Raw genomic sequence first — 144,179 nt, 5'->3', positions numbered from 1 at the left:
TAAGCCCGGTTTATATGTTCATCCTTGTCAACTTTGTTGAACAAGAACATGACATTACGCAAATATAAGAAAGAAAATTGGTACACAAGGGTATTTGCAGTGTTCCTTTCCTAAAAAATTCCTGGATGCTTGGTTTTTCGACAGCAAATGATATTCTACATCTACTGCAGAAAGCCGCTGCCTGGTGTTCTATTGCCCACGCAGAAATCACGCGGCAATAGCAAAGAAAGGTTCCACTAGCTAGGGTTCACGTCCTGCTTGGAACGCACGTGGAGCACGGCAACGCGGTTCTATAAACCCTGAAGTCGGGCGCCTCGATTCACGCGCGTCTCCGCCGTACTGCAGCGCTGGCATCGAGGAACCCCGCCTGTATAGTGGAACGCGGTAAATTCAAATCGCCTTGAGAAAACCTTTGGTGTGTTTACCTTGAGATGAGCGCGACGGAATAGAAACACCATGAGAGGTGAGCGGGAAAGCAAAGAGGGGTATTTCCTTGGCAAATGTGTACAAAGACTATCGTCTTTTGACGGCATTTGCAGCGAAAGGAGCAGACATGCGGCCAATTTTTTTTTTGTACACACAGTCTCGTACATGTCACGTCGCAAGTATGTAATAATGAGTTAACAACGCACTTCTCTCGGCACCAATTTCATCGTCCTTGCGTTAGCCGGCTGCGTACGAGCTGTCGGTGGCGATGGTAGCAACTACCTAGCCGCGGCGGTGTCGCCGGGAACAAGCGAGTCGCTGATCGCTTGCCCGGATTATTCGGTGTGTAGACAACATTTTTTCTGTACTTTGCATCGAAACCGCGAGGAGGGGGCACACGGTGGCTACAACAAAAAACGTGCCACCGCATAAGCGCTCAAATGTGTTCTAGCAGACGACAGCATAACCCAGCGTCCTACAAGTGACGTCACTCGTAGGTCGTGCCACGGTATGTCCTCGATGCCAGAATGGGGGTTTAATAAAAACAACCTGCTCAGTCACGACAGTAACGGAAAATTTAAACCGACGATCAGTGACACGCCAGCTGTCGCGGCTAACGCGTCCCTCCGAGGCCGACGCTTCGAAAAGGCTTGGAATCGCCGCAGTTGTAAAGTCGCCGCCTTACGGAGCCGCGCCGACGACGATCACCCAGCACAATCTTTCACTGCACTATCACCCCCTGTCAGGCATTTATACACTGATTTTCAGCAATAGTCCCGCTCTGGCAGGAGGTGACAAGTTTTAGGTGCTGTGATGTACGCCGTATTCTGCATACACCGGTGAGCGGGATCCTTGTGCACCGTGTAGCCACATGCGCGATGCGGTCGCGCGTGTAGCGGCGTTGCCGCCGACAGAGGCTCTCCGTGTTTTTCAGCGTTATTCGTACCTTGCGAACGACGCGCATACCCACAAACGCGGCTAAGCTCGTGTAACGGATGGCGATGATCGACATTCGACCCTACTAAGATACTCCGTGCCGCCGGTGACGGAGCGCCGCTCACCGAAACCGCACCCGCATGTCCCCCAGAGCCGGGAACGCGGATTGGCTATAGCATTTAAAGAGCATTTAAAGAGGCCCGCCAATAGCGCCGCTGTACTGTTCAGTGCTTCGTGCGTCATAGAGGCTCCGTCAGAGCCAAAATTTACGTCAGAGCACGGCAGTATGGCGGCGCAAAACCGGTAGGTAAACAAGCAAAGAAAGAAGAGATCTTTTCTGCGTGTCTGTGCGGCCCCTGCTTTACGCAGAGGTGTAATATTAGGTATACGTTGTCCTGAAGGGGTACGCTAGCGATTGCGCGGTTGAAAACTCAAGTCAAAATACAACTGGACCTAGATCGATAGATCAGCCCACCAAGAGAATGAATATACCACTCTTACGCGTAGCTTTTAATGCGTAGCATTCTTTGCCGAGTAACCCACAGCCAGGACTGGGTAACGCCCTGCGTTTCCACAAAATGCAGATATCGCGATGGTCCCACCGGCAATCGCTATAATGGCGTAAATGGAGACAGCAGGTCGCACGAAATTTTGAAAAACTAAAAAATAACAAAATATAACAAAATACAGAAAATAGCGAAACGTGTGGCGCCCTGCAGTTCCAGATTACTGTAGATTTCCCGAAAGTTCCAGCTGTAATCGTTATAATAGCGTAAATAAAGATGATTGATCGACCGAAATTTCGTAAAACTGGGAAAACAGGACAAATATAAAATTATTACGAAAAATGGCGACCCCTGTAACGCCCTGCGTTTCCAGAATAGTGAATATTCGCGAAAATTCAAAATGTAATCGTTAGAATAATGAAAATGGAGATAATATTTCTCGCGAAATTTAGGAAAACTCAATCATAAAAATAGTAAAATATCACGGAAAATGTCAAAACGAATACGCATGGCATTTCCACGATGCAGATTTCGCGAAAGTTCCGCCTGTAATCATTTTAATGGCGTAGATGAGACATTTGGTGAAACAATTTTGCAAAACTAAAAATATCACGAAAATATAAAAGTACGGAAACTGTTGAACCGTATAACGACCTGCACTTCCACAATAATGCAGATTTCGCGAAAGTTCCAAGTCTAATTGTTGTATTAACGTAAATGGAGATTATAGGTAGGACGAAGTTCTGAAAAACTAAAAAATACGAAAATAATAAAAAAAGTTACGGAAAATGGCAAAACGTATGCCGCATGCCATTTCTACAATAATGCAGATTTCGCGAAAGTTCCAAGTCTAATTGTTGTATTAACGTAAATGGAGATTATAGGTAGACGAAGTTCTGAAAAACTAAAAAATACGAAAATTCCCGTAATCGCTATAACACCCGTAATCCTATAATACCGTAATCCACCCGTAATCGCTATAATAGCGTAAAGGGGGTACATGGTCGACTAAAATGTTGAAAACAAAAAATAGGAAAGTATAAAATTATTACTGGAAATGCGAACCATGTAATGCTCAGCATTTCCACCATAATGAAAATTCCGTGAAAGTCCCAAATGTAATCATTGCAATAATGAAACTGGACGAATTTTTTAAAAACTTAAAAATAAGGAAAAATGTTTTGAAAATACGGAAAATGTCAAAACGTAAACTGCATGCGATTTCCAAAATATCTATATTTTACGAAATTGGCACCGTTAATTATTTTAATAGCGCACATGAACATAATTGGTAGAACAAAGTTTTAAAAAACAAAAGAACATAAACAAAATAGAGAAAATGGCGAACCGTGTAAAGCCCTGCATTTCCACAATAATGCAGATGTCGCAAAAGTTCCACCTGCAATCGTTATAGTAGCGTAAGTGTAGATAATTGGTAGAATGAAATTTCGAAAAATAAGAAATCATAAAAATATAAATTACAGAAAATGGCGAACCAGGTCACACCCTGCATTTCCACAATTTAGATTTCAGAGAAGTTCCAAATGCACTATTTGTAATAACGTAAATGGAGATAATTTGTCAGATCAAAGTTTCAAAAAATAAAAAATAAGAAAACTATTTCAAAATTACGGAAAATGTCCAAACCTTTACGGCATGGAATTACCACAATAATGCAGATATTGTGAAAGTTCTACGTGTAATTGTAAAATAACGTAAATGGAGATAATCGGTCGAACAAAATTTTCGGGAAACTATAAAAATAAAAAATATATAAAGTAATTAAGGAAAATGGCGAACGGTGTAACGTTCTGGATTTCCACAATAATGCACATTTTGGAAAAGTTCCAACTGTAATCGTTGTTATAACGTATTGTAATAACGTAATAATGCAATAACGTAAATGGAGATAATTGCTGGCAAAAAATTTTGAAATATTAAAAAAATTAGAAAGATATTTACAAATTACGAAAAATGTCAAAACGTATACCGCATGGCATTTCCATAATAATACACATTTCGCGAAAGTTCCACCTGTAATCGTTACAATAGCGTAAATGGACATAATTGGGCGAACCAAATTTCGAAAAACTAAGAGAACAAAATATAAACTAAAACAGAAAAATGGCGAACCCGTCCTGAATTACCACAATGATGCAGATTAAGAAAAAAGTTCAAATTCCATGGTTGTAATAACGTAAATGGAGATAAGTTGTGCACTAAATTTTGAAAAACTAAAAATAATAAAAATAATAAAGTGTACCGAAAATGGCAAAACACATCCCGCGTGGCATTTCCACAATAATGCAGATTTCGCGAAAGTTCCACGTGTAATCGTTATAATAGCGTAAATGAAAATAATTTGTAGAACGAAATTTTGAAAAACTGCGAAAATAAAATAAATAATTACGGAAAAATGGCGAACCGCGTAACGCCCAGTATTTCCACAATAATGCACATTTCGAAAAAGTTTCAAATGTAATCCTTGTAATAACGTGAACGGCAATAAGTGCTCGGATGAAATTTTGAAGAACTAAAAATAAGATATTACAAATCACGGAAATCTCAAAATGCATACCGCATGGAGTTTTCACAATAACGCACATTTTGCGAAAGTTCTACCTCTAATCCTTACAATGACAAAATCCTTACAAGGACAAAATTATCCGAACGAAATTTTAGAAAATCTAAAAAATAAGAAAATATGAAAATTACGAAAATGGTGAACCGTCTAACGCTCTGCAATACCACAGTGCAGATTTCGGGAAAGTTCCAAATGTAATCATTGTAATAACGTAAATGGAGATAATTGGTAGGAGGAATTTTCAAAACTAAAAAGTGGGAAAAATATTAATTACGGGAAATCTCAATACCTATACCACATGCCATTTCCAAAATAATGCAGATTTCGTGGAAGTTTCTCGTGTAATCGTTATAATAGCGCAAATGGAGATAATTGGTCGACCGGAATTTCGAAAAACAAGAAAAATAACAAAAATATAAAATATTTACGGAAAATAGCGAACCATGTATCGCCCTGCATTTCCACAACAATGCATATTTCGCGGAAGTTCCAAATTTAGTCCTTATAATAACGTAAACAACACCGTACAAATACGTATAACACTGTACACAGCAGGTACGTCGCCAAAGGGAGGAGTTTGCGCCGGTCTTCGCTGTCTAGCATGTGTAATCATGCCAATGGTGATTAAACTTCTCAGTTCGATATCTCGGAGGACGGATCCGCTACAATTCTGCCAAATGAAACTGCGCAGAAACACGATTGCGTCTACCTTTTCAACACGAGCATGCCTGCTTACTGCAGCCACTGGAAAGTTTATTAATCAAGTTTAGTTAATCCGCCGGCATCAACAATCACCTTACAACTATACGTCCCACTGGGCGCATAGCCTCACTGTAGAGCTGGTCTTCACGTAAATATCAGCGCCTACTTTTACAAAAACCTGTCGACTTAATTTGATCACTCTGTATATTATAATTATACCCCTAACAGGCTGGAAAGGCCTAACGGGTTCATATCGACGCCAGCGCAACTACTTGTCAACTGGCATGCAATTTCGGGAGCCCATACCTACCATTCTCAAGGAGCTCAATGTAGCATAATGTTTTAAAAAGCTATATTGTGGGAGCGAAAGCTGACAACATATATTTTCTAAAAACGAAGACATACAATTGTTTTCTTGCGCATGGATGCCCATTCAGGTTTTTAAAAACTGATCACGAGGTTTTGTGTGACGGATTATAAAAGGACTTACCAGGATTTCGTGTAAAAGATGCTGCGGATTTCTCAATACATGTTCACCCCATTAATACGTCCAACTTGTTTGTTGCTTTTAAATGTTTCCCACACAAATGTCCAAAAACTAATTTCAACATTTTGTCCCAACAAATATGTAAAAGGGTGAGCGGCTTTCAAACCGCCCCTCTTATAATGTGAAAATGGAGGTTGGATATTAACCTTCAGCCCAAAATTTTGGACGTAGTCACTTCACATTTTCGGACGCCATTTTGATATGGCAAAAGAGGCATTTTTTATTGGGCATGCACTCTGGTGGCCACTACTGTAGTTTGGAGCTCTCGATGTGGGACGGTGTCGGTGTTGTAACCAAGCGAGAGGAGGCAGAAAAAAAGAACGGCGGAGGAAAGCGTTGCGAAAGTGTGAAGGGGAGGGCAGTAAGCTGAGCCCTCACGAAATGCTCGTAAGAGCGTCAAGCGAAGGAGTGAGAGGGAGGTCGGCACGCACTGCTATGGCGCCATCTCTGTTACTGCCTCCCTTGCCAGACACAACGCCTACTTGGGTGGCTCCTCCGAACCACGTGACATTTTCGCGGGAAGTTCAAACACAATTTGCAACAATACGCTCGCTGGCGGCGGCGTCGCGCTGCGAGACAACAGCACAGTAGCACGCGCCACCGTGGCTTCGCTGATCACGCGATCACTTCCTCAGGCGCAGCAGATATGCGCCGTGACCAAGAAGACTGCAGGTCGCACTGCTCACAAATCCCGCATTAGGGAGTAACGTAATTGCCAGTGCATTTTTTACAGCGCGTATCTGCCAGCTTCGCTGAAAATATCCTCGAAAGATGAGACTTCAGCCGTCCCTGCCACTTAAGTCCAGCTTCTGTATCCCCTCCCCCTTTTAATATTGTATCTCCCCCTTCCAACAACCTAGATGAATGCATTGCACTTTTCTTACACAGTCACACCCGCTTATAACGAACTCTAAACTGCCGCGAAAGGTGGTCGTTATATCATTAGTTCTTGTTATGTAGACTCGCTCTTCAAAACGCGCGCAAATTACCGAAAATGTCGAACATCTTCGATGACAAGTTAAGCCTTTTCCGTTCATGAAGGGACGCCCGCTGCATGCTTACGGACGAACTAAAGTGAGTTTTCGTCGATTCTGCCGCTACCGGCGCAATGACCGCCAAGACATGCTTGAGGACTTGAGGACGTCTTCAAAATCTCCACTACCTGTAAAGGCTTCGATAACTATCACTCGTGCCAGGCTGAGCGTACCGGGAGCTGCGTCGCTTCGGCCGGATAATAGCGAAGCTGGAAAGTTTCAATGTCGACACGATTTGTACTCAGCAACAGGCAAACGAAGTGTCGGCGAACTGCGATCTCTTGATGGTAGCTAAGTGACCACCGGTGCTTTTTTCAGCGCGCGGTGCCGCGTTCGCGTCCACTCGGGCGGCGTGAAGATCGACACCGGTGATGGCAACGCTTGAGCGGCAGTTGATACGTAGTGCGCATAGTGTGCATTTATAGCATCTGGCATATGCTTAAGATTCTAAATTGTTCACACCTAATGACCTTTACCGAGGCGCACAATTAAGGGCTGCTAATTACCAAAATAACTGCAAATTGAATAACTAGCCAAAATACAACAAATAACTAGCTTCAAATACACGCTGTGTTTTGTGCAACCACGGTCCTCCTGCAGGAGCCTGCATTATCCACCACAAAACTGTGAGCGACAGTTGTTGATAACGTCTACTGAGATACCATTTTTTTATAGGTATGTAGTCTTCCAGGCACACCAACGTCGTACAATATGTTTTGGTACAGTTCCAATGAAACACCACTTCGAGGCATTTCCTACAACTACACATTTCCTGCAGTAGCCTGCGTATACAGAGCAGGCTGGACTTCAAAACTGTTCACAAATACGCTCAGAACTAATGTGTGTTATACCCATTAGTGCAATTAGTACGGTTGCTCACCAGGGAAACTCTGGGCTCTATCGCTAGCAATTAAATGCAGCCATTCGTCCTTCATCGGAAGGAGTGCACGAGAATATCTTGTACGGAGAAATGACAATTTAAAAGCGCGTATTTAGATGCCCTTAAACTATTCGTTTTACTCCGGAGCAGTACACCTCTAACGAGCCAAGGAGATTTTTGCGTCCGCGTCAGCAGAAGCCTCCCAGGATACTCCTGGCTACACAAACAAACCCAGGCTATCACTGGCTTCTGGCTACACCCCTGAATACATGAACTGCTGGCACCAGCAGGGATCGAACATCGGCCGGCATAGACGGTGCGTTCCAATTTTCCCTTAGACGGCTTCGTTGACGTCTTCGCGGACAGCCCGCCATGTTAAGCACCGTTCCAATTTGAACTGCTTCGACGAGATGGCATGAAAGTCTGCAACGATGCAGGCTACCTTCCTGTCTAAACTAATAAGTGACGTCAGCGCCACCTTTTTGCGTATTTATATTGCAACAAAAGCACTTGTTCTTTTATTGGAATATTTAGCGTAATTTACGAGTGGTGAAGCTGCCTTTGTTTAATTTTTAGATCACGTAACGTTTCTAATAACAATGGTAATATTAGTTACGAAACCTGCGGCTTGCGGTTTTCAACATGTCGTCTGCGGTGGTTTTGCGTCTGGAACCGCGGGGCCGTTCCAATTTTACTCCTTCAGACGTCTGGTTAGACTGCTTCGTACTCTGTCTACCAAGCTGTCCGCGAATTGAACGCAGCCAGAGAAGACGAGCGAGAGCCCGCCGTCTTTCCGACGAAGCTACGCCCACACGAGACCGAAGACGCAGATGGTGGTTTGGATTCGGCGTTTGTGGCGGCGGGGGAGGGCACGCATTGGCGGCGACGCATTGAACAAGAGTGGAGCGAGGGGCAAGCAGCGAGAGAGTTGACGCCAAAGACGCGGGTGTCGCCCTCCTCCTCACCTTTGCAAAGACAACAAAAGTGGCCGCCAGAAACGGCGCGTTCCGAACTGCCCAGTAAGGCGCCGGCACGTGCGACATGACAGCAAGCAAAAAAAAAATTGGACGTGTATCTGCTTCTGCTCCTTTCGTTGCAAATGCCGTCAAAAGACGGTAGTCTTTATCGGCTTTTGCCAAGTAAATGCCTCCCTTCGCTTTCCCGCTCACCTCTCATGTTGTTCCTCTTGCGTTGCGCTCCTCCAAAGGTAATGACGGCAAAAGTTTGCTTAAATCATTTTAAATTTCCCGCGTTCCACTGCTCCAAACCGGGTGTCTCGATGCGAACGCTGCTTTACGGCGAAGACGCGCGTTAATCGAGGCGCCCTACTTCAGCGTTTATAGAACCGCGTTTCCCTACTCCACGTGCGTTGCAAGCAGAACGTGGAACCTATCTATTGAAACCTTGCGTAACTGTTGCCGGTTGATTCCTCAAAATGATGCCAGAAGCTACAGTGGCGCGGGCGACAGCAGGCGACGGCGGACTGAATTCTTTTTCTGCAGTTTATGAAGTATTTAATTTCGCAAAAGTCAAGCATGTTTGATTTTTTTATAAAGGAACACTGCAAATATCACTTCTGTATTGATTTGTTGTCTCATATTTGCGCAACGTCTTGTTCTTCTTGAACAATGTTGACAAGTATGAACATTACACCGGACATAGACGGGTCGATTTAGCTGTGACTATATAAGACTATTGCGCAGGCGTTGTTTTGCTTTGGCCGGGTGCCTGAATCGAGTCACAGACAGACAGACGGACAGACATACAGACATACAGACAGACCAAAATTTCTGGGTTTAAGTAGCCCAAGAAAGACTATCGTCTTTAATAACTCCCGCTCACGCTGTTCAGGCAGGGGGCCTGCCGGCACTGCGAAGGCGGGAAATTTTAAGTGCCTCTATACACCTCCGTTTAATTCATTAAGAGAGGAGCGAGACAGGGAGGCGAAGAGCGGGATGCGAGGTAGGAGTGAGCGGATGCCGTGTGTGCGAATTCAAGTGACGCCGCATGGGTAATCGTTGCGGGTGTCGTTTGCAGCTTCGCAATCCAACTACCTTCACAGCGCAAATTGGAGCTATGTTTTAAATGCAGAGCATTTCTTTAACTAACGATGTCACCCGGCGTTGGCGTGCGTCGTTGTCCGCAACAGCCGTTCCAGGTGCGCCCTCTCCCCCACTCCTCCTCACCTTCTCTCCGCTGCTCCTCGCGTTTCGCACTTGATCTCACCCCCACTGCTCTCTGCGCATGCGCCGCGTTGCTATGACAACGGAGGCGCGTCGCCTGCGTCGTCTGCTTCCTCTCCGCCGTGGCTGCGCTCCGCGGCGCCGAAGTCAAACGGGAGCGCGCGGCCTCGTCCGCAACAGCTGTTCCAGGTGCGCCCCCTCCCGCACTCCTCCTCGCCTGCTCTCCGCTGCTCCTCGCGTGTTCTCTGCGTGCTCGGATCGCATTCAGTAACAGGTGGGGCGCGCATGCGTCGTAGTTTGGCGCGGGAGCAACAACAGTTGTGGCGTGATCGTGACGTAGTCGTGACGTGGTCGTAGCGCGGTCGTGCCGTGATGGGGCGGTTCTCGGCGTTCGCTCTCGCTGTCAATTTCTTTCGAACCAGATAATAAATGATGTCACGTGACCACTAATTACGACTCCTCATTAATTACAATAATAATTATAACAACAACAACAATAACAACCAACAGCAACAACTGCACCAACATTAACGTAACCCAACCTATGTTCATATCACAAGTTAGCTGCAGCACTGTGGAGGCTACATTGTTGTCCCCCTCAGGGCGCCTAACTCACCGCGAAGGAAGCGACAAAAGGCGCCGGGGCCGTGCGGTGCCACTTGCCGAGAGGGGAGAAGGGAATGTCCTTTCAGGACCCCCTTCACGGCGGATTAGGCGCCCTCAGTGGGCGCACTATTGATAACAATGTAGCCTCCACAGTGCTGCAGCTAGCTTGTGAGATGAACTATACTTAACGTTGTGCGCCATCCCGAAAATGCTCTGCATTGGACCGTGCCCCTCGCGAGGGGGATGTTTCATAAAATATTTTTCCTATGCCTAGAAGTGATTGCTTTGCAGTATTTTCAAGGAACTGGTGGGACTCAGTAAAGGCCAAGGCACTTCTATAGTCGCCGAAAACAGCTTCTATTTGTTTGTATTTGTTGTACCTGTTTATTTGTAAACAATGCCGCTGCTTCGTACCACAGAGTGGAATTGACGTTTTTCTGGGCAGTGCACTTACAGTGCACTGCCCAGAAAATGTTTCCCAACACTAAGTTAAACATTCGTCAGATTCTTTTAGAAAGCGTTCGAAAACAACAAATGTCTTAATTACCTTAATTTTAGAGAGCCAACTAGAGAGATAAAAATCCGCTCCTCAAGGTAGAACACGTCTGGTCAACATAAAACCTTTGTTTTTTTTTATTTGCCCCTTTCATTCTAAATAAACAAGTAAATAACCTTAGACGCCATAGAAACTTACAGACGAATTAGAAGTCATTACTCTCGCAAATATTTCGGCCCTCGTCAGCGAGTATTCACGGGATAAAGAAATTTGCACTTAATTAGATAAGATGCTCAGTATCTGATCTACTAAATTTCTTAATATGTTGCAGAAATACACAAAAAATTCAGAAAAACTCCCTCACCATTCGGTCAGAAATATTCGAGTCTCACTACGTTTGTGGCTCAGTGGCTAAGGCGTCGCGCTGCTGAGCACGAGGTCGTGGGTTCGATTCCCGGCCGTGGCAGCCGCTTTTCTGATGGAGGCGAAAAGCAAAAACGCCCGTGTGTACGAGATTTCGGCGCACGTTAAAGATCCCCAGGTGGTCAAAATTAATCTGGAGCCCTCCACTACAACGCGCCTCATTGCCTGCGCTGCGTCGGCGCGTTAAAACCCTAAAATCGATCAACCAAAATCAGAATCGCACTACGTTTCAAGCACCGATGATAACTTTCTGGAATACGACGCTGATCCCTGATAACTATTGAACAAATGCATACTCGTAAATAGGATGTATAGAGCGAAATTTGGATCCAGCCCTGAAGACCAACCGGTTGGTCCATTATTAGGCCTAACGGCAATGCAATTTTCAACCCAATGAAATTCGGCACTTGAATCTTCGACCATAACCCATCTGGACCTGTGTTTCCACGTACGTTTTTTTTTTTCAACCTGCAGCTTACACTATGTGTACACTTGTTAAAGCAGTGCTCTGCTCAAGTAAATAATACAGGTAATCAGTTAATACACGTTCCCGTTCTTCCATAATATGGCAGAACCACGAAATGCTATCGGCATTGTCAGATGGCCTACCTAACGCCCAATATTCACCGTATTAATCCAAGAACACTCTCCGTTTTTCTCTTTTTCATCTTTGTTCTATTTTCTCTCCTTTTTTTCTTTTTGTTCTCCGCTCAGCACCACCCATAAGCCTAATCTGTGCCACAGTCACCCACCAACGCATCGCGATGAAAACCATCCAATCTCACCTCCAAGCCAATTGCATCTGCCTATTTTCTCGCCTCCTCTGCGAGATGTCTTTTATTTATTTATTTATTTATTTATTTATTTATTTATTTATTTATTTATTTATTTATTTATTTATGCAAGATACCTTGCAGGCCCGCGGAGTGGGGCATAGAGTAAGGAAGAGCACATAATACCAGAGTTAGTGCACAAGTTATATAACACCGGCAGGCAAAACTAACAACACATAATAAGTCAACTGTAACAAGCGCACACACACACGCACACAAAATCGAACATGTGCGCGAGCCTCGAAACATCAAGTCCCGTTAACAGAAATTTCGTTGATTACCGCACATATGTCTACATTTATTCAAAAGTAAACAGTATCATACATGACACGATCAGCCTGTCAATGCACTTTGAAATATCGGGCACTTGCCGATAGCGAGAAAAAATAACTAGTGAAAAATACAAACAGACTAAGTGTCTGTGAAAGGTTCAGAAGCATAATATTCAGACACCAGGCGCCTAAAGCTTACATGGCAGGACAAACATGCGATATGATCGGGCAGATCGTTCCAAAGGCGTGTAGCACTGGGGAGGGCAGATTAAGAGCACGTGTGACACCGCAAATGCGTGAAAGCTGTAGTAGTTGAACAGTCGACCTGACGTGATAGATGGGCGTTGAAGATTAAACGGTGGTGTTATGGCTTAGTTGCAGCTGGCCGAAAACGTGACCACATTTTCTCACGAGAAATTTCTTTCCAGACATAGCCAATAAATTCACCGGTACAGCCACGGCGTATATGTTAGAGGATTTCAAGATACAAATTGGTATCCACGGCGCATATGTTGGAGGATTTCAAAAAACAAATTGGTATCCGGCATTCTGTGGTGGCAGAAATATCTCACGTCAATTAAGGTAAGGTGGAGTTAGAGTTTAGAACTGCCTGCAGATTCGACACTACCTACAAGCAAAGTAAAATTTCGAACTAGGTTCAGTAAACGACAATCACAAAAAGTGAGCACGGTGCAGTTAACGACCACACAAAGAAAAATCTACTATCTCTTCCTAAAGAAAGTTCAGAGAAGCACGAAACCGACGATTTTTTGCGCCCTACGTAAGCGCATCTACGAACGACCAAAATGCACAGCGATACGTGGTTTATGAGGTAGAGGTGTACTATTGCACTCTTTCTTTGTGATAGATGTGTTTATTTTATATAGAACCGCTCCTTTATCGCGATTTCCAACAGACCGTTCTAAAAAATGGAGACCGGGTTTCACGCATGGAGAGTCCTCTTAGCCGGAAAATGCCATTCAGTTTGTTTCGAAGTAATTTTGATAGCACAAGAGTTAGAGCCGTTATCTGTAATCATACGCCCTCCGTAGATGGGAATGCTACACTGCACAACAGGCGAAGTAGGAAAGCCAGTTTACAAAGACCAAGTTAACACCAATAACCTAAACATCAGCTTCACCTCTAAGCAGAAAAGCATTGCTGGGAAGACAATTTTTCCAGGAGAAGCTTAAGCCGTTTTATGTCAATATACGAACGACCTGTTTTTTTGTTGTTTTTTTGCATTCGATGAGAGCTTTTTGTTCAACAGACTCGTCAATGAGGAAATGCATTAGTTTTGTAACAGGACGCCGACGGTCCTTGTTAGGAAAGTTAAAAAAATTGGCTCCAATCTACGCTGAGAAAGTGATTCGAAAGCAAAGCTTTAAACGACACGCACAACACTTGCCCGTGGGACGTCACTTTAATTCACACACGTGGCTCTACAAAGAGAGAAACCAGGTATTCTGCCTGGAATTCGTGGAGGCGGCGTCATGATCACAGTAGCGTCGGCCACGGCCGAGCAGGAGCGGCGAACGCCGCCGCTGTAGCGCGGCCGTGCTTCGCAGAACGAAAACGGAGAGGAGCGTCTTTGGAAAGACGAGACAGAGGAACTTAGCCATCCCCATATGTCAGCTCGAAGCTCAACCAGCGCGCGACCCAAGTGCAGACACCCAAACAATTAGGCATGTGAGCTTAGCGATTCCCATTTATACCGATTTAAACTAGTTAGTTTCGTAACTTTGAGAATTGCAAGAAAGCTGAGGAAACTTTAATATGGCTATTTATCAGAGCAAGTTGCTCCGTTCGCATTTTGTGACAGCTCTGAAAAACAACCCAATTGGTATTCACCAATTGAGAAAACGGAGACCCATTTGTGGCAAGCAGTGCGCAAAAGGTAGCGTTCCTGTAGCGGCCAGATGTCTATTTGGTCTCTAGATTTTGTATTCCCGCCCTACGAGCCAATCCTTAACGTATCATTGCCATACGACCACTTAATTCCGTTGGGTGCGGTTTACCCAGTAATCAAGCCGAGCGAACGAAGCGCGAATGGACGCGAAGCTGCGCTAAAATAGTCCCAAAAAACAACCGCCGGTAAAGCAGACGACATAGCCGTACCGCCGACGCTCCGACCAGCGAGCAGACCCTTTTGCGCAGGTACCGCTAGATAAATTCGCCGCGCCATCTACAGTGTGCTCCGTTAGTGAAACCCTCCGCCCCCCGCCACCGCCTGCGCCGCGTTGAGAGTTTGTCCCGCACGCCACGAAAGAACCGTTGGCTGTTGAGGTAGAAAGCAATACTAAATTCACCGCTACCTTTCTTCTTGACCTATCACAATTAATATTTACGGGATGGTGCGAAGGGAGCTCGCAAGTCCGGAGCACTCACCCATCTTTCAGGAAGGGTTCGCTGCTGCGCTTCTTGGGCGTCGCGTTCAGCAGGCGAAGCAGCGCACAGGAGGGTTGCTCCTGGTCGCTGAGGGGTGGACGGGTGTTGGTCTTGAGCAAGAAACGCCTCTCGAACACCGAAGCTGGGAACCGCTGGAACACTGGTCGCTGGAAGCTGGCCGCTGGAACACCGAGGATGCGTGCGGCGGGTAGCAGATTCGTCTTCGTCTGTGCTTGTGGCTCGAGGCGCGTGGAATCAGCAGGGATAGAAAAGAGGTTGCAGTCTTCTTCTTGTAGGAAATTCAATGTAACAGGTAAAATGGAGAAACGACATTTCGCACTCAGTCTACGTAAGAATTGCACTTATACTGCATGAATCCTCAGTCTTGAGTGATTGGTATGACATTTTGTAGTTTTTAAGTGTCACCTTGTTAATTCCTTCAAATTTGTATCTTCTTGCAGTATGCACCAAAGCGTACCAATTAGAAGATTGTATTTGCACGCATTCACAGATAATTGGTGATTTTATTCAAAATGTTTGTCCTCATAGCAAATCTCGTCACAGTCCACGGGCTGCTGGTCGCTTGTTTCTGTTCAGACTTATGAGAAACATCATTGACCTGAGACCGAATGTTTCTCTGACTCTAAAGCCTATGTAAGTTTTTGGAAGGCAAACGCCTGCAGACACTTATAGACGACTATTCTACTTCAACGTCATATTTCAATCTCTTTGTTTACTATCGTTTCTTCTTCTTTGGAGAGAATGTTGTTGTTGTTGTAAGCTTTATTAGAAAGGAAGGCCGAGGGCCAGGTGGGGGGGGGGGAAGGGAAGGGGGGACGGAGCACTGTTCTTATGATGCCGGCTTCAAGGGTTCTCTTCAGAAGTCGTGCAGACCACTGCTAAATTGCCCGTACTAGGCCGCTTTTTGTGGCATAAATGGCGATTTCGAAAAGTGTGTCGTGTGAGAGGGATGTTGGGTCGATGTAGGTTGAGGTGTCGTGGTGTGGGGGAGTGAATGTACTAAATCGAGAAAACGTGGGGCAGTGCCAGATGAGGTGGTGAAGATAGGCTGCTATGGAGTGGTGGCAGTAGGGACATCGGGGTGTGTGCTGGGGATAATACCCCTGTCGAATGGTCTCGGGTGCCGTACAGGTGTTGGTCAGGAACTTGTTCAAGAAGATCTCTTGTGCTCGGGTCAGGGTGGGGAAGGAGGTGAGGTGGCCTGAAGGGGTGAGTGACTTGAGGCGTTGTTGTTTTAACTGCTTGAATCTACGGAGCCTGATTGCGGGAGCGAGAGTGGGGTCATCGTCAGGGCAGTTGGGCCAGGGGCTGTCCGAGAAGGGCGGCGCCGGGGGTCCATCGGAGGCTATTGTGAGAAGGGCCTCCTGTGCAGCCACGTGAGCTGCTTGGTTCCCAGGAGAGGCTGGTTCATGACCGGGGGTCCAGTCGATTCGGACTTGGCAGCATGATGTTTGGAGCGCAGTGATTTGTTGAATAATGTGGTGGACAGAAGGGTGGTTGGACATGGAATGACAAAGTTCTTGGAGAGCTTCATATGAGTCTGTTAGTATGCGAAGGTTGGGGGGAATGGGGAGATGGTAATCGTACATAAAGTAGTCGAGAGAATCGTGGATAGCGATGAGCTCCGCGTCCGTTGAAGTAATATTGGGAATACGGTGATATTGCGCTACCATGATGGATAAATTGTCCGGGCTGATCCATGCTGTGCCGACGTGTGGGTTTATGTGGCTAGCGTCGATGTAGGCACCAGTTTCACCCGGTCGTTTAGTTGAGGCAAGACGTCGGCAGCGTTGCTGTCGAAGCTCGGGCTTCCTGCGTGCGATGGGTTGAGAGGTGACGGATTGAGTAGGGGAGTAGGGGAAATTAGGTAGGGGAATATTGCTTCGTTGATCCCACGCAGTGAGGAGCACGCCTTGGTGGGTGAGTTGTCGTTTAAAATTGTATTGATCCGTTTGTTCCTGAATGATGCGGTCGATTGGTGGGAGGGTCGCTGCTTGTTGGAGGTTTGCAATTTTTGTATGACGTGGGAGGCCAGTGATGGTGCGTAGGGTGGAATTGTGAAGAACTTCTACCAGCTTCTTTTGTACTACTCACGCGGATTCAAGTTGAGATGTCGCGCGCCACACAGTATTCTTCAACTTTTACGTTTCAAATTTATAGTGTGAAGTTTTGCGGGCACAATATCCCTTGAAAGACCTCAATTTCTTGCCAACCCCAGTGTGAAAAGCGAATTTATTACAAATCCACATATCAGCGCGAAGCGACTCGTGGTAACAGCATTGCCATAGCCAACCCCCGATGGTGTATGTGCCACGAAGAAAGAAACAACGAAAGGTTTTGAGCTTTGAAGTAGTCGAGTGTAATATATGATCAGACAATGGATTGGCGCCCTCATATACACCATATCGCGACCAAAGGGGAACGGGCACTTGGACTGTTGCAGAGACTCAGCAATAGGAGTTTTGGGATGAGAAGGGACACGTTACTTTTTATTTACAGGGTGTACATGCGTCCCATTTTAGAGTTTGGCTGCGCCCTCTTTTCCGGTTCACCAGATTACAAACTCAGAAAGCTTATTATGTTGGAGCATCGTGCACTGATATTGTGCCTCGGCCTCCCAAGGTGCGTGGCCAATAACATCTTGTATTTGGAGGCCCGCATTCCGTGCCTGGAGTCTCGGTTTCGGCTACTAACAGCACTGATGGTTATGACGATTTTTCAATCTCCACGGAGCAGATATTTTAAGGATTATGCAAGCTTTAAGGATTATGCAATAGTTGCAACAGATGCATCCCAGCGTGAGGAGCGAGCAGGTGTGGGAATTTGTAGTCCACACCTTAACTGGTCAGTCTCGCTGCGTTTACCTGATTTCACACCGATATTTCAAGCCGAATTCCTAGCGATAGTTCTGGCCTTAAAAGACGCACCTCCGCAGCACTTTAACGTAGCAATAATTACTGACTCCTTATCGGTTTGTTCTGCTCTGTCTTCATCCGAAAATTCCGCTCTTATTCGTACATTCAACTTCCTTGTGCCTTCCCATTTGCGGGACATCTGCCTCATTTGGGTTCCAGGTCACAAAGGGTTACAGCTTAATGAACAGGCTGATTCCTTGGCGCGATCGTCGTTAGATGGCCCTCCAGTTAACCTATACCCTATTCCCTTCATTGTAGCAGGAGCAAGGTTTCGTACCTACCAACGCCTAGCAAGAGTGCAAGAAGGGATCATTACTAATTTTGAAGATTATGTCCATTAAAAACATAATTTGAATACCGTTTTTGTGAATCTCGACAATCCGAGGTCACATTAACTACCTTCAGATGTCGAGTCCCCCAACTCAACTTTAATATGCACCGGGCTGGTCTAGCCTCCTCCTCCAGATGTGCTGTCTGCGGTGAACAGGAGACTTTAGAGCACTTTCTATTGCATTGCCGCGGTTTTTCAATGATGAGGCAACGTCATCTTGCCACGCCATTGCGACGAATTGGACTGCCTATTTCCATGCCCGTACTACTATCTTTTGGGGCCACACCACTCGGATATTGTCACCGAGGGGGGCTGCAGCCATTCATCCATACGTTTCCGAGACCAGGCGCCTGCCCTGTTAGCTTTGATTCTTGCATGTAGTTTTTCCTGTCCAAAAAGCTCAGTTGTTCTACTCAAAAATCCACTCACAACTTTCAACCAATTCCATTTTCTTTCTTTTTGCGTATAAATAGCGAGGCGTATAAGTTTCCGCTGTTTTAAGCGGGCGCATTAGCCCTTCTCACGCCCGATTCCTGGCCAATCCTCCACGTGGGTATGAGCCAAGTCTCCAGGAACAACAACAACAATATTACTGGGATGCTGTGCTCGAAAGAACAGACAATATTAAGAAGAATTCAAGCGGAGTCGCTGGCCCACCCAAAACTACTACACACCATGTTCCCACAACAATATGAAGTTACATGCCCCTTCTGTCGCCAAGAAAAAGGCACCTTGCGACACGTCATCGCAGAGTGTACGTCACTCAAAGCCCCCATCCCACAAATCCCATTCCCAACCACCACCCCCCTACCCCCTTCCCCCAAAGAGCGATGGGAGATCCTACGGTCCAGCCCCACCGCAACGACCCACGCGGCCCTAGTGGCCCGGGGCCTGGAGATGGGCCCTGTGAATAAGGGACCACCCCGTCGGAGGCCGCCTCAACGGTGACCTCAACGGCTCGAATAAAGTTCTATCTATCTATCTATCTTATGGGATGCGCTGTGGCGTACCATAAGAAAATGTTTGGGCCACAACCCTGCAACCATTCGTATTCTCACAGTAGCAAGCGGCAGCAGTGTTCCCTATGACGTCTTCCTTTTATTTTTCTTCATAGTCTGCGGCGAGATAGGATGTTAGACCATCATGCTGAGCCTAGGCGTTAAACAACAAGCCTATTTCAAGCGCAGATTAATGAACTGCACAGTGTCTACGAACATCACAGCGACGCTCTTGACTGGTATCATTGTTTCGGTCGCTGCTTTTCAATGCCTGACTTTTAATGAAATTTATCGTGATTCTACAAATTTTGCTCTGGATAGGGTTTTGATTGATTGCAGGGTTTAATGCGCCGACGCAACGCATGCGGTGACGCGCCGTAGTGGGGGGCTCCGGATTAATTTTGATCACCTGGGAATCTTCAACGTGCGCCGAACCCTCGTATACACGGCAGTTTTTGCTTTTCGCTTCCATCAGAATGCCTGAGATTTGGTATAATGGGTTTGCTTTGTTGCTTGTGGCGTTTTTTTTTATGTGACTAAGGTAAGCTTTCTTCTTGTCGGTGTTAGTCGAGTGGACTTTTCTTCCATTTATTAAAAAAATTGCGGGCGTAGTGGTAGCGCATCAGGTTGCCACTGTACCGACCTGGGTTCGTTGCCATCGGATACCACCTGCGTTTTAGGGCGCAGCCTTTTGGCGCCCGTGTCTGGGCTGAGCCGCGTCTCCGTCGTAACCGCCAACCTGTGAAGCCACTTTTCCCCTAGCTAGGATGAAGAAATTCCCTAGATTTTTCTAGATTTTTGCTAAATGCCTTTATTAGATGTTTTCTCTGAGATAATGTGTTAGTACAATGCGAAACGACTGCAGAGTTAACTTTTACGACATAACTATGTATTCGTTAGAAGGACCCGCCACGGTGGCTCAGTGGCTAAGGCTTTGCGCTGCCCAGCACGAGGTCGCGGGTTCGATTCCCGGCCGCTGCGGCCGCTTTTCTGATGGAGGTGAAAAGCGAAAACTGCCGAGTGTACTAGATGCGGCGCGCCTCATCACCTTCGTTGCGTTGGCGCGTTAAACCGTACGATCAATCAATATTCCTTTGAAGGTGTTTGTTGAGGTAACTGTGTTGAAGCTGAAAAAAATGGTGCAGTTGAAGTTGTAATGCTTCTAACATTGTATTTTATAAAACCACAAACTCCATAGAGGTCGTCACGGGGGGGGGGGGACATGTAATATTGAAGAATACAAATCACCAAAAAAGGAATAGCACTCATACTACGCACTGACAACAATACAACATTTCTGGAAACAGTACATATTACAGCGCATTGTATATAAGCCGAAGTCGTGTTAAGTTATAAAAATAAGGTAATCAAGAGAGAGAGAGAGAGAGTAAACTTTATTTCGCGAAAAATAAGGGGGGGGGGAGCACGTGGTCGGATTCCTCATTTCAGGATCCCGTTGGAGCTTGCTGCCTTCTCCGCACATTCCACCAGCCGAAGCTGAGTGTCGCTGCTGGAGCTGGCCAGTTCTCTCTCCCACTGCTCATACGAAGGGTTGGGAATTGGGCGAACATTTGGGTTTTTCTGGCAGGCGCAGACCATGTGGTAGAGGATACAGATCTCACCGCAGTGTGAGCATGTGGCGCTGTAGAGGGTGGGGTTGATGGCGTGAAGTTTGAGATAGGTGTGGGAACGTGTTTGCCTGCAAACGCCTGAGTTTATGCTCCTGTTCCTTCGTGAGTGACGGGTGGGCAGGAGGATACTCTTGCCTACTCAGCTTGTAGTGCTGTGTGATGCCTTGGTATATTACTAGGGGATAAGTCGCTTGAAGCCAGTCGTCTCGCGGTGCCCGGTAGGCTAATTCTCGGGCTGTCGTGTGGGCCATGACATTGCCGCGAAGGGACGAGTGGGCAGGCGCCCAAACCAGGCTGATCTTGCGTTGAGGGGGTCGCTGGAGAAGGATTCTTGCAGCTGGTCTTGATATTCTTCCGCGTAGGTAGCTTCGGCATGCTGCTTGAGAATCAGTGATGATTGCGTCGGCTGAAGTGTGGGCAATGGCAAGAGCGATGGCTGCTTCTTCGGCTTGGGTATTTTGATAATCAAGAACACTGCAGTTCAATGCGAAGTTCAATCTTGCACTACCAAACAGTCACTCGTCATAGCGTGCAAGTATATAAAAAGAACAATAATAAGAACGGGCAAAGAAGATGCGCAAAGCATGAGATAATCGATGGGGCAAGTTCATAAAATTCATCAATCATGTTATTCTGCAATTTACACCAACAATGTCAAATGAGCAGCGATAGCTTTGCTCGATGCACATTTATGTGAAACAGATATTTGCGGTTCCTCGAGAAACTGAAATGCATAGGTATGTAAAAAAATCAATGCTAAAATTAATATAGGGCCCCATTACACGACTGAAGGCACAATACCAAGTGGACGCAAAAAACTCCCTAGATGTTGACAAATTTCCCTTTTTCCCTAAAGACGAACCAAATCCCCTAGATCTAAGGAAATTTCCCTAGAGTTGGCAGCTCTGCGGTGACAATACCAAATAGTGAAACAAAGCAAAGGAGGAGAGTATCGATAAATTTAGAGGAGGGAGGTTGGCCGTGGTGGCGCAAGCGCTCTCCGAAAGTGTGCGGTGGGCGAAGGGGGTAGTATGCTGTAAGGAGGAGAGTTAACGAGAAATTGTGAGGGGGGGGGGGCGATTGAGTGTGGCGGAGCGAGCGCTCCCCTAAAGTGCGCGGGGGGTGGAGGGAGGCAGTATGTTGTTGTTGTTGATGATGATCCTTTTCTAGTGGCACATACCAAGTGGGGGATTGGCCAAGAAACGGAGTGGCTTTTTGGGGCTAAAACGCCCACCTCATGGCCCTATATAATCAGCCTGTAGGAATTGGGGAAACGGTTACCGAATTATATAATAAGTCTAAGGAATGAATCAGTGAATGATGTAATTTTTGGAAGAAAAGGCTAAAAAATTTTGACCGAGTTAGCAGGACATGCGTCTGGTCTCTGATATGTACGCGTGAATGGCCGCAATAATCCCTCTATGATAAAACCCCAGGGATGTGGCCCCGAACGAAAGAAGCACCGGCATCGACAGAGGAAGGCCAATACGTTGAATTGGTGCGGCTAGATACCGTTTCCGAATGAAAGAAAAACCGCGGCAGTACAGGAAAAAGTGGCAGTATGCTGAGCTCGCACGAGACCGTCGTCTTCGCGACGCCACCGAAAACGTGAGGGGGGCGTGCGCGTGACAACGGTGCGTGTTCCCTCGAACACACAAAGGGTCGAACACAAAAGCGGAAAAGGACCTCTTGACTTTATTAAACGTTTATTCTCTCTCTTTCGCTATTACTGATCCTCCACGACATGCCCATGCCACTGCGAAATGCAGTACACCCAGAACAAGTTGTCAAATCTCCAGCTGGGTATGCGATAGCCATCATCATCATCATCATCGTGAATATCCCCTTTTAATTAGAGCTATGAGTCCCGTGTCGGCCACCATGGCCGCTGTCTCCCTTGCCCCGTTCTTCCGGTACATTTTAATCCCGCGAAACTGTGGACGATCACCGCCCAACCCTAAGGAGATAATATATACGCTAAGTGCGGCTTGAGGTTCGCAGTACCCCTTATTTTAACTGCCGTATCCTGTCTGGCCCAGCCTTCAGTTTGAGGTCGCAATCGCTGTGCCTGACCACCTGCTGACGACCGACCATCACTCTACACTAAACTAGTTACATCAACAGCGACGCGTCCTTCGTGGCGCCATTATGAGGCTGCTTATGGCAGCGACCGAGCTTCTGGATGCCTGTTAACCGCTTCTAAAGGAGTACTGACACTAGATTTCAAAGCTCAGATATCTATGTAAAGAGATTCCTTTGTATGTAAAGATGCCCCCTCGAACGGTTCAGCCGTAACCGTTGAGTGGAACATAACATAAATCACTGTTTTATCCGTGCGCGCACGAGAAAGCTCCTCCGCGCCATCGAGCAAGCTCATGGGGTCATCTGTGCTTCGACCCTGGCAGCCGACGTCAGGGCTCCCGTGACGCATCCAGGCAGCCGCGGTGCTGTTGGCGCGCGCTTTTCCGCCTTGTGCATCACGCCCCAGTTTTCGAGACCTACGTTACGTGCGACTACGGCCGGTCGGGCCGTTCTGGTGCCGCGCGCGAGTCCAGACCAGCATAGGCTGTGGTGCGACGAGAACGGTGACGTCAAATGCGCCTTTTAGTCATGGCGGCTGCCCCGGTGTTCGCTTCACCGAAACAAAAACTAACATGAATAAACGGAGCTGTAATTAATTATTTATGCTGCGTTCGTCAATCTAATATGCCATTCATGATTAATGGGCTCGTCGGCACCTATAGCCGCCAAGAAAATGGAACATAAAAATCTCGTGTCAGTACTCTTTAACTGTTTTTACCGGATTCGCACGTTTAAGCTGTGTCGCAGCGCAGAAGTCAGAATCTTTCATCAACGCCTGTACCCATTGATTGCAGACGTAGAAGTTGCGGGTGCGGAAGGATGTGTCATCATCATAATGTATCATTATCATAACAACCCGTACCATTAAAGCTATTATCCCGTTTCGGGCAGCCATGAACCTAGTCTCACTTGCCTCGATCTTCCGCTACAGCGCCTACAGCTTTTTATCCGAGTCGTACTCATTCCTTGTGTCTATATCATTGTGATTGCGGCGTGACCAGCGCTCAGCTCAAGGATAAGTCAAGCCCGGGCCAGGGCAGCGGCAAGGGCCGGCAGCTTTCCGGACACTAAAGACTCCACTGACTCGTTTTTACTCCTTTCGTTTTTTAAGGTTGTCATAAGCATCATTTAACAACACAATTCTTACGATGTGCTCAGCGGTTTACACGCAAACAGAAGTGTTGTGGGGATCAAAAAACGTATAGAAAAATTGCCGACGGCAAATAAAGCGGAACAGGCGTCAGGAAAACGCGTCTAGCTGGAACCAAACGTCTTCAAAGTGTAGCAGAGAGAGATTGCGCCACGATGCTGTTGTTGTTATAGTTATTGTCCTTCATTTGAGCATGGCACTCAACCAATCGGGGGTTGGCCAATCATCAGTGGAAAGGGAACAGAAGAAAATTCTAATATAATAACGGAACAATGTCAGAAGATAATTTAAATGAGTGGGAAAGTGTTTTTTCACCCACAAAACAGAAAAACAAAACAAACCCCAAGCCGAGAGCGATAAATGTCACTTATAATGAGAATCGATTACAATTTTCCACGTCCGCCGGAGGGCAGGGCAGGAAATTTTTTTCTGTGCCCTAAAATGATAGAGATCCGACCTTGATAAGGCTATCCCCACGCTAAGTACTGGTACCGCAAGGAGCTGATCCCTGAGGTAGCAATAGCTTGATGCGGACATGGTACGACATAAGCACAGGTTTTAAAGAGAAACTCTACCAGCCAACAGTTCTTTCGCGGCGTGAGGGACAACAAACTCTTAACGCGTCGGAGGCGGCGGAGGGCGGCGGTGGAAGGAGTGGGGGGGGGGGGGGTGCGGGTGGTTTGATTCACGGAGTGCACTAGAGATGGCGACGCGAATTGACCCAGCGTTGTCCGCAAGGGAGTGCCTGCTCGCCGGCGGCCGCACTGGTGGTACAACCTTGTCGTCTGTTTTATCGACGGTTGTTTTGGGCCTGTTTTGGTGCAGCTTCGCGTCCATTGTGCGGTGACTTCGCACGACTTGATTAACTCGTTCGACACCACCTCCAGGGTAACCCGCACCCGATGGAATTATGTTGACGTACGGCAAACATGCGTTAAGGATTGGTTTTCAGGGCGCGAAAAGAAATGTACAAACCCCATACACACATTTGGCCGCTGGAGAAACGCTACATATTGCGCGCTGATTGACACAAATGGGACTCCGTTTTCTAAATGGGTCGTTTCCAATTCTGTTGTGTTTTAACAGGTATTAGAAAGGGCGAAAGTAGCAACAGGTTCTCATATATAGGAATTATAAATGTTCCCTCAACTTTCTCGCAATAGACCCTTTGAAAAATGGCCGAATCGTTGGCGGAAAAGCAGCCAGCCACTCTGGCAACACTGTGCACCTGCTGCGCCGCCATTAGAAAGGAAACGAAAACGCTGCGAGCACAGAGTTTCTATGGAGTAGCTACCGTCCACCGTTCACTTAATTGCACACGCGTCCCGCGAAGTGGTGTTTCCCACTGCAGGATGGCAAAATAACTTTGCCGCCCTTCCTTCGATAGAAGAGCGGCATATTCAGGATTTTTATTTTTCGAGGTCGACCACTGAAAGGTCCTACGAGTACGAGCGATCATACGTCAGCGTGGAGTCCTACGTTACACCATCGTCAGTGCTGACAAACAGCAACAAGCAAAAGTAGGATTTGTTGCTAATAAAGAATAGCCTTAGCCCTGCCTCCCTGTTTGGTTGTCGAGTTTTAATTGTGTTTAATCGATGCGCCCTTGCCCCGTGGTAGCGGCGGCTGGCCGCTATGAACGGGCCACGAAGGGTCCGTCTCTGCTGAGCGCTCACTTTGCGCATGTTCAAACTTTCAAAACTATTCGCGAAAATGACCAAAGCATGCATAATGAAACTGATTTTGGTGTCTCTGCTAGACGTAATGTTTGCGATTCACCGCCTCTGTACTTGCGGCGCTTAATTTTTCCGTCGGTGATTGCGGTGCTAATGCGAGAGCGATAGGTCGCACGCGTGCGTCAGCAGCGAGCAGAGGCAGTCGACTTTGAGAGGAACTCAGAGGAAGGAACAAGCACAGAAGAAATAGGAGAAAAGATGGGTACGTCTCGACGAGCCCCAGACCAACCGTTGTGCAGCGGGGTAGATGAGCGGAAGCGATTTGACCAGCGTTAATCTTCGAAAGGTAGCGCAAAACACCACTTTAGGAGAGAAATATGACTACGGCGATGGGACAACAGACTCGTGAAGCCGTGGGCGAACACGTGCAACCGCAACGGCGTTGCTACGACCTGCTTCTTTTGCAATGGCGTCGTCGCGTTCACCACCAGTGTGACCACCGCTGAATTCTCAGTGTTGTCCGCCTTTTTGCAAAGTGTCTATTGTCAAACTTACTAAACTAACTAGTATAAATCGGTACAAATGGGATTCACTAAGCTCACATGCCGAATTGTTTCGGTGTCTGCACTTGCGTCACGCGTTGGTGTATGTAGCCCAAGCTAGCCCTTTAGGATAGCTATAGTTTCCACTGTCTCACCCTTCGAAAGACGCTCCTCTCAGTTTTCTTTCTCCCAACTCACGGCCGTGCTACAGCGGCGGCGTCCGTCACTTTAGCCCGGCCATGGACGACGCTGCTGCTGCGTTCGGGGCGCCGCCCCCCGCCAACTCCAGGTAACAGCTGGCAGAATCTCTGGTTTTAGTCTTTGTAGAGCCACATGTGTGGATGCAAAGGAAGTCGCATGGGCAATTGTTGTGGGTGTCGTTTAAAGCTTTGCTTTCCAACCACCTTCACAGCGTGGGTTGCAGCCAATTTTTGAAGGTCCATCGTTTTCTTTTAGTGTCGGAATTTTATCTTGCGGCTTAAAACCTTTGATTATGTCTCAGGCTACATTCTCACAGTTCCATGACCTCAGCGTCGTCGTCTCAGAAATCAGGAGTTTGGCCCCGTGGCTGGAATGCGTGTGCACAGTGCACGCATAGATTTTCAATGGCCCCGAAAGAAAACCGCATTAGTAATCACACGCTAGTGCTTTCAGATTGACTTCATCATAGCAACTTCCTGTCTGTCCTTGTAGCTACGTACGGGCGCCTCATTTGAAAAGTCGGGGCTGAGCGACGCATAGTTTACACGGTATGCGAAGGACGAAAAGCCGCATCTACATATCGCGAAAATTTGTGGCAGAAAGAGTATTTTACTAAGGCCGATCACGCTCCCTCGTGTTTATTTTAAGTGCAGACCCCCGCGTACATACGTAGTATGCATCTATTACCGCCCGTTCTGAAAGAAGGCAAAACTACAGAAACAAAATGTTCCTATTTTACAAATCTTTAGGCGTATAAAACGTGTGAATAGCTCATCGAACCATAGTGAAAAGGATAGCCTCGGATCCACGTAAAAAAACGTGGATTTGTTGCTCACTATACGGCGACAATGGTACAAAAATACATCGTGCAAAGGATGCCTGTGCTGGAAATGTGAATAGACAGATGAAAATGCATTTAGCTTTGAAGTTTTGCGCCGCACTCGTGGATTTTTTGCACCTGTCTGTCACGCTTCCTGTGTGTACACTCTTCTGGCGCAGACACGACGAGTGCTTGTCGTTTTAATAATGACGCAGCACGCTTAGAGAGGCAAGTGCTCCGGGGATGTAAATGAGCCAGACGTTAATGAAAGCAGACATGATACACAGTTGTACAGTTTTAAACTCCCAGCGGCAAAGCACAACTGCTGTACTAGCACCGGTTTCGGTGGAAATTCATGAAGCGTGTTTCCTGGAACTTGATTGTGAAGCCTGTTGCGTGGATCCTCCCTTTCGTGAAGCCTCGCATGACTCGCTTGCGCTAAGGCTCATGCGCTGCGTATGGAGAGGGCGACGGAGGTTTGCAGTTTAACATCCCACTCTGCGCCTACGCCGTCAACCAGGACCTGTGGCTAAGCGCACAATAACTATAACGCCCTTCCTTGCGTCTTCAGCGTCAACTGGAATGTTACCTTACGTTAAGAATAAAGTTGAGACATTAGGCCTAACGCCACAATTTCAGGTTTGCCATCGTGCACCCCTTGCGATCGAAAACAGGACTTATTGCAGTGACTGAACTTCAAGGCGCGGTTACTGGCTGGCAAGACTTGCGGCAAGTTTCAAGTTCCAAGTGTATTTTGAGACATCTAAATTACATGGTTAAGCACAGATTGTTTCACACCCGACCGATGTTGCTGTTATTCTAGTAACGCTTCTCATGCGCACGGAGTGCAAAACACCCGCAGGGGGAGAGGGTGAGGTCTTCGTTTTACCAGCAATGTGGGCCCGCACTCGGAATGCTTCGGAGCACTCTGCAGAAGATCAAATTATACATACCATACATGGTGTACTGGCTCACGCTCTTTAGGCACGAATGTTCGCAGATATTCCGCCGCTGCCGAAGCCAAACTGTCTGTCAGGTGATTTCATCCTGTGAAGTTACAGTTTGAGGGAAAGCAAAAAAAATGTCCTTTGAAATGGGAAAGCTACAAATCTTGTGGTGTAAAACACCCTTTTCTATGTAAAATGTCTGCGGCTGCTAAACAGGCTTTGAAAAATCTGAAACCGACTTCTTTGTACGTAATCATGAGTAGCACATATCCCCTCTGGTATATTCGACAACGTTGTGTGAGCGCGATGGAATGCTGACTTCGCACATATTCCGACGCCGCCGCAGGCAAACCGTTCCTCAGTTTAGTTTGTTCGTGAAATGAGAATTTAAGGGGAACTGAAAATGGCAAGCGCCAAACGTACTCCGGGGGGTATAGGAAAGATGTAAGAGAGCGCGAGATGGATATAACTTGAATACGTGGTGGACGTCGAAATTGTAAAAAGGTTGGTTCATTAGTTGGTGGTGTTCGGGCTAGGGCATGAAGGTGTGGCACTGGGACGCGGCCTTGAAGGCAGGGCCTGTGCACCGGAAAAGTTATGTTCTCCGTCAGCTCAGGCCATAGCGTCGCACGGAGTTGATCAGGCGGATTGACCCCGCTTACCTCCGCTACGGCACATTGAGAACTAGATTGCCGTACAGTAGAGGTGTGTCTTAGTACAGGGCTGCAGGTAAATGTAGCGGAACTGGGGATCTTTAACGCGCGGGGAAATATTGAGACACGCGAATATTCATATTTTAGCTCTAGCAGTTAGTCGACCGCAGCATGCAACATTACACTCTAGTTCTTTCGCACACCTAATACCGAAAACAATAAACTATAAACTACTGTTTCTGATCGCGTTTACAAAGTGCCAGTACTTCCAGATTCTAAAGAGATTTTTAAATACTTGAATTTTACGAATGGACACGTATGACAAGGACAAGAAGCTCGTTTCTACAATGCTTCTTTCAAATACAATACGAGTAAGGTAGCACAAAAACCACTCCTTAAATCGCGGTTACTTTACCGCTTTGATTGCGCCCTAATATTTCGAAAACGACCATTTTGTTGAAACAATCTGAACAGAGCTCGCTTGAGCTTCTTTTTAAAAATACAATGGGGCTTTCGTGTTCTCAATGCGGGTGCATCCCACTGTGAAAAAGAATTTATTCTTAACATCTGAATGAGACCGACAAGTTGGCTCAAAAATAAAGCAAGCATATAGTGAGGTAGTACGCATGTATAATAAACCGAACCTTTTTACCTCTACTCCCCCAAGAGGGAGAGAGAGACAACTTTTATTGAACCGAGCTACTACGACGTCTTCTTAGACGCCGTCGATGGAAGTGGTTCCCTCTTCACGGGACCCATATGCTTCTCTAGCCGCCTGGCCCCTGGAGATCAGGACGAGCTGGTCTTCAAGGCGGGGCTGGTTAACAAGGTCTCCCATCGCTCGGTAAGGGTGAATGATGATGGGGTTGGGTAGTGGGAAAGGTAAGAGGTGGGGTGATTGGCTTGTAGGAATCGCATACTCCAATGACGTGTTGGAGCGTGCCTAACTGAGTCTTGCAGAAATTGCATTCCTTTTCGTACCTTTCCGGGTACATCTTGCTTTGAAGGTAAGGGTGCGGGAAGGATCCTGCTTGCATCTGCCTGTAAATCACTTGCTGTTCTCTGCTAAGCGATTTGTGAGGATCACGGTAACGTCGTCTCTCCATCCTGTAGTGGTTCGTAATGTCCTTATAACTAATTATGGACTGTGGCTCACCTTCTCTACCCGGTGTTCCATCTCTCGGCGAACTGGTGGGCAAGTTCATTGCCCTCCAGCCCAGAGTGGGCCGCGTCTATATCAATTCAGCTTTCCTTTCAGATACGTCGGATTTACTGTTGAGAATACCTAGTGCCGCAAGAGACACCCACCCTTTTCTATAGCTTTTATACGCCTTTTGGGAGTGGGTGACAATTCTTCCTATGTTGGGCTGCGCGAGCGCCAGCGCTATTGCGGCCTCTTCTGCCACCTCTGGAAAACACGTCCTGATGGAGGCGCAGGTCACGAGCACATTCCGCGTCGTAACCGTCAGCGTGGCTTTCGAGGAAAACTTGGGTAACGAAGCGTCTGTGAAGAGAATGACAGAGTGGCCCCCTCTTTCTCTTCTTCTATTTGACCCAAAGTCTCCGTCAAGGCCGCTATCCGAGATGCTCTGCGGCCGTGGTTACGACCCGGCCTCATGTTTCGAGGAAGAGGCTTACTATTGATTTTATGCGCCCATAACCTGAGTAACGGCCCAGTTTCCTTCCGGTCTGCCTCTTGCTAACCCAACTTGGCAAGAACACGACGTCCCGCCGACGTTTGAGAGAGCCTAACTCTTTGATTAGACAAATGGTCTTCTATCAACTCTTCAACGACGTTGTGCTTCGCCATGCCGAGAAGCTTGAGAGTCGACGAATGCCTCGGCATGCCCAGCGCAATCTTGGTTGCCTTGCGTATTATGAGGTTCCACTGGTCCCCGTCTTTTTTTAGTAGATTGAAGTACGGCGCAGCGTAAACGATGTGCAACGTCACGAAGGCCTGGACAAGCGTCAATGCATCGTCCTCCTTCAATCCTCGTCTTCTGTTCATGACTCTTTTGATCATGTTCGAAATTTGTTCCGGAGAAATCTTGATTTTGGCGATCGACCCCCCCGCCTTGCAGTTGTTCTGGAAGATGACACCCAGGATACGTACTTGCGTGGTTGGCATTATGTTCGTCCCGTCGATGGTGATGCGGACGTTCTCTTGTTCCTCTTTCTTTCTTCTTGGCTTGATGACGATCAACTCCGACTTCTGTGGCGAGCAACTGAGGCCGCACGATTTAGCGAACTCGTGCACGGTCTCTGGCGCTCTTTGTAAGGTCTCCTCCATCCAGCTCTCTGAGCCTCCCCTTGACGTTCACACAGTGATATCGCCGGTGTATAGGGCGTGATCTATGCCCTTTATGCCTTGAAGCAGGGCCGGGAGCGGGAGGAGTGAGACATTGAAGAGAAGCGGCGAAAGAACCGACCCTTGGGGATTGGCTCTGTCTCCCAGGGCTATCGGTTTTGACGTCTCTTCTCCAATTTTGATTGTTGCTGTTTATCACTTAAGAACTCCTGCACATACTTGAATGTTCGCTTACCGCTTCCACTTTGACGCAGGTTACAGAGAATACTTTCGTGTGTGACGTTGTCGAAGGCACCCTTGAGATCGAGTGCCAGGATAGCTCTTGGCGTAGGGGTCTTCGCTTTCTTGATTACCAGCTCGTGTAGTTGCACCAAGATATATTGCGTGCTTAGGTGCCCCCGGAACCCGTACATGGTCGGTGGCATCTGATCGGTGACGTCTAAATATCTCTGTAGTCTCTTGTAAACTATACGCTCGACCACCTTCCCCACACATGACGTGAGGGAAATGGGGCGCAGGTTGTCTACGTGGGGTGGTTTTCCTATCTTGGAAATGAAACGTACCTCCGCTTCTTTCCACGTTGGGTAATGAACCCTTCTCCCAGGCTGCGTTGGCGATGTTGAGCACTTCCGCTCAGCTTTGGTCACTCATATTTTGAGCATCTTGTATGTGACGGCGTCAATGCCCGGTGCGCTGCCTTGATTACATTCGTCGATGGCCGGAACCAGCTCTAGTTCGGTGAAGACTTCGTCTAGCTCTACGTTGCTATCCGCTTCGTACTCGAGAGCCGGGTTACCGCTCTTCTCAGTCGTGAGATACTTACTTGTGAGTTCACGAATGAGCTTCTCCCTGTCCCCGTCGTAATCGTTCTTGTGATGTCTCGAGCGCTTGCACTCTTGCTTTTCAACGGATCTAGGTGGCGCAACAGCTCCCAAGCCTTCTTCGTAGGCAGTGTGACATGTAGGTTGTCACGCATCTTCATCCAATTTTCCCTGCATAGCTTCTCCGCATACTCGGTCGCCTGCTTGTTAAGCGCATGTATACGTCTGCGAAGCTTCTTGTTATGTCTTCGTCTCATCCATCTTCGAGTAAGACCATGCCTGGCCGCCCACATGTGGCTAAGCCTGCTGTGTACGAAGGGAACATGCGTAGTCGTAGTAATCTTCTGCTTAAATTTTTAGACAAACTCGCGTTGCTTCTTGGCCCACGCCCCATACGTCTTGGTGTCTTAGTCCTCGTCTTCGTCTTGACTGGCTGCGTGTCTACGTAACCGGTCCTAGTCTGTAATGTTAGATTGACTCAATTTCGCCTTGATGGCGGTCCCTCCGAGGGTGACACAAATTATATCGTGATGTGAGCCAAGATTCTCCCCCGTGCTACGCCAAGTAACGTCGCCAAGTTACCGTGCTAGTGCCTGTCCTGGTCGGCACGCCCGGCTCGTTAACCACCTGCATGTCGTGATTCTCTATGGCTTTTAGGGGAGGGCGCTGCGGTCGTCGACGAGAGCTGACGTGCTCACATCGGCTCCGGCTTTTATGACCATTATTGCAGTGCTATTTATTAGTTATCGCCGCATAACTATTACCAATGTGTCCGTGAAGGTGCGGGTCATTAACCAGTACCAGTCGCTAAGAAAAGGTACGCTTTTCGCCAATTTTTCGGGACTTTTCTGGTGAGGCCCGGCGGCGTTCCGCCAAGCCTAATCGAACAGCTGGAGTCCACAGCTAGCTAGGCCTAACCTTGGTGAGGGAGGGCCGTCGTCCTCGGGCGGCGGCTGTACAAACATGACGACCGAAATGGAGACGTCCATTGTTCGGGAACCGACGAATTCCGGCGTTAGCCAGATGTGTATTGAAGTTGAAGGGGAAGAAATTTCTTCCGAGGAATTCAACGACGGTGCGGGCTGGTCGCACGTGGGCCAGCGTATAAAAGCCCCAAGCGGCGAGGTCACTGCCCCTCGCCAGTCGAGGCCTACGACGAAGAACTTCGCCAGGAATGTGAAAGCTTCGGTGACGAGGGCAGCAAGGATGCCGGACGTTCTACCTAGGGAGGAGACCAAGGTGGTGGTGCGGCCTCGAGTGGGCCTTAACATCGCGAGGACTCAGACCGCCGTCGTGGCATCGGCAATCATGGAGGCGGCGAATGTATCAAGAGAGGACGGGGCAGCGGACACCTTCTGCCCCAATTTGCAACAAAACATCATGGTGGTGAGTACCCCCGACGATTCACGTGCTTTACTTTACTCCAAGATACAATCGATCTGCATTGGTGGCAAGGAACATGGGGTTGGCGCATACCAAACCGCGCCATATGGCACCGTGAAAGGAGTGATTAGAGGTATCCCGATTGAGGACTCCCCTGCCGCGATCGACCGGAACATTGTAAACTCGAGAAATCCCCTGGCACTTGGAGCGAAGAGGATTGGTAGCTCGACCACAGTCATCGTTGCTTTCGAGGGCCTGAAGGTCCCGAATTACGTGTGCTACGGTCCCGTTCTCGCCAAGTGCAGCCTATACCGAAAGCAATTCGATTTGTGTAAACAGTGCGGAAAGGTGGGCCACCGTCGCGACGTTTGTCCGAACCCTCACGTGAAGACTTGCTTCGCTTGCGGGGCCGTAAACCCCAAGGACGACCATACCTGTACCCCCACTTGCAAATTGTGCGGCGGGCCACATCTGACCGGAGACAAGGTTTGCAAGAATAAGTACAAGACCCCATACGTAGTTAGAAAGAGGCAGTGGGAGCGCAGGATGGCCGAACAGCAAGCGATGCAGCAGCAACAAGCGGCGCTCGAAGCTGAGGAATTTCCAACGCTGAAATCAGCAGCCGCAACAGCTGCCGGCCCAGCTGGTCGCCGTGCATCGCGTTCCGCCTCGAAGAGCAGGGGCAGCGAGAGCAGACGGCGTAGCGTTAGCCGTAAGCGATCACAATCACGTGACCGCGTGAGTTGGGCCGATACAGCAAGAAATTATGTTATGAAAGCACAGGGGGGTACCACCGCCACCACCTCCAATGCCACCGCAACCACCAAGACCGTAGGCAGAAACAACAGCAAGACGAAGGAAGACGAGGCGATGAGGGTGTTGAAGGAAGCCAACGAGGAACTCCGGCGCAAGAACAACGAGCTCGAGACGACAGTCATTAGGCAAGAGGCGACAATCAGCAAGATGGCAAAAGAGATCGCGGAAATTAAGAAGCTTCTGACGACCCGTTCCACCAATAACGAAACGCCCCAAGTGGTGCCATGTGAACCCACACCCAGCAACAGCAGTGCTGTACCACCAACATCCGCAGCGAAGGAACCGGCGCCCAAGAGACGAGCGATCGAGAACCTGAAGGAGCGCAAGCTCAACGATAGGGTGGACAACCTGGAAGACAAGGTCGATCGAATCGAAAAACACCTTAACGGCCTCGAGGACTATATTAAGACAACCTTCACTAAAATGATTTTCGACAAGTTCGCCGACATCGAGCAGACATATCAGCAGCTAGCGAACGCCATACAGCAAATCACAACGCAGCAGTACAATCAGCAACAATCATGGCCGCTCCATCAACAGCAACAACAGCAGCAGTGAAGGGTCTGGTGACCTGGCACTGGAACTGTAACGGTTTCGCTAGCAAGAGGGCAGTCTTGCAGCAACACATTACACAAGTAGCACGCAAGCCTGATATAATCATGATACAAGAGACTCGCACCGACGCGGTATCTCTCCCCGGTTACAGGGCTTACACCAAGTCTCCGGAGGTCACCGGCGGTAGAGGAGTATGTACATTGGTTCGCAAGGGAGTCACCTTCATCGAACACGAATTGCACAAGAGTAAAATAGAATACACTCTCATCGAGGTCGTTTCGGGCAAGAAACACAAGAACAGCACCTTTCTTCTTAACGTCTACAGTAGCCCTTCGAACAGAAAACAAAAGTTCAAGACACTCCTGCACAAAGCCAGCACCACGGCGGGGACCCACAGGCTCGTCGCCTGCGGGGACTTCAACGCGGCGCACCCGGCATGGGGATATAGCAAGCAATTGGCCAAGGGGCGAGATCTGTTTCAAGACACAATAGACCTGGGCTTCACCCTCATCACGGACCCGACGGATCCTACGAGGATCGGAAACTCCGTGGCCAGGGACACGACGCCCGACCTCACGTTCGTGAAGAATGACGAGAAGGGCAAGATCACCTGGCGCAACACGGGGTCCGAGCTCGGCAGCGACCACTACATCGTGGAGGTCATCATACCGGAGAAGGTCAACGCCTCGGAGGACACCAGAAAGCACAAATTTACTGATTGGGATGCCTTCCGTAGCCTGTTACCCACGGAGGAGGAGGACATCGAGAACATAGAAGAATGATCGGCCCTCATCGCGGAGAAGATCACGGAAGCGACCAAGATCATAGAAACGGACGCGCAGGTCAACAAGATAGACAGCCGCCTGGCGCACTTAATAGAAGCGAAAAAATTCATCTTAAACAGGTGGAAGAAACAACGGTTGAATCGGCGACTGAGAAAGAAGGTAGCAGAGCTGAATCGCGCCATCGAAGCCCACTGTCGCGTGCTATGCACGCAACAGTGGAATGAAATCTGTAGCGCTGCGGACGGGCAGATGCATTGCGGCAAGACCTGTAACTTGATGCGGTATCTGCTCGACGAGACTAAAACCAAATCCCATCAACGCGACCGCCTCGCAAAGATCATTCACAGAGCAGTCAAGGAACACGGGGAACCAGAAGCAATCAGACAAATCGACAGCAAGTACCTCCCGGTCACCCCCACGCACAGGCATCCCGAGTACGAGGGTCAAGCCAACGAGAAGCTCGACCGCGACATCAGCGTCGAGGAGGTGCGAGCGGCCCTGCATGACCTGAACAGCAAGTCGGCGGCCGGCCCGGATCACATCTCGAACAGAGCGCTCAAGAACCTCAGCGATGCGGCCATCAAGAACCTCACCGGTTACTACAACAAGTGCTGGAGGGCGGGGTCACTTCCCCAGCAGTGGAAGGCTGCCAAGACTATCCTCATCCCCAAGCCGGGCAAGCCACCGAACACGGACAACCTCCGGCCCATCTCGCTGACGTCCTGCGTGGGCAAGCTGTTGGAACACGTCCTCATGTGTAGGTGGCAGGACTACTTGGAGGAGTCGGGACTGTACCCCGCCACGATCATCGGGTTTCGGCGTCGCCTTGGCACCCAAGACGCGATGATTCTGTTGAAGAATGAGATCATTGACGACAACCTAACGAAAGACACCAAGGCCATCCTGGGGCTGGACCTGCAGAGCGCCTTCGACAAAGTGAAGCACTCTGCGATCCTAGCCCAGGTGTCCAGACTCAACATGGGCGCAAGAACCTATAACTACATCAAGGACTTTCTGACAGGTCGGACCACCGAGCTCTGCGCCGGCGATCTGCGACTCCAAGAGAAGAGGCTCGGAAGTGTCGGGACCCCCCAGGGCTCGGTCATCTCGCCGTTGTTATTCAACCTCGTTATGATCGGGGTGGCCGAGCGGCTCTCTCGAGTTGAGGGGGTCCGGAACACTATCTACGCCGATGATATCACTCTGTGGGTTACGGGAGGCAGCGATGGTCACATCGAGAGCACGCTGCAAGAGGCCGTCGACACTATCGAAGACCAGCTAAACGGATCCGGCTTGATCTGCTCGCCGAGCAAGTCGGAGCTGCTGGTATTACCACCGAAATACGTCAGGCGAAACAAGAGTGAACCCAGGGACTACGAGGCGATAAAGATCGTGACGAGTTGCGGCCACGTGATCCCGGAGGTCGACAAGATACGGGTGCTCGGTATGATTATAGACAAGCGTCGCGGCAACGGCGAGACCGTTGCCCGCCTTACAGCCAAGATCACCAACGCAGTGGGTCTCATCAGACGGGTCGCCAACCGCAACGCCGGGATGAAGGAGGAGAGCTTGATTCGGCTTGTGCACTCCTTCGTAATCAGCCACGTCGCCTACGTTGCAGCCTTCCACAATTGGATGCAGTGCGAAAAGAATAAGATCAACGCCCTGGTACGCCGAGCGTACAAGGCGGCGCTCGGGCTGTTCGAATGCACAAGCAGCGACAAGCTCCTGAGCCTGGGGGTACACAATACCCTCGAGGAAATTGCTGAGGCGCAACGGACCGCCCAGCTGGAGCGGCTGTCTACGACCGAGACCGGTAGGCGCATACTGCAAGACTTGGCCTTCACGCCTGCGGCGAGGAAGGCGAGCAGCGACGCTCGTGTCCCGGACGAGACCCGGCGTCGGATTCGGGTAGACCTCATCCCGAGGAACATCAATCCGGACCATAACAAGGAGAGAAGAGCGGCGAGGGCCAAGGCCCTCATCGACTTGTACGCCAAGGACGAGCACGCAAGGTTCGTGGACGCGGCCGAATACCAGGGAGAGAGCTAGGCATTCGTGGCTACCGTCATCGAGGCGTCGTCCGGCGCGACGAGGGCGGCGGCGAGCGTTCGGGTCCGAGAGGCGTGCCAGGCGGAGGAGGTGGCCATTGCCCTGGCCATTGCCGACCCCGGGTGCCAGACAGTGTTATGTGATTCGAGGAGTGCAGTGCAGAATTATGCCAAGGGCAAAGTGTGCGGTGAGGCTGTGCGCGTTCTGTGCTCGGCCGACCTCGAACGCGAGAACAGGTGTGTAAAAATCAAGTGGTTCCCGGCGCACGCGGGCAACGATGCGTCGGACAAGCACGACAACCACAACGAGACGGCACACGCAGTGGCGCGAGCGCTAACCAACCGCGCCGCTGCAACCGACCGTCCACTGTGGTGTAGCGCCAAGGACCGTTTGACGACGTTCAACGAACTTACACAGTTCTACCGCTTGGCTCGAAGGACTCTCCCACCCCCGCACCCGGGGCTGAGCCGAGCGGAGGCGGTGCTGCTCAGACAACTGCAGACTGGGTCCTTACCCACCCCAGTGTTGATGAAGCATGTGTACCCGCAAGTGTATGTGAGTGATGTGTGCCGCGTGCGCCAGCGGGAGAGGGCCATCCTGACGCACATCCTATGGGACTGCACCAAGTTCCCCGACGAAGCGTCGACAAGTACAACGATTCCGCCGCGGCTCGCGGCTGCGGCGAAGTGCTACGACCAAGAAATCCAAACCTGGGCCGTCCAGCAGGTCTCGGCGGCTCTTGAAAGACAAAGGCCGAGCGAAACCGCCGGGACGTTGCCCCAAGGGCGACCGAACGCGGGAGTAGCACGCGCCGTAGTCAAGTAAAGACCACCCGCTGAGAAGACGTAGGGGCCCGCGTCGCGGCGCCATTTAATGGTGGTGTCGCTCTGCAGGCGACTACAATAAAGTTGCTTCTATCTATCTATCTATCTATGGCTTTTACCAATTGGTTCTGTAGCGACCGTTGGCGTCAAAAGAATACTCCTGCGAAACGGAGCTACGAGCCCACGCGCACACGCGGGAGACAGACGGTGCACTCACCAAGGGCATCTACGGGTTTACCACCTGCGCTTTCGCTGAATGCCACGTGACCTCTCGCACCTCTGTGCGCTCCACCCACGGCACGTGTAGCGGCGGTGTGCTCGCCTTGAGCATGCGCTAGCAGTTATAACAATTAAAGGAAGTTCACACCAACGCAAGGCATCGAACTTCTCCGTCTCTGCCACCGATCTCCTCGCCTCCACCGGCGGCGCCAGAGACAGAGGAGAATAAGTATCGTCTAACATCGGGTTTGAGCTTCCTTTAGTTTTATAAAAAAAGTTTCTACAATAGTACTTCACTAGTAATACTCAACCAACCACACTTCACGAATGGTGCATTGATTTAACCTTAGCAAAGAATATATCTTAGAAGTAATAAGGGTGTGGGTAAGTGGCCAAGTGCAATCTACTTGCTCTGCTTCAACTTTTTTAGTGCCACGTGTGTGATTTTGAGTGACGTCGTATGGGTAATCATTGTGGGGGTCGTTTACAGCTTCGCCTTCCAACTACATTCAGAGGGCAGATTGGCGCGCATTTTCTTTTCTTTTTGATACGGATATTTGCTGCGTGAGAATATAATTGACCTTTGCGCAAGGCAGCTTCGTTTTTAGTGTAGACCCCTTGTATTTACCGTTTTCTGTGTTTCGTGTTTTTATTTGTGTACTCCTGTAGTGGCGTGTATAAAAGCCAATCAAACGCGTCAGCGGTGCAAACAAGCCTGACTACTTCCCGTGTGTTGTGGGGGTGATAGCGGTGGCCCCTAAGCTGGCTCATACCCACTAGGGAGATTGGCCAAGAAGATCTTTTTTTGCAATAAAAAGAACCAGGTAAGGCAAAACAGTACAATCGAAGAAAAAATTTAGTACGGAGATTGAAGAGAGAAATACAAAAGAATAAGGAAGGAGGAAGCCTGATCGGAATCGTTTTAGCAAGGCAGATGAGAGAGAGAGAGAGAGAGAGAGAGAGAGAGAGAGAGAGAGAGAGAGAGAGAGAGAGAGAGAGAGAGAAAACTTTTATTGCCGCAAGGGCTAATTCTGGGGAGGGGTGGTGACCGAGGGAGGAAGGTCCCCGGTGACTTTGGCAGCCCGGGCGACGATGGCATCTTGCACCGCCGAATCCGAGCTGCCCAACGCCCTCGCCCAGTGCTCACCGTCTCGATATGGGGGGAATGGGTTGTGGGGGCATTGCCAGAGGAGGTGATCCATGGTTTGGACCACCCCACAAGCGGGGCAGTGGGGTGAAGGGTACAGACTGGGGTACAAGCGATGCAGGCGGGACAGGCAAGGAAGGGTGTACGTTTGCACTAAGCGCCATAGGTGTTCTTCGGTGTGAGAGAGTGCCGGGTGTGCAGGGGGCAGTAGACGGCGGGAGAGGCGGTAATGAGACGTAATCTCATGAAAGGAAAGGAGCCGATCTCGAGCTGACAGGGCTCCGTGGAAGGGTTCAAGGCTAGGACCCGCTCGGAAGGTGAGCTCTCGAGCGGCTCTGTGTGCTGCCTCGTTCCCTCCCACGCCCGTGTGGGCTGGGGTCCATACCAGCTCGGTGGGGGAGTCAGGGGGATTTCGAAGAAAGATTTTGAGTGTCAGGGCAGAAATGCGGCCCCGGGAAAAATTTTGAATGGCCGTCTTCGAATCGGAGATTATGATCGCAGGGGAAGGCCGCAGTGTTAATGCAAGAGCAATAGCCTCCTCTTCCGCAGTCGCGGGGGAAGAAGTGCGAAGGGTGAGGGTGGTAAGAGGGGGATTGTTGGGAGCGTTGATCATTGCGACCGCGTAGGCGTCATGGTGCCTGTAGCTAGCCGCGTCAACATAAACAGTTGCTGGATGCACTGGGTATCGCTTCGTAAGGGCCCGCGCACGCTGCTCCCTGCGGGCTCGATTGTGCGTCGGGTGCATGTTACGGGGAATGGGCCGAACGATGAATAGGTCGTGGATAGTGCTAGGAATGGCAAGAGAGGATTCTGTAGCGAAAGGGAAGTTGATTGCAAGTCGCCGGAGGAGAGATTGACCTGTTGAGGTTGTTGCAAGGCGGGCGTACTGGCTCACAAGATGAGCTTCGAGGAGCTCAGATGCGGTGTTGTAGACACCAAGCGATTCTACACGAGCGGTGGCAGCGCTCTGCGGAACCCTGAGCGCCGTCTTGTACATTTTTCGAATGAGGCAGTCCACCTTTTTGAGTTCCGTAGAGGACGGTGCTAGATAAGGAAGAGAGTAAGTGATGCGACTTATTACAAAAGCCTGTATCAGCCGCAATCGCTCTGCCTCTTTGAGCCCTTCGTGGCGGGTGGTGATGCCGCGGAGGAGGTTGATAGTGTGATTGACTTGAGACGTTAGGGTGGCGAGGAATGTGGTATTGGCGCGGTTCTGTTGGATATTGAGGCCTAGGATTTTAAGGCAGGGCCCTCGGGCATCGGGGTGATCATCCAGCCGGATGGTAATGTTCGGAGCTGCGCGGGCGCGTTTCGGACTGTTGGGCAAGAGAAGCAGCAGCTCTGCCTTCTCGGGCGAACAAGTCAAACCGACATCACCAAGCATAGGCAGCAACGCAATCTGCCCCCTGCTGGAGGGTGGTTTCAATGTGTGCGTCACTGCCGCCTGGAACCCACAGCGTGACGTCGTCGGCATACAAACTGTGACGAAGCGAGGGCACATTGGCAAGAAGAGGAGGGAGGTCTATCATAGCGATGTTGAAGAGCAGTGGGGAGGGAACTGCTCCTTGTGGGGTGCCTATGGAGGGGAGCGGAATGACGTCGGAGCGTAGATCATTAATCTGAATCACGGCCGTGCGATTACCGAGAAAAGCCCGCACGTAGTTGTAGGTGCGGGCTCCTGGAGACAGAGCAGCCAAATGGCGCAGAATGGCGTGGTGGGAGACCCGATCAAAGGCCTTTTGGAGGTCTAGCGCTAGAACGGCTGATGAGTCGGCAGTAGGGAGAGCAAGGAGAAGATCATGCTTGAGCTGCAATAAGACGTCTTGGGTGGAAAGGCCGGCTTACTCTCCAGATATTGGGTCAAACGGGCATGTACGATAATCTCGAGGACCTTACCCGCACACGATGGGAGGGAAATGGGCCTAAGCTGTTCAAGAGCGAGCGGTTTACCCGGCTTGGGAATGAAAGAGACTTTAGCATGCTTCCATGCGGGTGGGAGCTCCCCAGACTCCCAGTGACTGTTATAATATTTTGTTAGGACCTCTATGGACTGGTCCTCTAGATTTTGAAGGAGCTTGTTGGTTGTTCCATCCTCTCCTGGCGCTGAGTTTGGGCGAATTTTAAGAAGGGCTGCGCGAACTTCAGCTGTGGAAATGGGACGATCCATTGTCTCATTGGGCTGGCCGGTGTATGGTGAAAGGGGCTCCTGCGGGCCCTGGGCAAGGTAAAGCTCCTTGAGATGGGCGAGAAGCTGATCGCTTGTGCCGGGAAATTTATTTAATACGGTGGTAAGACGATTGCGGCTGGTTGATTTCGAATGAGAAGGATCAATCATGTGGCGAAGAGTGGCCCAGGTGCGCCGCATGCTAAGGTTGCCACGCATGCTGAAGGCAGATGAGCCATCTCTGAAATAAAGGAATGGATGGCGTGACAAACATCCCTAATGCACAGGCCCAGCCTAGTCCTACCAAAAGACGCAGGCACTGGCAAAGTTGAAGGGAAGCTAAAGCGCTTCCCAAAGAAATTGAGTTACAGGCACCTTTATATAGTTTCTTGCGCGCTGAATCGGAATATCACATTAAATTTTACCGCAGATGAGTCCAACCAGCATTTATTTTGCAAACCACGCGCTCCCGTTTGAAAGACGCGCGCTTTTCGTCTTTTGACGCCCCTGATTGGTTGCGCCCGTCATGACGTCAAAGGAGGACACCCTTCGGCCGCGCGGGTTGTCGGAAGCATTGGGAATGATCGCCCGGCAGCGGCGCTTGACTTTTCGGCAATTTAGCTTGCAGTTTAGTGTTCGCACATGTTTGCAAGTTTATTTTATAACTTCCCGGGCTGTTGGTTCAAGTATCTTGGAGCTTCAATTTGCTTTACACGACCGAGAACCCCAAAGCAGTGACTGTGGCTTCGGCTAGAGGGTTCCGTAAAAGTATTTATGAATTGGGCAACCAGCATAGGGGTTTTTTATTCCTTATGTTAATATTAGGTACTGCCTGAACTGTTTGTTACTATATAAGAAACCATTTATGCCCAAGATTAAGCGGCGTTTTATAAACAATCTACCAGCAAAAAACACGCACGTGCACTGCGTGAAAAAATAGCGTTCATGCGCTGTAAACGTATATGCGAGACATATGTTGCCGGTACACGCGTAAACCAACAAGCGGACTCTGCTTCCGAATTTCCTTTGTTCGTTCTCGCCCACCCGAGGCCCGTTACTCATCCCCATACACAGACCCACATGCGCGCGCCATTTGGGCAGCGGCGCTAAGGCGCCTCCATGATCGCTGGCTGCACTTCGATGAGTGGCGTCTTACTGCTTGAGTTGCATTTATTCTGAAAACATTGTACCATACTGGTGCCTAAGCAGCATTATAGGCTTGAGCTCTAAGCCAATAGGGAAAGAAAACTAACGCGTTTAACGAAGGAGGCATTTCCTGAACAAATGTGACTTTGGTTCTGGAACTGAACGAAACAGAAACGTCCCGGGCCAAAGTAGAGCAGTTCTCACCATCCTTCCTAAATCTAGCATCTAATTTGAACATTCACGTCCGTCGCATAGAAAAGAGAAGAACAAAATAAGAAAAACGCACTGAAGCGTTTTACAAAGTATCTAACGTAGTGTAGTATATTCTCTGTCATCAAGCACAGTCATCTCGGTAGTCGCTTCCATGTGTTTTCAAATATCCCGGCGTGGCATTATCCTGCTTAGGAATACGTCATGGTAACGTATGCCTCGCTTGGCGTTTGTGCATACTTTTTGAACACGAAAGTTGTACAAATAAGTGCTATCAACCACAACAACGTTCATTCACAAGAAAACACGGCGAAAAGAGAATGGCAGAGGCGGCCGATCCGGCCGGAAGTCCAGGTATGACGTTTTTCAGCCGGTTTTCGCCCGCGCTCTTCGGTCTTCCGGCATCACGCAGCGAGATGGGGGCGGGGCATCGGGCCACTTTTGTTTGCGCATTGCGCCGCTTCTATTGCATGTATTGCAAACATATTTCGTACACGGCCACTATTCAATGTGTACTTGCTGCTAGTCAACTTTTCTTTTAATTCTAAAACCGCTTCAGCTTCCTTAATTGCAGTCCAAGACGCCGCAGGGGAGCCTCCAGCAGCCTTCTTCGATGATTAGAAAATTGGCAACAAAAAAGTGAGATTTCTTCATCCGATTCAATTTCATCGCAGAAGTGGCACAAGGGTGAGGTTGTCAGATCTGTCCGATATATGTACCGATTAAGTGTCAACGAAACCTTCTACCACCAACATCATGCCCGTGATGAAAAGGAAGTAATAACTGCTTAGGGCCATGTATAATAGTTATCATCAACGGAATTCTATGCCGAGCCCCTAAACGTATTGCCTCCATTTGTGACCCACTGGTGTAAAAGACATATATATATTGCGTAGAAATTTTTCAAATCAGCCTGGGTTAAATCTATATTTCAGACAATAAGAAAGCTTTGCGAATTTCGAACGCATCACTAATCTCTTCCTGATACCTTACAGGCTCATCACAGTATGCATTCAATGTACACTCCAAAGAACCACAAGTCACGCGTAAGAGAGCTAAGAAAAATATCTTTTGCGGGTACGTCCGGCATGAACCACTGTCATGTTCGCAAGGTGAACCTCCCTGTTATATTTTACCCTAGCAAAGCAAACGCAATTTGAGATAAACATGAAAGTAAAGACCGGCAGATCACGCTTCCGGCGGTTGCTGGCCGGATACGATTAGCATCCTTCCGGTTGTGCGACAGTTTCCTGCTGTTAAAATTCCTTCACCCTCTTTCCTTTTCCCGCACAATCCGCCCGGTTTGAACGTCAGTTTCCCGCTTTGCATTGCCGCGAGACAGTGGCTAAACAGGCACTGGCAGTCTAAAAATAGGTGGACACAGTGGAGCATGTTTTTGGGCTTGTTGGTGCTGCACCTTTTAAGTAGGAAAACTGCGCGTGAAGCACAGGACCAAGGCGAAGGAGACAGGACGGTCTCGGACTCACAACTAACTGTATTGAAAAAACAACCATTAACATATCGCATTTCTTACACATGCGCGCAAAGCAGCCGGTTTTTTTGTTTCCTTTTTTTTAATGCACCATCCCGTTTAAAAAGTCATACTCATCCACGTACAAGGTATCAGAAGGCTCGCTTCGTGGTTCTTGCGAATAAAAAAGACCTTTATGAGATCGCCGGCATCTTGTTCACAGCTTCTGCTGAGAACTTCTGTTTCATTCAGCAGGGGCTGACATGACTTGTCATCACAGGCAAACAGTGGTATGGAAGGTGCTGCCGTATTTTGTAGCGTAAGCTACACTGGCCGAGGTTGAGCAGTTACGCGTGGACCTTGAACGGCCGTTGTGCGCAATCGCGAGGAGCATTGGATTGGATCGGATTGGATTGGAATTGGATTAAATTGGATCGTATTGGATAGGATTGGAAATCCAATCCAATTGGAGTACGGGTGTGTAGAGGATTGCGTCTGCACATTCGCCGCTCTACGCATTCCAGATGAGTGGCGCCATAAACGCGGGAGACGCACTGGCGCCGGCGCGTGCCCAGCTATGCGCACCCGTTGCGCAGTAGCCAAGTCTCACGCTGCGCCGGAGCCGCTTGATAGCCGTTTCGCGTCGCTCCTGGAGAGCCGTGCTGCGCGTGCGCGAGGAGCAGTGGCTGGACTGGACTGGACTGGACTGGACTGGACTGGACTGGACTGGACTGGACTGAACTGGACTGGATTGGATTGTATTGGATTGCATTGCATTGGAGTAGAGGGGAGTGGACTGGATTGGATTGAATTCGATTGGATTGCTGAACCTTAGCTCACGCTACGCATATCCTGGCACTGCTATTTTTTTCCTTTTCATTGATAGGTGGTGTTCACTAAAGCGGTAACACGCACATTACGAACCGGTATACACACAAAATATAATATACCTAACTGCATTAAAAGTAACATTTTCGGTGACATCGCGAGCAACGATTCCCCCACTTATTCCCGCAACAACGTTCGTTTTCTGCTTGGAATTTAGTGATTTATAACAGTTCCCTTTACTTGGTAGTGGCCCAGAAAAACCTAAGGCAAGAAAACAAACTCACTGTGACAGAATACAAACTACTAAGTCCAGCTGAGACAGACAACGTAAAAATTGAATTCGCCTGTTTCCAAAAAGCAATCTCGCTTGAGACGATTGCGCATAAACGGTGCAAAGTTACTAACATTAGCACGCATGTACAAATCCGCGGCTATTCAGTGAGACAAAATGTGCTGATTTCTAAGGTTTCTTCAATGTTACTCTATTTTTAATTTGAGACCACTTTGCTTGAATTTTTCGTCTTTTTTGCGCTTGTGACTCCTTCACTCATATTTTTTTCTGTGCACATTTGGCAACTTGTCTTTAGTGGGGTTACTGTATTTTCTAAAACCTTAACGCGCCCACTGAATTTTCTAAACTGAAAATAGAATAAATCAAAAATTATCTTAGCAAGAACAACTATGCTAACGAGCTCTGGATTTTGTTGGAAAACTTCTGGTTTAATTATTTAGCCCTCTCAAAGTGGCATTCAGAGAACACATGAACATCGGCCATAAAAGAAACACTTGTACCCATGCACATGAGCTCCTGACTGCAGCAGCATCCTAGGGGTTCGTGCTTGTCAAAAGCAAAGCGCGCAAATCGAACCATCATGACTTTATTCGGTGGCGCATTCGCTAAACCTGATATTACAAATTCCCCGCCAGCTGATGAGTGCAAACTCAAACGGTTAGGAATGATGACTTGTCCAAAAGCATACGAAAAGTTTTATACCGCTCGCTTCTAAACCATCACTAAACCATATAATAGATCTTTTTTATATCACCCGAGACCCAATGACACCCTAAAGCAGGACTAATGTTGCTACAGCGAATGTTACATAGAAAAACAAATAGAATGGAGCAGTTATTGAGCAAGTTACAGAAAAGTCATACAACCCTCCGTCTCACGACGGAGTTGAACTCGAAGCTCTTTCGCGATGGATCTTTTGGTTTGCCAAGTATGTGCTACTCTGGGGGTACGCCCCGCTTACCTAGAATACCCACAGCAACTCTCGGGCGTGCACTCACTCCGACGGCGTCAGGTTCAAATTTGGGGTGGGCATTCAGTGAGCAACTTTTTGAGTGGGTGCGGTTTGAAGTGTTGAACACGGAGATATAACATTAGGCCTGATGTTCTAATGACTTGCAGCTACCATCCTTACAGCACACAGAGCAACGCCATTCTTCTCGGGACGGATTCTTTAGTTGTCGTTTGAGTTTTTCAAACCGCTTCAACCATGTTGAAATGGAGTGATCAATTCTCTAGGGCTGGTTGCACAAGCGGCAGTTCAGAGACCAAGGCACGTATACACCTTAACTATTGAGCCATGTTTTAACTAGCAACGTGGATGCATGCAACTTGCTGTCAGGATGCTGTGTTTTAGATGCAGAGCATCTGATTCACACGCCTTGTCCCTCCGGCGTCGTCGTCGTCGTCGGCGTTGTCCGCCCCTCCCCCATTCTCCTCGCCGCGCCAGCTGCGCTCTCCGCCGCTCACCCCCTCTTCTCTGCGATAGCGAACACTCACTCTCGAGGGGCATTGGATTGGATTCGATTGTCTTGGCTTGGATTGGATTGGATTTGGATTGGATTAAAATGGATTGTGTTGGATTGTGTTGGATTGTGTTGCATCATAGCCGCGGCACGTTGCGTCATAGCCGCGGCAGACGCGCTGGGGCCGGCGCATGTGCAGTACTCTCTCTTCCGCGGTTTCCTCTCCTTCGGGCGCGCTGCGCATATAACCGGTGTGCCGTTCTCCGGTGAAGCAACATCCACGCTTGGCTCAAACACCTAGAGTCCACGCCGCTTTACAATTACGCCAACGTCGTGATCGACTGGGACAGGCTTAAGCAGTCCCCTCAACGTTATGCGCGCTATAAAACGCGGTCCCTCAGCCGCTCCGCCTATGCGTCGCATCTACACAGGGGTTCCCGCGAGGGGAGGTGGGAGTTTTTTTATGTATGCAGCGGGCTCTTAAAAAGGACATACATATGACCCCCCAAAGTATACGATTCTTGCCAGTGGTCCAGAACTAATCCGTACACTATGACCTTTTTGTGGTGATGGGATTGTTTAGCTTATGGAAGTGTCGCATGATTGACCGCAATGAGGAAGAACCTCGGAGAACGAAGCCTATTTTTCTTAACAATGTGCGCTTGTGTATAGTGTCCATGCGGCACATTCGCAGCCGCCCGACTGGCTGCATCTTCTTGAGGGGTGCGAGTGCCTGCCGGACTTTCAAACTGTGTCGGTGAACGTATCGTCATGATAGTTACGGTACCCGCCGCGGTGGCTCAGTGGCTAAGGCGTTGCGCTACTGAGCACGAGGTCGCGGGTTCCATTCCCGGGTGCGGTGGCCACTTTTCTGATGGAAGCGACAAGCAAAAACGCCCGTGTGTACGACATTTCGGCGCACGTTAAAGATCCCCAGGTGGTCAAAATTAATCCGGAGCCCTCCACCAGGGCGCGCCTCATCGGCTGCGTTGCGTCGGCACGTTAAACCCTACAATCAATCATAGTAGTTACGGTGTTATTTTAAAGGTTTTAGGCCGAGAATTCTACGTAATAAAATGTCGAAATGGAGCAATCGAATAGACGCCAGCTTCATAACGCGAATGACCCAGGTGCGATTCCGGCCACGGTAAGCGTTTTTGAGAGAGAGAGAGAGAGAGAGAGAGAGAGAGAGAGAGAGAGAGAGAATAGCCTTTAATGATACTGGTGAGGTTAGCCTGGCCAAGGCGCCTAGCTTGCTACACCAGATGTATGAAAAACTGAAATCGATGAAGAGATGATGATAATGACTTCTGAAGATGAGGCGCTCGTTAATAGAGTCCTGTTATAGAATCTGTGCTCCGCAGGAAAGACATTAGAGCAAAGCTCTTTTGCAAATGGTAATATTTTGTGCCCGCAGTTAAAAACACCAAAAAATTGCCGAGCACGCGCTCTTGAAAGCGGAACTCGCTGGCACCGCCCGGCAGTTAACAAAACCGAAAAATTCCGAGCGCTCGTGTACGCGTAGCTCGCGACGACCGTCCAGCGTCCTCTGAGCACGCTCGTCAACCCAACTACACGCACTGAAAAATAATGGGAAAGATTGCAGCGACCGCCCGGCAGTTAAATAACCGTGAAAACGCCAAGTGCTTGTGTGTGCGTGGCTCCCGACGGCCACACAGCGTTATCTGCCCACGTTGTTCAAGCCAAGTATGTCCATTAAGGGAGATTGGCCAATACTGCTGTGACCACCCGGCAGTTAAAAAACCCAATAAAATGCCTCGTGTGTCCGTACTCCGCGGCAATTGCCCAGCGTCCCTGGCGCACGTTTATCAAGAATACCCACTTAAGGGGATTGGCGAAGACTGGCACAAAGACTACAGCGTTCGCCGTAATCGTGGCAATACTTGTTTGCAGCAGGATGGAGAGTTGGGCGACTTGGCAATGCGACATAGTTACTTGGAAACAGCGCGTTAAAAAAGGACCACGAAGAAAAGAACCAGACAGGACGAGCGCTGACTATCAACTATCAACGCCGACGAAAGCGCTGTTTCCAAGTAACAAAAGACTTGTTTGGGACGAGAAAGACACGTTATAGCGCACGCCCCTCCAAGGTGATTATCACTTCCAAAAAATGAAAAACGCTCACACTTCAAGCAACAATGATGTAGTAGAGGTAGTTGCGATAGCAAAGAAAAAATATCCCTTGTGTACTAATTTTCTGTCCTATATTTGCGTAATGCCTTGTTCTTCTTCAACAAAGTTGGCAAGTATGAACATATAAACCGGGCTTACACGTTTACATGTGGCTGTGAGTATATAAGACTGTTGCGCAATATCAATTTTACTTTGGCCGGGTGGCTGAATCGAGTCACAGACAGACAGACAGACAGACAGACAGACAGGCAGACAGACCAAAATTTCTGGGTTTAAGTAGCCCAAGAAAGACCATCGTCTTTAAAAACCGGCTGCAATCGTGAACCATCGTGATGGTCATGAAGGTTGCGTACAGCTTCTCTGCATTCACCTCTTACGCGTTAGTGCTAGCTTCCTTTATTTTATTCTTTCTCAGCCTTCTCAGACGGCCGTACGCAGTTGCTAGCAAGCGCCACGGTTCCGACGTCGGCGTTAGAGCATGTCGAGTATGTTAGGGTCAACCCAGAAATGTTAGAAAAAATCACAGACTTTGCCCTAAAAAATGGTCTCTATAAGATGGTTTAATGGCTGACCGACTACCTGTTCAAGTTCACCAGTCACAAATGAACACCGGTGCGCATCCGTCTTGCCCCACCAACCGTAATGTGCCATCAAGAACTATGCCGGACACCCCTTCCCATCAGGGGAAGGCCAGTGTGTGTGTGTTGCTCCAACGGAACCTCGAGAGACAGCTACAGTGACCGCTACAGTGAAGCTTGAACATTACTTGGTTGTACTACCACTTTCCCAATCCTACTTTCCATTCCCTACCCACAGGGCTTCATAGCCTCCTCCCTGAAATAAACTAATTCATTCATTCGTTCTTTCTCGTCACCCACGATCAATCATGATCGTCAGAGAACGTTGGCTTTCCTGCAAGACTTTCGGCGTAGAACGGCACCAGTGAAAACAGTAATGAGATCACGTTTAAACAGAAGCCAGTGAACTCTTTAAAGGTGGATGACCACCTAAGCAATATAAAATGCACATCCCACACATTCTTAATTGTCTTTAACGTATTGTGGCTACCATTGTGAATATGGATCTGTGATTACATAACTTAACTTACAAGGACACACAACGAGACAAACCAGGGGCTGTCCGTTATCATCAAGAAAGAAGACTATGTATTAACAGCAGGGTGTAACTCCACTCATTGCAAATGCACTGTAGACTTTTGAAGTAAGAAAAGTCAATTACATTCACCGTAACGATTCCGCAATCTTAGCGGACGATTTCGATACTGGCGGTAAGTGCGACCACGGGCGGCGCTGCGAAGTGCGCCTCCATGACGTCGGCTTAGCCGTCGGATCCGTGACGTCGCATTCTTGCATTTATCGTGTGCTTCACTCGGGCTTGATCTCCCTGCTGTTTCTTTGCGCTCAGTAGACGTCTGATGCTTGTCCGCACTCGGTTTTGCGTGTGCGTAAATTTTGCCATAACAGACTTAAAATCGCAAACACCTGGCGTAAAGGTGTAGTTTTGGATACCGCTACTGAACAATGCCGGCGTCCTCCCATTCCTTGCTAAGCCGGTCCTGTGCGGAGCGCGAAGAGTCCAAACAAGGCATCAGCTTCTGTATTAAGCCCTCTTTTGAACAAAGGGAACAGCCAGCTGGTAGTAACCGACAAAAAGCTGAAATACAAGACTGAAACAAATTGAAGGCCTTCGGGGCTGTCTGCTTTGGCAGAAGTCATTACTATTCCCCGTAATCATATGTCCGGTAAAACAGTCTTTGCAACCTTGCTGAACGCTCGAAACTATTGTATGACGTCAGATAACGTTGTCATGGCATGAAAGTATGCCTACGTGCACTATTGGGTCCAAAACTGTACGTTGAGGTCCAAATAACCACTGTGTGTATAGGCGTGTGCTAGATTTATACCGGCTACTAGCCAGTGTGGAGGTTTATTAAACAAAACGGGTCACGTCTATGGTAGAGACACAGAAACACTAAGTTTGTTCAAACCTGGAGGAATATTTCGGTACTTCTCCCACAGCCATATCTTCCCAATATTAAGATATGTGTTATAGGAACACTGTTATAGGAAACAATATTTTTGTTTTCTCCTTCTTCGGCCCGACGTTTTCTACGCATCTTACTTCCGTCTTTGTACGGTGTAATAAATCTGAAAAACATTTTCGGACATTCTTTCTTACATCAAATACGCCTTGCTATAGCTCTCGCTCGTGTAAAGATTACACGTTTACGTCGAATTGGGTACCCTGTGAAGATTCCCGATGGCTTATTCTGCTGCTTTCATCCCTAATTACCTTCGTCATTCTACCATTTCTAGTGTACCTTTGGCGTTGTCGGGGAGTAGTTTTCACCGCTTTCTTTTTGAGCAATCTCTATTTTGGGTGGTGTAATTTGTGCAGCTTCGTCAGTATGTAGGTCTTCCACCCACGTGGGTCTCGGTTTGGAGATTACCAAAAGCTTCCTGTGGATCGGCAGCTTCTTCGGAATCCTTTTCCCGTACTTGAAGAAAGACTTCGACGGGCTAGTTGGTGTGGCGTTGCACCGTTTTCAATTAGAACTATGTGCCACGATTCTGCTTGTATTCTTGGTCATCACAGAACACTCTCACTGGCTCTCTAATTTCAAATCACGCCTCGCTCGACCTCAGTAGGCGGAGTGTGAGCAGTGTCTATTGCCCTTACAAGTTGTTCGGGCTTAGGTGACTTGTTTTGTTAAGAAGTCATGCACAGGATGAGTGCGACAAAAAGTGTTTTTTCGGTCGTCAGCATGCTCCCATGTTGAAACACCATGATAATAATTATTTCATCAACTCAATTCGTCAGCAGAGTCCTCGCTGCTCATGAACGAATTTGCGAAGTGCTTAACACAAACCCCGGTGATCGAGTGTGATGTGTAATATCCACGTTAAGGGGAATAGCTGCTTCTAGCTCCGCCTCTAGATTTTGATTTTGTATGATGACATTTCGACACATTTATTTATTTATTTACTTACTTTTTATTTTTATTTATTTATTTGTTTGTTTGTTTGTTTGTTTGTTTATTTATCTATTTATTTATTTATTTATTTATTTACTTATTCAATACTACAGGTCATAGGTGTCCCAAGCAGGAGTGGTGGTGTACACAAATTGTTACATTGAGAGTAAAAATACACATCAAGGGTAAACATACAGAAGTGCCAGTGCACATAAATGCCAAGGTGAGAGAGAAAAAACTCCGAAAGATGCAAGTGTGATTAAACAGGTTCGAAAAAAAAAAGGGGGGGGGGTTGGGGTCAGGGATTATAATACAAATCTAGTAAATAATTAATATTGTAACCATTTGGTAAAGGAACGTACATTTCTCGACATAAACATTTATATATTTATAGTACGAGGGAAAAAACAGTGTTTGAAGTTGTTTGCGCAAGCAAAAATCGGAGTGAATTTTAGAGGGTGATAGTTTCTGGTTTGCCGGAATGAAAGAGGCTGCAAGTACAATGAAGGATCAAGTTTAAATTCGCGGTTCCAGAGTTGGAAGCGGAACTTAAGTCTAGCTAATTTCCGGCGAGTTTGCACTGTCAATATGTTGTTTATTTTCATTGAATTGATTGGGGAATCATTACGGCGGTCACGGTTGTAAAAGAAACGTGCAGCAAGTCTCTGAATTCGCTCAAGTTTATTCATGTCCTTCTTAGTGTGAGGATCCCAAACAATAGCTGCGTATTCTAATGGGTCTTGCAAGTGTATTAAAAGCAAGCCGTTTGACATGGGACGGTGAATTCTTAATTTTGTGCCTCAAAAGAGCGAGTTTACGTCGTGCGGAAGCGAAAATGGTATATCCTTTATGATATCAGGGCTACTTCTGCGGAGAACATAGAGCAACGCCTCTGCATTCACTAATGGCGTGTTTATTTGCAAAAAAATATTTTTCTGCTGTGGATTAAGTGCATCTTCTCCGGACCCTTCTGCCATAATCCTGCATTCTAAAATTATGTGTATGTCGTGAAAATTTCTAACCATACGCCAACACTTCCACCTTGTTAGACTTTCAGAGAGTTACTATAGGATTAAAGTCCCTTCAAAAAGTGCGTCAAGTTTTTCGATTGCCCTTTACTAAATGTCGCCGTTGGGAGGGCGATGAATTACCTTCGAAGTTTTTTCTTTAGATGTAGAGCTGTAGCTCATGTGGGTGGCTTCTTTTCCATGTCATTAGAATACCACATCTTCGGGATCACCAGTGAAAGGTGAGTGACCCGCACTACGCAAATCTTTCTGAAAAGCAATGAGTAGTTTCCAAATCCCTATTCTTATGTTCGGCAACATTTGTATTTATTGTCTTGCTCGGCGGCGCCGCCAGACATGGCATCTGCAGCGCATGATTGTGGAATTGGATGGTTGGCATCCAGACTTGTGTGGATTATTCAGTTCGAGACCGCCGGAAAAAGATTAGAAAGCACAGATCCGCTCCCAATAATTTTTCTAGACACCACAGCTAAGGCCAGTCCCCTGCTCGGCGCTGTCACTAAGTGGACAAATTCTAATGCCTTACGTCGGGTGCTGCTGTTAGAACTGCACGAAAGTCCTCGTGCTTGCCCCAGTGTTGTCTCGAAAAAGGTTCAATAAGGACTCTGCACTTTGAATAAAATTACAGAGTCGCAAAAACGCAGATTTAAGACCAGAATGGATAATTCCAAAGTGCATGAATGCCCGCAGGGGTTACCTTTTCACGCGTGAATCACTTGAATTGAATACCGTTGAAAGCATTGTAAGCTATTCTACCAGAACACGTTTCACCAACAGGGGCGGCATCTCCAACGCCCAACCCCTGCACCATGAAGCTGAGAAATTGTGCAGAATCCTGTTAATTTTGTACAAGCTAAGATTCAACCAGCAGGAATTGTTCAACGAGCGGTGATTCAATAAGGGAGACGGGATGATTGAACAATTAAATTGAATGGAGACGCCCCATTCAATTGCGTGAGATCATTTGACTGTACAAGGAACACATAATAACAGCAGAAAGCCTTTATAGCTGAACATATCTCGAAGAAAAGCTGTCTAAAAGGAACTGTGCTTTACGCTGCTATAACGAACAGGAGAGATGAGTTTCCGAAATAATTGAAATATATTGAAGAACAAAGACGCGGGTGCTTGCGATTATGAAGTATTGACTACAAGTCGGTGACACTTCTTACTGCGATGAAATAAACTTCTTACTGTGCGCACACAATGCACGCGTGACGTAGCTTGCTAGCATTATTACCTGGAATACAAAAGCGACATATGGTAAAAGCCTTGTATGCTGACAGCAGAGTATCAGAATAAGCCGCACGTCGTTTATGCACATGTTGTGCCGGCAGCGCTGTCACTCCCCATTATACTACGCGCGGATATGCCAGCAGGTTTTGCCTTCGTTCACGACAGCGCTCCCATTACCCATCTTCATCACTTTTTGTTCATCCTGTGAGCCGTTGTCCGGAAAGCTCACGACACGTGGATATATCGCTCCCACTCAAACGTAGCTCTTTCCCCTCTTCACTGCCTGTATTCCTGCTGATTTGGAGCTATGGACACGTGCTTATAACTATACTTTTGGTACGTTTTTTTGCCTATATGCTCTCGGAGGTATGTTGCGGCACTACCAGAAATAAGTTTTCGTATGGTTTGTGGATAGTTCATTATCAAGAGATGTGCAAATATTCCACATAATCCAAAAAATGGCATACGTAACGTCTTTACGAGGCAAGCTGCGCTGACTTTTACGTTCGATCGGGCAAATAGACCCAGTCGCAAAACGTTTATGCATGCCCCTGTACTGACCCCATGTACGCCATATTTTTGACCCTTCTATTTTCTTTGACCTAATGGTCCTCGCACGAACGTCTCTGGAGCTACAACGCTAAACTATTCATTGCACTATCTTCTTAATCAATTTCCAACCCCTTCGAAACGTAAGAACCACCGGTTGTACAAGCGAGTAACGGTATGTCAAAACCACATTGTCCATTCTTATCGGTGCAGTTTGGGAACTACATTGAACGTCAGCAGGTGCGTATTTACTAACGCGTTCGTATCGCTGTCATAAAATTTCTAGCTTCGACATGACAAACCAGCGCGTACATGTACAGGTTTCATTCCTCTCAGGAACGGACGCATTTTAATTAACAACAGTAAGCAGCTTATTTGGACAAGACATTCGTACCGTCCTTCGTTCCGCGAACTAAATTTAAATGAAAATTATTTAAATTCTCAAATAACTTATTTGTTTATTTATTCAAAATACCGCTAAAGGCCCTTACGCTGGAGGGTACTACATAGGGGGTGGTCAACATAAAAAAAGGTTATTCACTCTTAGAACGAAAACACGGAAAGAACAGCGCATGCGCGGATAGAAATAGGAGAAGGGAACAATAGCTGCAACTAACAGGTAGAAATAAACATTTAAGGAACAGAAACACACAAGTGGCAGCGCGTTCAATCAATGTTTGCGCGTGGAATGAAGGACCGTTAATAATTCGAAGCATGGCATGCTAAACGCTTCAATTTGGAAGGTCGGTTGCGTCTAGGAAAGATGGGAGGTGGTAGACAAAAAAAGTAGTCATGAAACCATGGGTGATGATACAGTTTACGAAAAAGTGACACCTCTTTCGATATTTCGTTTATTATTTCATACAAAACAATGCTTTATTTGAGATTGTACGGTTGCCATACTCCTTTTCTGGTATGTTTCTATATCAGGCACTTTTTGTGAAAAATAATACCGTTCAATTATAAAAAGTTATATTTTTGGCATATTGTACAAAGCCCGGTTAAATATATTCTGGTACCCCCATGACACTCTAAATGTTGTTATTCCGCTACGCATTTCGTATTTCTCGCAAAGCGTAAAACAGGTCAAAAAGAGATGTTTTGTATTCCGACACCTCATTCCTGTCCAGCACGACATTTTTTACCTGCCGCGAGGAGCATGGATTTTCCGACAGTGGTGGCAAGCACGGCCCTCGCACTGGTGCTTTATTTCGCCATTCGGCGCTGGTTTCTGCAAGGGCGACCCGCCCCACCTGGGTCCCGCCTGCCCCCCGGCCCCCCTGGATGGCCATTAGTGGGTCATCCACAATTCATCCGCGAAAACTTTCATTCAAAACAAGCGAAGAAGTGGGCAAGCCAATACGGGCCTGTGTTCAGGTGCGTATTCTTCTTTGTTCAATCAGCCTTGTATTTATTTATTTATTTGTTTATTTGTTTGTTTATTTATTTATTTATTTATTTCACATACCCTCGAGCTCTTACCCATAGTAGAGGGCAGTTGGGTACGTCAAAAAAGACAAAGAAAAAGAAACCAGTGACATTAATAAGGAACGAGTAAACACACAAGACAAAAAGCTTATTGGCTCACACGTTACTACAACGATCATTGATCATACAAAAAAGTGCAGAAGAGCAGCGTCACAAGATAAGCTGACCACACCACCATAAGCCGCGCATACGGACGCACATAATTGGTTGATTCCACGAGAGATCGAACATGCGTGTTTAAGCGGCTGTTTTTGCTTTTTATCATATGAGTTGTGGGCTTGCCACGGAATAGCTCAAAAGTGCAATTCTTTTTCCTTCAGCATGCGTACTCGGCGAGAAAAAATGCAAATGTCGAGCGGGTGACAAATGGTTTCCGGCGGCTGCGGTTTTTTCTATCTTTGGGGCTTTGCGCACGGCCAAGTGTAAATGTAAGAGGCAAAGTGTAAAGGCGAATATTCTAACCCCGCCAGCAATCACACGGAATCATCACCTACAAAAGAGCCCATAAAGTTTGACGGAAACGAGAGAATTTCGAGATGTGCGCGGCGTCACGGGGAAGATGATTCCAGTAATTCGAAGTATTGGGAAGAAATTAATAAAAGAAGGTATTCGTGCGACATTCTGTTATTGCGTGTTCAGAGATGATGATCTACACAAGAAGTGCGGGACGCACGCATCAAAGCAGGCATCAAACGTTATAATTAGATAGCACAAAGCGACTGGCGTCGATTTATATACATTCATTGGATTGAGGCGAATTAGCTTGACTTTACGAAAAGCCCCGCTGAGCCTCACCCGCAAGTGTTGTTTTGTACAGGTTTTTCGGCCTTGTGCAGATTGGCGTAAATAACAAAAATCACGATAAAACAAACAAATAGGTCTAATAACGTATTGGTTATGTGTACTGTTTTGGGAACGCAGTTGGCCACAAGTGGTTACAAGTTAACTTCTCCCCGGAATTTTTCTAGACCGTGCTTGCTCTTTATGCAGAAAGGCTCACGTGCTCCATTAGAAAGACACCTGGAGTGGTGGTAGATGTTGTCTCGACCGGAAAGCGACCGCCACTGTAAACTGTAAATTAAACGCATTTGAGATAAATGTTAGACGATTGTGAAGATTTCGGCGCCCGTCAAAAATCACCATGTGATCAAACTTAATCCGGAGTCCTCCAGATTAAGCGTAATAGCCAAGGTGTAGCTTTGGCGCGTTAAACCCCACAATCAATCAAACACTCCTTACTTCCTATGGGACTTCAAATGAAGTAAGCAGAGTATATCCCGAGTAAGCTCCACCTTGCGACCTCAACACGACAGCGGCGGTGCAACAGTTAGCCTAGTCCGTACAGCGCTGACGTCACAGAGTGTGACATGTAACAGCAACGGGCGCAAGCCACTTGGGGAAACGTGTGATTGTAAGAGAGGGGCAGTGCAAAGTCTCGCCCACGTCTCGCCAGTCTACCTGCCGAAGAAGTTCGCGCAAAATGGCGAACAAATGAAAGCAAATAAGGAGACCCAGACACCATGTCGCGCTACAGAAATCTCTGATAAGTTGAACTTTGGCGTACTAATCACGTATGCAGAATAAGTGATATCAGGAATTTTTACTGAATGGTCTACGGGATCTGACTGTTGTTACCCTGGACATGATTTATGTTTAAACTCAGCCGCGAGGCTATATTATTTATTTGAAAGGAATTGCCGCGTCATCGTGAAATAAAGGAAGCAAGGTCGTTTTTATTTGTGCAAACTCGAAAGGTTTCCAACTGTTTCTTTGTCGGTTAAGAAATAGGATCCCTTACGCCATTTATACTAGGACTTAAGGGTCTCAAGCGACTAATAACGTCCACTGCTCTGAACCTGGAACACCCACAAAAGATTACGGTAGCCGACCATGAAGGTGACAAAATAGAACTATAATTGTCGTTAATAGACCTATAATACACCTATAATAGACCTATAATTGTCGAAGAATCTGTCGTTCTTCACTCGTCTGTATTTTTTCTCTGTTTTCTTTTAGGTGTCCTTGTTTTTTCTTATCTTTTCCTTTTATTTTTTTCCTTTGTTCTCTTTTCTTTCTTTACCTTATCAGAGGGAACAGGGTCATAATTGACTAAAACGAGCAGCACCTTTCAGTTTTGTGAGAAGTGAGGACTCATAATTGCCGACCGCCGAAGTTTGTTTTTGGAGACACAACACGAGCTTTCTGTTTCCTGGTCACTTCCGAAATGAGCAAATTTGAGCAGACGCTTGATTGACGAAAAAAATGTGACGAAGTAATTAAGCGTCCGACTGCCCTAGATTACGAGCTACCCGTGTGCGATAGACAAGTTCCCATATGACTAGTTGGGTGTCACGCGTTCTCGTAGCCGCTTCCTCTTATCTTACCAACTTAACAGCCTTTGTAAGCTGGGGTGTCCTTTCGGAGGTTCGCCTACTTTACGGAATGGGCACGATTTTTGTTCCACAAAAGGGAGCACAACGCTGGGCATAGACCCAGAAGAATTCGCGACAGAGCACAGCATGGCGATAACGGCCTTTGCAAAATACTTGCTGACATGGAGACGGTAAAGAATAATACTGCTGAAGGGCTACTGGTAAGCCCTACTATGTGTAATTCGATTTGGATCTCGAAAACGTTTATTCAGTTTTCTGGATAGAAAGAGTTAGGAGCGGTGGGCGGCCATCCTATTCCGCTAGGCCACGCAGCGTCCCCGCCGCCTTCGCCCGAGAGATCAGGGCTTCCTGGTCCTCGAGCTGGCAACTGTGCAACACGCTGTCCCATCGCTCTATAGAAGGAGGATCGCGTGGTTCCGGGTTCAGTGGGCACATCCATACAAGGTGCAGGGTCGTGTGTGAGTGACGCAGCGTGATCAGTTGGATGCATAGCCGGTGTGAGAGATGCGGTGGTGAGCGACGTGGTTGTGGTATGTGTGAGTTTGAAGTCTTCGCAAGATGCGGGCGTCAGAAACGGAGAGCGAAGGGTGAGGAGGAGGATAAGTGCATCGGGAGGCCCTGTAGAGGTACAAGACGTCAGTGTAGGTTTGTGGGAGGGGGGTCAGAGCAGGTGGACCGTGGTCGAGGTTGGGGCGGCAGGCCTCGTCTGGGAGTGCCCGGGCACGAAGATCGCGGGCCGTGGCGTGAGCCACTTCGTTCCCAGGGAGAGATGTGTGGCTGGGTTTCCACACGATGTGGGTTGGAACAGGATGTGGAGTGCCAGGGTGAAAACTCTGCCTTGAGCGTAGCGCCGGCAGGCGGCGTGAGAGTCCGTGAGCACCGTGATTGTTGGAGTCGTAGCGTGAGCGATGGCGAGGGCTACATCGGCTTCTTCTGCCGTGTTCGTTGATGCTGTTTTCAGGGTGGAAGCAACGATGGTGGTGGCGTCGCAGTGCACTATGGCAGCTACGTGTGCTCGTTGTCGTGAGTAGGGAGTGGCGCCGGTGTAGAGGGCAATTGAATCACTGCCGTATTTTCGAAGAAGGAGACGGTTCCGATGCTGTCGTTATACATATCGTACGTTTGGTGCTAATGGGGTGGGATGGGAAGCACCCGGATGTTCGCGCGTAGAGCAGTGGCTATTTGTTGGGGTGTATCGGGAGTCTGCTCTGAATGTCTACCGAGCTTATGCATCAGGTGTCGGCCTGTTTGGGTGAGCTGCAGTTATTGCAACTGGTTGTTTATGCGGGCCTCCATCGATTCGGCGAGAGCGTTATGGAGACCGTGTTGCAGTAGCCATTCGGTCGAGGTGTAAACTGGCAATCCAAACGCTGTCGTAGGATTTCCGAATTGGAATGTCAATTTTGGCCTGTTCTTTCAGTTTGAGGCCGAGGTACAAAGTTCCGTATGTGATCTGACTGGTTAGCATTGCTTGGAGAATGCGGCCGGTGTCGGCTTCTTTGGAACCATGTCTTCTCGAACAGGTTCGTCGGATCAGGCGCGTTGTGACACAATATTTTGTTGTGTGGGGAGCTATGCAGCTCTGGAGCCGTCGTGGTGGTAGTGAACCCCCAGAATACGCAGGGTCCTGACAGTGGAGATGAGTTGGCTGCCGATGGATATCGGGGCGTCGGGTGTCGGGTTTAGTGGACGTCCTCGGGTCCTGTTTCGGCGAACGAGGAGGGCAGATTACATGGGGCACATGAGAGACCGCCCGTACGGACGTAATGCGAGATGACGTCGACTGCTTGCTGTAAATTGCATTGCTGGTATCCTGGGGCGCCTGTGTTAGTCCAGAGCGTGAGATCGTCAGCATATAGAGCATCATGTATGTCAGATATCTGTTCAAGTTGCGCCGGAAGGCCTAAGAGGGAGATGTTGAATAGCAAAGGGGAGATCACTGATCCTTTGGGTGTTCCCCGGGCGGGCATGTGGAATTTCTGTCTTGTACGGTCCGAGGTGTAAGGTAGACGTCTGGTTTGTGAGGAAGGCGCGGACAAAGTTGTAAGTTGCCTTTCCACATCCCCTGGTTTGGAGTTGTTGTAGGATGGCGGTGTCGGTTACGTTTCGGAAAAGAAATATTTCTAAAGACAATGCAATAACGCTTCGCGTTTATGAAGGCGTCGCGAATGAGAGGATAGGCTACCGAGCTCATAAATGCTGTTATCAATGTTCTTGGATAAATACGATTTGTTTCCCTAATTACGTAAAATGTCTTTGTTTTTGCAGTGGATGTTCCAAACTGTGTTGTTATCAGATTTTCAACCTGTCTGCTAAAGAGGGTTTCACAAAGTTGGGAAAAAATACGCACCCTGTAAAACTATGCAGCCGAGATCGTTGACTCAAGCGAATTCTGAAGTAATTTACTTTCATTTTTCTTGCAGGATCAAAGCAGGGTCAACGGACATGGTTATTCTGAATGACTTCAGGTCAATAAAGAAATTTCTGACCAGAAAAGAGATGTTATGCCGCCCGCACAACTGGATCTTTCGAGCGAAAGTATACGAAGGTACAGGAGATTTTTTTCTGCTCCAAAGGCTGCTCTTCTAAGAAACATTATTTGCCAGTTAAAAACCCGTCGATTTAAAAATGTGCAGTGTACTTTTCGGTCATATTCCAATTAAATGTTTCTCGCTTTCTTTGAAATAGTCTTTAAGTGTTTATTTGACGAAATAAGAAACACCGTTGCATCCCCCAAATTAACGAAGCAATATTTTAACAGTAGAGCTGGTTAAGGTCTTGGTTGCGCCGTCCATACGCCGAAAAATATGAAGAAAATACCGAGCGCATGTCGGCGTGCCTGTCGTGAAGATGGGCCTGAAAAGCATTCCTAGAAAATGCCGAGCGCGAAATGATACGAGAAGAAAGAATGCGGCACTGGCACATTGCGCCATGTTAACCCGACTTAGAAGAAGACGACGAACAGAATAACGCGTACCCCGAGTGCTCGCGCTAATATGGCCGCCCATTAAATCATCCCTTTATGCTTCGTGTTATAATCCCTTTATGTATCATTCCTTCATTCTTGTCTTCCATACTTCCGCCCCGTTACATGTTTCGCCACTACTTGGTGATGGCTCCGGCAGGCGTTCGGGCCCCAATGTCTGATTTACGATAACAACGGCGAGAAGTCGTTTCCGCACACGTACCTGGGTCAGGCGTGTAAGGTCGTTTCTCCAACCAAACCCGTTCGCGATGGCAAGCAGCTAGGTTTATACTACGAAGAAGATTTAATTGACTAAGAAGGTAGCAAAGCCGAGCGCAAACGAATTCAAAAGCTAATAGACCTCTACCAACAGATGTACTACTGCATGGAAAAGACGACGTTTCATTACATAAAGCAGTTCTGGCGCCGCTTTGGCGTGCGCAACGACGGTCACTACTTGGAGATTCTCAGAGCCGTAGTCAGTTTCCCTACGTCTAGTACAAGCGGAGCCACGATCAGAAGTGGGTCAGCCCATTCGAGCCCTCCATTGCCTCGATGCTCGACTTCCACATGGAAATTAAGGTCATTCTCGATCCCTATGACTGTGCAACGTACGTCGTAGACTACGTCAACAAGCCCGACCGCGCACTGCATAAGGCCGCTGCCGGGATGTTGAAGGAATGCGGGGTCATGGGTTACCCCTAATTGCCGAAAGCGCTAACTTTAAACATGCTCAAGCCGGTCGAGATGTCGGCCAGGAAGACACGTGGTTTCGCCTCCGTCGTCACTTTTTCAAGCATAGTTGGGGAGTCGTTTACATTCCCCCGTGTTCCCCCAGGAGTGCGTTCGGGTCCACAAGACCAACAATGAGCTGGAAGAACTTCCTCATAGAGAAAGTCGCCAGCTCTGCTGTTTCTCCAACCTTGGACTACTAGCGCAATCTGCGCCAATTTTTTTGCATAGCTTGCTTGTCTCCCCGCTGTAGTTAGGAGTGGCATCCCAGAGATCTGTTAAAAAAGTAAGAAAATGCAGCAGTTCTCCGTTGAATACAAAAGCTTCTGCTGAAAAAAATTCGAGTGCACAATATTACAAATTGTAATCTAAAGACGACGACGCAGAATCAAAGAGGCCAGCAGCCACTTTACAGGGAGCGATGCTCATGGCATCGTCTTCTTCCTCAATGGTATAAGACCAGCGGCTCGAAGATCGCAATAGACCAGTGCTCCTTTGACCCGTGCCTGCTTCATGGTCACGCAAACCTGACCGAAGGGTGAATTTTGTCCAGTTTCTATGTTCGTCGTCGACGAAAATCGACAGTATATCCGCAAACGTCTTCTCCTGACATGACGTCATTCGGTTCGTTTCTGGGCGTTACGCCGTGGTTCTTTGATGACCCGTGCTGCTGTAGCGTAAGACTTCTTATATGAGCGCTGCCGTGAAGGCCTTTCCAAGGTCTGTGATTAGGACTTTCGTGGCTCCATATCGGCGCACAACTTGGTAGGCGAAGAATTTGGAGACTTCTTGTGCAGACCACTTGAGAAGAGCCGCAATCTATGTACATCGCATAATGCAGTCTGTGGCTACTGCAATCCACTTGCTTCACTTGTTATCGCCTTGTTACGTATGCAACGAGCCTGTTCGAAGGGTCTCGATAGTTCGCAATTGGATGCATTATCCCAGTGGGTGTAGTTGGCGGAGTTTTTCGTCGGTGGCAGACACAGCAGCTGCTGATGTAGCGGGGGACGTCAGTTGTTGGGTGGGGTAATAGTACTTTCTTTGACTTTCCCAAGTGTAGGAGCCGTGCCGATGTGTACCGAAGAGGGGTCATCGTGGCATGCTTACAAAATTTTGTCACCAAGTTCTGAAGAGATGACGAGAAGGTAATTTTTGGCAACGAAGCTGCTTAGCATTTTGTTGATTCCGGCGTTACAAAAAAATCAGGATAACAGTATAAAAAAAGCAATCACCGGCACCGGCATGATTCGGTCCCTTGCGGTAGCTTCTGATGCGCTGTAGGCAGTATGCGCCCAAGATTTCCTGCCAGATTTGTAGACATGGTAGCGCCAAATTACTGCAAGCACTGGCTTCATCTCCGAAAACGGGTAGAGGGGTCCTTCAAATTTGCGAGCCAACCCAATGCATGGTGGTCAGTTACCACCGTAAATGGGCTGCCGTATATGTACAAAGGAAACTTATAAATAGCCCATATTATGGCGTTATTTATAGCTCTAAATAGTGAAATACGTTAGAGTAAATTCGTCGTCGTACTACAGAACGTCTTTACGGAAATAAATACACGTTTCCCGCAGCCAGCAATGAGAACGCGATAACATTATAAAGAAGCCAGGGAGGGTGGGGGGAAGCAGCGTTTAGTCATGTTAGCTGAGCATCTCTGACGAAGTCGCAGGGCGCAAGAATGTCTGCTACATCAACACGGACTTCCGTGAATAGGCCGCCATCCACCCCACGCAAATTTCTCGCCGTAAGCCTTTTTTTATTGCTAAATTTATGCCTGATCTGTTAATAACGTCTTACACATAGTACAAAGATATCCTCACGCTAAGGCAACGAAGCGTGAGCCAGTGGAAACGACGCATTTTATGAGCGCGTTTTTTCCTAAAGGTGTGGTGAACTTTCTCAGGCAGTCACCTAGTAGTCATAAAGGAAAAAGAAGCGTCCAGACTTGTCCAAAGCACAAGCCACGCATTGCCTTTCCATCATCCATGATTAATGGCCCCTCTGTGATTTTTTCCACGAAGTCCCTCAAGGATCCTGCCTGCCACCCTCCCCCCTCCGTTCAATAAACGGGAAACGAATTTTGAAAGACTTCCTTCAAAAACGCAAAAAGTACTGGCGTAAGGTACCATTCGCTGCCTCAATGAGGCAGTAGTTACTCACTGTCACTCGACGTACTGTGCTACTTTGAGTAATAGCAAAGGTTTTCAACTATCTTTTATCCAGTTTGGCTTTAGCAAAACGTACAAACGAAATATTGATGGCTTGAGCGAGTGAGTAGAAATTAAGAAGCAGAAATGGACGTGGGCGGGGCATATATTGCGACGGCGAGATAACCGTTGGTCATTAAGGGTAACAGAGTGGATCCCTAGAGAAGGCAAGCGTGGCAGTGGGCGGCAGAAAGTTATAGGGGCAGATGAGATCAAGAAGTTTGCGGGGATGAATGGGTCGCAGTTAGCACAGGACCGGTGTAATTGGAGATCAATGGGAGAGGCCTTTGCCCTGCAGTTGGTGTAGATAGGGTAATGATGATGATGATGATGATCATCATCATGATGATGATCATGATCACTACGATGAGTGAGCATGTGAAATTCGTATTGGAGAAGAGACAATAAAAAGAAGAAGTGGCCGATGATTACTGTACTCTGTAATGCGGAATCTGAGCGTAACCGTTAACCTGTTACGACTTGGCAAAATATGTTTATTCCTCACATGCCCCTCCTTCAACAAGAAACCATCCTTTCCCAATCCTTGATTGTCATGAAGGAGGCCATGTGGTCGGAGGAATGGCCGAATATATGATCGACTTGCTACACCAATGCTTGATTCTGAAAGACAAGTTTTATGCAAGTATTTAACGGCGTGGTGATAGTCTTGGGAGGCGTCACCACCGAGAGGAGCGGGATGTTCTCGCACGCACGTGGCAGGCAATTTCTTTGGCGTGCACAGCTCGCCAACATCATTAAACGCACGAAAGCTTTGGATGGTCATTGCTGACCGACCAATACGCAAGTTTAATAAAACTTGCTGCTGGGCTAGTTGGTTCATGATCATAACAACTGGGATTAGCGCTTTAAAGAACAGAACACACGTAAGAGAAAACGGACAGGAATGGCGCTACGCAAGCGCCAATACGCAAGCAGATAGCCACTCCCGCCGATCTGTTGTGGTCTCTACGAGGCGCAGAACACCTGCTTCAGCGGCGTGCACTTTGCGATGCTGGCGTGGGTGGCACTGAACCTTTGCACGGGCGCCTCGTTTAGCTGCAGCGGCACACGCAGCTTTTTCTTCGTGTCAGGAACCGATCGCGTGATCGTCAAATGCACCAAGGCACGCGTAACTCTGGCGTTAGCTCGCAGCGCGTCGTCACGGCCCGGAATGCCTCGCGTGGCTTCGGCATGCCGCCCTCCCCCTCACGCTTTCGCCATACTTTCATCTTCCGCTTTCCTGCTCGCTGTATCTCTTATGTATTTAGCGTCGCCTTCGTTCGCTCGGTTACTACGAGCCGACGGCGCCGCCAAACCACAGGAGCGGGCACTCAAGGGTTTGCGCTCTCAAAAATTGCCGCGTACCTGCCTCCTCCACAGCAAGTCTCATCAAAGGCGGTGGCCTTGTGCCGCCGCTAACGCATAACTTCTCTGCTGCCCGCTCCGTTCACTCATGCTGCCCTTTTAAAGGACTACTGACACGAAATTTCAAAGCTGTGATAACTATGTAAAACGCTTCCTTTTTATCAGGAGATATCTCCCAGAAAGTTTCAACAGCAGCAGTTCAGAGAAACATATTTAAAATTCATTTTAATCTTCTCCCGCACGAGAAAGCCCAGAGAAGGCCGACATGACATCATGTGCTACTTGCCCCAAACTGCCGACGTCGGGGCTCCCATGACGAAGCCATGACGCGCTGGCTGTGGTTGGCGCGCGCTGCTCTATCGTGTGTACACGTCATGGTTTTGGGACTGACATCATGCTTCCCGGCCTGTGGGGACGGCGAAGGCCTCGGCCGGTCTGGGCGCGCGCGTGCGCTCGCTCGCGCGCGCTTCCAGAGAGGCAGTGATGCGGCAAGAATGGTGACGTCATGTGGTACATCCTGTTATGGCGGCCGCTCGGCGTTTTTCAGTCGAAACCGAAACTGGCACGAATAAACGACGCCGTAAATGAATGTTTACGCTGCGCTCGACCATCTAATCTGTCATTCTATGATTAGTGGGCTGGTAGGCCCGCATAGCAGAGAAAAAAACGTAACAGGAAAATTTAGTGTCAGTACTCCTTTAAAGCAAAGCTTTCTATCGGAACCAGCCAAGAGTTCCTTCATGGCGTGCGGGAGAATAAACTCCCAACGCGGCGGAAGCGGTGGGAGGGGGTGGCGGGGGAGCGTTTCACTTACAGACCACACTGTAGATGGCGCGGCGAATTGACCCAGCGTTCCCCGCGCGCCGGAGCTGCTCACCTCGGCGGGCGCGTCGGCGGGGCCATTCCGTCGGCTTTGTCGATCGCTTAGCGACGGTTGTTTTTGGCCTGTTTTGGCGCATCTTCGCATTCATTGCGCACTTCCTTCGCACGGCTTGATTAACTTGTTCGACAGCACCTCCTGCGTAACCCGGACCCGACGGAATTATATGGTCATACGGCAAAGATACGTTAAGGATTGGTTTCCACGGCGAGGAAACAAAATATAGAGACCACATACGCACATCTGTCCGCTGGAGAAACGCTAGAGAAACGCACTGGTTGCCACGAATGGGACCGCGTTTTCTAAATTGGTGAATACCAATTCGGTTGTGTTTTAACAGGCATTACAAAAGACGATAGGAGCGACTGGTTCTGATAAATTACGATTATAAAAGTTTCCTCAGCTTCCTCGCAATACTCAAACTTACTAAACTAACTACTTTAAATCGGGATAAATAGGAATCACTAAACTCAGATGCCAAATTCTTTCGGTGCCTGCGTTTGTGTCGCGCGGTGCTGTAGCCCCGAGCTAGCACATCAGGATGGCTAGGTTCCGCTGTCTCATCCTTCAGAAGACGCTCCTCTCCGTTTTCTTTCCGTCGACGCACGGCCGGACTACAGCGGCGGTGTCCGCCGCTCTAACCTGACCGTGGCAGACGCTTTTGCTGCGTTCGGGAAGCCACCTTCGCGAATTCTATGTAACGGCTGGCGAATGTCTGGTTTCACTCTTTGAAGACCCTAGTATGTGTATTCAAGTGACGCTGCATGGGTAATTGTTGTGGGTCTCGTAAAAAGCTTTGCTTTCCAACCACTTTCACAGCGAGGACTGCAGCCAATTTTTTTATCCCACCTCCCATGATGAATTAAACGTGGTTTAATTCTGCAACGTAATTGTATTTACCCACATTAGCACGTCTCGCCCGTTATCAATTGGAAAACGCGCCTCCTCTTCTTTATACTTTGTCTCTTGCTCTGCAAAGAACAACAGCAGGAGCTCAAGTTCTGGTCTTTTTGTGCTTGCTTTTATCTCGCCGTTCTGCGGAATTTTGACCTGTATTTTTTCGTGTGTTTCCGTAACTACGAATTCTTATTTGACGAATGCGGGTACTCTTAGTTACCGACTTATATTTTTCCTCAAATGTGCCTAAGGTTTTCTAGCCCCAAAATGATGTGGACATGCATGACCAGTGCCAGCAGTTTCAATAGTGTATAATAATTTTTGATCGTTTATACTTCGCGGTCAATCATTTTTATAATGGTTTTGCTCCTTGGGTACCAAGACTGTCAGCGTTATCGTGTTTGCATTTTTAAACTCTACTGTCATCCCATCAATATTTTCTGTTTTCTGCCTATTTCATTTCTTCAGTGGACAGCGAAGACTTTACGGGCGTAAATAATCCAATAGTGCACAATTTGTGTGTTATCACATGCTGCTGTATGTCCGAATGTTTTGCCTGTATGCCGTGTAACCAAGGCACGTTCCCCGACAAGCCTTAATGGATCTTTGTCTGTGTTCTGAACAGTGTCCCATCGATACGGGAAAACAAAAAATAGTTTCATTCGACTGGATTTTATTTGATGGCACGGTGGTTGAATCAAGTGACAGACAAAATTTTGGCGTTCAAGTAGCCCAATGAAGCCTGTCCTGTTTGGAATAAAGGCGGGTAACCTCTTGTCTGCCTTCAAGCCGCGAGCTGTCACCATTACTCGCGCCCGTGAGATCAATTGTTGTTTACCTTCGCGTTTCTGATGCCACCAACATTGTGGTTGACCAGGTATCGGACAACTGAACGGCCAGCAATGGGTGGACAACCGGCGCTTCTGCTTTCACACGTTGCGAGAGCTCGGATATGGCAAGACGTCCATGGAGCAGCACGTTAAGGTGAAAATAATGATTGATTGATTGATTGATTGATTGATTGATTGATTGATTGATTGATTGATTGATTGATTGATTGATTGATTGATTGATTGATTGATTGATTGATTGATTGATTGATTGATTGATTGATTGATTGATTGATTGATTGATTGATTGATTGATTGATTGATTGATTGTAGGGTTTGACGCGCCGACGAAAGTGAAAATTATCTCTTTTGTTGTACAGAAGATGACATGCTCTTGACTAGGCTACTTGCAGGAAGGGTGTATTAAAGTTCGTGATGATTAAGAGCGCTTGCTTTCTGTGGTACTTATGGGATTATTTAAATCGACACAAAACCAGAGTGAACATTACATCTTGTAATAGCTGATCCAAAGCGACTCGAAATTCTATCCAAAGGTGACACTAAACATGAATTCTGAACCCAAAACTCCGTTACCAATTAAAATGGCAACATAATGGACAAGTTTTATGTTCTTTAACTGCCTGATGCCTGACTGTGTACTGCCTCACTCCAGGCGACCTTATGTTAGGGTGCCGTGTCCCACTGGCATGCATAGGTCATAGTCGTAGGTCGCTACGCTGCCCAATGAGATCAGTCGGTAGTCATAGTGCACCCACAGTATAAAGCCCAAGTTTTATATCTATTGTACACGAGCTTATGTATACCTATGAACTGCATTGAGTCCTACTTTACTGACAGCGCTGGACAGATTGTGAGACTCAGTAGCCATTGATTTATGACGCATTCCATTGCCCTATTGAAACGAGCTGCATCGCCGCGCTTCCCACACTGTTATGTGCGAGAAACCCTCCTGCACCTGCTCTGGGAATGAGCGCGATTCAGTGCTGAGTGTCCCTGCAGTGTCGTTGGTACTGCCGCTCTCCGTGGACATTCAGCTAAAGGACGTTTTAGGACCACGGGCTTGTCCCTAACGTGCTTTAGGGGCTACAAAAGCTCCGACAGAGTACCTGCAACACGCAAGTCTAGACCAGTCGCTGTGAATAACTCGCCGCTTCTGTGCGCATCAAGTTCTAGAACATCATCGCCATCATCTTCATCATGTCATCAACTGGCGTAGCAAGTTAGGCATTTTTGCCCGGCTAACATCGCCAGACTTCATTAAAGATCGTTTTTTCTCTCTCACTCTCTCTCTCTCTCTCTCTCTCTCTCTCTCTCTCTCTCTCTCTCTCTCTCTCTCTCTCTCTCTCTCTCATCGAATGCCAAGACCAGAATAAAACCCCCTTCTCTTAACTAAAAAGCATACAAGAGCCGACAAAAGAAGGAAAGACCTTCTCGTAGATTATATGTGCCATTGGGTAACCCACACCAAGTGGTGCTGATAGTACTCTCATTCCGATCCCTTACGTTTGCTGTTACCGTTCACCGCATGTGCCCAAATTTATAACGGCGTTGTTCCTTGGCCCTTTGGTGCGCGGCACCTTTCCTGTGTGAAGCCTAACCGGAAATTAATTTTCTGTAGTACTGCCGATTTGCTGCCAGTGCTACTGGAGCGCTACATTGACGCCTCATATTCAACGTTCATTACCTTATCGTTCTGGGGTGCAGGACGAGTGCCGATGCTTGGTGGAAACGATAGCTGAGGCCAACGGCGTGCCCATAGCCATTCAGGACTACGTTTTCCCCAGCACATCTAACAACATCATGGCGCTGGTGTTCGGAAGACGCTACCCATCTGACCACCCTGATCGCTGCCGCCTTGACCAGCTGCTCAGCGAGTATTTCAAGACTCTCCATGCAGGCGCGATAGTCGAGTTCTTGCCATCGATCCTGAGAAGAATTGTCGCTAAACTGCCTTCCACACGACGAAACGCCCTGGGATCCATGATGGTGAAGTTCGTCGAGTACACCATGTAAGCATTGCTGGCACAACGGAGCAATGCGCAGTTGGGTGTTACGTGTAGCAGTTGGTGGGCGCAGCTTACTTTTGCTGCACATTAAGAGAAAAGATTAGGTAATAGGACATATTGCAGCGCAGTAATGTTTCGCGGAAGAGTCTACGCCGTGCGGATTAGTTGTAGCGCGACATTTATCGACCAGAGCCTCATTAAGTTTTTTAAAGACGGATAGCGAAGTGTAGAAGGAATTCTACAGTGCAGCCCAACATTGTTATACCTGTGCTGAAGTGGTATAATTTTCGTCCAGCAAAATGCTATATGCGCGTGCGTCTCGATTTTCAGCAAATGACCTGAAAGCGTTGGCATTACTGTCACTGCCAATGAAGCATCTCACTCCTTGTGCCTACTGCAGTTTTCTTCCCGCTATTCAGGAATCTAGCTTTAGTTTCTATTTGTAGCCCTAGTGTACGCCAGTACAACAAAATTGAAACCGACCGCTGTTTACGCGTTCAGTCTAGGTACTACTACTTACTAATAAGTGATATGCACGCTATTGCCCTACTTCCCACCATGGAACCATCGACGCTAAAGACGTATAGCTTGCCTGGCGCACTTGTTTAGTAAATTATTAATTGCCGCACCGAGCACTGAATTTAAATTGCGTAGTTGTGTACCCTTTATCCTGACTCACTAGGTGTCAGTATCCGCCCTACGGGATTACTCCGTTTCCTCATAGGGGGTGACATGTGTGCAAGTAGTTTTGCGTGGTTTCTTTCCGTTCCTCTTACTTAGCTAGATGTCAGCCCACGCTTCACCGGCTTGCTTTGGCTTCCTATTGGCTGCGACATCTGCACGCATCGGAGATTGACGAATTTTGGTTTTCGGGTACGAAAATATAATGCCTCCCTTGTCGTCTACAGCTTAAAAAAGGTCCTTGACACACGATGACCAGATCAGGGATGGCCTTGGCGTTGGCTATTCTACAAACGCCAAGCCATGGGCCGTGATCTGGGCCGCCTAGCTCCGGTTGCATTAGCCTGCCTAACCGTGAATTCTCACGCCCTTCCCCTGAATCATATGCCCACGACCCCGTCACTCATAATTACTCCCCCGCAACCTGCGACCTCAGTTGCCTATATCCAGGCGCGACCACCCCACTCATGTTTTAAAGAGAAGCGTTAGTGTCCGCAATGATGGCGTCTGCAACGCAAAAACGCCCTGCAGGAAAGGAAAGCCAACTTTCTATGACGACGATTATTAATGATCGTGGGTGCAGTCAAAGACAAAAACGCTTCAGTGGCCGGAATCGAATCTGGGTCCCTCGCGTTATGAAGCCGGCGTTTATCCGATTGCTTTATTTTGACATGGCAGTCCAAACTCAGACTGCAACCAAAGAATTTGTCACGAGAAAGCTTGGCGTTCAACCATCTTCGTCGTTAGACGGCGGGGTGCATGATTTTTAGTACATGTTCATGCATCTCCCGGCCGTGGCCGTCTCCTTTCAATTGGTCCGTGGATACGTACTTACGCGTAAGGGCTCGTTAGCCCTTTCGGCCCTGGCGGTTTAAACTGACGCCACGCCATAAAAGTTCATATAGCGCACAGAGAGCGCAACCACAACGGTTAGTTTTCTCGGGAATTGTTCTTTAAGCATGCCTACTGCGATAGACGTCACCGTTGTTGCGTTTTAGCGCAAAATGGATGCTACAAAGAACCTTGCTAATCTTACGTTGGGCAAAATGAATGAATTGCGACTCGCCTTTATTTCCCCCTTGAAAGAAGAGGACGCTCCAGTGAAGAAAAAATTACCACATGGAGGCTTTTAAACTATAAAAGCAAAAGTCCTACGTTTATTCCAAAGCTTGTAAATAGATAAGTACATGCACTACGAAGGTCAATTCTTCTTTGTAGGTTTACGTGGTCATAACTATTGTGAAAACACGCAAAAAGGGTGTTTCTGCTCTAAATATTTTTAAGTGGCACATGTCATAATTCATTGCCTTCTTAATCAATCAGTTATTACTTGCACTACCGCCCCTATTTTTGTATGTGGGCTCATTGGGCCCTAAAATTTAAGAAGAACACAGAAAACACCGTTTTTTTAAATACTTTCAGGGTGTTGCGACCGGGCGGGGCGCCCGATCCGAGCTCCGTGGCCTCCGACATACGAGTGGTAGCGTGTATGATGCGAGCGGCCAGCCGCTGTTGCAGCCGTGAAGAAGTCCAGAAGCCGTAGGCTAACATAACTGTTTACTTCATAGCGAGAGGTGAGCCGAAGCCAAAGAATAATGCCCCGACGGGCGAGCTTACAATACAGGACTCGAGCAGAGCGACAACACCGATTCGCTGCTCTAACAGGAATGGTTTACAACGCTTGGGCAGCTCTATTTATACCCAAAAGCGATTACGGTCAAACGCAAACAAGCGGGAACACGCAAAACACTCTTTCCAGAGTTCGTAAGCCGTTCATAGCCTCGGGCACGTTGAGTCCGAGAGAGGGGAGAGAGGAGGACTCCGTTGCGATCGACGGGGCCTCTGTGTCCTTGAAGAGCGTGGAGACGAGCCTCGCAGCCAGCCGCCGGAGTTTTGAAATGCGCAGAGAGCAAAGCGTCTGACGCGGCTTTGTCGCAACTTGTTGCCGACATGGTTGCGCCTGTTTTCGAAGGAGCACGCAGGGGCTTCGCCGCACAGCCGAGGAGTGATGCGGAACAGTACGGCGGCGCTGGCCGATTCGTAACAGCTTCTCCGCCGGGGGTCCGAGATCCCGATGGATAAGGGTCTTCAACCGTTGTCCGGAGGGATGCCGTCGAAGTAAAGCGCTCGGCAGACGCTCGACTCCAGGCCTGGGCTGTACGACACTGTGCTGGAGCTTCACCGGGCCGGTCACGGGTCTAGTAGTGGTTCCCCAAGAACATCTCTGGCTTGGTCAGGCAAGCAACAGAACAACACAGGAAGACACAACCGCATCGCCGGCAAGTGCGAAGACAAATCCACACTGAAGCTCTACCAGGCTTTTAATTGCGAAAAAGTACGCGAATAACTAACTACTCTAGTTATATTTTTGCCCAGCAGTACTTTAGACAAGTGAAAAACCTGAAAGGTGACAGTTCGCGTGATTGGAAATGTCCCACACAAAAAGAAATGCAATCGTAAAGGGCGAAACCTGTTCCAGGAAAAACAATGAAATTGAGAAAGTCCGGCGTCTACAGGCCACTTCTCGTGATGAGAGCCGCGATTTCAGCTCTCGTCATTGCTCCGAGTTTTTCCCTTTTTGTACCGCACTTTAGGAGCAGCCGTTCTCTCAACGCTGCTGCGACCGCGTGAAATGACACCGGCTGTTGTTTTCGACAAAGGCCGAGCGCGTGGAGGAGCGAGCGAGATTTTACAGCGTTCGAACGTAAGGCGCGCACTCCTTATAGGAGGCGGCGTTCCCTTGGCGCGATGCGAGCTCATGGCCTTGCCTCTGGGCGTGCCCGCACTGAAACACGCTCCACAAGTACGTGCGGAAATTTTCCCTCTATCCTTCTTGCTCGCCTTTTCACCAACGCGTTCGGCAAGCGAACATCGGAACGTGCTTACGTTCTCTCCTCTAGGCTGATCGGTTCCCGACTTCGGCTCAGCCACAGGCGCCACCGAAATCTCAACTAGCTTAGCCCATATTGGCCTATCGTCGGGAGAATCAGCTGGGAGTGACACGGGCACGACGAGCTCTTTAGACACCGGGTAGCTTCGTACAGTCACTACCTCGTCGTCCCTCGCGCTTACGGCGGCAGCCTCAGCACGCGAAGCCCGAAGCGTGTTCCCGTTCTGCTTCCTCACTGCCAGAACTACACTACAACCAGGCTGCTCTGTCTCAAAAGACGGCTCGGCCGCCCCAGACACCTGAATCTCTACGAGCTCGGCCGGCCGTTGCTCGAGGTCAGCTACCTGAGCGGGTGGCAGGAAGGAATCGGCTTGCTCAGTGGCCAGATCGTGATGACTCCCAACTGAACCGTGCAAACCGTTCGCTGCCTCGGCTGCAGGCTTTGCCACCACATCGCTCGTTTCCGCATTACCGTCCGAAGGAACAACCTCCGTTTCAGCGGACACGTGCGGCGTCTCGGAAACCTCATCGTTTACGCATTCCTGCGAAACGTCGCTATCTCGCGAAGTGTTCACGTTCACGTCAGCAGCCGTTCCCAAGGCTTCCCGCGAATTTGAACCGTCCGAACACTCCGCCGAGATCTCCAAAACAAACGCCGACACATTATCCCACTCAGTGGACACGCACTGCCCTCTGCCACCTCTGCCGACAGTATGAGCTAATGCGCCTTCGTTATCTCTCTCTGCAACCTTGACGCGCTGCTGGGCTGCAACCGTCACCTCCGACTCACGGTCCCGAACATCTGCTACTGGCAGCGCTGGCACGGTGGTACTTTCCTCGACAACGAGGTCTTTTTCGAGCAATAGTTCTAACTCAGGCTTCGCTTCTTCCTGCTCGAGTTGAATTTTGTGCTCTAGGTGCCCTGACCACGAGTTGCCGTGTGCGAGACGCAACAAATCCTGACGGTAGACCTGCGGGACAACTAATTGTTCATACTCCACCCCTCTCCGGTCTCGATACTTGCGGTAAAGTATCTCCTCCCTCGCCTGGAACCTTACCTTCTTTTTCGCAACCCCTTCAGTTACATTATCCAGTAACTTTTCCAGCGTGTGATCTTTTCTTTGCTCCGCGATCAGTGCCGTACTACCGACGTGCAGCAATCGCTCTAAACTTTCCGACGTAGGTGCTACAAAAGGCTCTGCCAGAGAATCATCTGTTTCGGCGGGCTGCTGCTGCTGCTCGACACCCGCGATCTGAACCTGCAAGGAGGCCGACTGGCCGCGTTCGGAAGCAACGTCGGCGCTAGTCGCAGCAAGCTTCCCCACCTCCTCTCTTCGCGAATCGTTCCTGCTTTCAACCGTCGCCTTCGCTCCGAGTTCGCGAGCCCTCGAGCGCGTCAGCGCGAACACTATCCCTTCCCCGAAAACGAGTCCCCTTTCGCGCAGCAGCTGATCGGACCTGTTCGAGAAAAGATACGGATACTGTGCCGGAAGGCTGAGAGAGACAGCGGCCTCGGTTTCGAGCTTTCCGAAGGGACCATCGATGGTTATCCTGGCGATCGGAGGACACACGCTTTGCGCTTTTACGGCCTGCTTTATCCACGCGCAATCGCCCGTGAATTGGTGCGGTTCGACGTAGGACGGGTGGACCACGTCCATTGTTGCTGCGGGATCGCGAAGCACTCGGCACGGTTTGCCGTTAACTGCAAGCTCGCGTACGTAGGGCTCTAAAAGTTGTCTGCTCTCCTCATCCTGGTCTACTATGTGAAAGACAAGCTTGCCCTTTTTCCAACTAGCTGCGAAATGCCCTGTCTCGCCACAATTGTAGCACGCGGACTGCTTGCGCGCTTCGAAAGCCTTTTTTCGGCGCTGTGCCTCTGCGTTTGCGCTCTTTTCGTTTTCCGAGCCCGTTTCATTATTCGCGGATTCGGTCACTTTTGCTCAGCTCTTTTCGTAGGGAGCTCTGCCTTTCGGCCCTAACTTATCAGGCCTCGGCCTGAACTCTTTTTGGCCGTCGTTCGGCCCCTGCGCACCTCGACGTGCGATGAACTCATCGGCTAGTTGAGCTGCCTTATCCACAGTATTTACCCCTGGCCTATGTTGCCCCCAGAGTCTCAGGTTTTCAGGTAGACGGCGGTAAAACTGCTCAAGACCGAAGCACTCAACTACCTTGTCGTGCTCTCCGAAAGCCTTTGCCTCTTTGAGCCACTCTTCCATGTTTGCCCTCAGCTTGTAGGTGAACTCAGAGTACGACTCGCCCCTGGCTTTCTCGGCTTCACGAAACTTCTGGCGAAACGCCTCTGCTGACAGCCTGTACTTACGCAGGAGGCTAGACTTGACTTTCTCATAGTCCTCCGCCTCCTCCTTTGGCAAGTGGGCCATCACGTCGGATGCCTCACCTGGCAAAAGCGTAAGCAGCTTTTGCGGCCATGAGTCTCGGCAAAACTGGGCCGTCTCACACGTACGCTCGAAGTTGACCAAAAAAAGACCGATGTCTTCTCCTACCTTGTCGGGTCGCATTAGGTCACACATTCGCAACGTAGGTCGCTCAGTCGCCGCAGACTGCACGCTTGGCGCGCTGCTGTCACTCTCACGCCTAGGTCGAGACGCCTGGACGTCTAGACGCTTCATTTCCAGCTCATGCTGTCGCTCCTGTTCTCGCCTTCTATCCTCGCGTTCCTCTTTCCGCTTTCTTTCCTCGCGTTCCTGTTCTTGTTTCTGCCTTTCAAGCTCCTGTTCTCGCTTTTTCTCCTCGCGTTCCTGCTCTCGTTTCTGCCTCGCGGACTCTTCACGCTGGCGCTCAGCCTCAGCCTCAGCCTCTGCCTCGGCGGCCTGACGTTTCGCGGTCTCCCTGTCCTTGATCAGCTCAATGTATTCCGACAGCTCCTCATCGTCAGCCCCGAGAGCGAGTATAGCCTGTATCAACTCTGGCTTTCTCAGCGCGTCCGTAACATCCAAGCGCAACTCTTTTGCAAGCTCCAACAACTGCGGTTTTTTCAACGCTTTCAAATTCATGGCCGGTCTAGAGTACTGCTTTCCCACTGCTCCAAAAATGTTTTGCGCGAATAACCCACGCGACAAAAACACATGCTATCCTCAGAAGCCTGGTAAAACTAAGTGAAGAAAAGTCCCGCACTCACCCTTGACCGCCGTGAATTCTGCGAAGTCCGAAGCCGCCTTGACGTCCGTGGTGTTGGGTCTCGCACCGCTGGCTTCAGGTGTTACGAAGTTGCCATCCGACCGCTGCCAACCAGTTGTTGCGACCGGGCGGGGCACCCGATCCGAGCTCCGTGGCCTCCGACATACGAGTGGTAGCGTGTATGATGCGAGCGGCCAGCCGCTGTTGCAGCCGTGAAGAAGTCCAGAAGCCGTAGGCTAACGTAACTGTTTACTTCATAGCGAGAGGTGAGCCGAAGCCAAAGAACAATGCCCGACGGGCGAGGTTACAATACAGGACTCGAGCAGAGCGACAACATCGATTCGCTGCTCTAACAGGAATGGTTCACAACGCTTGGGCAGCTCTATTTATACCCAAAAGCGATAACGGTCAAACGCAAACAAGCGGGAACACGCACAACACTCTTTCGAGAGTTCGTAAGCCGTTCATAGCCTCGGGCACGTTGAGTTCGAGAGAGGGGAGAGAGGAGGACTCCGTTACGATCGACGGGGCCTCTGTGTTCTTGAAGAGCGTGGAGACGAGCCTCGCAGGCAGCCGCCGAAGTTTTGAAATGCGCAGAGAGCAAAGCGTCTGACGCGGCTTTGTCGCAACTTGTTGCCGACATGGTTGCGTCTGTTTTCGAAGGAGCACGCAGGGGCTTCGCCGCACATCCGAGGAGTGATGCGGGACAGTACGGCGGCGCTGGCCGATTCGTAACAAGGGTTTAAAACGCTAAATCAAACTCGTGCAATCAAATCATACAAACTCGCGATATAAAACTATTCCAATGACACTGATGGCGAGTATCTTTCATACGATTAAGCAAAATCCTCCTTCGAGTCTCCGGACCATCCCCCAAAATATTGCTGTCTGTTACTTGTTAAGGTTGTTTATCCGCAAACGCGACAGAGCTGCTTTGGTGAGCGACAGCAAACGCGTGTGCATGTCGGTACTCTTTAACGTTTGGCGTATGTATTAAGCCTGCGGTAACACGGTGTTTCAAATATTACGCTGTTATAATAAATTCGCCGTCACGTTCGGTAATCTATACGTGTCCGAATTTCCAGCAGAGATGTACAACTCGTTGGAGGTGAATTTTTTAGGGGCGGCTAAGCGGGATTTTATGCTTGTAACATCCTGCCTTTCCAACAACTCCGTCCAGTGATCAAGTGGAAAAGCACAAGTCAACGCTGGACGACGACATTAACCGTGACTTCATTGACGGGTACCTCAAAAAGATTCGAGAACACGAGAATGATGTGGATTCAAACTTTTTGCGTAAGTGTTTCTTTTTTGGTACAGGCTGATAAACTAAATTGTACGTGCAAAACGTTTGGTGCTATACGTGTTACAAGCGCCACAGGCCAATAAACGAACGACAAAGCCCCCCAAGCAATTCTATGTCGCCTGCTAACTGATTGCAGTTTCAGATAATATTTAAACTCCCGATTATCACATACTCGCAGTGTTGGATTGGCCAACCGAAGAATCCATCACGAGAAAGCTTCGCGCTCAACCAACGTCGTCGTTAGACGGAGGGGTGCATAATTTTTTATTTATTTATTTGTACCGCCGGACCTGGAAGTATTTCGGAGAGGAGCGGGTTACATATTTATAAAAAAATATTAAACAGCAACAGTAAGTGGTAGAGAGGTTGTTGCATGCTTACATGAGCCATGTTCACAAAAAGTTGTTGCTGCTTCCGGAAGCTGTAGGTGTTCTTCGATGACAGCCTTCAGTCCGGGTAGGTGGTCCCATTCTTGCGACGCCTGCGGAATGAACGACTGAAAGATGGTTCTGGCGTTCCATGGTATTGTTCCCAATTTTTGCCGGTGATCAATGCGCGAGCAAATGAAGAAATCAATTGTAATTACTATATTGTGCATATAGCAGCTAATGTAATGAACTTTGGTGAACAGGGGCAAAAATGTTTGCCGCGTGACGCTAGAGGAGATAATTCGAGAGAGTTCTTCATGGACGTCACAGCTGCCGCACGAGGGAAGCTGCAAACAATGAAGTGACAATATCTGTGCCAGCCGCTTTAAGTAAAGTTTGATCTCTCTCTCTCTCTCTCTCTCTCTCTCTCTCTCTCTCTCTCTCTCTCTCTCTCTCTCTCTCTCTCTCTCTCTCTCTCTCTCTCTCTCAAATTAGTTCGCTTATCCTATGAACGACTAGCCGGTCTATAAATTAAACAAACTCCACGTTTGAAGCCAGAAAGGTATCTTGACATGGTATTTTCCTGCTTTTTTCTATCCGCTGAATCTAAAGGTACGTCGGACGTACCCGCAGCACTTCTTAAAGATACGTCGGATGTACCCGCAAAATTTCTTAAAGATACTTCGGACGTATCCGCGGAACTTTTTTAAGTACATCAGTGTATTCACTCGGCCCAAACATGCAGCGTACGTTCAGCGTTTTCTCGCGTCGACATCGCGTGCATGGCGACGCGAGCTAAAACTCGAGCGACGCCGATGTCTACGCTCGCCAGATATCGGCGTCGACGCAGCGCGAGAGAGCATCGGAAAGCGAACGGCAGCGTCCGTCTTCGCGTGGTTTGGGGTCGTTCCTTTCAGCAGAAAACAATCAATTTTTTTAACTTACGCTAATCGGTTGCATTGAGACGAATTGCAAGCTATTTCTGTTCGCAAGCGCTCATCCATTTGTGGCTTGTTCGGCTTTCATCGGGGAGATTGGTGATCTGCGATAGCTTTGTGTGAGTTAAATGAGGGAGCTCTGGTTACATCGCATCCAGTATTAGCATAATGTGGCTTGTCAGCAAGATCGGTGCGTGACGAGCAAGCGTTATCAACGCCAGAATTTTGGCGCATTCCATTTCATTCGTAGCTCCCTTGGCTTGCGCAGGGGAGACCGGGGATGTGCATAGCTTTTTTTTTTACTCAAATAAGGGAGCTGTGGTTACATCGCTTGTAGCACTAGCATTATTGTCCTCGGCTCCAAGATCGGTGCGCAAGAAGCAAGCTCAAATCTCTCAAATACGACCAAAAGAAAGCACACCCGACACTATTCATGGGCAGCCTCAGTTGCTACACCGAATTCTTCAAACGTCCTCGTCTCCTTCCGTGGTCGAGCGGTTGAGAGCTGGGCTTGTGTTTTGAAGGTCCATGGTTCGAATCCTAGCAAAAACGGTTTTTTTTTCGGCGAGGGTTTGATCACTTTTTTTAACAGGGTACAGACAGGGTGCCAGAGTACCCTGCCTTTCAACCTACAAATGACGTTCGGCGGTAACCTCAGTATCAAGGCAGCGCTGACATTTGTTTTGCTTACAATTTGAATTCATGAACGTGCAGTCGGTACGCAACATGAAGGTTAAATCAAGTAGCAACTAAAGCAGTTGTGCGAGGTGCGTCTTCGTTTATCATTCTATCTTATTTTGTTCTGATTTGACCGTTATGGCTCGAGATACATGTCGCAGCATTTCAATATTTGCCCGCCAACATACTTAGCAATAAATAAAGACGCCAAGTGATTTTTTTTGCTAAAGCTAAAGTCTTGATAATTGCAGTTTAAGAAGCGACAATTACTGCTCATAAACGACTTCAACAGGATGGCATACGTGTCAAGCAACGCCCGCCGACGCAGCGACTGGCGCGCGACTTCGCCGGTCTCCTGCGGGCCCGCGTGTTGACGCCAAACGACGCCGACGCTCGCGCGACGCGTGATTTCGCGTCCATGTGGTTAGGGCTTTAAAGGAGCCATGAAGAGAAAATGCAAGTTGGTTTTATTCGAAAGATTTCGTGTTTTATAGTGCCCCCAGCGCTTGTCCGGATACAAACGGTGCTTTATTCACTGAGAAATTAAACAATTTAGGTTAAAATTTTGATTTTCCCGCTCAATCGTGCGTTTTCGTGGTCCCAAGTGACATCACTGGAACCGACCGCTCTGCAGCCTAGAGTGCCTTCATTCACGCATCCGCCGTACAGGGTAGAGACACGTATACGCTGGCGCCGCCATTTTCGATTGCTCGCTCGCCGCCGAAGCAAGTCATTGTGTCAAAACCGCGCTAAAATTATCGCCGCAACGCGGTTTACTGAAGAAGTTTGAATCATATTGTCTGTTTCGCGTTGCTAGGTCTCGTGGGAAACGAAAAGAATAACGCGTTGAGCCCGTTGGCCCAATTGCGGCGGCACGGGACCGTTCAAAGGTTGTCTCCACCCTGTACAGCGGTGTTGGTTTGTTCCCGCGTTTCTTTACGTTCCGTAACCTAGATGGCGCCACCATACCGTGACAAGCGTTTGGTTTGTTTTTGCCCGCATTTAAACCTGGCTTGTTTTTGTTCTGGGAGAAAATATTCGTTCCCTGAAACAGTGCTCGCTCGACAAATGGGGTCACGTAAGACACCGTTGCTTGCGTCAATCGGCCAGTGTCGTCTGAGACAACCCCAAGCCCCGTAGTGCTGTGCAGCAAAACACCAAGCATGCTGTGCGCAGTACGAATAGCAGAACGCATCAGTACTTCTATGTTTACATGTGCTTTCGTAACTTCCACTGTTTGTCCCATCATTTTTATTGCTTTGTATAGAATGTGCCCTAAATTTAAGCGCAAATCGCTCGCTCGTCTAGTTTGTAAGTTCTACCTAATCTGCGTCTGCTTCTGCCAGCCTCCGCCAATCGCAGAGCTTAGCTCATGTGACGACATAGGTTCTGTTGCGGGAAATGAGCTGGTGGGTCACATGACCATTCCCGTTTTTCCTAATTATGTAGCTTATTTGAGCGAAGTTTACGTTTAAAGTGGTGTCAGTATGATTCTAACGAGGCAATCTTTTGAATGAACCAAACTTTGTTTTCTCTTCATGGCTCCTTTAAACAAAAACATAAGAGGGGGAAAAAAAGAAAGATACTCGCGTCGCACATGATTTTGTTTCCCTCTTGCGAGAACCCGTAGTGGTCCGCATTCGATCTCTGACCTCAGCGAAGGCTCTAACCGCCCCTACAAATAAGGTCCAACTAGAGAACACGAGGGAAAAAAATACATTCTGCGTCAGGTTAGGCATCGTTAGATTCTTGGCTTATATACAGCAAACGCGTGATGGTTTTGTCGTCGATGGTTCGAGATAACCACGCTAGTTTCGAGCAACGCCGCTTCCGAGCCACTCTGGGCCCTGTACGTCCGACGTATCTTTAAGAAACATTGCGGATACGTCCGACGTATCTTTAAGAAATCTTGCGGGTACATCCTACGTATCTTTAAGAAATCTTGCGGGTACTTCCGACGTATCTTTAAGAAATTTTGCGGGTACATCCGACGTATCTTTAAGAAACATTGCGGGTACGTCCGACGTATCTTTAAGAAATCTTGCGTGTACATCCGACGTATCTTTAAGACATTTTGCGGGTACGTCCGACGTATCTTTAAGAAATCTTGCGGGTACATCCGACGTATCTTTAAGAAATTTTGCGGGTACATCCGACGTATCTTTAAGAAATCTTGCGGGTACGTCCGACGTATCTTTAAGAAACATTGCCGGTACGTCCGACGTATCTTTAAGAAATTTTGCGGGTACGTCCGACGTACCTTTAGACACAGCGTTTTCTATCATCCATAGGCAGGCAACACATAGAGGTTTAATACCCTAATGGTCATAACAAGGTGCGGAAACAGTGGTCTAGGTCGGCAAGAACAGAAAAGATAGCTGGCTTGGGGATTTATTCGCATCATTTTCCTCCCAGCGCGGCTTCTTGTTGGAAACGTGGTCAACCTATTCTTCGGCGGCTCCAACACCGTGGCCACCGCTATCCACTGGCACATGCTCAACTTCGCCAACAACGCGGACACGCTGCAGGCCCGAGTGCAGCGCGAGATCGACGAGGTGGTGGGCCGGGAGCGACAGCCCACCTGGGAGGACAGGAACCAGATGCCCTTCACGATGGCCTGCATCCGGGAGATGCACCGCTGGAAGCCAAGCTCACTGTCCAGCGTACCAAGGGGGTGAGTGAGTGACGCACTGAGTCGATGCGCACGTCCATTGCTGAAGGTGCACCCAGTGACGTTATGTAGATTCACCTCAGGAAACATCAAGCGAAATTATCGCGAGGTTTCCGCTGAGGCCGAATACACGCCTTTATGGATGAAACCTTAACTGTCATCTTTCAGTTGCGATCACTACGGACTCTACCACCTGATACTGAGATTCTCTGAAAAGTACGCGACATTTGCATATCTTTAGTGGTGTTCTTTTATCCATGTATCGCGAATACTTCGCAGGACTCTATACGGTGTTACCAGAAGGCCACTTCAAAAACGCGTAGTTCTAAGGTTCAGTGACTGCGTATCAAAAATACAAATAGGCAGCTCTGAACGTTTGAAAGAACGACACGTGGGCGTGTGTGGCCTTCGTCCTTTGTGCAATATGCGGGACTTGAAGTACCGCCTATAGCAAGCGTTTAGCGCAGATTCAAGTCTACCAAGCGACGTATTGATATTTCTAGCGTGGATAAAGGCACTTTGATCTGAACGTAATAATGCTGTCGTCACGAGGAAGCAAGGTTCGCTTAGTCAGAAGATGGGGTAGCATCCGGCTTCCATATAGGAGCATATTAGCCTAAATTTTTAATCTGCAAGGCGACGACAGCTCACATTTGCGGTTGTCGGCTGCATCTGCTTGTTTAGCCAAGCACATGTGGCTAAGAAATTAGTCATTGACACGCTTTGTAATGCATATAAAAAGTTAACAGACATCAAGCTGGTTGATATGTTTCTGGCAACTATGACAGTTCTCTAGAAAAGGTGTGTGTAACAAATGTTCTGCATCTAGCACGTCCACAGGTGCTTTGGGCCACCGATGCAATTTTGACAATGCAGAAACCTTTTTCAATGGTGTCCACTGCTGCTACATTCTTTCGAAACAGCGTCACGACAAAGTTCCAGTATTCACGCGTAAATGCCCTATCTGCGTGGTCGCATTAGCCTAATTTCTAAATTGTCGCTTTTGTGGCCCAAACATCACAAATATCTGTTATTTTGATATTGCGCGCATAGTCCACGCCACGTTTATTCTTTTCTGCCCAGTCCTTCGGGAGATTTTGTTTTCTTTTTCCAACCCGAACCCTCACCAGGCAAGCACGTACGCGATTGTAAACGTCGGCAAACTTCTCTGCTTTCCAATCACGATCATTTCCTCTCCCGCTCTCTCTGTGTCTCTCTTTTTGACTCTGCAAGCAAACATTCTCTCCTTATCTGCGCTTTCTTCACTGCAAATATCGCCCCAAGAGCCTAGTATTCTGCGGCGATTGCCAAGTAACAACTTCTCCGCTGGCCACCTGCCACCTTCCTTCTCGCTCCTATGATTTTTGCAATACAGGTTCCCTCAATTCGGATCACATTACACCCGCTCAAAGTGCTCGCGCCTCTCCTCTTCAAAATGTCTTTCAGATGTTTCTTTTTAATCAGCTCGAGGTAAAATGTCATGTTTTGGAGTTTCGGTTATTCGCACCTCCATGACGCCGATTTCAACGCATAGTTGGTACTTTAATTAGATCTAATATAAGCTACTTCAGCGTGTATTTTTAATAAAAATGATGTACTTGGTTATGTGCAGGTATTTTTTCTCAGATATGCGTGTGGTTTTCATTGCGCTGAAGAATGTGTACACGTAAGCGTGATTGCAGCATTTTAGTCATTTGGAGCAGTGTCGCCGGTCAGTTATTTGGAAAGGTCTTATCAGGGATGTCAAATACCATCCGTTCCTCAAATACCATACAGAGGTTCGTATATGCCAACTATAGGTAGCTGTTTCAGGGAAGTAACAAAGATCGATCGTAAGTCCTTTCCTTCTTAGTTTTGAAAGGTGCGTCTTAGCGCACGAAAACGTGCTTCTTTGGGGACAATCTAGTGCCATTTTAAGGATTGGCGCGAGTCGTTGAGAGTGTCTTAGTTTTGTTTTTGGTTCTTCTTGTTCGTCCTGTGCTTTGACAAGCGTCATTGAGCCGGAGCTCTGCTGGAAGAGTGCTTACGTCACGTGCCGGTTGATGCATGCGGCGAGGACTGGATAATTTTGTTTGCCTCTGAGTGGCCAAGAGTATATAATCTTAACCTCTACCCTTACCAGGATCATTGTATGGTTTTCCTAGGTGCTAGCTGTCCGCACCTACAATGGTTGCCAGGCGGGCTCATCAAACATCCGCGGAAACACATCAGCGCCGCCGACCGGAAACTACGACGGTGGCAGGCAGATGCGAGAGTTCGCCTGAAGCTGGAATCAGGCACCGCGAAAGCTGGCGTGTGGAAAGGATGACAATGACGGGACTCCAGGATTATCAGTTCTGGACCGTCGACGGACAGCCCGAGAGGCGATCCGGCGCTCGATTTTCCCATGTATGCCTATGGGACTTCCAGTCCAAACGCAGTCCTTAAACTGCCCGCCGACCGTCCAGTACTGGCAAATCGAGAATGTTAGATAATAGGCCGGAGGCGAAGCGAAGGATGCGGGATTTTTGCCAGCGCCACGGAGAGACACAGTCGCCGGCCTGCCCGCCCCTGACGCAATCCCATCATGTCAAATCTCCCACCGGCAATGATGCTGGCGCTAACACTACGTCACCTAACTAAAAGAGCACCCATAACTTAACGCTAAGCTCCCAATCGCAATGGGAGACCTAGATTATGAACATAAACGAGTAAAACCATGTGAATAGCGTTAGGTTACACGAACGTGTAGCTTTTCAAATCTTTTTCCACCTTGTCGTTGCCGCAAGCACTGACTGAGGAACGATGCATAGCTTCACGCAGCAAAGCATCACCACAAAACAAAACACGGAAGCCTCGTTACGATGCTACACAGTAAATACTTCCAACCACTGACACGGACACGTACTGGCTCCGGTTTACCGACACCCTGCAGCTGCAACCTCTCACGCCATCTTGAACCACGCAAACCTACGAGGCCTTTTTTCCAGTACCGCGGCGTGTCAGAACCCTTGCTACTGGTATACTTCTCACACCTGACTTTCAATATTTGGAGAACATATACAGTGAATGGATGCTGAGCCCGAGGTCGCAGGTTCGGTTCCCGGCCGTGGCGGCCGCTTTTCGATGCAGGCGAAAAGCAAAAACGCCCGTGTGTACGAGATTTCGGCGCACGTTATAGATCCCCAGGTGGTCAAAATTATTCTGGAGCCCTCCACTACGGCGCGCCTCATCGCCTGCTTTGAGTCGGCGTGTTAAACCCTGCAATCAATCTGCAGTGAATGGATGAGTTATCTTGCAAAATCCTCCCTCCTCGATAACGTCGATATGACGCTATCGTGTCGAGCATGCGGGAAGATCCCGTACATTCTATAAGGCCTTAATTAACATAGACGTCCCCTGCAACTTTTTTATTTTCTTTCTCACTAATCCTTGCTGTGCCTTCTTTCGGGGCGGTGCTCTGGAAATAAAAACAAGGCGTTAGGATTTTAGGGGTACAAATGGAGAGGTCCACTTGGTGCGGGCTGTGTTTGAACTATGATGCGGTTTACTTGTGAATACTCCTGCAGAAATTGTAGATGGTTTTAGGAGACCATTGACCGACAGGTGCCATTATTTAACGACCCATCGACGAATTTGAACTTGACAGTATTACGTCCGCCAGATTATTTCGGCTAGCCATCCTCCTGAAAATGAAGACGCGGCAGCACCTAACTCCCGGCATGTTTTCCTTGCAAAGTGAAGCGTGTAAAGTTAACACGAATGCTTCATTAAGGCCGTGCGGCAGAGCCACTGTACACCTAGCCCGTGGTCACGGATAATTTTCTCTAGAGGATGGCGGATGTTTAGGAGGAGAAGAAAAACAATACCTCCCGTTTCTCTCATTACAGGGAGTACAAGCTTTGCGAGCATGCTTTAATTAATGGTCGGCACTCCAGTAACCCGGTGGTTGTTGTTTACTGTTAGCTGGAACGCCAAAAGTAAAGTACAGCGATGGGAAATGCTTGTTGTGAAGCAGCGAAGAGAAGTGTTGTTGCCTGTTGTCTCAGAGAATAGGCTTCGATGAGCCACATGAAGCCCTGCGCTAATATTACCTTCTGCAATTGCAGCGGTGGTTAAGTGGCTAATTGAGTTGTGCCGCTGAGCCGAAAGAGAGGCATTCGATCCCGGCAGCGGCGGACGTTTTTCCGTTCAAGGAGAAGAAAGCACCGCGTGTCGAGATTTCGGAGCGTTTCAAAGATTTCAAGGTGGTTAATGAAAATGAGCCCTCCACGTGGTCGCGCCGCATAGCCCAGGTGTTGCCTCGGCGCGCGAAAACACACAAAATCTGAATAATTAGGTTCCCCGTGAATTAAAAAGCTACTGCGCTCGGTCCTATTACTATTTCCAGACGCTCGATACGTCCCTGAAGACTAGCAATGTCGATGGTCATAATCCTGCTAGAATGCGTCAAATACTTCAACGGCGTCAAAGTGTTAAGGAAAGTGGTATCAGGCTGAAATATTACACGGCTTATTGGACAAATGCACAATTATTACAAAAAAGCTGAACACAAATGCTAAAAAACAATCTCAAAGATCATACCACCATTTTAATCATTTGTTTTATTGTCCAATTTTTTTAAAGCTTGTTTTCTAGTATGCACTGAAACGTTTGTACCTAATGAATTTCATGCTGAGAAAACCGGTTGACGCCGTAAGAGCTCATGAAAAACGTTCGGACTAAGCGCTCTAGCCCTCTGCGCACATTTCATAGTTCCTTCTTTTGTCGTAGAATGCTGATACACTCATGCAGAGTTGCACATGACTGCGGTGAGTTTTGAAGAACACTTCGTATGCAGCAATGTATGCTGCTAAAGCGGGTGCTGCTAAAGATGCTTCTTGGGCACGCCCCAAGCAATCAATGAATTATTCAATCATGTATATGCTTGAATAATTCATTGAACTGAACTGAACTCAGAGGGTCGTCGACAACGAATATGTGCATGCACTCTAAAACATGTGTGCGTGCTGCGAAGCCTAGCCACATGTTACATATAAAATAGCGCATGTCCAGTAAGAGGCCATGAGACAAGGTTTTGTCAGAAGGAATGTAAGCGAGGTTCAAGCGATATTCCGTTATTGGCGCAGTGAACAGAACCACATTACCGAATTGAAGCTTTACTAAAACGTTTTGTTGTCCATAAATATGAATAGACGAATATAAAAGCTGGTATGTTGGTGCATTTTCAAAAGTCAATTCTGTGCACCTTTTTCGTGCGTTGCATTTTATTCATTATTTTTTCCCAGCACCAGTGAAGATGTTGTGGTGGACGGGTACTTCATTCCTAAAGGAACAACAATATTCCCCAACATCTGGGCTGTACATCATGACCCGAACCTCTGGAAGGAGCCGTCCAAGTTTGACCCGTCTCGATTTCTCAGCGATAACGGAACGCTCATTCATCCGAAGCCCGAGTACCTGATGCCATTCTCAATAGGTAATACGGCGCTCAGCTTGCACAACGCTTACTTCAATAGCTTTGAGAAAAACCAGGAATTCCTTCGCACGTGCACTGTACTCCAGAATCGCTACATTTGCATCTTGAAAGCACATCGCACGAAACCCCCGGTTTGTATTTTGCCTAGCCCTGTTTTGGTGAGACCGATTTCTGGCGATGCAGACCGTGTATTATCGATAATACCAGAGCAACTTTAGTGTATCAAGAAATACTCCTGCATGGATATGCCATACCGTTCCACTTCTCGCCTTGCGGTGACGCCTTACCGGATTACAGATATGAAAATCCGCTTTTAAAAGGACATGCACGCTACGCGCTCCCCTCGATTTGAAGATATCGGCACACCTCACAAAAATTGATCCCTATGTGAAGCAAAGATGTAAACTGGCTGTGATGCGAAAAACTCATACTTTGTGACTTCGGCTTACTTTAAAGCTCTTAAGTAGCAGGAAGAGTGCGTGAAATCGCTTATACAATTCCGTCATCATGAAACGAGCACAGGCCATCGCATAAAGCCATTTCAAAAGATGTACAGGTTCCCGAGGTTCCCTGGCGTGAATTGCTTGAAAGAAATGAGATTACGTGGCTATTTGAAGAATTAAAAGCCCAAATTTTAATCGTACGCACAGGAAATAATTTTGTGATAGCCCAGTCATTACTCTAGAGCTGGGCCACGTCGTTGGCCACATGGCGTGCATGCGTAACTAGGCTGTATCAGACAACTATCTGATTAGTTACGGGACTGCCAACACAGGCAGAACGTTCTTCGGAAGGCGACGAGGAAGTCTTGAGCGAGTGGGCCTCTACTGATCTCTGCACTGGGAGTGGGGCTACACAGCGCAAGCAGCACTGCAAAATGGATGACCCGCACAGCACTGTTTTAGTTGATAGATAGGTTTCAAAGGATGATTACATAGATTACTTGCTTTTTCAAAAGCTTTTCAATGCAAGCATATGTGTTCGTGCTTATAGAATGTTCTTTCCAACACCCCTTTTGTTTCCGTCTTTCCTGTGTTGCCAGGAAAACGCATGTGCCCTGGAGAGGTTCTGGCAGCCGTGGAGATCTTCCTGTACATTACCTGCATCCTCCAGAAGTATCGCATTGTACCGGAACATGGAAATATTCCTGAACTCGACGACGAAATCCCCCTTGCGCACCTAAATCACTACAAGCTCGTGTTCAACCAACGATGAAGGTCTCGGCCCCGTTGAATAACGCAGCATACACTCTTCTGAAAATTTCGGTGCCCACAAGAGGAACCAAAAATATGTCCTTGAATGTAAATGTAAATATTGGCCTGAGCTGTTTGTTAAGGGAAGTTGCAACGGATTATTGAATTTTTTGGCATGGATAGTCACCTTGGGTAACTGAATATTTCTATTTCTGCATGATTTATTAGACTGTTTTCTATGCCCGTTATAATTTAATAGATCCCGGTGTAGTTATCGAAATGTTACAGCAACGGCTGAATGTTTTATCAATCACTGAATTTTCTATACCGTCGATTGTGGCTGCATTCAGCTAAGAAAACACATATCAGTTTCGTGCTCGTTTTTTTTTTTTTGAAACATTAGCTAAAACACCATATATTTGACAAGCATAAAAGGTTTCATTGAAGAAATGCATATTAGCCAGACATAATTGACAAGCTCAAAAGAAACCCCTAATTACTTCAATTTGTTTTATAAATAGGTTTGTCTGAAGAATGAAGAAATTCATATTACGCTACGTAATTGAAGAAATAATAAAACCAGCGGCGACGCTTCATTGACTCCTGCTAATTGTTATGTAAGTAATAATGAGAAAAATAAAGGTTTCGTTTAATCGCATAATTCCCAGTTTATGATTGCCAGAAACAAGCAAAAAGGCAGTTTGACAAATCCTCACCGCTCACAATTTTTCAGAGAAAGCATTAACATTTCATATTTCACCTAATTACTCTTCAAATCCTTATCTTAATTTAACCGCATCCCTTTGTTTAGTCCGTGCGGTGCAATAAATGTTCTAAAAATGTGCTTCCCTGCCCTGCCTTGGAACAATGACATGTCGGTAATCTAGACTGTTGGCGGCAATTAGCGCGCGGGCGTCGTTCAATTCGTCCAGTGATAACACTTCCGTGATGACACATTTTTGAGGAGGCGCAACTTTTCTTTGTTTTCCCAACTTCCCTTTGGTTTTCTTTTCTTGGGCACTGTCTTTGAGAGGTAATTTGGCACGTTTAGGAAGATCGTTGGGATCGCATCCGGCCGGAGAAACGGAATGCACAGCACTTCAGGTGAGATACGGTGCACTAGCGCATCAGCGCACCATGTGCACCAGCGCACCATTTTACCTTGGGTGTTGTGTTCAAATTGACGCGTGACGCTAACTGCAGATCGAAATGCTCAAGCGGCTTGTTGGCTCGAGGTGTGTTGCTCTGCCACTTTAGCCACGTTTACTCGTCCTCCCGCACCCCGAAAAGCAACAACTTCTGGAACCATTTAATTACCCTTCGTGCAACCAAGCACAAAACAGTGACCCTAACGGCGGCGGCTTATACCAGACCAAGTTTCAGCACCACATCTAGCATAACTCTGACGAAGCGCGACAAAAATTTAGAACGAATATATTGGAAAACGCGCTTACGGCCATGTATCGTGTGCTCAGCTCGACGTGTAAACCGACCGCTAACGCCATCTCGCGAATGCATGAAAGGCGGCGACGGCGGTGGCCATAGGAGCCGACCGGCGGTAATCACACTTCCCTATTCTAGTCACTGTACGCCAGCTAGGCTGTATTCCTGTGATGTTGGTCACGCTGCTGCTGTTGCTGCTCCATGGCGGAGCGCGCTACCGCCCACGTCGGCAGCTGTCGCGTGGCCGTAGCGGGGGCTTTCCTGCGCGGCATGGATAGCCGGAGCTACGTGATCGCGGCGCCGCGTGGGGAAGGAAGGGTCCCGCAACTTTGCTTCCTGCGGAGCTATATCGAGGAGCTATAGTGCCCTGCGTTTATCGCGCCGCCGGAGCAAGCCCTTTTGCACCTCCTCAATAATTCTTGTTCCGTGGTCTGGCCGCCTACTGCCACCGTGCTCTCTCCGGTGTCTTCCGAGCCGCCCTCATAAGGGCTGCTTAATGTGAGACTCAGTTCTTCCGAACATACTCCGCACTTGATGACAATTCAGAGGGGCTGTTGCCGTCCTGTCGTTTTCTCCGGGACCGGTTTATTTTGTGTGTGCGCCTGTGCGTGTGTGTGTGCACGTGTGCACCTGTGTGTGTGCGCGCTTGCGTGTTAGGCTAAGCGGGTATCAACAAAACTACCCAATTGTCCAGTGTGGAGTTTCCGGAAAAGTGCGCTGAAGCTACACCTGCGCTGTGAGGTGTGCCGTATTGGAGGGCTCCGGATTAATTTTGACCGCCAAGGGATTTTTATTCTAAGCCGCAATATCTTCTCACGGGCGTTCTCATTTTTATCCTCCGTCAAAAGAACGGCCTCCGCGGCCGGAATGAAAAAAGGTCGGTCGGAAATGTAGCGGCATGCGTTACGGCACGTAACGTGCTCACAAGCTGGTTGATATTGGAACCTCGTATTGATTGCCGAAAAGTGGGGTCAGGATTTCTCTTTATGGCAAGGCACACCCGACCAAGCTTATCTATTGGCCAAGCACCCGCCATGTGAAGTTTCCGTCCTTCGTCCATTTGCGCTGTCCTACAGCACGACAACAGCGACTAAAAGATTCGGAAGACATTAGAGAGTTTTAGCAGTACGTCTGTTCCGTCGTGTACGTAGTTACCGTGTTGACCGGGACCCGTCTTGGCACTTGGGCAATCATCCCGGAAGGGGCATTAGTTCCGCGGGCCGGCCTTCGCCATGTCCGCGCAGTCGTCACGGTGGGGTGCGCCTCCTCGCCCTTCCGCACGCGCAGGTGCCGACGGGCCCCGGTCAACACGGTAACTACGTACACGACGGAACCGACGGACTGCTAAAACTCTCTATTTACTTGAGTGAGCGGTGAAATGGGTAAATTCGATGACCAAAATTGAATACGCATGGGACTATAAGAGAAGCTATCAGGGTGCACCGACCAAAGACACGGCGGGTATAGTCAAGGCAAATATGGTTAGTCTTCTTTCCGAGGCCTTCAGTGAAATCCTTTTTCTGATGAAAGCCTCGGGTGGACAGCACAGCGCTCGACTGCAGCGCCCTCTAAGTATGCTCTCGTTTTCGCTACTTAAACTTTTCTTAAACAAAATTCTTGTTTTTCTGACATCGTTTCTACACATATTTTTCATGTCTGAATAACCTTAGTTGGAAACTCTGAAAACTGTAAGCCTCACTCTGAACGCTACTGATCGTCTGGTCAGGGCAGAGTGCAGACGACCACCGCTATGTGCGGCGTGCAAGCAGACGACGCTAATGTTTCCCTTTTAATTCCTGGAAAGAATACTGAAGGGATAAAAAGTAAGCAAATTAAATTTGTTACAATTGTCAGACCGGCCACTTCAATCTTAAGGATGCCTCAGTTTCAAATGCAGTGAGTGCACTTAGAGGGATTGCTGTCAAGTGGTGTGCTGTTTTTCGCGCGTTTTCATCACTTCGAGGGCAGACTGCAGCAATGCAAAACTGGCCCAGAGGGAAGACCAGCCAATATTTCTAGGGAATATACGGCTGTTGCTGCGGCTCATGATGATCATAATGATGATTATGATGATCCTGTTGTCACATTTCACTCTTTCCAGAGTGAATTTTTTGCTCAGTGTAGTGCGTGGAATTTATGCTGAATGCTTCGCTATTTATAAATAACTAGCAGTAGTACCCGATGGTGCCGGGGTGGACCATTACATTAATGACACTAACGGGTATAGCACGTGTTCATTTATTTGTTAGTTGTCATTATTGGCTAGTTCATCGTGTCGTGGTACACACTCGGGAGCTCCTGCCTGCTCTCAATACATTGGCTCCAACTGCAGGTGCGTCGTGGTAATGTGAAACGACTGGCACTCGTGTTTTACCTCAACTCTCGCTAAACAAATTGCACCACGATGGTGCGCTCGAGTGAGTGAGTCAGTGAGTAAAAAACGTTTTATTGAGCAGGTGAAGTAGGAGTGGCTCCCAATTTCAGAAAGCCATGTGATGAGCGGGCAGCCTTCGCTCTCAAGGAAGAACTGTCCTGACATCCAGATTGCTGTTAGTCACCAGGTTCTCCCACAGCTCATGGGTGGGAAGAGTAAATGGAAGATGGGGGAGGTTGTTTTGCTATGATAAATGTCAGGGCTCCCACGGGAGGCGCGTGGTTGCAGAAAGTGCCCACAGATGGCGAGCGCTATGCGAACGCGGGAAAATTCAACTGAATTCAACGTCGAGAGGGATGTAACTTAAAAGAACCTGGCTTGCCTTTTTATCCGCATGTTAGGACAAAATACTGAAATTAGGTTTTGGGCAATTGACTGGGCAGCATCACCATCATCATCATGCGACTAAAGATTGGGAAACTGTACGTGAAGAAAATGGGAGCCAATACACCCTGCGAAGGTCGGCGACAAGCGATGCTATTTAGCTCGCTACACAGAGGTGGCGCGGAAATTAATCGAAACGTATGAGAAAAGTTTGCTTCCCTCGTGTATATTTAAGCGTTGGTCATCCCTCAGAAGGAGTTTCGCATTTCGGGCACGTTACACACTTGAAACTGTAGCCACAAATTGTGCCGTGCTTTAATGCGCTAAAGCAAGTTGGACGGCAACAGCTCGAAATTCGTGCCGCGAACGTGCCGCGAACGCGGAAACAACTGCACATCAAGACAAATCAAATACTGAAGTAACGCGCAGTCACCGTCCTACGCCAGGACCACGGAGCAAGATTAATATAATGTTACAAGCGCTCGTCATACGTTAAGCTAGCGGCATCTGCCGCGGGTGAAGAAATTGCGCGACCCCCGCAATCGGCATTTCACTGCTCAGCCGTGGAATAAGTGCGGCCGCTACCACTTCGTCCATCAGGTGCCGCTACCCTCTCCTTCGCCGTCGCAGCTACGAAGCTTGGCAGTCCACCTCGGTTTTCGTTGGACATTCTCGTCGCTCGTCAGCGCTTGTCGCAATGGGCCGTTTCGCCTCCTATATATTCTTGCTCCGTGGCCAAGACCCACAGTGAACTTGCATGAAGGAAAAGCCTCCTTGTATCATTTTCTGGTGGCACGCACCCTTACTCTCAGCCCCATCCCCTTATCCGGACCCTCTCCTTTTAATGAAGGCGCGACTAGGCACTTTCCCTGCGCAACGTCACGACGCGCTAACTGAAGCAAGGCTCAGAGTTACTTGACATAGGACTAGCGAAACTCTCCATTGGCGGTGAGCGCGAACACAGGCGGCGCTCCGAAGCGCGCCTCCGTGACGTCAGCTTAGGGATTCTCGCATTTGTCGTCTGCTTCACTCAGAATCGCTCTCCCTGCCGTTTCTTTGCGCTCGGTCAACGTCTGATGCTTGCCCGCACCAGAATTGGCGTGTGGGTAACTTTTTATCACAATAATAGGCTTAAAATCGCATACACTAGCTCATGGTGTCAATTAAAGTATAGTTTTGGATACCGCTACGGGAGAAACATTGCTGGCGCCACCCCATTCCTTGCGAAGCCGGTCCTGTGCGGAGCGCGAAGAGTCGGAGCTAGGCGTCAGCTTCTCATGTAAGCATTCGAAGAAAAGGAACAGTCAGCTGCTAATAACCTACAACAGCGAAAATGGAAGACCAAAACAAATTCTAGGCCTTCAGGGTTGTCGGCTTTGGCAGAAGGCATCACGATACCCGGTAATCATATGTAAATTAAAACAGGTTTTTCAACCTTGCCGAACGCTCGAACGCGTTTTGTCACATCACTTTACGTTGTCAAGGCATGAAAGTTTGCCGACATGCACTATAGATTGCAAAAACTGTAGGTTGAGTTCCAAATAACCCAGTGGGTATATACGCGCGTGCTGATTCTATACCGGGCATCTAACCAGTATGGAGGTTTATTGAGCAAAACGAGTCACGTCTTCGTTAAATTTAGAGTAACACATATATGTTTGTTAAGGCCTGGAGGGATATTCCGGAACATTTCGCACAGCCATATCTTCCCGATATTCGGATATGCGTTATAGGAAAACTCCACTCAAGAGGAGGAGGAGGAGTGAGGGGAGGAGGGGAAAACTTTGTTCAACAATTAAATCGATCTGGTTAGTTGGCCGGGTCCTCAGTCCACGACAAAAGAGTAAAAGTAATTTTCTTCAAATCATAGAACGCCATCCCGTATAGAATAGGATTTGTTCTTCGCGCCTGGAAGGGTTGAAAAGCAATAAAGAGCTACTTGGAATTCTTCTTCGGTTTCGAGTCTTGTAATGTATGCAGGTATACTATTTATTGCGTTAGTTAGCGAGTATATCATGCCTTCAACACCGTAATCATGTCAGCATTGTTCGAGTTGAGAGTCAGTTCGTTATGATAACGATATAATTACGATAGAAATTCGGAGCACAAAAGCCGCCTTCGAGTACTGTGGTCCACGTTGTTTCGGGCGCGATCGCGGTGGCGTAGCACAAACCTTCTCATTGTATTTGCATGTGAATAAACAAGCACGCTGCGGATATGCACCTTCTTGCATGCAGCCGTAATGAAAGCCAATTTGTGAAGAAGGGAATGTATGCCATACAAAATGGAAGAAATATTCACACGACCTTTGTGAGGCTCCCAAAAATCCCAAAACCTCCTAATAAGAAGTTGGTGACGGCGCAGAAAAATTAATGCGTTGGGCAAAAAAAAAGCAAGAAACATTAATCCGATACAAGACAACAACGAAAGAAACAGAGGAAAGCCGCTTTATTTCATGCTGTGCGATGAGCGTGTAGAGGCCCCTGCTTGGTACGTAGTATTAGACTGTTGAGTCTTCATGAGAGCATCTCAAAAATACTGAAGGGAAGCCTACGCATTTTGAATACTTATCGAGAAGCTTAGATCGCTGATCCTCGCGAATAAGCAAGAAAGGACGAGTTACAATCTCCTGACCGATCTTCTTCCGAAAGGACGATCTTCTGACCGATACTCTGAAGAAAGTTGTTCTCTATCTCTTCGTGTGTTGCAAACTTGTGGGGGATACAGCTTCAAATTATTCAGATGCGTCAGAAGCTGGCAAAATAACTGAGTCGCTAGAAATAGGTTTTTAACGCACTACAGCAACGAAGCGGGCGATTTCTAGCCCAGGCACTGTGCCCCTCACAAGCGGAGTGTAGCAGACGACAGCGGCGCGAATCCCTAAGCCGACGTCAGAGCCAGGGGGCGCCACTCAAAGATCTCACCGCCAATAGGCCCCATCCACGCAGCAAGTGGCCCCATCCATCAAAACGCGGCCCTAGGATTGGTCCACTGTTTCGATTTTTTTCTCTACAGTTGCGCCATCTGTCGGTGACAAAATAAACTATACATTGAGCTTCGCCACGCGAAGACCAAGGCGAAAAATGGTATTTAGGTGCTTACGTAAATTCCTTGTTCAGAAAAAACCGAACGTGTTCAATCATGCAGGTGTATTATATGCATTCTAAACCACAGTAGTAAAAAAATACGACCATACGGTCAGCGAGCTGCGTCGTCGCTTGCGCATTGCCGTCGGCTGCGCGTCATGTGCGGTCTTCATGCGGCGAAAACAACAGTTAAAATGTCACTTAGACGGCTTTAGGCAAGCTTAGAAGAATTATTTAGAGCCGCTTGCTCAGCTACTGGATTAGTTTTGGCACACAGTGCGCTGTAGGCACAGCGAGAAGTGTCAACTTAGTACTTCAGGGCGAACATAAGTTGTGCCCGAGTGCTCGCACAAACGCCGATAGGTCTATGCTCGAAGTTGCCGCTGTGCCACATCACCCAAGCCGGATGCTACTCCGCACGGCGCCAATAGGGTGTTACTGGGAATATTTTGAACATGGCACAAGCCGTTTCCCTGTTTTTTTTTTTTTTTTGGACTTAATATCCATATAAACGACTCCAGCGACGACAAACAAACTGCGTCAAAAAAAGCATACGAAAGCATTTAGCAATCTCCTTTCAAAACGCGCGCGCCCGTTGACATCCGGGTCCGTCGCTTAGGCGGAGTGATACATGAGCTATTGCTGTTCTTAACTTGTTCCCGAGTATAGGCAGTTGCGCAGACGCAGAAACAACCGCAACTTAATAACTGCAGTTAAAAAAGCAATGAGTAACTTATAAAAGCACAAAAATAAAAAATTGTATGCATTTTCCCGTGACTAGGTCAGGATATACCGGCTGCTTTGGCGGCGATTGGTCGCTCAGTCTCGCCATGGGAGCTGCCCCGGGTGGACCGTTTGGGCGTAGTGGTAGTAGAAAACGTTTATTATAGCGAAAGGGAAAGGGAAAAGGGTGGTGGTGGAGCGTACCTAGTCCAGGATGCCTTTTGACAGGGCCTTCTCGATGGCCCGAGAAACCAAGGCCCTGTAGGGGGCCTGGTCCGGGCAGGTCAGCTCAGTCTCCCACTGCTCCGTGGTGGGGAAGGGGGTGGGTTATGAGAGTGGGTACAGGAGTGTACGAGGTGGAATGTCGTGAGTGGGGTATCGCAGTGTTGGCATTGACGAGGGCAGATAGTGGGTACGATCTGGTGGGCGATGACGTGATTGTAGAAGGTACCGGTCTGAAGGCGACGATAGATTGCGGCTTGCTGGTTGGTTAGGGAGGGTGCAGAGGAGGGTAGCCCCGGCGAGTAAGGGTGTAGTGAGACAGAAGGGCTTTGTACATATTATCGAGAGGAATTTGGAGAAGCCACAGGCTGTCGTCCAGTGGCCCAGTTGTCCAGTGGCCTAACTTTCACGAAACACTGCGGGCATGGTCTTTCCAAAACCAAGCCAATTTGACTTTCCGCTCGTGACAGCTTGTGACAACCGAACCTGTTTTTTTACAGAAGCAACAATCCACAGAGAAACACGTCCTTTTTTTCCCTATTAGCGCCGAAATGGAAGCGCACATTCGTAGTCTTTTGTGCATAGCAAATGCTTAACCACGTATTTGTCGCACGAATCAACGGCACACGCGCCGCCGACCAGAGGTACAAAAGCAGATGGTTTGGACTGTTCGAAACTTCCCAGATTCAGGAACGGAACCGGACTGAACACAAGTTACACGCCTCCGCCCTTACTTATGCGTAGACGGTAATTTGCCCTTGACTCATTAGAGAGCCGATGGCACCGCGTCGATCGGGCCGGTGCGGTACCCGGTAGCCGACCCGCACCACGGCGCTTGCGCACAGGTGCAGAGACCGGTGCTACGCATGCGCAGGGGCCGTGACCGTGTACCGGGAGCCGCACCGTGACAGGTTTTCCGCTCTGCAATACCTCTGTATTAACCTATCTATAGTGACTGTACACGCTCCAGCTGGTGGTCTCTCTCCTGTTATAGCCACTAACACGAAGCTTGCGCCGCCCACCGCGTTTAGTGGACCCCTGCAAAAAACACGAATGCTTTACCACAGCACCAACTCATTATTTATTTGTTATCAATACTTTCCCGCGGTCAGACTGTGCGTGCGGCTGCACAGCGTTTGCAAATGACGATAATATCTTGTAGCTGTCGCTGTGGCTCGCATGACCTATGGGGCCGGTCATCTGCGATCTTCTTTAATGAGATATTGGTATCGGCTACGGGACGCAAGTAATAGCGCGAATTTACCCAAAAGAAGTATCTTGTACGCGCTGTAACTTGTACGCGCGAGTATTCCGGGGTCCAAGTATTCCTTGAACCATGTCCCACATCGTAGACATTTGAATGACTGAGTGATGATGGCGACTGTAGACCACATTTATAGTTTTATAAATAAAGTTGGAAATAAATTGCTGATATTTTTTTCTTCAACACTGGACAGAAATAGCTTCATGTACGCTGAATGAATATTCTTCGCGTACAGGCATGGTTTGCCGTATCTTAGTGACTACAACTGACCTGTCTAGGAGACGTTTTAAATGCCTGGGTGAATTTGCTAGAATTGTAACTCTGCCAAAGCAATTGGATGTCGAGATTACCTAAATAAATTACGGGTATTCTCCCCTTGAAGGAATCAACGTAACAGTCAACGGCAGGGACTCCGGAAGGAAGGAGTGGGGTGCTAAGCTCCTCCTGTTGCTAAAAAGAAGGAGCTCGGTCACCCAGTCCTTAGGGCGTCTACACAAATAATGGGTGTAAGGCACAGAGCAACAACAAGACAGTAGGGCAAGCACCGCTTCTTAAGACGGGGAGGCACCAGCACAAGCGCTTGGCCTAGGTTGACCTAGTGCCATCTCTAGCTCGATAAGGAAGCACGCGGCCTCCGTCTTCCGAATTTCACTGCGGAGCCAAGGAATGAACTGTGGTCGCTATCATTACGTCGATTCGGCGCCGCTACTATCTCCATCGCCACCGAAGCTACGAAGCTTAGTAAACATACACGACGACGTATACAGCTCTGCTTCTCAAGATCAACAAACCCTAATGCCGAATGGCAAGAGCTACAAAAATGGCAAGGGAGGCCGCTCACTCGAATGGGGTCGGCCTAGCCCTTGCAAGAAGGCCGACATCAGGCCAGTCTTCTCATTTTGGACCAAAAAAATCTCTCTCCCTCTCTCTATCCCTCTCTCGTAGTACGCGTTGGTTGACATTGTGACATCGGCTGATCGCTCGCCCGCGCCATCCGCAATGGGCCGTTTCACCTTCTATTTGTATTATTGCTCCCTGGCCTAAGACAAAAACAAGCTTGCAAGACGGGCCCAACGCGGGAGGCGCAATACGAATGAGTCCTTTACATATAACGAACGGCAGGTCTGGCAAGATTAACTTCGCTTAATTACCCATTCGCCTTGTTTCTGTTTTCTTGTAACTTGTTAGTGACACATTACTATCACTGAACGTTGGCTGTTGATGTATGAATAAGTAAATAATTTTCTTCCCATAAATGTATTTCTGTTTCAGTTACATCACGCATCAATACGCTGTCACGTGCAGTGGCCCCGGAGACGATGCGATCGCTGTTACCCAACTAAAAGAATAATAGCCTTAACTATCACATTAAGTGGGACGTTTAAAATGAATAAAGAGCTGTTACTCAAAATTAGTGGAGTTAAGATTGAAGATTCAGATGAGGAAGCCAGGGCAGAGTTCGGTGAAAAAACTGCCAGTTTGACAAGCCAAAAAAACGCCGTCTGGTTTTTTACCGGTAGAACCTCAAAATACTCACAATCATCACCAACACCATTATCGTCATCATTTATTGACTTCATCCTCCGGGCTGTGAAACACATCCGATGCCTTTAGCCAACGGTACACAGTTAACCCGTTTGGGAAAGGCGGAGGAGGACGAGGAAAAACTTTATTGGTGGCAAAAAGTAGATTTTCGTCTTCCCAAGTGAGAGGAGCCCTCATTCCAGAGCCCCTGCAGCTTTGGCTGTCGCCCGGGCCCTCTCGACCAGTCTGCGCTGATCTTCCAGGGTCGAGCTGGACAGCACGGCTTCCCACTGTTCATTCGTTGGATTGTCATTCACGGGCACTGTATTAGTTTCGGAACAGGCCCATGTGACGTGGTAAAGAGTAGCTGTTTCTCGCCCGCACAGTGGGCATTGATTTGACGGATGGACAGCGGGGTACATCGAGTGGAGGAGGCTGAGATGTGGGTAGGTGTTCGTCTGCAACAGGCGCCATTCTACTGTCTCCTCTTTGGTTGGGTGTTTGTGCGGCGGAAGAAGAGAGCGGCGACTTAAACGCTGATGTTGCAGAATATCATGATATGTCAAAGGGATTGGCACTGGAACTGTGGATTGGTCGTCCTGAGGTGGCGGGGCCCGGATAATCATAGCTCGGGCTGATGCATGCGATCGTTCGTTCCCGTCCAGGGCGCTGTGTCCTGGTGTCCAGGTTACTGAAGTTGTGGGTAGTTGACTGGGCGAATGTTTTGTCAGAATTTGATGGGCGATTTTAGATATTCGGAAAACTGTTGAGACACTTGTGTCGGGCTCAATGCGCATGAATGGAAACAGGCTTCCTGCCAGTGCAGCGAAGGCAGTTGCGCCAGTGCTCCGTCGGCAGTGTGAAATGCGCTCCTAACGTTCTCCCAAGCTTTGAAAAAAATTGGTAAATTTTGGTCGAAATCTATTCGCAGAGAACGTTAAAGCCGACGTTGTAAGGACAAATACGAAGTTCAGTGGTTCCTCAAAAACAATAAAGCTCAGTTTCGTTTTATTTCCATCCGAAAGTGTTTACATTTTAAGCCAGTTCTGTTGCAATTAGCACTGACGGCAAGATAGATAACAAAAAGACATGCGTATAGGTCAGGAAAACTCATAGAACAAGCGATATCGCGTACGCTAAAGCAATCACAACTGCGCACGTGAGTGCAACGTCCATGTTAATACTAATCGCACCCCGCACGCGTCCTTGCTCGGACAGCGTTGGTGGGGCGTGAACCGGCGCCATTCTCTTGGGGAAGTCCAGGATGGCTCGCCTGGCGCCTTCCCACGAGTGAGGGCCCTCAAGCCGGAACTGGTAAGGCAGGCAGGGCCCGAAGACGCAGTGCCGGTACAACACCGGGTCGGTCACCGCCATTCTCTTCAGGTTGGGCTTCGCTCCAATTAGGGAGGCCAGCTCGTCCATGTATGCGATCCAGTAGACCTGCGGCGAGTATTGAGAAAGGAGAGCTATGGTTGGCACAGCAGCAGAAGAGTGACTCCGTCGCGGGCAAACCGACACAAACAAAGAATACAAAGCCCTTCCACGTCTCTGAAGATGAATGCCCCCCGAAGCTGGCACTCTGGTGGGTCAGTAAAATTGACAGTTGAGGTAGTTGGAGCTGATGCATCGTTAAGTAGCGCTTGAAACAGGACGAAAGAAAGAAGACACAAACGACGGCGCTCACTCGCAACAGCTTTTGTTACGCATAAACACAAATATATACTCAGACTGAACACGTGCCAAGGACAAACCCTCGAAGTGTGGTTTGATAAACACAATATTACACCGGTTACAGGATTATGCTTCGAAAAACATAAGATCACAGTGTTCACATACAACAAACAACCCACAAAACGCCTAAGTTAATGCAGTCGGTGAGAAAAAAATTCTTTTTCACGTAATGCCACCGACGCGCGGTTGACACACTTTTCATCATTATTTTTTATACAGAAAGCTTCCATTTTCTCTCGTGTCAATTGGGTATTGTGCCGCTACAACACGCTTGTGTTCTCAACTGGTGGACAACAACTCTGGTGGGATTGCTTATGTTGGGGTTTAGCTATATTGAGGACTTGCTATGTTAAAATTTCAAGGACGGTGGCATGACCTCTGCGTCACTAACACAGAGGTCGTGCCGCACAGGGTCTCACAACACACAGAATTGCTGGGTAGAGACAATGGTGTATTACTAAAGCGTAACCGCACTAATCACAACGCAAGCTCTAGGGCACCCCGCGGGTGGCCGCTGAAGCGCGCACAGAATCGCACTATGTCAGAGGTAAAGGGACGCCGCGCATGGCGAGGAGTGCACACGACTTGGAAGAGAGGCGGGGGTGGTGGGGAGGAGTGTCAAGTAGGGCTGTAAGCGTACTCTCTCCGTGGATAGTCGTGCTATTGTCACGAGAAGAAGAAGAGCCGGCTGCGCGGGCTCCCTCATGGCCGACATCGTGTATATAGTGTAAATACATCGTTCGCATCTTCTATGGTTCATTTCCTGTGTCCTGCCGCCACGTAACATGTTTTGGTTAGATTGCGGAGGTCATCCCCATCCTGGCCCCAGCTTCCCTCCGTCTCGGCTACTGCACATCGCTCAAAGGGTCTTCGATAGCGTTGGCCCGCCCCAGCCACGGTGAGCCATGGACGCACCATTCCCCAGCCCCGTGTCCCCAACCTATGGCCTGGCGAGACCAACCGAAGTGACCAGTCGCGACCTGAAGAGAAGACGACGCCGTTCCCCTGCCTTGAACTCCAGCGCGACTTCGAGGAATTTGGACGTTGCTTGGACGATGCCCATCCAGAGACGGGGGAGACAGACGGTGCAGTCACCGAGCACATCTGCGGGTTTACCCCCTGCGTTTTCGCTAAATTCCACGTGATAGCGTCACGCGACCTCTCACCGCGCTTTGCGCTGCTTTGACGGCACGAGTAGCGGCCGTGTGCGCGCCTTGCGCACGCGCTAGGAGTTACTAAAAATTAAGTGAAGCTCACACCAAAGCATGGCATCTCACTTCTCCTCCGTCTCTGCAGCCGATTTCGTCGCCTCCGTGGGCGGTGGCAGAGATCGTCTAACACCGGGTTGAAGCTTCCTTCGATTTTATATTAAAAAAAAAACATCTTCCGCTCATGCGCTTCACCAATACAACTGAACCAACCACCGTTCATGTATCCTGCGTTGATTTAACCTTAGCAAAGCATATCTCTTTGCAGTAACAATGGGTGTGGTTAAGTGCATTTCAGTTGCCTCTGTTTTCACTCTCTCTAAAGCCACGAATGTGAATTCAAGTGACATCACATGGATAATCGTTGTGGGTATCGTTTACAGCTTCGCTTTGGAACCACTTTCAGAAGGTGGATTGGCGCACATTTTTTTGTTATTGGTAAGTGTCACACGGCGATACGGCCTGCTGATGCCCGTTTATTCGAAAGCGGAATGTGAAGTCAAGGGCCAAGCTGTGGTTACTTTTACAGCGAAGCTATCTATAACTGGGATTAAGAAGATTATCTGCGGCAACCGAGCTATGTAGGGAAGAATAGCATGCGAGCGTATCGCCACCTTGGGCCGCCCACGCAAATCGCCGATATCGCAAAACTGAGGGCCAGTCGTTCAGCGTATGAAAAAAAAAAAAATCCGTAAACATAAAACCGCGTTCTAGAGAATTCATATTTTGACATAAGGCGCCTTATATTGTTCCTGGAAAAATGTATTCTCCGCCCTGCATTTGTATTTAGAGGTGAAGCCGACGTCAAGGGGTCAGTACAAGCTTAGACTTTGTAAGTCGGCTTTTTCACACTGCGTGGTGCCCAGTGAAGCACGAGAATCTATGAAAACGGTATGATAGGAAAACGGCTCTAACTCTTGTATTATCAAAAGTATACTGGAACAAATTATGCGATAATTAGCCTCTTAGATGGCTCTACCATTACACTGAGTTTCATTTCCTGGTCATAATCACTTGACAGTGACGTTTCAAAAGTTGCAGAATTAAAGTCTGCTGTCAATACATGGTAGTCTTCAGGGGCAGTATGATTGCAGAAAACAGCTGCAGCTGTTCTCAAAAAATTACCATAAAATGTTTTAGGGAAATTAGCCACTAAGACGGCTCTAAAATTACGCCCCACAGCTACGCTGGTCTTCCATTTGCGGAGATTGGAAGCGCACTGAACTTTTTGTTTCCCGCGTTAAATAAAGGAAAGACCATGGAAAATTAAATATCTGCACAAATTCAGAGAATTGTCTACTAATTACTGGCATTCTTATGCCGCTGTCCTACACTGCGAGCTCTTTGCTAATAGTAGCCAGAGCCATTGGGATACTTTAAGCTTTCTTCTGTATCTTTTCCTCGGTGGTGTAATTTTATATCATTATAGCGATTAGTGAGCCTTTACATCGCCAGTTATGTATTTTTCCGCAGATTGGAACACATTGCGGGGTTGGTCCGTTTTCTATATTTTTATTGGTATTAGGAGCGTTTTTAGCGAACTTTTCTTGTTTAATCTATGGTTTCTCGATGAGGTGGATAAGATGCATATTTCTGATTTAGCCAGGTAATTACTGTAAAATATTTCTGTTTTCAATTTCTAGGTTATTTGAGATTCTATTGGACCTATTATATCCATTTAGGCAATTGTAACTATCAAACATGCTACTTCCGCCAGTTACGCATTTTTCTAGAAATGCAGGGCGTTACACGGTTTACTCATTATTGCTATTTATAAAGACGACGGTCTTTCTTGGGCTGCTTAAACGCACAAATGTTGTTCTGTCTGTCTGTCTGTCTGTCTGTCTGTCTGTCTGTCTGTCTGTCTGTCTGTCTGTCTGTCTGTCTGTCTGTCTGTCTGTCTGTCTGTCTGTCTGTCTGTCTGTCTGTCTGTCTGTCTGTCTGTCTGTCTGTCTGTCTGTCTGCCTGTCCGGCCAAAGTGAAACAAATGCTGCACAAAAGGTCTCTATACCCACAACCAAACATAAATGTCTAATTCCAGTGTCAATGTTTATATTTGTCGACGTTGTTGAACAATGACAACACATTACGCAAATATGGGGTAAAATATAAATGCGAGTGACACTTGCAGTGTTCCTTTAAAACAAATTCATGGATGCTGTGCTTGATTTTTGCGATAGCAAATTCTACATCCACTGAAGAAAAAAAATTCACTCCGTGGTCTGCTCTCGCCCGGGCCACAATATCTTCTGGCGGCATTTTAAGAAATCAAACGCAAACAGTAACGAAATGTTCAACTGGATAGGTTCCCCGTGCCACTTGGAACGCACGTGGAGAAAAGCAACGTGGTTCTATAAGTTGAAGTACGGCGCCTCGATTCACGCGAGTCTCTGCTGTACTGCAGCGCCGGTATCGAGGCACGCGACCTGGTGAAGTGGAACGCGACAAATTTTATTTTACCTCAGCAAACCTCCAGCGTGTTTGCCTTGGGACGAGCACGACCGGAGAGGAACAGCATGAGAGGTGAGCGGAAAAGCGAAGCGATGCATTTACGTAGCAAATGTCGCCGAAAAACGAGTCTTTCATCGATATTTGCAACGAAAGGAGAAGATATGTGGCCATTTTTTTGTTAACGTAGCACCCTACTTCTTCACCGGCCTTTTTTCACAGTCTTTGTTTTTTACACGAGATGTATAAGATGCATTGTCTCATTTCGCGGGTTCATTTTTGTAATTTTCTTTTTAGTTCTTTTTGCTTTTTGGTTTTTCAAAATTTTGTCCAACCAATTATCTGCATATGCTAAAGTCGCTTCGGCCATCTGGGCTGAGACACCCCCCTTCCCTAACCTGACCCTGGTGTCTCAACAATATTGTTCTCTCTCTCTCTCTCTCTCTCTCTCTCTCTCTCTCTCTCTCTCTCTCTCTCTCTCTCTCTCTCTCTCTCTCTCTCTCTCTCTCTCTCTCTCTCTTTCTCTCCTCAATGTTTTTAGGATATTAGAACGAATAAATGTGTTACTTCCGCCAATTCTACATTTTTGTAGAAGCGCAGTGCGTCGTGTCACGGTCCGGTTAGCGAAGCACCCGGAAAAGAAGGCTGCACATTAAAATCCACATTTGAAGTGATGTAGGGTGCCGACCGAAAGTCACTTTTCGGTGCCGCGGTGGTAAAAAGCTTAACCAAATAGTTATGCAGCATCAATTCGTCAGCGGGCATTCTACCTCGAAGTAGGCGATAATCTCGACCACCCTAACAAGCCCACGCTCCTCTGGAGAACCAAAATTGGGCAGCCATATAGCGCGACATGCAACGAAGGCTGTGTGCTCCATTATTCGTATGCCTCTGCATCTCCCCAGTACTGGATCGCTCAGAAGTAATCGTAGAACGGAGGAGTGGCCAGAACGCACTGCGGCACCGCCTATAGGAACGCCGATTTGAAGCTACTTGTGCCGTTCTGGCATGCCTGCACTTTGCCCTGAGCCCTGTGTTATATGTGTAGTCGTCGCTCTTCTTGCGTGTATGGCAAGTTTTCACAGTTTTCAGAGGGTGCCGCCTGGCTATGCAATGGCGCTGCATATACATTTCCGCTCGGAGCCACGGAGGAAGCGGCCACAGAAACACCGCTGTTGGTTTCTAGGAAGTTGCGCCCTTGGAAACGCGGCTTCTTGCGCCCTATACAGAGCAAACATCAACACCCTGCTTACAGGCTGCACAGTAATGCGTACCTAACGTGTGAATTTTTGCCGGGCAGAAGCGTTTTTTTGCACCCTCTGTGAGAACAATCTTGAGCTAAGTAACAGCCGTCACTGGTAGGAGACAAAATATCGCGAAGAAAATAACAATCTAGAGCAAATAAAATGCCTCGAAGAGAGAAACAATTTCTGAAGCGAAATTCTTCTTCGAAATAATAATTAATTTCCTATACATTTGCTCGGGTATTCTGCTAGCAATACTCTGCACCAACATTTCGTTGTCGGTTTTCTTGTATCGCAAAGGCGGGCCCTGAGAAGCGTGTTAGGCAGGCAATACTATGAAGCATGTGAGCAGGACATCGATGGTTGCGCTCTAGAGCGTACAACGAGACACGTTTTCAAGCGCCTAGCTTCTTCGAACCCTACGGAAGCAGATTCGGCAGCCCCCGATGGCTACGAATGCCAACGTAACCGAAGGAATCATACCCCCGAGCACTATCCTTTGAAAACTGTCAAGCCCCGTGATACACGCCAGCAGAGAAGTGATTAAATTTTTCAGACAAGCAGACTGTGCAATGGAGACGTATCCCCAGGACTCTCATCGTTACTCACCTTCGGCGTTCCTTTCTAGGCGGCGCCGCGGGGCAGTGCGGCCACCTCTCCCGCACTCCGTTTACTTTTGCGCGAATGTGTAAATTCATTTAGTGCTTGTAGAAAATTTGAATACCTTAGTGTAATGGTGACATTCCACGGCGAATGCATTGTGGCTTCGATCCATTTTCAAAGTGACTGAGTCGATACCTGGACGTACCCGCCGCGGTGGCTCAGTGGCAGAGGCGTTGTTCTGCTGAGCACGCGGATGCGGGTTCGATTCCCGGCCGAGGCGGCCGCTTTTATGATGGAGGCGAAAAGCAAAAAAGCCCGTGCGAACGAGATTTCAGCGCACAATAAAGATCCCCAGGTGGTCGAAATTTACCCCACGCCCTTCACTACGGTGCGCCTCATCGCCTGCGTTGCGTCTCTGCGTTAAACCCTACAATCAAGAATACCAGGACGTTGCCGACGCCAAACCAAAGCTTCCGCCGTGCATTGACTGTTTAGAATCTTTGCGACTTACTTTTGTCGGCTAATACGTAGTTTGGTTATCGGTAGCGATTGTTACCTGAGATGCATAGCGGTCGCTCTTAATGGGTAAATGGGAGGCCCGCTTGGTGGCCTCGTCCCGCTGCTTGTCGACGTCCGGAAGCGCCAGCCTCCCAGCCAGCACGCGGGCCACGTAGCGGGACTGCATCTCCGCCACCGGCCAGAAGCCGCCTATGGGCTCCACGATGCCCACGAAGGCCACGCTCGAGTCCTCCACGGGGAAGATGAACTTGTACAGCTCGACACGGCCCTCGCGAACACTGCAAGCCACTTCCTCCGGCAGGAACGGCATCTGCTTGACGTAACCCGTGCCGACGATGATGTCGTCAACCTCTGCCTGAGTGCCGTCCTCGAACTCGACAAAGTCGGCGCCGACTCGGCACACGCTGGCGCAAATCTGCGTGGTTGAATGCCTCAGGGTGAGACACGAGGGAACTCACACTGGTGGCTGCGTGGCTAGGGTGCTGAACTGCTCAGCTCGCGGGGTACGATTCACGCCGCGGAGGCCGTTTTATTTTAAATCAAATCTTTACAACTTTCGTCCAGCGGTTTCACCGCGGATCCGCCAGTTCACCTTTTGACAGCAGACACACATTCTGCGACACACCCCTCGTACCACATCCCATAGTTCGCCAGGCCTGCTTTCGGCGCTGCGCACAAGGGCCCTTTTTCAGTCATTCTGCTCAACCATAAGCCGCGGTGGCCGCGGCGGCTGTGGCCGATCAGCTGATCGGGAGCCGACCACCCCCGCAGCGTCCCACGCATGCGCCGCTGGGTCGCCCCGGGCTACGTGACTCGTCTTGCGCCGCGTTCACCGTGAAAGAGGAACGCCGCGTTCACCGTGAAAGAGCAACGCCGCGTTCTCCGTGAATCACAGCGAGGCCGGGCCTCCTTCTGTAAGCGTTGCACGGTATCGAAAGGCTTTGAGCCGTGGTCGGCAATACAGCTACATCAAAGATTAACCAAGCGGAACCAAGACTTAATAAGACTAGGCCAAGCTTTTGCTTTGCATATCCAAGGTTAGCTCAGCTAAGCTGCAGCCATTTTGTTGTTGGTGGAGAGGAAAAACAATAAAAAAGGCCCAGGTGCACACATCTCGAAGGACGTGAAAGATATTCCCTGCTCTGTAAAATATTCTAGAGGCCTCCACTCTGGCGCCTCAGAGAAAAGTTGTAGCTTCGGCACTCAAAATCACAAAAAAATTGATATTCAGCAACATCTCAGAGAAGTCAGCTTTGCCGATAGGCTCAGTGATCTTCTAAAAATTGTTACTCGTGCTTCCTTATTTCACAATATAAACTTAACGTTATTTTTTGACACACACGAAACTTCCCCTGGTACACCTCAACGTAATGTACCTACATGATTGGTAATATTCCCAGCCGAGAAGCACATTTACTCATCGAGACACCAAATTTTTTTGAACGCGATTAAAAAAGAAAACCTTGAAAAACCACTCACATTCGCGCACGATGATCTTTAAATGCGTGGGTCATGCAGTAGTAATTCACATAGGAAGGTTAACAGGTGAGTACCCCTAATGACAGGGGACTCACCTGATCCCGTTCCTATTTGACTTACTCATTCCTGACGTACGCGCTTAAAAAGCATCGTGCACGAATGCGAGATGTTTTAAAGGTACCCATACATGGGCACAACGGCATAGTTTGCTTAATTTAGATATATAGCACATCTTTCCTGAAATAAAAAAACCACAAGCAAGGCATTTTCATTTATCTATTTTTCATTAGATGGCGCTAGCGGTCTTCCATGCGCGAGTTTTATTTTTTTTTTATTTCAGTACAGAACTGACATGTCTAAAATAGGCACACTACGCCGTTGTGCACGTGTATGTGTACTTTTAAAACATCTTGCATTCGTGCACGATGCTTCTTTTTAAGCGGTGAGGTGTGCCGGTCAGGTTATCTCTAATCTTCGGAGAGCTCCACAGAGGCCGTTTATTTTCACCAAGACATATTGGAACCAAACTTGCTCTTAGAATTAGGCGGACACCTCACACAGAGTTGGCAATCGACGTAAAGCGAAGCATTACACCTGTTCCCCCACATTGATATCGTCATCTGCCCATTTTAGGGGTGAAGCCTCTTCGGGGCTCGGGCTGTCGGCGTCTGATGTCGTCGTCGTAACCGTCGTCTCATGCAGTCACGGTACTAAAGCGCCGGGACAGTCGCTTACGCCTCGCTCTGGAACGCTTCGTCACGCGTGCTAACAAAACATATGGACACTCTTTTACGCTTAACGATAGAATGCTTCGTGCTCCATAGACACGACACTTTTACAGCAAAGCTGTATACCTCTACACCCCAACGGCTTCATCTGCGTTGGCAAAAACGCCAAGGCACCCAGAGTACACTTACGCACTGCTTGCTTCGCCCCTTCTCTGGTTTTAAAGGGGCCCTGAAAGGCATTTTGAGCACACTAAATGAACTAGCGCAATCGCTAGATTGGGTCGCCAACGTCACCTGTGCCAAGTATTACTCTTTTACGCGCAGCGGAAAGCTCACACTTTTGTTGCAAAGTTTGTCGCTTTTTTCTCACCCTTTCCTTCGTGTTTTTGGACGCCGCCATCTTCACATGTCTACATCATCGATTCCCAGATGTTCGTCATGAGCTAGACATCCTGCTATTGGGCGGCTTTTTCACGCACTTCCGGCAAAGAGATGAGTCGTCTGCTCAGCGTCGGCTCGCCGGCTGATCTGCCAGCGGAGTGCCGGAGTGCTTTGACATTTTAAGACAAACGAAACAAGTGTAAACAAACGCTTAACCGTTTGTATTGAATGCAACACGGCCATAACACGACGTGGATTTTATCTTACGTGAGTACGTACCATAAAGAAAGTCCCGTGGCACTTCTTTGGTGCAATCGCAGAGAACGCCCTGAGCCGAATGCCAGGGTTTGACGCGTACATTTTATTCAACTTCAAAACAATCCAGAGATGCGTTTCGAACGAACGCAACGTCACAACATGCGTTGCAAGTCTGAACCGCGATTGACAGACGATGAGTTGCCTCCTCCTGCCCGTCGTAAATACGGCACTCACCTCACACCCGGTTTGCGGGGACGAGCAGCAAGTCACAACTCTGGCGCGCAAGCGAGAAGGCTTTTAGCCAGGCACACTGCACATACCCCATGCGAGGTTGAGTGGTACGTCGTTCGAGAAAGATAATCCAGACCATGGGAAGCACTATCCACCCGCAGAAGTACAATGTCGCATTTCATCGCGAAACGAACGCGTCCACAACACACAGGAGGCGATGCACACACACACACACACACACACAGCTTCGGTCGCTGCATTGGCTTAGCTGCAAGCTTCGTTCGGACAATCAGCGATGCTACGACGATACAGAGCTGCGTGAGGACGACGTGCTAACCACTTCACGTATTTAAAAACACAGGGGCAAAGAACTAGGTTCATCGGAAGCAAAAAATCTTTCCTCCATTATAGTGCCTGAAATATACTGGCTAGTGTGCCGAGGGCGGGCTCCAGGCGGGCGCCGGGAGCGATGTACGCGGCCGTCTGCCGCTTGGGGCGCTGCCGCGCGGGAGTGTGCGCGTTCATCCGGCCCGAGCAGATCGCGCGGTTACCTCCGAGCTGCGTAGCAGACGGCAGCGGCAGAACTTTCCATTCCCGCTTGCGACGAAAGCGAGCGAAAGCGACGGGAATTCTGTCGCGCAACCAAAATTTGTCCCGACCATTCGACAAAAACGATCGTCGCGCGACAAAGCGGCGGAATTCCTGCCGCTCTCACTCGCTTTCGTCGCAAGTGCGAACGAGCCTTTATGCGCAATCTCCGCCCCACATAAAACAAGCTCTTGCTTGTCGCCTGAGCATACGGTTGATATCTGACTACGTTACACTGCGCTTGCCAGTGTATTTAAACGATGTGACTAGGTTTGAAACGTACGCGCTCGGCGTGCAGCTTTGTAAACGCAAGCGGTTTCACATACGCACGCTATTTTGCTGCTAATAGAGTTTTAGTACAGCGTTTGTGGCCTTTGCATACGCTAAACGCTAAATTTTTGCGTCCCGCTACGTGACACCGCGATGGGAGTTTTAGTAGAGCGTCTCATCAGTTTTGCGTAGCGACATACTAATGCATACGGCGCCATCTGTCAAATGTTTTCCGAAATGTCTCGCCGGCTGATCTGCTAGCGGAGTGCCGGAGTGTTTGGACATTTTACGACTATCCAAACAAGTGCAAACAAACGCTTTCCCGTCAGTGTTGAATGCAACACATGGGTGCAGCTTGTCAGAACACGGGTTCTCGCTGATCGAGTGCAGCGTTGGTTTGCTCTTCGCCTTCACGTTCATCGCCGCTGATAAAGCGATCCGATCCGGCACGTTTTGTGCACGGGTTCTGTGTCGGTTGAAAATGTCTTTTTTCACATGCCGCCGGTAGTAGGAATTACAACCACCGCAAAATAACACCCGGCACCAGCGGGGCCACATCTGAGACCGCGCTTTTTGGATAAACAGTGCGCGGTGCACCAAAGGGAACGAGCGCACGATTCTCCCCACGCGGCTGCGAGTTCGCCGCCGATACCAACTGCAGCCCTGCAGCTACGTACACCGCGAAAGGGCAAGGCCCGGCCGCACACATGCGGCCAGGTCATTCGTTCGCTTTTCCAGCCTGTGTCCATGGTGTCTACAGAGATGAAAAAGCCGAAAGAGCTGGCCCGTAGCAGACGGCAGTCTGTGGGAGCGCAATAGCGGAAGTACGTCACCGCTGAGGAGCGGAGCATCATGGGAGGGGAGGCCAACAGCGAAGAAACAGTTGAAAGGAGGAGCAAATACGGCGCGGCGATAATTCGCAGTTTTTGATTTACGATTTCTCAGCTAATACTCATCGCTTTAACAAAATTCTTGCAGGAGGAGATTGCTAATACATTGCTTTATTTGGTTACATGTACATCCATGCATCGGCGGAAGGCATTTCAGGACCCCTTTAAGTGCAGTGGAGGTGGCCCTTGAATTCTTTACGGTGGACGCACATTTCCTCGAAGGTGGAAATGCCGCGCAGTAGGATCTAACCCCATCGAACCTCACGTTTACACACTCGCAGTTTGCACAACGAAGACGTTCCTGCTTTCGAGCGTGCTGTTTACACGCCACCAGTTCCAAGCGCAGAAAACGCGATAAACGCATGAAATGGGGCTTCCCCGCTTCCAGTCGCTGTATAGCTGGTATAGCCGCGGGGGCGCGATACGCAGAGGCTAGTGTTATCCGTTGAAACTTCCCCGGGCGCCCTCGCCCCGCCCCGGCTCTAGTCGCTTCGCCAGCACCGCGGACACAATCTCCAGAGTTTCGTGTTGTCTGTTGTAGTGCACCCTATCAAAAAGCAGCAGCCGCCTTCCCCCCCCCCCCCCCCACCCCCATTCCCCCGGTAAACCGGGAGGAGGAGATTTGAAAGCTTCGCCTTAAAACGACGTTCAAAATTGCAGCTCTTGTTTTCACCATAGCCCTTTGCGACCCACATTAGAATGTAGCAGTCGGAAAAATTTGTAACTGCGCGCGTATGATTTTGATGACCAACATTTCACTTCAAAACCGTAAACAACTCGATCTCATCAGTAGTTAAAACTAGGTCGTGTCCAAACTGTAAACACGCGATCGTAAACGTGACCACGGTTTTCTAGCCATTGCTAGAATAGAAAACGCATACGCATTATTCTGCCCTGTTCCCCTCATATATTAAGCTAACAGCTTCAGTTTTGCTTTAATAAACGTTTTAACTAGACAGAAAAGGTAACATTAAGAACACCTACTTGACGCGCCGTAGTGCGCCGAGGTGTTTATCTTGCTCTCTTGTTTCGGTAAAGCATTGGTGGACGGTAAAGGTGGTAAAGGCGCGACATGCATGAGATGACACACCGTTCCTCAGTGCGGGAAATGCGAATGCTGGCTGAGCGGCTCAGCTCACAAAAATACGCTTAAAAGTCACGTGGCAGAATTGTATACGCCGTGTGACGTGTCGCAAACGGGTAGGAATACTTAGTCTTGCCTTTACGGCTCCAGTGAGTATGCGGGATGGAAGAGCGTCGTTAACGAACGGCTGCTGGTCCACGGCATGATGGGCGGGCTGCAGGCCGTACTTCTTGTGATCGAAGTGGCGATTGAGCACCCGCTCGAACGAGCGAGCGCCGAGGTCGAACGGCAGGAGCGAGCGTGCAGCCCTCACAGCCCGGGTGCACATGGTGACGTCCATGGGACGCCCGTCCGGCGCCAGCCGAGGAGCCATCCAGGTTCCCCGCCGCGTGCTCAGGTAAACCTGCATTGCGGCACCCATTCCCAGCTCATTCGAGAAGTGATGGCTTTGCCTGTCTCCAGCTGAGTAGTGAACTGGCATCGGTTACGCACGGCTTTGCTGCTTCAAACCCGGAATAAAGCACCACACGCTCATGCGTACAAAGGTTGTCCGCAACACCCCTGACGCTATGTTTCATTAAGTGGGTGTGTAACACTTTCGCAGGTTTCAGAGTACGTACACAAAAATTGCAGTAGGTGCACTTTTTTAAGCAAACCTTTACAACTTTCGTCCAGCGGTTTCCCCGCGGATGCGTAAATTCACCTTTGGCCCTCATACACACCCCCTGCGAAACACCCCTCGAGGAGCATCGCGTGATTCGCCGGGCCCGCTTTCGGCGCTTGCGCACAACTCCCCATTTTCAGTCGTTCTGCTCAACTGATCAGCTGATCGGCAGCCGACCAACCCCGCCGCCTCCTATGCATGCGCCGCTAGGTCGTCTCGGCCTACATGACTCAACTTGCACCTGTAGAGGATGTAGAGGAACACCGCGTTCGTCGCGAATGAAAGCGAGGCGGGCCTCCTCCTGTGAGCGTTGCACGGGACCGGATGGCGTTGAGCCGTGGTCGGCAATGCAGCTACATCAAGGTTAACCAAGGATATCAAGAGTCAAACAGACTAAGCTAAGGATTTGCTTTCCATATCCATGTTTACCTGAGGTAAGCCGAAACCATTTTTAGATGCGACTGCATCTCATTCACGCGCCTTCTCCCTGCATCCGGCGTCGTCGGCGTCCGCCCCTCCCGCATTATCCTCGCCGCGCCAGCTGCGCTCTCCGCCGCTCACCCCCTCTCCTCTCCGATAGCGAACACTCTCTCGCGAGGGGCATTGGATTGGATTCGATTGGATTGGCTTGGCTTGGATTAGATTGCATTAGATTGGATTGGATTGGATTTGGATTGGGTTGGATTAAAGTGGATTGTGTTGCGTCATAGCTGCGGCAGACGCACCGGCGCCGACGCGTCCCCTCACCGTTATGCGCGCTATAAAACGCGTTTCCTGCGCCGCTCCGCTCATATCGTTCCAGCGCCGTTCCTCCGCTGTCCAACGCTGCAACGTGAACCCCCTATGCGTCGCATCTACACAGGGGTTCCCGCGAGGGGAGGTGGGAGTTCTTTAAATGCGGAGCATTTCTTAGGCTCGCGATGTCACTCGTCGATGCTGTCGGCGCCGTCCACACGCTCACTGCGCATGCGCGTCGCGTCGAGGCGCAGGCACGCGTCTCTCCCCCGTACCCTCCTCGCTCTCAACAACAGGTGCGGCGGTGCGGGAGGAGCGCGTGTACCCCGTGTGCTCCGTCGCTCTCAACAACAGCTGCGGCGCTGCGGGGGGAGCGCGTCTGTGCGCGCATGCGTCGTAGCTACCCGTGCGCTGCGTCGCGCTCAACAGTAATGGCGGCAGGGCGTGTACACGTGATAACGGCGTGGTGGGTGCGTGGAAAGTTCGCGCGCTAGTGTACACAAGTGTGCGCATGCGCGTCTCTCCCCCGTACTCCTCTCCCTCGAACGCGGGCGGTGTGTATATAAGCGGCGGAGCGCGAGTTCGGAATTAATCAAAGGCGTCTTTGCTTGGCTTTCGCTTGACTTGACGCTTTGCTTGACGGCACCAAGCAATAAAGACAGACTTTAACTTTACACTCCTTGCCTTCGCTTCTCCTTCATTCAATAAATAAGAATAATAAAGACGAATAACAATTAAGCACTCCCAAACCATACCCAATTACGCAACATTCACGCGATACCCTCACTACTCTGCGACGCATTTACTCGAGTTCCCCCCTTGGGAAGATGCGGGCGGGATTTTTTTTTTTTCAATTGTTGACTCACCTAGTATTTCTCCTTCAGTATATATCATCGTGAAGTTTCATACAATAACAACTAGAGATGAATCTGGCGCTGCAGCGATCGTCCGCGGCGATGGGCGTGATGGGTTGTTTTGGGGTCGGATTGGCACTCTATGGCTTCCGGAAGTTATTATGGATTGAATCGCGCAGCCAGTTTAGTTGTCGTTTTGGGCTTGCATGAACTCATTTGCCTATGTTGGAAGAAACGTTCAAAAATGCGTTTCTCCTTGAACGTAATGCCACAAGCACTCTGACGCCACCCTGGGTGGAAATGTTTTGTAAGCATAGTTGCGAATCGGGTGGGTTATCAATTCATTGCGGGCACAGCGAGCACGAAAACACGAATGACGGCGCTGTATGCGGCGAAGTTGCGGCGGTGCTCATTCGGAAGAGCGATGTATTTTTGAAGCTGACGAAGGTTGCGAACTGCTTGGAACAGCCCCACATTTCGTGAGAACGCCGGCTCCTACGGCGTAGACCAGCAGTACCGGCGGCTGATAGGAACGCAGCTTCATGAATGTCACTAATTCAGGGTCAAAAGCTTCAAAGGTAATCGTTTTCTTTTTTTAAGGGGCACAAATCTTTTCGTAGTATTAAAAACTACAAGCGCCGAAACCTGCAGAAATAGTTTTTAAAGAAGTCCGCGCCCTGCTGTAGTTGGCGGCAAATGGCGAACCAACTCCGCAAACCTCCTCGACTCCGCGTCTGCTTTTTATTGGTTATATTTCGGTTTTCTTTCGTACCAATTTGTTTTATATCGCACAAAAACCAATTTTCGGTCAGTAAATTTCTTGTTCATCATGTAATTTGTAAACGACTAACAGGGCAATAAAAATTTTTGTCAAGAAACGCAGTTTCCGCTGCCATAGGCCCGTTTGATACTACGCAATCAGGTTCAAGAACTACCCATCATTTGCATCGAAGCGTGAGCGCCGCCTCGGTGTCCGCGTTGACATTACCGCCAATTTCCCCTCTTGTTATTATTGTATGAAACTCTATGTATATCATACGTTGATTGAATGGCCGCGCATTAACAGCGGGCGGCAGCGTTTGTACCAAAGCCCGCTGCAGGAGCATAATTTGTTGCTTATTCTCACGCAGCCAATAACTAATAGAAAATGAACTTCGCTGGAGCAAACTTGTCCTCCGCAATTATATAGAAGCATTCTCAGGGCATTCAAGTCTTTTTAGGTGCTTTGGAAATGAGGCAGCGATACTATTGCCACGTGTACGTTTTATATACGCGTTCACCCGTTGACACCACAGCCACCCTTTTTTACGGTCGTACTACTTAGTCTACTTTTTCCCAACTAAGCCGTGCCTTCATTTTAATCCACCTTAATGCCACCTCAATTCATCTGATTAAACCTTATGCAATGCTAGTCCACCCGAACACCTTTTAATCCATTTACGTCCACCTTAATACCACCTTAACCCTTCTTCTTACGTTTTAATCCAAGTTAGCCTCCCCGTCCAAATCATTACTATAATCTATATTCATTCATCACAATACGCTTAAAACTGTCTGAATTCACCATATTCCGCCTTAGTAATTCCTACCGTTGACGTTTCTTTTAGTCTGTGCTTTGTCTTTTTACAAGGCCAATGACATTTTTCAGAATGTGTAACTCGTACATGAAGGCATTCATCAATACTTGTTTCTTCCTTTGTCCCCGTATCTCGAAAGATGTTTATACGCATGCTGCGTTTCTAGTATTTTATTCCCTGCTTTTTATTCCGTGCGCCTGCAGAGTACAATATGCCATCTTGTACCATCCTACGTATACTCCTTCCTTGGCAGTCAAAAGGTCGCTGTCAGTATCGAATGAATAAGTGAGTTATTATGAATGACTAACCAGTGTTTAATAACTTAATAGCCATTAATCTTCTCTTATACACGGCTGCAACGCTTTGGGTCGCTTCTGGTCTTGCTTGGGTTTTTGAGTGGTTCGTGTCGACGTAGGGGTCATTTAAGGTCACCTTCCTATGAAGAATATAAGGCCTTCGCTATATTAAAACCACAAGCGTCGAACGAGCATTCAGTACAGCTACGTGCAGAGTAGAGCTGCGGAGAATCAAATGCCGCGGAATTTGATTGCACATTCATTTACATGGGAGCGCAGTCCTTTCCAGGAATATTGTCACATTGAGAACATTTTCGATCAAACAAAAAACTGCCTAGATGAAAGAAGAGCGGCGTTACACTTTTTGTTATTAAATGAGGTAGTCGTGCGGATCACAACGCCATAAGGAACAAACAGATGTCCCGCTTTCAGCACGGGATAAGATAGCCCTTTGCGCCCAGTCAATGGAAAAAAAATAGAAAAAAAAACGACGCACTAAGCATTGTCCGCACCATTGTAAAGCGCTGCCAATAGACTGGATGGTGTAATGGGCAACAGTGCCACTGTGCAGGAACAACACCACCAGTTTAAATCTGTAACCTCTTAGAAATCTTAAACACGTAATCTCACATCTAAAATCCTAATGCTCTTAGTAAATACTGACAACCACGAAGCAACGATCAATTTTATTGTGGTAAGCACGCCCAACAAGTTAGCGGGCATTCCCGGGTCCCGCCTTTGGGCTTCATTGCACCGCCACCAACCGCTGTGCACGACCATTGCCCAAAAACAATTTCCGAGACAAGTTGTAGCCCGGAATTCTGTTCGCTAGCAGTGAGCGCATTACAGACGTCCTCACTTTCTTTTGAGGTAGTTTTCCTTCTTAAAGCCTTCTTCCTCTTTCACCTTGATCTTTTTGTTGAACACTTTGTTCATTGCATTGTAAACTTCGATTCACAATGGCCTCTTTTAGTAACCATCGCCAACATAAACTTGAAAGCTTTCCAGTAGATGCCGCGTCGCTTCCGCCCAGCTATCCACAGAGAGGACCAGATATTAGTATCCAAACCGTGGTGAAATAACCCATTTAGGCGAATAAATTGACACATTTATACTTCCATCAAGAAGTATTTCCATAAAAACCAAGTAGGAAGATATTAAGTGTCCAAATATTTTTCTATATTACTGTTGTCCAGTTTCAAATGATGCGCGCCAGCCGCGGGTGTCCCGTAACATGGGATGGTGGTATTCATTGTGTTGAAAATATTACGCCGGTATGGTGGCAGAGGCGATCTGTTTCGGCGGTTTTCCTTAGAGGTGACCAGTTAAGGAGGCAGTAATTGGCTTTTACAGCACAGCTGCATGTGGCTAGCTTCCGCAGTTTTCGTCTCCCTGTCAGAAAACTGCGACTCCCCATGAACGCAAACCAGCAATGCCTGTGCCGACACGTGGGGGATCAAGTGCCAAGAAAATTCATCGCTACTACTCAGCGTTCGTGCCTGCGAGGCTGCCGACAAGCGGTGGGTTCGACAGGACGTCGGGCGCCGCTAAGTGAAGAATGCGGCCTAGCTATGCAAGTACACTCTTAGGCAAAAAGGACTAAAATAGGGACTAAAATACAGCCGTTAGTCTTCGCGGGCGACCGTTCATCTTCAAGGGGAGTATCTGCGGCAGAGTACGTGCCGTGTGCATAAATTCGGACTAACTGTTCGTCCCCGCCGATCTATAAGGAGTAACGGGAAGACGAAACCCATGCAGTTAGTCTCTTTGCTGCGTCGTTAATGCCCTAATGGCGTCGTCGTTGCCCTTCTGCGAACAGTTTCATATTTCCAAAACACAAGCCATTGCAGTCACTGAGCGCTTTAGATGGTGCCACGGGAGAAAATATTGATGTTAGTTATAAGAAAATCGCCTAGGGTTAGTAGAGCGTCGGGTAATGGCAAGGAGCGGCGAAGCGCGATTGTCATACGCTTCTCGGCGAGGTTATGTTGATACGCTGTGTTGCATACGATTCGTGCGAGGTAATAACGGCCAATGAAAGCTTTCAAGCGCCTCATTAGTAATAATAGCAAAAGTGGATTCCTGAGCGTAATGAATACGTATGTGTTTAACAGACGAGAAAAAACGCATGTTGCTGATGACAACTGCAAAACAAAAATGCTCGCTACAGGTAAGCGTCTCGAAGTTATCTTTTACACTCGGTACATAATTGCCTTGGGCACCAAAGCTATGACAATGCTGCAGCTGCTGTAAAACCCGCTTGCATTTCCCAGTCTAGCGACGCGAATTTGAAGAATTCAGGCTAACCAACACCGAATTCGCTTTCGCCGATGCAGGAAAATATGGCATGTTTCCTTATTCTGACACCCACACAGACGACACCTTTCACATACGTTACATAGAGCACTTAACAAATGTATCGAACACTAAGAAAGCATTTAGCTTGCGCTAATTTGTGCGGAAACAAATGAGTCGTCGGATCGCCCAGCTAGCTATCTCAACTAGACGACGACGAGTTGATTGTTAATTACGAGAAAAACTATGGTTGTGAGGCTCTACTTCGAATCTAACTGAGAAATAGTCCCTAAACCTAGCAAAGCGCTAACCGCAAGGCGCAAAACGCGGTCACGTTCGCTTGCACAGATAGAAATTCGGGCACCAGTTGCAATGGACCTGTTGCGTTATGCACAGAACTACACGCTGTACACTTGAATATTGGGCCTCTTCGATTTACAGTCTCGGGCTCACCGCGGACTCCCCGAGAAGCAGTCCAACATTCGATTTTCCCGTGTATCCCTATGGCCTCGGGGAATCCTCGGACTACCCGCGGGCAGCCCGCGGGGAGCCAGAAGTGGAAAATCGAAGAGGCCCATTATCTACCGCGTTACCACCCGGCGGCGTGGTCCACTTCCGGTCACCGTAGCGTACGGACGCGGAATCATGAGCTCCGAAGGAGCGGCGATAACGGCCCAGTCTGGCCGCGGTAACAGGATTTCTGCCAACGACTCCCAGGATTATAAAGTGCTTTTGCCCCAGTCGCCCACCGGTCAGTCTGTTTTGAATACTGTGTTTCTGCATGCCGACATGCGTGCACGCCCGTATCGTGTCGAGGACTTTCGAGACGCTTTTACGCGTCTCGCTTTGCTCGCCGACGTGGTGGCATTGGGGGCGTATCAAATGAGTCACGTTTGGGCTGTGACTTTTAAGTCAGCGGAAGGCGTCAAAAAAATGTTAGCCCAGAGTGACGTAAAAGTGAAGGACCGCCGGTGCATTGTGATAGACCCTTCAAACCAGGAAGTTCGGCTGAAGCTTCACTGGCTGCTTTACAATGTGCCGGATGAAGATGTTTGCGCTGCGTTCACTCCCTACGGACGCGTCGTCGAAGTGCACAAGGAGCGTTGGCGTGTCGATGGCATACGGGATAAGGGCTCAACTCTGCGGTCGGTGGCTCTTAAGTTGAAACCGGGAGTGACCATGGACGACCTGCCGCCTGAACTCCGAGTTGGAGGGGATAAGGCTCTCGTCGTTGTCGCCGGCAGGGCACCCCAGTGTTTGCGATGCAACACCAAGGGCCATATCAGGCGCGACTGCAAAGTGCCGCGCTGTTCCTCCTGCCACCGCTACGGGCATGAGGCAAGTGCGTGCGTCAAGACGTATGCCAGCGTCACCGGGCCGACGAGGGAGGAAGACCTTCGCGAAAACCTCATGGACGAGGCGGACGCGGAGGAGACTGCAGCCGGAACCACCGGTGAGGCGGCAACGGAGCAGGACCCGGCGGGAAGGGTTGAGGCCGAGGCTGGTCGGAGCGCTCCTGAAAAGGAGCAGACTGGTGAGCTGAAGACGCTTCCCCCCAACTCCTCGTCGAGTAAGGATAGTGGCACCAAGGTGGTGCGTCAGGAGACACCGCCGGCTCCCGCAGTGGACGACGAACTCATGGAACTCGGTGGTGGCGATGCTAGCGTTGCCGCCGGAAAGCGTCAGCGTGAGAACAACGTCACCGGCCAGGGCACCGATGAGTCCAGCAGCGGTGAGCCGCCAGCGAAGACGGTTTTGGGGCGACGTATGGGCTACAAGTCCAAACCAAGCGTTCCCCCCGACCGGCCTACGCCCCCCCGGAAAGCCCACGTAGGACTAGACTGGTACTCCGAAACGTTTCTCTGCATACCATTCTACTGGGTTGGTGTGTACTGCAGTATCGAGGCAGGGGGATGTGTTGAGTTCGGGGATTAGTGGTTACATAGCTTAAGGCGTCCTTTCATCTTTCATTAGTGTTCAGTTCACCCCATAATTTGCGTTGTGCCACCTTGAACGTACCTGGATTGTCTGAGCGTAAGCGCCAGAACCAGTTGTACAGGCTTATCAACGAGAAAGATTTAGACGTGGTAGCCTTACAAGAAACGAAAGTGGAGAGCGAGCAGAGCACGGAAAGAATGGTGAATGTGTTCAGTTCACGATATCACGTCTGTGTAAGCCACGCGGTGGGCTTATCGGCAGGATGCGCACTTTTATTTCGTCAGAGTTGCGGCGTTGTTATCCAAAATGTAACGTCCAGTGTGTCTGGCCGGTTTGTTGTATGCGATTTTTTGTTATCGTCGCGAGAGTGGCGAATTATATGTGTGTATGCGCCGACTAAAGCGGATGAAAGGAAAGTCTTCTTTGAAGACTTAAGGCCGTGGTTTGGTACAGAGCGGGCTATTGTATTTCTGGGGGATTTCAACTGTGTGTGCTCTGCTCGAGATAAATCCAGTTGTACACCGTTTCGTGATGGTAGCACAATTGCACTGAGCGAAATCGCAGCAGATTTCTGTTTAGAGGATGTGGGGGATGCCTTAGAAGGCACAGGAGCAGTACATTTTACTCATTTTCAAGGTGTGAGTCATGCGCGTTTAGATAGAGTCTATGTATCCCTTGACCTTGTACCAGAGTGCGCAGACTATAATGTTACGCCTGTGTCTTTTAGTGACCACTGCCTGGACTCTTTCTTGATTGGTAAGCGAAAAGAAAATGGGAAGAAGTTTAACTGGAGCCTGTGGAAAATGAATCGCCAATTATTGAAGGATGAAAAATTTGTAGTAGAGGTCACTTAAAAGATTAGAACATTAATGGAACAGAAAAATTCTAGCTGTGCCGCTAAGTGGGAGAGATTCAAAGAAGAAATTAAGAGGAAAGCCTTGGAACGGTCAAGTGCCTTACATCATGATAAAACGAAAAAAGAAGCCCTGCTCATACGCAACCTAGAAACACTTTTAGCACTAGAGAGCCAGTCACCGGGACTGTGTAAGGATGATATTAAAACCGTGAAACAACAGTTAGAGTCTATCGAAGAAGTAAGGTACCATGGGGCAATAGTCCGAGCCAGAGCGGAGACGTTTTTGCTGGGTGAAGCACCAACCAAGCGAGCTCTTTGCTCTGAAAAACGTTACGCCACCAGAAACACAATCAGTGAAATAGAGTACAACGGGCATGTATCAAGTGACCAGAGAATAATATCGAACGTCTTTTGTGAGTATTACGATAGTTTGTTTGCATGTCAACCGGTAAACTTAGACCGGTTTAGGGAAGAGTTTATGCGTTTCTTGCCGGTCATTGACGACGAGGTTAAAGATAGTCTGGAAGTTTCAATTACACCTGATGAAGTTAAGAAAGCAATTGACGATTTAAATCCGGGAAAGTCTCCGGGACCAGACGGGTTGTGCGCGACGTTTTACAAAGCGTTTCGTGATGACCTCAGTATAATATTGTGTGAACTCTATAAGGAATCATATGAGCGGGATAGATTGCCACCATCTTTCTCTAGTTCGCACACTGTGCTCATACCTAAAACAGATGACAGGGATGAACTAAAGAAGGTCACAGCGTATAGGCCAATCACGTTAACTAACGTCGATTATAAAATATTAATGACAATTCTAGCATGGAGGTTACAGACGGTGATAACAGATATAGTGGGGGAGCACCAAACATGTGGTATAAAAGGAAGATCTATAACAAGTAATATACACGTAGCGAGAAGCATCCTAGAATGTTGTGACAGTATGGACTTAATTGTAGCCATGCTCCAAATAGACCTCGAAAAGGCCTTTGATAAAGTCTCTCATGAAATGCTTTTTAGCATCTTGGAACAAGTAAACTTGGGAAGAATAATAGCGGGGGGTGTACAAATGGCTTATAAAGGGTGTTCGACAAGTTTGGCTATTAACAAGTGGGTGTGTCGTCCAATCAAGGTCACACGTTCGGTTCGCCAAGGTTGCCCGCTTTCGCCTTTACTTTTTTGTTTATACATTGAGGCCCTCTGCGCAAGCGTAAATAACAACAACAGTATTCATGGCTTTCGGTTGCAGGCATGTGAGGTCCGTGTACTTGCCTATGCGGACAACATTGCTTTTTTGTGCCGTGATAGAGAAAGTATCAGTAGCGCCATTAAAATACTTAATTCCTTTTGTGAATATACTGGAAGTTCCGTAAATTGGAAAAAGTGTCTGGGTTTCTGGCACGGGTGCTGGGACTGGAGTCGACACCCAGTGTGTTTGAAGGTGTTAGCTGGCAAGTTACGCCTGCCAAGTATCTAGGTGTCCCGCTGGAAAATTACCGCGACAGCGAGCCGTACTGGCGAAGCCTGACAGCGGCGTTGCGAGAGAAAGCGGAAAAGTGGGAGGGAAAGGGTAAAACATTGTCTGTGTTTGCACGGGCGACGGTGTGTCATGTGTTTCTGTTCGCTAAACTGTGGTACGTTTTGCAAGTTATTCATTGTTCGCGTGCAAATGTACAAAGGTTACATCGTGTATGTGCTGTTTTCATCTGGGGCTCGACCTGGGAACGGACGAGTAGAACTAATCTTTTCAGACGTGTGCGTGATGGTGGTTTGTCACTATCGCATCTTTTTCTGCGACAAGTAGTCAATAGATTTTATTTTTTGCGTGAGGTGAAGGACCCCCTACTTCGCACTGTAATTCAGGTTAGGTGAGGTAGATTTCTGCCTCAGTTTGTTATTACGTCATCTTTGTGTTATACCGGAGGACTTCACGGATATTTAAAGGAAGTCGTACAGGCAACACAATTTCTATGTTCGCGTTTTTCCATGGAGTATTTGACTTCAGTGTCGAAGAAGAAGTTGTACAAAGATCTCGTTGATATCTGCTTTCCTGTGCCACTATACAGATCCATGTTTCGAAGTGGACCAGGACAAAATGTTTTGAAATGGGTAAAAGCAATGGCTGTTCCGCCGGGTGTTAAAACGTTTTTCTTTAAGCTTCATGTTGGTGTGCTCCCGGTTAAAACATGGATGCTTGAGAAGGGTTTGTTCGTGCCCTGGGAAGCAGACTGCTGGCTATGCAAGAAGCCGGAAACTGTTGAACATGTATTTTTGGACTGTTGGGATGCGGTGTTTTTGTGGGATGTTCTTCAGAGAACTTTGAAAAAGGAACTCCCCTTGGATCCTCATGGTATACGGTTTCTGGCAGTTGAGAACGATAATGGAGTGCCTTACGACCTATTGATGTTGCTGGTCCTCCACGGAATATGGAGGTCTCGATTGGCAGCTCGTTACTCGGACGTTGATGGACGGCCCGCGAGGCAGTATTTCTGTGAAAGCGTTCATCGCATTGTAGAAATGTGGAAGGGTCAACCTTGTATGCCCGAGTGGCTGCAGGAAGTAGAGAAAGTGTTGTCTATGCCCCGTTTTTAGACATATTACGCTGGCTTAGGCAAAGCTAGCGTTTTTTTTTAATCTGTAGAACGTTTTTGCGATATCTGAAACCGGTAATGAAGAAAAAAAAGCGGCGTGGTCCAGTGGATAGCGCGTCGGGTTCCTTGTGTATATATCCGAGCGTCAGGGGTTCGATGCCTGCCGGTGCCAAAGTTTTTTTCTTTTTTCTGTACTCTACGCAGTTCGTCCTTGGGGAGTATCGGAATGGACCATCCGGGTGGGGGACTAACCCGTTCGTCCCCTCGCAGTTAGTCCCCAAAGGGACTAATGATTGTGGCAGAGGCCGTTAGTCCCCTAAAGGACGAACTTTTAGTCCTTTTTGCCTAAGAGTGTACCACACTGGTATATTATAACACGCACAAGGATGCGTGCAAAAAATTTCGAAGAGACCTTCTCCATTTCAGATGGGCTTCGCATTCACTTGTGCGATGTGCGGCAGACTGTGGTTCGAGGAGAATTTTATGCTGGTTGGTAGCGTTCGAGATGTCGCGCAGCGTCAGTGGGCAATGGACGTGTTGCTGCGTTCCCTTCGTGGAACGTCTAGCGGCGTAAAGGCCCAACCACATGCAGCATACTTTCCGCGTTTTCGCGTGTCGACGTGAACGCGCGTCGCCAAAAATGCATGGCGACGCGAGCTAACGCTCGAGCCACGCCGACGTCTATGCTCGCGAAATGTCGGCGTCGACGCCGCGCGAGAAAGCATCTGAAAGTGGGCGGCAGCGTCCGGGTTTCCTGTCCGTTTCGTGATTGGGGGTTTTTCCTTTTAGCACAAAACTATCTATTTCTTTTTAACCTGCGGTAATCGGCTACATTGAGACAAATTGAAAGCTATTTCTGTTCTAAAGCGCTCATTCATTTGCGGCTTGTTTGGCTTTCAACAGGGAGATCGCCCATTTGGGATAGTTTTTTCTGAGCTTAAGAAAATGAATTGTTCGAAATGCGTTTTTGTTTATCAAGCTTCCTTATTTTGTTCATATTTGACGGCGACAGCTTGAAATACATTTTACAGGATTTAAAAGTTGGCCCGCAAGCATTCGTAGCAATGAATAAAGTAAGGCAAGTGTATTTTTTATGGTAAATCTATGGTCCTGATTACTGCATTTAAGCAGTGGGAGATAACTACTCATAAACAGCCAAAAATAACTTTAAAATGATGGCAGAGCTAATACAAACGTGTCCACCAACACACGTCGACGCTGCGGCTGACGCGTCACTTCGCCGCACTCACGCGGTTACTCGTCCCCTCGTGCGGGTCGGCGCGGTGCCGCCGAACGACGCCGACGCTCGCGCGACGCGTGATTTCGCGTCCATGTGGTTAGGGCTTAACGTTCAAAGTGGGCGGGAAGAGCACGTAATCCTTAATGACTGCACGGTGCTATGCTGCGGCTCTGCTCGGCAAGCGCATACGTTTGCCTCACGCAGGTGCTATGCAGCTGCAGTGCCCAACCATCTTCGGAAGGGAACATGACCTCGTATTTCTGAAACACCCGAACCTGCCTTACGCTACTCCGGCGGATAGAGGAGGAGAAATGAATGAATGAATGAATGAATGAATGAATGAATGAATGAATGAATGAATGAATGAATGAATGAATGAATGGCTTTATTGAGCAGGAGGCCGTAGGCCCTGGTTGGGGATTGGGTCAGGAGAAAAAAAAAGTTTACAGTTAAAAGATCACTGTTCAATGTTCAGGTCATGGCTATAGCCCTAGCTCCTTTCACATCTGTGATTAGAAACACGCATCACACTGCCTTGAACAGGCCACTCACAATCGCGTAGTTCGCCACACACTCAAGCGCGGAGGGGTCCGATCTAAGTAGGTCGAGGTGATCTTGCTCTGAAGATGGCTGGGTGAATTTCTGGATCAGTGTATCACGTCCTTTGGGGAAGGCAGGACACCTCCAGATTAGGTGACACAATTTCGGAATGGTGTCCGTGTCACAAAACGGGCAGAAGGCCGACCAAGTGACGTTTGGAAAGTGCCATTTCCTAAGAATGTCCGGGGTGTAGGCCAAGTTCGCGTGGGCTTTGTTTGCGAAAATTTAAGCCGATCTTGACAGTCCGCTTATGAGGGATAAGAAGCCAGGCGGAGACGCATCGTGTAGTCGCCTACGGCTCTCAGTGTGCAGTTGGCGACGATGTTGGTGCCAGGTATTGGAGGGTTGCTCTTCGTGCGAGTGTGGGTCAGTGGGAGGTGAAAGAGACTGAAGACTCTCCCGGGCAGCGTCGTGTGCCTCCTGATTCCCAACAGCACTGGTGGAATGGCCAGGTGTCCAAGCAAATCTACTTTCCAAGTTTTTCTTCTGTAGCGTTTTAATTAGTGAAAGAATCTGATTAGCAACGCCATTGCGACTGTACGACTTGTTCAGTTCTTGAACGGCCACGTGGGAGTCGGTGATGATCCTAAAGCGAATGGTACTTTGAGCAGTGAGTTGGGGTTCCTGCTCCTGAAGTCTTCGGAGGGCGCCGAAGGTACCAAGCAATTCCGCTTCTTCCACTAGCCCGAAATGATTAAATACACGATTTGATCCATTGAGAAGCGCAAGGTCTGGGCATCGCCATGCTACTCCCGCCTCATTACCCATTACGGCAGCATCTGTGAAGATGTCCAACTCATCTTGCAAGCGTTCTGCGCTCAGTTTGCTGATAAGCTGTTCACGGGCCTCATGTCGAAAGCGTGGAATCGGCCGCTTTCTTATAATTCCAACCGCTGGCCTTTCCCAGGGCGGGGGGGGGGGGGGGGAGCAGAGACGGAAGCGTGTCCAAATCCGACTTGCTATCGAGTTGGTCCCATTTCTGTAGCTTATAGCCCTGATGAGTGAGTTCAAGCCTATGTCGGTGCCGTGCTTGCGTTTCTTGAACAAGGCAGGGCTTGTTCAAGGGTAGTTATTGGGGTGTCACGAGGAAGGCCCGTGACAGCACGAACAAGAGACCTGTACAGTATCTGGAGATCCTTGACGTGACGAGTGCTAAATTCATATGCAGGGAACCCGTACGTCAGTCTACCGAGGCCTATTGCTCTGCCGAGTGTGAGGCAGGTCCGTTGGGTCACTCCTCCGTATTTAAATGTTGGACATCCAAGTAATGAGGTGGAGTGTAGGGCGCCATGCGGAACGAAGTTGCCGTATCCACGCGTTTGGACTATTGCAGCTACCTACTTGTATTCCGAGTAAACGGATTGTCCCATTTTTGGACTGAATGGTGGAGTCACCTATCTGCAATGGTATCTGGAATGCTGGATTTGTTGCGGTGCGGCCATCCACACTGAGCAACCGCTCAATGAAAATGGAGAGCTGGGCGTAAGTTAAATATGCCGGTAGCGCGAGGAGCAAGGCGGAAAAGCAAAATAGGCAAATAGGCGAGACTCTGGCGAGGTGGACGTTTATTCATACAGTGCCTGCAGATCGGCCTTCCACTAAGGAGACAAGTTCAGCAACGTCGTTAACGTCGGTAAAGTGTTACGAGGACAGTGCGAGCTGCTGGAGTAAGCAACGAAATGGAAGCGTGTATAGTGTGCTACCGCGCGAGCGCCGTAGAATCATTAGCGCACAGGGTGCGGGAATCCGTCCGTTGAGTTCCTGAGTGCCTACTAGAGAACCGGTATAGATTTTCATTCTGATCGCTTTTGTTTCCGGAATAATTTTTAGCCATTTTAGCTGTCCCATCAACAAAATCCCCTCAGTCGCGTGGGAACGAAGACCTGTCCCCATTTCACCATTCGTGGCGCATTTCCTGCCAAATACTTCCCAGGGTGTAGACTTTGCCGCCACTTCGGCATCGTCTGTTGCACTTTGGATGTATGGGATGTATGGGACAAAAACATTTTCCCCCTAACTCTTCGCTCCACTTGAGAGCAGTGGGAGAACGCGCTGTGCAGCGAACGACTGGGACCTCATATTGCGCCAGTTAACAGAGCGGAACGCACAATGACCACTCAATGAAGTCTGGAATAACAAGTCATCCGACTTTTACAACTCAAAATAATTTATTCTAACCTCGCTCTTCCGCTCTCTTAACGCTGTTGTCAAAATTATTTCCCCAGCTGCGCTGAAATGTTTTTGGTGTCGAGACGCGTGATTGCCGGCGAACTTTTTCAAATAAAAACATGCCCAAGAAAATATTTTTCAGCTCAAGTAACTCTGTATTTCAAGGCGTCACCCAGAGTTACCGCTCCTTCAGACGCTCCTTCAGTTACCGCTCCTTCAGACAATTCAGAGTGATTACAATGTGCTAGAAATTGAAATCAAACCAAATTTACTAGAGATGCAAAACAATGAAACAAAAAACAACAGCACAGCGCGTGCTCTGTGCTGCTGCGAACGCTTATTTCGGCCGCCGCGCAGCCGGCTCAGTGCTCCGGCGTATGCCGTTACAGGTTTTCTTTGAGGCGCGGTCGCTGGTCTGAGCCCCACAAACATGTAGTAGCGCCTCATTCGCTATACAAGTCCAGAGGTGGCTTCTTTGTGTTCTGCCCGCGCAGTGTGGTGCGATATTCATTCATTCTGGCGGCCGCCCGCTCATTCGAACTGCGCTTAATTCGAACAATTTTATGGTCCCCTTTGAGTTCGAATTAACGAGATTTTGCTACTAGTACTACTGCTGGCACTAGTGCAACTACTACTATTTTTTAACTTCTTTAGGCAGCCCAAATGGTGACCTAACGTTTCTTGTTCTGCGGGTTTAAACGCCTAGGTAATGATGAAGCCCATATACACTATTTTACAGCTAGGCTGTCTACTGCTAGGATACAGCACATCCTCTCCGGCGACATACCGAGCCTAGACTAACAACTTTCTGCGTATAAAAAATTCACACAAAATGCAAAAAAGTAAAATGTACTTCATATTTTGGTAAACGACGACTTATTTTGGTACTGGCAAACAGTCGTCCCAGCAATGCATTTGTGCTTAGAGGTGAAGCCGCCTTCAAGCGAAAGGGTGTAACCTTGGTTTTTGTCCGCTGGCCTTCCCACATTTTATAAGTTGCACAGTGAAGCGTGACCACCTACGGAAGAGTAGGTAGCCCCACTCATTTCCCCACCGCCGCTTCTTTCCGGAGGCATGTATCCTCCTCGCCACGAAGCATACACTACACTCAACGCCACCTAGACTGGCTGAAGAATTTCCTCTACGTGGCGTTGCTACACTGCGCCTGACACTGCGTAATGGAGCGCGCTCTTCAATGACCACCTAGACGGCGCACTTGAACCGGCGCCGTGATTGGCGTAGCCGCGCTATAATAAAACGCCATTGTTTGTACTCACCAATCGCATGTGTCCTTATTTTGAAACCTAGACATCACGCAACTGCCCTTATAAGTGGACGTAGCAAATTCCGTATCGCTAAACCCTAAACCACTCGGCTGAGGCGTACAATAAATAAATTTCAAAATGCCAGTCTGTGTGCGTACGTGTTCTTTTCAGCCGTTCGCTGGCCCGCATTCAGAGAAGGGCCGTGTTAGCTTTTCACAATCGACCATATCTTTCGGCCAGGGCCTATTACACTTTTCGAAACCGCAAAACGAAATTTTCCAGCTTCACCGTTACGAGATCCCCTCAAGACACATTGCAGTGGAATGTCTAAATGTATTTAGGGTTTTACTTAGTATACACGAGCAACACTTTGGGAGTATATTTAAACAAATATTTTCTCTCCATTTAAAATGCAGTACCAGCGCGTTTTGTATATCTTTAAAGCGGTATTTTCTATGCATTTATAATGCACGTATTTAAAGAGGTACAGCCGGTAAAAGGCTTGTCTATAACACAGCGTTCGTACTCTCAGCCCTATCCTGCCCCGCCGGAGCGGGATTTCAATAAAACTACTGCGGAATTCTGAAGCCTTAGCCCTTCGATTTTGCCTCCGACACGTTTGGAACGAGTATGTTTCGGCAGTTTTCGGATGTAGCTGGTTGAAGTTGAATTAGCTGTTATAGACAAGCGTTTTACCGGCTGTACTCTATAGGCAGTTTTAATAAAATCAAAATAAATTGAATATATATCTTCGCTGTACTCCTAATGTATTGGGGTTATACACTTGAAATACATTTTAAAAGTCCTTAAAATGCATATGGATTGTGGACAAAATAATGCAAAATAAATACAAAGTTAATATGTGTAATAAAGGCCTTGAAAATACATTAAAAGTACGGCTTCTTTTCGCTAATGGAAAGCAAACCCCATTACAGCACCAGCTTCGCTGGGCTTCCCACTTCGCAAGGAGGAAGGGTTCTGACTTTCATTTTTTTTTTTTACCCGCCGTGGTGGATGAGTGACTAAGGCGTTTTGCAGCTGAGCACGAGGCCGCGGGTTCGATTCCCGGCCGTGGCGGCCGCTTTTCTAGTGGAGGTGAAAAGCAAAGATGCCCGTGTGTACGAGATTTCGGAGCACGTTAAAGATCCCCAGGTGGTCAAAATTAGTCCGGAGCCCTCCACTACGGCGCGCCTCATCGCCTGCGTTGCGTCGGCGCGTTAAACGCTTCAGTCAATATCAACTTCCCTCTTCACAGGAAGGAAGGGTTTTGATTTTCTAAGCACTGAGAAGACACACGCATCCTCACTTGCGAGCAGACGTAGCTCAGTTCGACGGCCATGTCCCCGCCGGAGTTTCCCATGCCGATCACCAGGACGCGGCGGTCCTCGAACGGCGACGGCTTGCGGTAATCGTGGGCGTGTACGACCCGGCCGCGGAACGTGTCCCGGAGGCCCGGCAACTGAGGCCACCTGGGAACCGCGTGGTGTCCGCTGCACACGACCACGGCGTCGGCGACGACCGCGAAGTCCTTGCCCGCCGCTGTGTTCCGGCCCGAGACTGTCCATCGGCGTCCGCCTTCATTGTTGCCGTCCCCGGGTGACTCTCGGCGCACGGATTGAATCATGTGATTGAAGCGGATGTGTTTGTCCAGACCAAAGTGTGTTGCGTAGCGCCTGCCGCAGAGACCACCGATAGCAAAGGGTAGTGTTAGTGGAGTGCACACAAAAAAGTAAAGGTGATTTCAACACAACGAATTAAGGCCACCGAGCTTGTAGGATCTTGCAGGAAACCCCTTTTTTTGCGGGACGACAATATGAAGAAATAAAAAAGTGCACTGCTTAAGCCGAAGTAGTTGTGGCAGCCCTTCCCATAAGTGGAAGAATGGGAAAGGGAATGCCCCGGAATCCAACTGGGAATATTAGCTGGGCCAAGCCTTCCTGCTCCCTACATTCATTTCAGGAATAAACTCGTATCAGACACAACAAATTTCACGATTTTGATTATGACGATGATGATGATGACACACGCGCATCCATATAGCTTTTTAAAGCAACGCTTTCTAGCTGTACCAGCCAACGGTTCTTTCGTGGCGCGCGGGACAACGAACTCCCAACGCGTCGGAGGCGGCCAGGAAAGAGAGAGGTGGTAGTGGGGGAGTGTTTCACTCACGCCGCACACTAGAAATGGCGCCGCGAATTTACCCAGCGTTCCCCGCGCGGGAGTGCCTGCTCGCCGGCGGTGGCGTCGGTGGTACGACTTTGTCGTCCGCTTCAGCGGCGTTCGTTTTATGCCTGTTTTGGTGCAGCTTCGCGTCCATTCCACGGTGCCTTAGGACGGCTTAATTAACTTGTTCGACAGCACATCCAGGGTAACCCGCACCCGACGGAATTAAGTGGTCGTACGGCAAACATACGTTAAGGATTGGTTTGCAATCTTTCCTCATTTCTACTCCTCTCGCGTATGTTGACGGTGCTTTCGAATTACGTGATACACATTCGGCAAACACCGAGGAACATCACACGTTCCTCAGTTTCTCTCTCACGGAAAGAAGGCGGCCCAACGTCACGGCCTGTTTCGGCTGCAATGGGAAGTGTCGTGTATAAGCGACATTTAGCCACACACGACGTATAGCACCTCCACATTATGCTTGGGGATTTCATGTGGCATATCGAAGATTTAATGCGGACGTGCACAACGAATGTGCGCTCACTCGTGTGATGCGTCTGTCCAGGTAGAGTAACGTGCCGGTGATAGCGTAATATCCACCTGGTAGTTTTCAGTCATTCAACAAAGGGCAGGACGCCAGTCACGACCTTATGCGAGTGTCCGAAAGGTGGTGATGTCCAAAAGTGGTAGTGGTAACACAGTTATTCATGTCTAAGGTCAGAGGCCACTTCAGAGCGAGATGGCCACGAGAACATTAGGGGTGATTAAGATATCCCGTCAGGTTTCTGAAAAAGGTGACTTTTGGTTTCTGGTTTTCCATGCTTACGAAATGGAGCTTGAGCCTTCCGCTGCGTTTGGAAACAAATCATTTCATCCACTGAAGCGAGAGCTGCACGTAGTCATTCTTTTGTGTCCTAAGAGAAATTAGATAAATACTCGGTAGGAATATCCCCAGCCCTTCGAGAAAGCAGCTGATGCCTCGAACAGCCCACCTCTTCTGGATAAATAATAACGCTACGCCAGCAGAGGACTGCTGCTTTTGCAAGCCAAGAATTTGATAGACTTTACTTGTTGATGAAAACATTTTCTAATGTTTCCCAAAGGTAGGCGTGCAGAGAAAGTTCAGTGGGACAAGATTAAAAAACGTCATATTCACTTCAAATCACGCCAAATGACGCCCGCGCGTGGATACTTCTATATGCCCCATACAGCATGTTCGTGGGATAATTGGTGCTGCATCTCTAAGTTGACAAACTGCGCTTAAAGACAGAACTAAGACGAAGGAGGCAGCAGGGTCGCACACTCACAACTGCCTTTATTGATAGAACGAACCTCATATACATACCAATTCTTCCATATGCGCAGAAAGCATCCGGGCGCTTAAAAGAAAACTTGGATGCTTTGTACGCATGAGCAAAAAGTGGTATGCATTCATGTTCGTGTTTCCAAAAAAGTTAATTGTAACCATGCAATCCTACTGTCTCCTCCGTCTAAGGGTGCGTTCCAATTTCCCCTTTAGATGACTTCGTTACCGTCTTCGCGGACAGCCGCCATGCTCAGCACCGTTCCAATTCCAACGAAGCAGTCAACGAAGACTGCTTCGAGGAGACGGCATCAAAGTCAGCAGCGATGTAGGCTACTTACTCTCTTGTCTAAACGAATAAGAGACGCCAGCGCCACCTTTTTGCGTATTATTATTGGAACAAAATTACTTGTTCTTTGATGGAAATAACCAGTATAATTTAGTAGTGGTGAAGAGGACTTTGTCTAATTTTTGAATCACGTAATATTTGTAATAATAACGGTTACGAAACCTGCGGCCTGCGTTGCTCAACATGTCTGCTACGAGGCTGTCGGCGGCGCTGGTGTTGCGTTTGGGACCTTGGCGCCATTCCAATTTTATTCCTTTAGCTGCTTTGTCTGCTCGCTGCTTTCTCTGTGGGAGTTCGCGCGCTCCTCAGGCGTCGACCGCCGAATGTAACATTTAAACTCTCCCCCCCCCCTTCCTTTCTTCCCCATGCTGACCGATGCGTCCACCTTCTGTAATAAAGTTTTGTTATGTTATGTTATTCCTTTAGCCGTCTAGTTAGACTGCTTCGTAAGCTGTCTACCAAGCTGTCCGCGAATCGGGACACGGCCTTAGTCCTGTCCTTCACGCGCAGTATTTTTAAAACAATTCTTCTACATGCTACGAAAGGCGCTTCCAAACACTGTGGACGCGAGAAAACTTCCACGCCTGCACAAACGCGCATCCCGGTGCATGAACACATCATCTGTCGCTCCGTGGCCGTAATTCGGCAACCACGCTGTTGGGCGACTCACGTGAGGTATTCGAGCATGCCCGAGTGGAGCATGAAGTTGGGGCACTCGGCAGGAGGCGGGAAGTCGCTGTAGGCGGAGAACTCCTTGGAGCTGTTGAGCATCGTGTTGCGCGCCACGCTGCCGCAGCCGTCCACCGGGGGGTCGGTGTATCGCCACAGGCCGCCCACACCGGCTGTCCGCTCGAAGCACACGACGCGAAGGCCTTCCTCGAGGCACGACTTGATGGTCGGCAGGCCGCTGCTGCCGGCGCCAATCACTGCCACGAGAGGCGCCGGACCCCGATTTCCATCAGTGGCCGCTGGTTCCTGGCCGGTCGGCATTTTATGTCCGCCTGTTGCTGGAACCATGACAAGACACCTTTTTGCAGTTTGTGCATTGATATTCGGGTAACTGTTTTTAATTATCGCCAGTTCTTTATACAGGGTGTCCCAGCTATCATGCACCAAGATTTAAAAAAATTGTAATGGCGTAACTCGAAGAAACCCTAGTGCATAATGTTTGCAGTACCTTGGAGAAGCGGGCAGCATTTTTTTCATTATTGAGACTGAACTAATTAAATGTAATTAATTCTCTAATTAGAGAAGTACTGGCCTAATCGCTAAAGTGTCAATGAGGCTCTTGTAGGTATCCACGAGGTGCATGTAACTGCGGCATTTTCAGCCACGAACTAATTGCGTACTCATTTATTCCAACTGATAAAGAAAACACGCGAAATATGAAAAATACCACGTGACGGCGCCTCCGCGCGCTTTTGCGCGCATCGTAAAGCAATGGCCTCAAACAGGCTGCCTGTGAGTTACCCAGAATGAAATAAACAAAAGAAAGAAAGATAAAATCGCGACCGAGTTTGTGCCTTATCTGCAGACGCGCCCCGCGAATCTTGCTGTTGCTGCTCCTTCGATGCATGCCTTTATCAAGGTGATGCGCTATCTCTTCGGGCGGGTGACAGGTGAAGCAGTTGCTTTCAGTCAGCTTGTTTGGCGACGCTGCTTTACAATGCGCGCGGAAGCGCCGTCACGTGGTATTTTTCATATTTCGCGTGTTTTCTTTATCATTCAGAATAAATGAGTACGCAATTAGTTCGACGTTGAAAATACCGCAGTTAGATGCCCCTCGTGGGTACCTACAAGTGCTTCATTGACACTTCAGTGATTAGGACAGTAATTCTCGAGTTAGATAATTAATTACAAATAATTATTAAAATATCATTAACGAAAAAATTACTGTCCGCTTCTCCACAGTACTGCAAACATTGCGCACTAGGTTTTCTTTGAGTAACGCCATTGCTCTTTTTTTAAATCCTGGTGCATGATAGCTGGGACACCCTGTAGAAGCTAAAATAAATGGCGCCTAACCTTTCGCTGAGAAAGCCGTCGGGCATATGAATTGGTATGATGAATGTTCTGTTGAGTGGGTCAGCTAATGAGGACACCAGTAAACAAGTGAAAGCCACCAAGCAAACGAAAAAGCAACAAGCTGTTTGACGTCGCGTTCACCCAGGACCCTCGGCAAAAGAAACGACGTAGCAAGTAGGCATAAGCGAGCTGCAACTCATCCATGTGTGAGACGATGCAGCAATCGCTTTATTTTCAAGGCTTACAACAAAACTGATAAAAAACTGTATATTCAAAGTTCAATCTTCTACCTCTTACGGAGGTATATGAGACGTCAGAACATACGTTTTATCTGCTCAGAGCCGCCTGGCCAAGAGTGCCTTCTTTGATTTTAGGCTCCGCTCGGAACCATTTCGCATTATTTCTGGACGAATACTATACTTCTTTTCTCATACAGGAGCATGCATTTCACCTAATAAGTCGTCTGGTGTCCTTTTTTCAAGAAATCGCTCAGAGAAAAACTGTTCTTTCGCCATTCGGCCAAATCCCCGATGAAAATCTGATGCAAGTTCTCCGCAAGATATTAGGCATACTATAATTGTGTTCAATGCTTCAATGATTTAGATATTGGCAGTGGCTATTTTGCCGGCAGCCGGCAGATTAGCCAGGGAGAAAAGTTGCCGGCAGTTCCTTCCTATTCGCTGGCCCAGACCACGTGATTATTCTGCCGGCACTTTTCCGCGGGGGCTATTTTACCGGCTGCCGGCAGATTAGCCCGGGAGAATATTTGCCGGAAATTCCCCGGCAATGCTGCCTCTGGGCACCAATGCTCCGGCAGCCGGAGATGTCAACTTTAACGTTGGTGACAAGTTTTCGAGCTTTGCCGAGGTACTAAATTACGTCAAGCTATAGAAAGAACGAGTCGGAAAGATTGCAGCGGGCATGTCGAACTTTGACACACATGACGCCGTCATGTGTAATTGGTGCTTTCTTTGGTACCACTTGTCTGTGCGTCTCAGCAAGCAGCCGAGAGCTAAGTTTCGCAGTGTATTTGTGAGTTGCTGTTTTTAATCTGTCTGATTGCGTTTAGTATATGAACGCAAAATCAGATGTTTTTGGACGTCTGCCTGCTTTGCATTATTCCATGCAGAAATATTGTTTTTATTGAAGTTCGTGTTTAAAATTTCATCATTGAAATAAACAATGGCGAATTCTAGCCATGCAATCTTAGTTTTCTGACTGATCATTTCTTTATTGTGCGACTTTGCTTGAGATTCTACAAAGGAAACACCAAGGAACATTCACTGTCGGCAATCATGGTCCAACTTAAGTTCGCGGCGGGCTGAATCAAAGTTCGACATGTCCGCTGCAATCTTGCCGACTCGTTCTTTCTATAGCTTGACGTAATTCAGTACATCGGCAAAGCTCGAAAACTTGTCACCAACGTTAAAGCTGACATCTCCGGCTGCCGGAGCATTGGCGCCCAGAGGCAGCATTGCCGGGGAATTGCCGGCAACTTTTCTCCCGGGCTGATCTGCCGGCAGCCGGCAAAATAGCCCGCGCGGAAATTTACCGGCAGCCGGCAAAATAGCCCGCCCGCAAATGCGCCGGCAGCCGGCAAAATAGCCACCACGAAAAAGTGCCGGCAGAATAATCACGTGGTCTGGGCCAGCCAATGCGAAGAAACTGCCGGCAACTTTTCTCCCAGGCTAATGTGCCGGCTGCCGGAAAAATAGCCACTGGCTTAGATATTATGCTCATACGGGCTTCACATAAGAGGTCTGGACCCAAACATCGGCTTTAACGAATACCGTATGGGACATTGCTCTAAAACCTAAATCGGGTAATAGAACGTCAGCTTGCCATTTCCGTCCTAACAGGTTTATGAGGCTTGCTTTTGTTGCACTTTTTACGATAGCCGGGAAATAAATAAACAAAAACAAAAATTCCCAGACCTTTCAGACAATCTTTATGATGTAGTGAAGGCGCCAGGATTAATGTTGAATTGTGCAACTGACGTGCCGGTTATGTGTGCGCCGCATTGCTTTAGAGCTACTATCCATGTAGAGAGTAAGGAACCCGTAGCCATATAGACCAGGGAAAATGACATTGGATGGATAAACGTCGTGTGGGACGCCCGCGTTCATTATGTAGTTGGTTTGGACGTCCGTCGTATACTGTGCACGTGCCCAGGGGTGAGCAAGCCCTCTTATCGTTATTTTCGTTGCAACGTTTTTTCAAACATTCTGGTCTTTCTTGGGCTGCCTATACCCAAAAATATTGGTCTGTCTGTCTGTCTGTCTGTCTGTTTGTCTGCCTGCCTGCCTGTCTGTCTGTCTGTCTGTCTGTCTGTCTGTCTGTCTGTCTGTCTGTCTGTCTGTCTGTCTGTCCGTACATTCAGCCATCCGGTGAAAAGTTAAAAGAATTCATGGACCAGAATTTAAATATTAACAACATTTCCGAAACGCTACACCTCGAAACATACTCCTTAGTTGTTAATATTTTTGAGCGGAAAGAAAACATTACGCATATTTCAAATAAAACATCAATGCTAAAGTGGTAGTTGCAAAGTTCTTTGAATTGAGATTGAATTCATGCGTTATATTTGCGATAGAAAATAAAAAAATCCGCGTTAAAACCAATATTTTGACCCAGAAAATACGAAATTAGAACTCGTGGGCGTCGTGACGCTGTTCTAATTTCAACAGTAACGAAAGGCTAGAGCCGTGGAACACGGGAAAATTGAATTGACTTGAGCAAACCTCCTAAATGTTTATCCTCGGAGGATCGAAAGGTAAGAGTGGAGCATGACTGGAGGGCAGGGGATCGAAGCGAGACATTTAGGTGGCCTAGACACAACATTTCCAGCGATGTAATAGATACGCGGGCAATTTTTCTCTTTCCGTTACGAGTCAGAGAATTGGCCACTCGCCCTTGTTATCCCTAAATATACTCTATTAGCGGGAACATGATTCCCTACTTACCTAAATGCTACTTTCGTAATTACCATACCCAAATTTCTCCTGTGGTACTAAGCAGGTATAGCGAACACACGATCTTAAGCTGGAGGTTACTTACGTGTTCGCCGTTAGTCGGCCACATTCATCCAGCTGTGGTGGTCCAGGGGCTGCGTACCCATCTGACCTCCTGGAGGTCTCTGGTTAAAACACCACTATTTTGTTTGAACTCCATTATAGTTACTTTGCTTTTAGGAACTTCCGTGGAAATTTGGTGCCATACCCAGTGATTACTTAGATCCTGCGGCCATTCGGCCATTCTGTGTGCCATGAGCGTTTAGTTAATTACTGCTCCTGCCTTGAAATTAAACTGGGTTGCTTTTTGTTATCGAGGAAGCCCCGGACGAACTCCATTGGTCCTGACCAGAAGACAAGACGTTCCCGGCCTTCGAGGTGAGAGGTGGCTATCACGCAATCCCCCTGTTTTAGGAAGATGGAAGGGGAGATCTGCTTTGTTGCTGCATGGCCGTAGAAGACATAGAGTTGTATTCGGGGTATCGGGTGTGGGGCAGTTGCATGCGAGTGCAGTGGGAGGTGTACCGATAAGGGACACGTTATTGAAGTATGCTTCACTGGGTCAAAATATATCAGTAGTATGCTTCCGCTATTTTGTAGCCTAGCGCAACAAGAACATTTCATTTCATTTTCATTTTTATTTCCTTAAGCACCCCACTGGGGGGTATTACATAAAGGGTGGATACACACGAAAAGAAAACATTTGAAAACATTAATTTTCGCAGCACAGGTGATTTGTAACTTTTACAATGAAGGATGATGGGCAGGTGGACGGAAATAACAAGACAAAATTGTGGAAAAATTCTCAGAACTGTCTACTATCACACAAGCATTGGTACGCCGCTTCCTTGTACTGTCTTTTATGCAAGATTTAGCTGAACTGCTGATTTTGGATACTGCTAGTTTTTCTTTGCGTTGGGCTATATATCTGACTTTGCGCTTCGTGTGGTTAAATTTTTGTTGGTTTTCAGCAATGACGAGGTTTGCACAACTATGACAATTGCATGTCTTGACTTCCTCAATTACGATGGTGGTGCAGATATAATGCCTTGAAGGTTGCTGCTTTTTTACAATTTTGGTACGTGTTTGTTTTCCCAGTGTTTTCTGCCTTAATCACCTTATGGTGTGCATAAGATAAATATTTTATATTTACTTGATTCAAATTTTTGTTCTTTTGCCCCATTTTTGTAGGCGAACAATCGCCGTTTACACTATCATTTAAGCATTTCTCAACAGACAAACGGCATTACACCGTCGGTGCGTTTTAACTAATTTCCTTTTTGTTTCGGCGTGTTTCCGTGCTTTTTTTACTTGTCCTATCCGCGTGAAGGTAGTGTATTGAATTAGCCTTTTCTATTTTAACTCCTCGCATTTAGTGATCTATTTCGTTTTTTTAATTACATTTGACGTCTAATATTTGTGTACTGTATGATAATGATATATTGGGTTAACTTCGCCAATAGTGCATTTTTAGCATAGAAGGTGTTACACAATTGATCGCTTTATACAATCTTCATTTGTTTTTTTAGGTGTTTTTATTTTAGTTTTAGTCGCGTGATAGTCGGAGAGGAAGACAGGTGTTTTTTTAGGTAATTTGCAGTTGCTATTTTTGTATTTTTTTGCCTTCCGGCCCTAATGTCGTAACGGAAGACACCTTTTAGCGCCGTGAGAATAAAATCAGAGCCGCTAGTTTTATGGGCGTGGGTTCTTAAAAGATGCTTCTTTTAAGAACCCTTTATCATGATTGCTGCGTTTTCGTGGAGCTGGAAGTTGTGAAAAATAATCTCCAGTGGACAGAAGATATGACGACGGGGCGGGCAGCGAAACTGAAATCCTGGTTTGTCAGAATGTCGATCAATCTGTGAAAACTTGAACTATTAGCTTTGTTTTTATCCCGTAGTGTCAGGATGTCGTAGCTTTTGAGAACAGAAGAAATTTTTTTACTCGAAATATAATTTCAATTGCCTCATGAACTAATAAATTGTCATGTGTGTAAATTATTATTAATTATTTGCACTATCAGCTAGAGTTTTTTTTTTCTTTCTACACTTCTGAGGTTTTCAACTGTACGAGATCGTGCAGAAAAACAATTTCTGCTCGAAGTAAAAATTCCTGCGCTGAAAGGCTTCACTTTCTTTCACAAATATTCTCAACACTATTACACAATTAAATGGGTTTATTTCGTCAACTATGCCCTTTCGTGCCTATGCAGGTCATTCACGGTTGGTGCGTAAGCGTACTCAGAAAATGCTTTGCCTTAAGAACGTGCGAATGTAATTAGTGCAATGCTCTATTCCCTGTAGTGGGCTTAAGAAATCTTTTACACCACGCCCCCAATTCAGCCTTATTGAGCTCAGATCGATAGAGGCCGTGTGCGCTCAGTTTGTAGCAGGCCTCGTAGCGGTGGCCAAGGTACACGGCTCTTTCAAGTGAATTTATGCCACCTCGAGCATGTTTAACAAAAGCATTGTGAGGCAACACTAGTTATTTCACCATTGAGAAAGTTAATGCATCGAAGTAGTAAAGGGTGGTATGAGCATACGTGAAAACAATTTTTACCATGAAAGACTCGAGTGATTGGATTTGAAGAAAAAACGATGCGTAAAAAAATAAAGATAATATTTTCCGGACTTTTTTTTTTTATCGTAATCCTTGAGATCAAATTTTTCCAAACAGTAGCGGCTAAGCTTGAAGCCCACTACGGAACCACGCTGGAAGGGCAACCATAGATTTGCAGCCCTTTCGAATCCGGTGGTCTTCGTTAATAATGACCAATAAATGCATATGGCCTAATTATGCAGGCTGCGACACGCAAAATATCTGGAATTTTCTTCTTCAATCCATGTGCTACAGATCCCCGCTCAATCAACGAACTCTAAGTATTTTCATTCTCCCTCAAACAAGTGTTAAAAAATACCTCTCCGGGTAAAACGGTCTATGTTTTTTGGTCCTAATGAACGGATTCTTATCCTACTATGTACAACTCTGCGAAAGCATTGTTCAAAGGTGTCCCTCCTGTCTCTCTGGCAGCTTATCCGGCTTTCACTCTAGAATAAGTAGAATGTATAGAGTAGACGCCGTGCAATAAATATGGGTTTAGAGCGTTCTAAAGAATGTAATGCCTTCAGTATAAAGTATTTCAGTAACAGGTATCATGTCCAAAGTAGTCTGCTGAAGAAAGACACGTTCGGCGAGAGACCAATGAATTTGGAACAAAATG

The 144,179-nt window shown here is 48.2% G+C and overlaps 2 protein-coding genes and 1 pseudogene across 3 annotated transcripts; 1 reads left to right on the top strand and 2 right to left on the bottom strand.

Moving 5' to 3' along the window:
- The first annotated feature begins 54,813 nt into the window (after positions 1-54,813).
- Positions 54,814-91,058, top strand: LOC144173660 (cytochrome P450 2C28-like). Of its 2 annotated transcripts, XM_077701994.1 has the most exons (10): positions 54,814-55,016; positions 56,360-56,606; positions 61,534-61,658; positions 69,040-69,146; positions 70,718-71,022; positions 78,909-79,024; positions 83,434-83,692; positions 88,957-89,147; positions 90,190-90,364; positions 90,862-91,058. In XM_077701994.1, exons 2-9 carry the CDS (start codon positions 56,389-56,391, stop codon positions 90,360-90,362), a joined length of 1,494 nt encoding a protein of 497 aa, XP_077558120.1. In that variant the 5' UTR covers positions 54,814-55,016; positions 56,360-56,388; the 3' UTR covers positions 90,363-90,364; positions 90,862-91,058. The 2 variants fall into 2 exon arrangements, with proteins under 2 accessions (XP_077558120.1, XP_077558119.1); XM_077701993.1 differs by having other exon boundaries at positions 54,815-55,016; positions 90,190-91,058.
- LOC144173764 (uncharacterized) lies at positions 73,899-77,604 on the bottom strand (annotated as a pseudogene).
- Positions 91,059-102,346: 11,288 nt separating the features above from the next.
- Positions 102,347-136,924, bottom strand: LOC144173659 (flavin-containing monooxygenase 5-like). The gene is made up of 5 exons (XM_077701992.1): positions 136,594-136,924; positions 133,412-133,778; positions 115,159-115,425; positions 109,151-109,528; positions 102,347-102,800 (listed from the first exon to the last, which is right to left on the bottom strand). Exons 1-5 carry the CDS (start codon positions 136,911-136,913, stop codon positions 102,471-102,473), a joined length of 1,662 nt encoding a protein of 553 aa, XP_077558118.1. The 5' UTR covers positions 136,914-136,924; the 3' UTR covers positions 102,347-102,470.
- Between the last annotated feature and the right edge of the window lie 7,255 nt (positions 136,925-144,179).

The sequence above is a fragment of the Haemaphysalis longicornis genome, unplaced genomic scaffold (assembly GCF_048455015.1).
Source record: "Haemaphysalis longicornis isolate Haplotype H1 unplaced genomic scaffold, Haemaphysalis longicornis Haplotype H1 scaffold_3, whole genome shotgun sequence".
In the NCBI taxonomy this organism is placed as follows: Eukaryota; Metazoa; Arthropoda; class Arachnida; order Ixodida; family Ixodidae; genus Haemaphysalis; species Haemaphysalis longicornis.
Note: the sequence above shows the minus strand (reverse complement) of the source record. Positions and strands in the feature narration are given on the sequence as shown.

Excerpts from the sequence above, each read along its gene's own strand:
- LOC144173660 (XM_077701994.1), top strand. The coding sequence starts at position 56,389 with ATGGATTTTCCGACAGTGGTGGCAAGCACGGCCCTCGCACTGGTGCTT. Across the intron at positions 61,659-69,039 it reads TCGAGCGAAAGTATACGAAG|GTATCGGACAACTGAACGGC; the intron begins GTACAGGAGATT and ends GTGGTTGACCAG. Across the intron at positions 71,023-78,908 it reads AAGTTCGTCGAGTACACCAT|TGATCAAGTGGAAAAGCACA; the intron begins GTAAGCATTGCT and ends AACTCCGTCCAG.
- LOC144173659 (XM_077701992.1), bottom strand. The coding sequence starts at position 136,913 with ATGCCGACCGGCCAGGAACCAGCGGCCACTGATGGAAATCGGGGTCCG. Across the intron at positions 115,426-133,411 it reads TGAGCTACGTCTGCTCGCAA|GTTTACCTGAGCACGCGGCG; the intron begins GTGAGGATGCGT and ends GCCGCAATGCAG. Across the intron at positions 109,529-115,158 it reads TACTCACTGGAGCCGTAAAG|ATTTGCGCCAGCGTGTGCCG; the intron begins GCAAGACTAAGT and ends TCAACCACGCAG.